Below are 144,179 nucleotides of genomic sequence, written 5' to 3'. Positions count from 1 at the left end.
AAATATTCTTAGAGCCTGTTTGGCTTAGCTTAAAAAAAAAGACTTATAAGTTGGTTTGACCAAAAAACAACTTATAAGCCAAAAATAATAAGTTGGGCCACCCCAACTTTTTTTTTTTTTTGGCTTATTCTAAGCACTTTTTTAGCTTATAAGTTGGTTTGTCAAACACCTAAAAAATCAAAAAACAGCTTATAAGCTGGTTTGACCACTTATAAGCCAATCCAACCGGGCCCTTACTCTTTATTTTTGCATTAGTGGAGGATTGTTGAAAATAACTTTGTGTAATGCAAAGAATAAATAAATTATTTTTCTCCCTCTTCAATTTCATTGAATGGCTGATTTATGGCTGGTTTAAATGGTCAGGTTAACGGTCATTAAGTCCTCTTTAATGGCCAGATTAATGGCTCATCAATTCCTTCTTTGACCATTCAGATTTTCAGCCTATATTTCCTCTCTTCTTGATGAATTGTTAATACACAGAAAAATTCCTTCTCATCACTTTTCCTCTTGAGTTGTTTCTGGGCAATTGGTTTTGTGAAATTCTAAACTTCCAGCCACTAGTGCAAGTGTTTGGAAGTGCTGTGTAATCTTGGGGAGCGACCGGGCTAAATAATTTGCACCGTAGTCGGTCGGAAATCGCTTTCAAGGCAGTGGCTTGCCATGACGCAGTAGTGATCCGATAAGTTGATTTTATCTTTTTGTTCGTTTTACTGATTAATATTGTTAATATTTCCAACAATTCGATCTTCCCCATTTTCTTAAAAACAGTTTAATAAAATATTTTGAATTTCATTTTATATATAGGTGTTGGTATATACAACAATCTGAATTTTGTTTTGTTGGATCAATTCAAAGGTGGCAAAATGGGTAAAACATATGGTTATCTGCCTCACCCAACCCATTTAAAATGGGTCCAATATGAGTCAACCTATATTATCCACTTAAAATATGGGTAAATTAATGAGTAAAATGGATAAAACCCATAACATATAAGGTGTGTTTGGTATAGAGGAAATATTTTTCAATTTCCCCATGTTTGATTGGTCAAAATGTTTTGGAAAACATTTTTTATAGGAAAACAAGTTCCTTAACCACCCCCTCCAACCCGCCAACCCGCCACCCCGCCACCTAACCACCCCTACACCCTCACTACCCCCACCCTACCCCACCACTTAACCACCCCCTCCTACACCCACCAACCCCACTACCCCCACCCCACCCCTCACTACCTCCCTCCCCACCCCTATAACCACCTACCCCACCTCTTACCCCTATCACCACCTATCCCACCCCTACGTCTCATCTCCCTACCACCACCCCCTATTTCTCAACTTTGCAAAACTAGACATTTTGTGAAAGTAGTAACTTTCAAAAATAGCAACTTTACAAAAGTAATCACGTTACAAAAGTAGCCGCTTTTTCTAAATATTAATTGCAAAAAGTAGATACTTTTCAAAAATAGTCGTTTTGCAAAAGTAGTCACTTAAGAAAATAGTCACTTTTAGAAAATAGCCACTTTGTGAAAGTAGATACTTATTAAAAGTAGTCACTTTTTGAAAGTAGTCAATCTTTATAAATAGTCATTTTGTGAAAGTTGTTACTTTAAAAACTAACTACTTTGCTAAAGTAACCGTTATTTAAAATAGCTTCTTTGTGAAAGTGTTAAAATAACCATTTTGCAATGTGCCATTTCTAAGATTGTGGTTACTTTTGTAAAGTAGCTGTTTTTTTAAAGTGACACAAAAATGGTTCCTTTTGTAAAGTAGCCATTTTTTGAAAAATGACAAAAAAAGTTGCTATTTTTGCAAATTTGCATTTTCAGTCGTTTTGCAAGAAATATATTTTTGCAAAATAACCTTTTTTATGTCACTTTTCAAAAATGATCAATTTACAAAAATAGCCATTTTTGTGTCACTTTTAAAAAATGGCTAGTTTACAAACATAGTCACTTTTTGGGGTTGTCCTCAAAGTGCAAAGTAGTCATCTATGAAATAGACGCTTTGGGAGGGGGTGGGTGAGGGTTGGGTGGAGCGGTGGTGTGGGATGGCGTGGAGTTGGGGTGTGTAGGTGAAGATGAAGTGCGTTCGAGGGTGGTCGTTGGGTGCACTACAAGAAAATATAGATATCGCAACAAAAAGTTTTATATTTGGCAATAACTTAGTTTTATTGTTAGCAAATGATTTTTTTGTTGCCAAAGAATTTAATTTTGTTGCCATAGTATTGATTATTATTGCAAAAAGTACTTTTGGCAACAACAAAAAAAAGTTGTTGCACGTTGTTGCAATAACAACCGTTGGGAAAAGTTCATGCAACAATTTTTTTTTTTGTTGTCAAAAGTACTTTTTGCAACAATAATTAATTTATGGCAATAAAAAAAAAAATTGTTGCCACATATATTTTTTCTTGTAGTGGTGGGCCTAGGATTTGGTTGGGGAGTGGGTGGTGGGGGTGGGGTTGGGGGGATAGTTTCCAAAAAAGATTTTCTTGGAGGTCGGGTCATTGAAAAGTTTCAAAGTTCTATTCTTCTAACAAATGTTGAGGCGCAACTATGTACTAAGGATTGGATTTGTGGACAAAATGGTAAATTAATCTTCTCCATATTGGCTACATGAAGCCAACATCTTTGAAGTAACTTTAGATAAAATGAATATCCATATTATCCGTCGGGTAACTAATTTTTTAACTGTTTTAAATATGGGCTGATCGGGTAATTGATCCGTTTTTTGTCAACCCATTTTCATCCCGGCCCATATCCGACTCGACCGACCCGTTTACCACCCTAGATCAATTCAACAAAAGAAGAAAAATCAATTCAATTTGAGTCGATTTCGAACAATTAATTGTTTGTCTTTTTTCAGTCAACATCCCGTTGATCCCTTTATTTGTCTTTCATAACCATTGAGTAAGTAAGACCGCACTCTTTCTAATATTCAAAAGGTCAACCATGTATACTGTACTACAAAATTCACACAGTATGTAATTTTTGCCTTATAGAGAATGACAATTTAGTACCAAGTTTTTGCTATATATGTTCCTTTCCTCCAATGCCTTTCTATATTGCATGATCGGGAGGGGAATAACAGGGAAACATACATCGATATATAGAGAGAAAATCAAAAGAAAAAACCAACTGATCATTGGAGGATGGAGGTATATTCTTGGTATACTTATAACTAGCATAGTAATTGGTTCAACATCAACAATATGAGGGAACTAATTCTGGGCTATAAATTTAAAAGGAAAAAAAGGAGCAATCCATATATAGATCGTTTTTGGGAAAATCAATCATTATGATATGGAGTTAATAATTCAGAAGCACTTGACTCTTTAACACTAAGGCATGCATGAATAAACAGCTAAAACTCTTCTGTTGTGGTCATGTCACAATTTCAATTTCTGTTGTACATGCATGTAAGAATATTGGACTATACCCTAAAAAATAATACAAAACAAAGAAAAAAATTCCTATGTGCCAGAGAAAACCAGGGTTCTGACTTCTGTCCTAAGTTTTCTAGAAAAATAACCATCTATACATTGATTATTTGCAAGGTGATAAAAAAGTTATGACTCAATTATTTCGTTATTTATTCTTAAGGTATGGCCCCAAAACAATTCAATGGGCCGCGGTATGCGTTCTCCCCTTATTGTGTCCAGGATTTTAGATCAATAGATCTAGAATGTGATATTTTTTTATTTTTTATATATTTATAATAGGAGAAAGGTTAATTAATTTTGTCTCTAAACTATTCGAGATAGGACTGTTTCATCTTTCATTTCAGTTTGCACAAAAATTTCCTCGTTGTTAGACAAGTGGCTAAAACGTGTCCACTCTACTGACGGTTGCCTCAATTCGGATGAAAATTGGTCATTTTTGCCCCTGAACTTTGCCACTACTTGACACAAATTTAGTCAGCTCATACATTTTTAGACTGAACATTACATAATCATTCAACCTCCTACCCTCCAACCCCCACACCTGACCCTAAAATAATACTCATATATAATAAAACAAAATCATATGCTGTCTCTTGATTTATTTCGTTAATTATTGGAATGAGACAATGAAAGATGGGACCGTATTCGAAAACTTCATGCACCGTGAATGTACAATTTGTATAGAGAAAGTAAAGGTTAAAATAAGTAAATCAAACTGCATTTTCTTTTTTCTTGGTCCTACACATATTGTTATTAGTAGTAGTTACTAGTTAGTACAACAACTCTTTTTTTATTTTTCTTACAACATGTGGGAGTGGACACCGCTCTAAAACCACCTTTTATAAGATGATGTTATCAAATCCACTGAAACAGTATTCATTTATTTATTGTTTTCTTTCGTTAAATTCTTTCATGATTTTGTTAATTATATTACTGGGACCTTGTCCGTAGGTGAGTAGGCGACAGGCAAGAGTTCATTTCAATCATCAACTTTGACTCTCAACATATAAAATACATATGTACACCTATAGTTGTATAATATGTGTGGGAGTAGTGTTGTGTTAAGTCAACCCCAAAGTACTCTTAGTAATATGGTGTGATATTGTCTCATGTCTTGGTTATACTCATACGATTTTTTATAATTCTTTTTATATCATTAAGAGTATCTCTATACCTTATATTTAATATCGTTTTGTTAAATCATTTTTGGTGTGGAACTTTGTGAGTTTGTTCTCGCATTCGGTATTGAGCGTACAGGGGTAAGGTTACTTTTATGCTATCACTTTCATTACAAGTCATTCTTATACTTTACAGATAAGGTTTAATTTGGCTGTTTTGTAGTGTCATATAGCACTCGCACTTTTCTTAATTTTTTCATATTTTGGGGTAAAATAATAGTTCGCTAAGATGTATGTTAATTAAAATCTGCTTGCCTCTTTAATTAGTTAATTTACTATAATATATTCTTGTGTTAATTGATTATGCGTAAGCTATCATGTTTAATGTATGCTATTTATAAACTAGGGAAAAGGGCGTAAAATGGCCCTCCACTATGGGAAATAGAATAATGTGTTCTTCATTTGAATTTGGTTCCACATATGCCTTTATCGACACTGTTAGTGGATCGGCTTAGTTTTTTCCCTCAACTATGAGAAATAAAACAAATCTACTTTTCGTTTGAATTTGGTTCCAGATCATATGCCCTTACCATTAGTGGACTGGGTCAGATTTGCCCCTCAAAACTAACGGAGTTGATCACCTTTTTCCAACTTAACATATTTTTTAATATATGTAACTTTATACAAGTAGCGGTTAATATAGATTTACATAGTTTTAAATAAGTAAATTTTATCAAAGTTAAAAGGAAAAATTAATGCCGGAAATCAAATGGAACATAAATAAAATCTATCCTCTGACACTACTCCATCATTTATTTGATTTTGAATGAAGGATATAGATTCAGTTTAATTAAGACGAAGAATCGATGCAGCCGTGGACACGTTGTTGTTAGGATTTGAATCCCAAATCCGACCTTTGTAAGCAGATTCTCAGGAAAGATTGGAGGGTCACAACTGGACCACTTAAATACCAACCTCCTTAGACAAAACCTACTTACGCCGTGATGTAAGCGAAGAATAAATAGCACACACAGATTTATAGTGGTTCACCCTCAATGTGAGAGCTACGTCCACGTTGCTGCTGCAGATCTTATTAAAGAAGAAATATTACAAGTGTTTACAACACTCAACCTCACAACCCCAATCCCAATTCTACTCAAGAATTTTATCACAGAAAATTCTCTCAAAGACCTTCTCTTACTTAGGCCTTTCACTAAGAGTATTTCTCTTAGATTTTTTCTCTCTCTTTGGGATGTGTTTAGCAAATGATCTTGATGATTTCTTATAAATGAACCATAAGCTACCTATTTATAGGAATGGATTTCCTATGATGAGGTAAGCGCTTACATCACAACTATCATGAGGTAAGCGCTTACATCACGACTAAGATGAGGTAAGCGCTTACATCACGACTATATGAGACCCAACAAATCTCCCACTTGAAGACTAATTTTAATTTGTCTTCACACTTTGATCGATTCAGCAGCTCTTTCCTAGTTTCATACTTCGTGCAGGCCAACTGAAGCTGAGCATAGCTTCAGTTTGTCTATCGTCACTGCCTTTGTCAGCATGTCTGCTGGATTCTGACTCCCTGCGATCTTCTCAAGCACTAGCGCTCCATCTTCCAAAGCTGCTCTAATGAAATGGTACCGGAGTTGCATGTGCTTCGTTCGAGCATGGTAGACCGGGTTCTTTGCCAAATGAATGGCACTTTGGCTATCACAATATAGCACACTTCCCTCGTGGTCCTGATCCAATTCCCGCAGAAAAGATTGTAGCCACATCATTTCCTTTGTGGCCTCCGTCACAGCAACGTACTCAGCCTCACAACTAGAGAGAGCTACTATCTTTTGCAACTTGGAAACCCAAGAGATTGCAGTACCTCCGAATGTGTAAACATACCCGGATGTGCTCTTTCTGTTATCAATATCACCACCGTTGTCAGCATCAACATACCCTTGCAATCCTGTTTTTGATTTTCGGAAATACAGAGCTGAACTCGAGCTGCCTTTCAGATATCTGAATATCCACTTCACAGCCTCCCAGTGTTGCTTTCCCGGATTGCTCATAAATCGGCTGACAACTCCCACTGCATGTGCAATGTCTGGCCTTGTACATTTCATTGCATACATAAGACTACCGATTGCAGATGCATAAGGTATCTTGTCCATCTGCTTCTTCTCATCCTCGGTTGTCGGCGACTGATCCTTTGACAACCGAAAGTGTCCAGCCAAGGGAGTGCTGACTGGATTGGCATCATGCATGTTAAACCTTTTGATAACTTTCCTCACATATTATTCTTGTGAGAGTTTGATGCCCTCCTTGCTTCGGTTGATTCTCATCCCAAGGATTTGCTTTGCAGCTCCCAAATCCTTCATTGCAAACTCTTCCGATAACCCTTTTTTCAACCGATCAATCTCCTGTAGGTTTGCTCCTACGATTAGCATGTCGTCGACATAGAGTAGCAGTATCATGTACGAGTCTTCAAATTTTTTGAAGTAACAGCAGTGATCTGCCTCGCACCTTGAAAAATCAGCTTTCTTCATAAAGCTGTCAAACTTTAAATACCACTGTCTTGGAGCCTGTTTTAGTCCGTACAGACTCTTTTGAAGTTTGCACACCAGATTCTCCTTTCCTTTGACTTTGAATCCCTCCGGTTGTCGCATGTAGATTTCCTCGTCTAGATTACCGTGAAGAAATGCAGTTTTCACGTCCATCTGTTGCAGATGTAGATTTTCCTTTGCTACCAGTCCAAGAACAGTTCTGATAGTCACCATTTTAACTACAGGAGAGAAGATCTCCGTATAGTCGATGCCTTCTTTCTGTTGAAATCCCTTTGCAACCAGCCTTGCTTTATAACGCTTGCTTCCATTGGGTTCTTCCTTTATCCGATAAACCCATTTGTTTTGCAATGCTTTCTTATCCTTTGGCAACTCGGCTAACTCCCATGTATGATTTGCCGATAGTGAATCCATCTCATCTTTCATTGCCAGCTCCCACTTAGTCGATTCATCGACTTGCATTGCTTCTTCATAACATTCCGGCTCCCCTCTATCAGTGAGTAGAATGTATTTGAGGGATGGAGAGTACCTGTGAATCGGCTTCCTAATCCTGGATGATCTACGCAGTTATGTGATTGGCGTCTGTTGATTTGTTTCAGATTCAGCACTTTCATCAGCACCTTCTCGGATTGTTTGTTCCTCTGCCTCGGCTGTACCTGGCTGCGGCTCAGGTGTCGGAAAGTCCCTCAAATCGACTATTTCCGATTCCTTGTCCTGACATTCTGATTTTTTTCGCAACTTGTCTTTGTACAGCACCTCTTCGTTGAAGACAACATTCCTGCTTCGGATGATCTTCCGATTTTATTCATCCAAAAATCGGTAACCAAGCTCGGTGTCACCATAGCCAATAAAGTAACACTTCTTTGATTTTGGATCAAGCTTGTTTCTAGCTGTATCATCATTATGAACATATGATAAGCAGCCGAACACTTTCAGAAATGAAAGATTTACCTTCTTGCCACTCCAGACTTCTTCTGGAATTCTGAAATCCAAGGGAACTGACGGTCCTCGGTTAATTAAGAAGGTCGCGGTATTGACTGCATCTGCCCAGAATGTCTTGGGCAGTCCAGAGTGTATTCTCATACTCCGAGCACGCTCGTTCAACGTTCGGTTCATTCTTTCGGCTATTCCATTTTGTTGCGGCGTTCCAGGAATAGTCTTCATCATCTTGATTCCATTATCAGCACAGTACCGTTTGAAATCACCATCGGTGTATTATCCGCCGTTGTCGGACCTCAAACACTTCAACTTGAGGTTTGTTTCATTCTCGACCATGGCTTTCCATCTTTTGAATACACTAAACACATCAGATTTATTTTTCATAAAATAAACCCATACCTTCCTGGTTGAATCATCAATGAAGGTCACGTAGTAGTGTGATCCTCCAAGAGAGGAGACAGTGGTAGGTCCCCACACGTCTGTGTGCACCAATTCCAGCTTCTCGACCTTCAACTCCCTGCCTGCATTTGAGAAGCTTACTCGCTTTTGTTTTCTGAGAATGCAGCTCTCACACGTATGAAGGTCCACCGTCTTCAGCTCCGGAATTAAGCCATTTGTCACCAACAACTTCATCCCCTTCTGGCTGATATGCCCCAGCCGACAATGCCACAAATCTGTCTTCTTTGTGTTGTCAACCACAGCAACAGTATCACGACAGCTAGCCGTCATGTAGAGAGTGTCAATCTTCTTTCCTCGGCCAACTACCATAGCACCTTTCGCCACCTTCCAAGACCCATTACCAAAGTTGAGATCATATCCCTCATCATCAAGCTGACCTACTGAGATCAGGTTTCGCATCAGCTTTGGAACATGTCTAACTTTTGTAATCTTCCACGAGGATCCATTTGACATCTTCAAATTAATGTCTCTCGTGCCAACAACGTCTAGCGGCTCTCCATCGGCTAAATAAACTTTGCCGAGAATCTCAGCCACGTAGTTTGTCATTATATCATGATGTGGGGTGGTATGAAAGGACGCTCCTGAGTCAAGCACCCAAGAGTCTATCGGGCTGTCAACCGATAGCAACAACGCATCGCCAATGTCTTCCGTAGCAGCGTTGATTCCAGCCCCCTTGTTGTCCTCCTTCTTTGGCGCCTTACAGTTCTTCTTGAAGTGACCTGGTTTTCCACAGTTCCAACAATCAAATGTTCGTCCTGGTCTGGATTGACCCCTGCCATTCCTTGACTTCGATCTGCCCCTATTTCGGTTGTAGTTTCTGTCATAATTTCTGCTTCTGTTTTCAACATTAAAAGCAGAACTCGTCGATGCCTCTCCAGAATCTGTCCTGCGCACCTCCTCAGCAAGGATACGATCCCTAACATCGTTGAACTTTAGTTTGTCACTACCGACAGAATTACTAACCGCTGCTCTCATTGGCTCCCAGCTATTTGGTAGGGATGCCAACAAAATTAGAGCTTGCACTTCATCATCGAAGTCAATTTTTACCGATGACAATTGATTTACAATGGTATTGAATTCATTTACGTGTGCAGCAACATGAGCATTTTCCATCATCGTTAGATGAAATAGTTTCTTCATGAGAAATACCTTATTATTTGCCGAAGGTTTCTCATACATGTCAGACAATACCTTCATCATATCTGCGGTGGTCTTCTCCTTTGCCACGTTGTGAGCAACGTTCTTCGACAGCGTCAGCTGAATGACTCCCAGAACTTGTCTGTCGAGGAGATTCCAATCTGCTTGCTTCATCTCCTCTGGTTTCGGACTCAGAGGTTCATGAAGCTTTCTGCCATATAAATAATCTTCAATTTGCATTCTCCAGTACGCAAAATCTGTACCATCGAATTTACCGATGCCGTGCGTCGTACCATCTTCGCCTCCCATCGTTTCTAAATCACAACACAACCTGTTGCTCTGATACCAGTTGTTAGGATTTGAATCCCAAATCCGACCTTTGTAAGCAGGTTCCCAGGAAAGATTGGAGGGTCACAACTGGACCACTTAAATACCAACCTCCTTAGACAGAACCTACCTACGCCGTGATGTAAGCGAAGAATAAATAGCACACACAGATTTATAGTGGTTCACCCTCAATGTGAGAGCTACGTCCACGTTGCTGCTGCAGATCTTATTAAAGAAGAAATATTACAAGTGTTTACAACACTCAACCTCACAACCCCAATATTAATTCTACTCAAGAATTTTATCACAGAAAATTCTCTCAAAAACCTTCTCTTACTTAGGCCTTTCACTAAGAGTATTTCTCTTAGATTTTTTCTCTCTCTTTGGGATGTGTTTAGCAAATGATCTTGATGATTTCTTACAAATGAACCATAAGCTACCTATTTATAGGAATGAATTTCCTATGATGAGGTAAGCGCTTACATCACGACTATCATGAGGTAAGCGCTTACATCACGACTAAGATGAGATAAGCGCTTACATCACGACTATGTGAGACCCAACAGTTGTCATATGTCCAGTACTCATGCATGTACGTATTACGTACTATATAGATTATTGAGCAATTAATGTCAACACTCATTAATCATCCTTTAATTAATTTATTATAAGATGACCATAAAAAATAATATCATACTTCAAGGAAACAACTTACCCTAAACTCCTACTTAAAATGAGTCAAAACCAACAAATTAAGCCAGTTGGCTATGTTGGGTTGACTCAAATTTTCTAAAAAATAAGTAGCCATCTAGACCTAATTAATTAATTAGTCATGCTCAATGTTTGTCCATATTTCTAGTTTTTAATCATAAAATCCGGAAAAAAAACGACATTAAATTAAATGCCCTACAATGTTTGTCAACCCTTTAGGCTTTAGCACTATCAATTAATAGACTATTTTATGTGTTATTTAATAATGCTATAACAAAAATATACAAAATACGAAGGACTTTAAGTATCCAAAGACGCATATAATGATTTTTTTCTATTTTCTTGGATGAAAATTACAACTTATATATCTGTTATTTACATGGATTGAAGATCACTAATTGGTTTTTTTCTTTTATTTGGTCATTTTGGTACTAGCTATAGTTAAAGTAAAATTATATATACATGCATGGGATCAAAATATGTACAACATTCTCAACGGAGAGAATCTACAACTTAATTCAGGATGATTCAGGGGAGCAACTTACTAATAATACTAACATAAATAATAATATGAAACAAATAAACAAGTGAAAAGCAACAATTGCCAGTTGGCTGAAGGCATCGCTAAACCACTTTAAAGAAGTCAATAAGCTACACTTCCTAATTTAAGATTTTTGTTGCTATTCTAGATCTTTGATTATCTCATAGTATTACTAAAGATTAGTTAATTGATAGTGCTATTAGGTGTCCAGATTTGACTCGTTATAAAGTCAAACAGAGATTTAATGTGGCTAGAGTAGACTTTGAGAAGTTAGAGCTAGCGTTAAGTAAATGCAATTAAGAAGAAAAGTGTATAATATTTTTGCTATATTTAAAATAGATACAAAGTTAAAACTTTCTATAACGTCATCGTTTGTCTTATATTCTAAGATATAACATAATATGAAAAAAATGGTTCCAAGAAAAACTTGATCGGTGTAGTTAAAACATTATTATAGAGGAAGATTGTTATACAGTGATCTGGTTGTATATATATAAAAGAATTATTCACAGACTCCTGATCTCATTAATGTCATTGCTTACAAACTAAATATGTGTTACCTAGTCGTCATTTGAAAATGTTGAAAAAATCTACCCTTAACTAGCTCATATTTAGGATCATGTTGTTGCATAGTTGACCTTGAACTCGATCTTTCTTCTGTTAATTCCTTGTTGGATGGGTGGTATACTTAATTTTTAGGTCTAATTAGCATAACTTACGAGTTGACTTCCCATTAATTCATTGCCATTTGGTGTTTTAAAGAGGCGTTTGATAATAAAGACTTATTAGTTATTTTATTACCCTAAATAAGAATAAAAAGGTTGTGTTTATTTATTGAAGATATATTAAATCTGTTTTTATTTTATTCATATTGACAATACTACGTCTTTGCTTCAGTGCTTGTCCCAAACAAATTCTTTCCACTAGTAAATAATTTTATTTTGTAAATTTGAATACTAGATGCGTAATTAAGAAGATTTGTTTTCTCGACATCTAAAATTGTGTAATTTATTTTATGTCAGAGCTAATAAATATAAAATTCAAATAAATAATAAGTAAATGAAATATTTTATTAGAGAAAATATTATTTTACACGTTGTTATAAATACGATTAGTTGGGTGATATGCACTATAAAAGCTAGCGGTAGTGTTCACTGCTCAGTGGTGATGATTATGAGGTGATGGCTAGCGATAGCATTGACAGTTGCCACGACGACTATGGCGATTGAGCAATGTTGACCAATAGTGATGATAGTATGAATTAATTTTCACAAGGCCATTATTTTCAATAAAAACATCATGTTAAGTGGAGATTTAAAGAACTATAGATTTGTATTGTCTCAACCATCTCTACCACAATGAACTTAATTAATTAATTATTCGTATTCGACGCCTACGCCAAACAAAATAATCTAGCTTTACCGATTAAAAGTGTATGTACGAAATGCATTCAGTGATTTGATGTATTCATTGTTTGCGAGTAAATTTTTACTCGATAATTACATCAACAAATGCCCATCTCCTAATTTTTAACATTTCTTTGCACAGATTGACCTTCAAAGGCGTTGGTCTTTAATTTTTTCCCCTCAAATTGCTGGTCTTTAATTTTTGTCTTGCTTAAAAAAATGACCGAAAATACCCTGAGGTTTTGGGTTTGAACCCTCGCTCAGTAAAAAAAAAAAAAAGTTCGCACGGCAAGGCTTCGCGAAAATTCTGTCTTAAGGCAGAAGTTTTGCAATTTCGCAAGGCAGATTTTTTTTTTCACTCTGCTGGAATTCTACAAAAATTAGGCTTTGCCCGAATAGCCTAATTTTGCTACGAAATTTAATCTTGTGAATTTTATTTTTTTGACTGAGCTGGGCTTCGAATTCAAAATTTCAGGATATTTTAGGCGAAGTACAAAAATTAAAGACCACTAATTTGAGGGGAAGAAAATTAAAGACCACCCCCGAATAGGACAATCGGGCAAATTGCCCAATTTCTAACAAGGTATAAATGGCTGTGCTATGTTTGGCCCAAACTCTAAGCTGGAAATCCAATTGTGCTTCTTTTCTACCTCACATGTAAAAGGGAAAATTACGTCATAATTTGTTATTACGCATAGTGGTATTTATGAGAATTTCTCTATAAAAGTTTAGAAACATCCAATTGTACGCTTCAATAGTTGTAATTGTAAGTTCTATGGTAATTCTACCTATACAAGACACATTTAGTAGGGTTATGGACCTTTTCTATCAATGGGCTTTAGGACTCAAAGCACCAAATTTGAGTCGTCCATCAGCCCATTAATGTAATGTCAATGGGCTTGAGAACTCAAAGAACTAAATTAACCAGGCATCATCCTGCTTGAAACTGCCGTTATAGTAGTCGTAAGCTCCCGTTTGGTAAGATATGGTTGAAGTTGAAATTTCAAACTTGAAAATTTGAGCTTTTGAAGTTGTGATTTTTGAAACTTGAAGTTGTGTTTGGATATGCATTTTACTTGAAAATAATTTGATGTTTTGTAAGTGGAAGTGAAATTTCTCCCGCAAGTTGGTTTGAGCTTGTTTTTGGAACTTGAAAATATTTTGAAGATAAATTTTTTAAAAAATCGGATCAAATTATGGCCAAACAAATATCTGAAATATTAAATCTGATCCAAAATCTATGGTCAAAAGCTAGCTAAGTAACTTGAGGATGAAACCTGATCATTTCTTAAACATTAAAGTATGTCTATTGTTCTAATAAATACATAAATTTTCACTAGTAGTCCTTTTTTTTTTTTTTTTTGAGATAACTATTTAATAAATGTCCTCTTTTTATTTCTCTTGTAATTTACAGATCTTTTAGATCACGGTCTAAAGATCTTTTTTTAGCAAACTAAAAATCGTATAAGAATACTTAGACTACGGTCTAAGTTTTGTAGACGTTAGATGATAGGTTAATGTTTTGTTAGTCTCAAGAGCTATATTTTCACAACTTTGAAAAATAGTGACAAAATTTAAATGATGGCCAAAAAAGATATTTGTGTAAATCATCCAAATAAATATTTTAAGGATCGGATGTTCTTAGAGTTACTAGTTTTATGAGGCCCGTGCTAAGCCCAGGCCCAAACTCAAAATATAAACTCAGATATTTTAATTAAAAAAATATAATTTTGTTACACTTTCTTACTGTATAATAATTAAAATTTCAAATAAAAATATTTCCAATATATAAAAGGAAAACTTTCATTTAACTCCTTTTAATATCTTTAACTTTCATTTTGATGAAATTATTTACTTCAAATCAGATGCGGAGCCAGAATTTGAAATTTCGAATCATAATTTTCTTAAGTTACTTAGTTATAAATTAATAATCTATACATACTCAATGAACTTTTAAGACACATAAAAGTTTTTAACCAAAGCGCTACCGAATCCGCCCAAACCCGTAGCCAACACTCTAACTCTACTCTGCTTCAAACTCATTTGGTGTTTATCTTGAACTCATTTAAGATTTAATAATGCATTTTATTTTCACCTGTGTTAGTCAAATTCATGTTTTCATCTTCTAGAATCATCTAATACACCAAAAAAATTCATTAACTCCAAATTTATACTACAATATTTATAATCTTAGTTTCAAGTTTTTACACAAATAAACCTAACGATCTTACAAGAATATTGGAGTAATAAATAATAATTAAAGTACATTAATAAAGTAAAAGATTTTAAAACTACACTTAAACATAATTTTAGGACAGATGTTTATAACCTCATATGAGCTCGCTAAAGAAGCAAAACACTTGAGGTTTAATAAAAGATATAGTAAGACCTAATAAATGCTCAAACAAAAAAAAAAGACTCCAAAGTTGCCTAAATTTTACCAAAACATATAAAAATAAATAATATATTCCCACTGTCCCAAAATAATTGTCACTTTTGTTTTTGGAAGGCAATTTGACTAATTTTCAGAGTTATATTAGATTAGATTAATTCAATATTTTAAAATTTAAATATTAAAAAAATTTATGAATAATACTATAAATTGCAATACTTTTAACAATATAATGATTTTTTTTAAAATATAATTTAAAATTATGTAATTTAATTTTTAAACACGATAAATATTTTGAGACGAAAGAGTCATAATAATTTAAAAGAGATTCACAAAAAGTTAATTTGATATCAAAATGACCAATTATGCAAAAGTGAGAAAGCAACAACAACAATCAAGTATGCAACTTTATTACCCCTGTGGGTCCCTATGGGCTGGCTGTGAAGATGACAAAAATAATAAGTCCAATTACGTTGGCCCATATGAGAAATGAATGAGGGCAATATGCAGGGGAAAAAAAGCAACACACATGTAGTAGTCTGATAGGATCAAACCATACTGTGAGAAGCTTAGTTGCAGGCTTTTAGTTGAGAAGCTTAGTTGCAATGCAACCGAGGACGACAAAATAGTTGGATTCTCTCTTATAATATAGTAATATTTTGTGGGTATCTTTGACCAAAAGCTCTAATCAAATAACACAGAGACTGAACTACGAATATAAATTAATAATTTGAAGGACAAAAACCAATGAATTGCTTTTTATCCAAACCATGGAGCTATAAAGTTGAAGTCAGAAGGCAGAGGATTAGAACCCTTAGTGGTCGTTTGGTTTGAGGTCAAAATAGTCCCGGGATTACAATCCCGGGACTAATTTATACCATCTGTTGGTATTATTTTATACCATCTGAAAGATGGTATAAAATAATACCAGTATAAGTGGGTTAAGAAGGTATAAGTTGAGTTATTCCAGCACTAATTTTTATACCACGTTTGGTACAAGGTATAAAATAATCCCGGGATAAATCTATACCTTATACCAAACGTGGTATAAAAATTAATACCGGCATAACTCATGTTATACCTTAAACCAAACGACCACTTAGTGAAATAAAAACCATCAGCCTTCATCATATAATTGCAATACTCATTCTTGAAATAAAAATCTTCGGGCAATTCGCTGGGGGTGGTCTTTAATTTTTGTCCCTCAAATTGGTGGTCTTTAACTTTTGCTCTTCGATAAAAATCCCTTGGTTTCGGGTTCGAACCCCCACTCAGTCAAAATTTTTTAAAAAATTCGCAAGGCAGAGTTTTGCAAATTCTGCCTTGCGATTTTATTTTTTTACTGAGCTGGAATTCGAACCCACAACCTCGAGGTATTAGGCGAAGGGAAAAATTTAAAGACCACTTATTTGAAGGGCAAAAATTAAAGACCACCCCAAATGAAGGGTAATCCGCGCAAAAAAAAAAAAAATGAAAACCATCCCCTCACTTTATAGGAGGAGTGCCTTCGTATTGGAATCTGAATATTATGGCAATCTAATAGAGATGTGGTTAGAAAGGGGAAGTAATTAATTCTCTCCTTTTTAGGAATTTGTAAATAAATTTGGGATAAAATTGATAAGGACAAAAGAACATATCTATATAGTATAATATTACCTAATACCCATATTTTACGGGGCTTTTACTTTTAACATATTTAAGTGGTTTAGGGTAGAGGATTGCACCATTATCTACTAAGTTTCGTGAGCCACTGGCCCTCGAGGGTTACTCGGTTATCAAAAAGAAAGTCGATGTAGAGGAAAGTAAACTCGAATTTGTAACATTTTGGGATTACATTCTCTCTTTTTAAGAGAGACGCTACCTGCTAAAACTATTACTCCTACTGAAATTTTGGAGCGTGTTTGTTAATTATCTTTAAAGGTAAGAGACATGCTAATTTCTCAAAAGCTTCATGTTCATTTCTCTCTTGGTTTGGTATACTGAAAAAAAATACTATCTTGTATATTGAATATTGTTCGAGGCTTGTAACTTTCATCACAAGTGCAATATTGACTGTCTTATTAGCTGATATTTTTTGTCTCCTCAATTTGTGTACTTATGAAAAATATAGTCAAACTAAATAGATGTTTTTGCATTTATGTTCATGTAGAAAAAAAAAAAAGGACTTAATGGTACTAATTTTAGACACTTCTTAGTTCTATACAGGTAATTCAGGGACAGGCGGAGGCTCCATGCAACTTGAAATTCTATAGACAATCTGTGTCATGTTTGGTCTTGCTTCAGAATTTTCAATCAAAGCTGAGTTAGCCACATCAACCAAAACCCTTAGCTGTTCTATATCTACATTACCATTGAGTTCTGGCTGCAACATACCAATTAGCACATCCATATTCTCATTATTCCTGCATTCCTCAGTCCATTCGGCAAGTGTCATCGAGCCCTGCACCGACTTGAGCCCTGTAATGAGCTCGAGAAGTAGCACTCCAAAGCTATAAACATCAATTTTTGGTGACACTAGCCCCGTGTTAAGGTAATAGGTGTCAACATAACCGAGTGAACCTTTTACTTTAGTAGGAGTACTTGCGCTTACAACATCATTGCCTAACTTGCATAGCCCGAAATCAGCAAGCTTGGCATGATCGTCGTCAATTAACAGAATGTTTGATGACTTGATATCTCTGTGTATGACAGGAGGATCGGCTACTGAGTGGAGATAGTCAAGAGCACGAGCGACGTCTAATGCAATGTTTAGACGATTAGACCATGATAGGATACCAGAGGATTGACCATTGTATGTGTGTATCCTCTCAAAGAGGCTTTTGTTTGGAACATACTCCAAAAGTAGCAATTGTTCTCCTGCTTTATATTATAAATGGAGCTGAATTTGAGTCAGATATAAAGCACTATGTATATATTATGGTATAAGAAAAAAATATAATTGGGACAAAAAGAAGAGGACAGCAAAAAGATCCTGATGAGTAGCTTTTATTTCTACTTCTCCAACATATACTCTTGTCTATTCTTCAATAAAGAGCCAATAGAAGCCCTTTCTCATTTTGGACAAAAAATCTCTTTGAATCTTTCTTGGGATTTTCTTGGTGAATATGAAGTGTTACATATAGTAATTACTATGGTATAAGAAAAGGACATAATTGGGACACAAGGAAGAGGACAACAAAAGGATCCTGATGAGTTTTATTCTTAGTTCACAGCAAATACTCTTCTCTCTTCTTCGGATAAAAATTCCCTTTGATGTTTTTCTTTTGGTTTTTTCTTGCTGAATATTCTTTCTACTCCACCCCCAACCCCCAGTTGAAGTAGTCTTCCTTGGTATTATCTACACTAAAGACCATTTTCAATCATCTGAACAGATATCTAATGTTAAATTTTGGGTCAAAACATGGTTCTGATCCAATATCTAATGGAGTAATAGTTAACAAGACCTCGATGATTTCATCTGGTAATTGCCCCAGACTGGTTGAGGGGCAGGTTGTTTGTCTCCTTGTATGGTTTTGGGAAATCTTTATCTCATGACCTAGGTTTTGGGGTTGATAGGCCCTAGATTCATTTTCTTAACATGGTATCAACGTAGGCGGAGGTCCTGGGTTCGAGTTTCACCACTTCTCATAGTCCAAAAGAATTTTCACATACTTGATCCGTAAAAAAAGAATTAGGCCGGCATGTAATGGGCAATTTTGAAGACATAATCAAGTAAATAAAGATATACTCTGCCTAACAGTTTAAACTTTTATATGGGATAAGTCAGACGCTTCAAAATCTTCCCCTTGCAGGCCTGGAAAATTCTGATGGAAAACATCACTAATGTCGTGAACATTGTGAACTAGATCATTTTCATGCAGCTTAATCCTCATGCCAACAAGAAAAATGTTGAATTTTAGCATCCACAAAACTATTCCAAAAATGTTTACTGTTTAAGTTGTTTCCCTTAACTGTGGAGAGGGAGTGAGTTGGAGAATAGAAAACAGCTGAAAACATACTGCATTATATACTCCATACATGTTTCTTAATGCTCAGTATCAAATACCATATCCATAAAAATAGGCCAAAGAGAGAGTTTTAATTTCATCTCATATGATATTTCTTTTGTCTTTGATAAGAACATGTTAAACAGAGCTATATGGCCAATGAGTCTTCTTTATCTTCACTAATAATATGGAAGCATTTATAAACTTGTGGAACATAGGAGTTTGAAGATGATTACCTTTTTCCAAGCAAAATCCCATTAGCCCAACCAAGTTTGGATGTGATATCCTAAGCAAGACAGAGACTTCATCCAAGAACATCTTTGTTTTGCCACCTCTTTCCTCCATGACTCGCTTCACCGTGCCTAGTTTTCCATCTCCAAGCTCAGCCAGATAAACATATGAAGTTGCTCCCACGCCAATCCGAATCTTGAAGTCTTTGGTTGCCATCTTCAACTCTTCTAGTGCATAAGTTCTTATAGTAGCATCAGAATCAATACTGTCCATAGACTTTTCATCAACTTGATTTTCTTCATCTGGTTTGGTTTTCGAGAGCTGCTTATTGCCTTTACAATATAGATAAATGCCTAACTTCTTTAAGATAATTGTGAGAATGATAACAAGAGCTATTGCACCAGCAATCCAATAACTTCTGGGATTGGATTTGGAGAATCCAAGGAACCCCATGTTGGGATCGTGTTCAATCAAGAACTATAGCTCTAGAATTTAATGAATCATATATTTCTTTTTGGCATGTATTTGGTTCTTTCTTTTGTTTTAGATTATTGTGCTTGGATGATAACAAATATTCTTGAATTTGGCTACATACCGACAATGATAAGGACTGAAAGCAACCAAGTATTGTCTTATTCTTGTGAATAAATATTTGCACCAGGGCCTCACTTATGTCTTTTAAATTGACCTCTCAAAGACAGATTAGAAATGAAAACAAGAAAGACTTATTTTTTTAAGTTGATCAACTTTGTGATTTTTCCCAGTCTAACAGTGACTAGAAGATTAAAAAAAAAAATGTAAAATTTCAATCGACTTTGTTTCTATCTCAGATTAGTTACTGTCAGTTAGATGAATCATCTTCATCCATTCTGATCCATTCAAGTTCTTCAATATTCATAGGATTCTTCATAACTAAACTATTTCTTTCAATTGTTGTTGACATGCATGTCGTTTCTTCTTTATGCTATCTCAGGACCAGCTGTACTTTGCAAAGCTCACATCGGTGAACTTTAACGTCTATATTAGAAAAATGATACTAGTTCATTTTATAACAATCAATTACTAGTTAGTTTAAAGACAGGTTCTGGCATGGTTGATTGGGACAAAATTGTAACTGAGAAAGGGGAGAATGAGTTCAAAGCTGCTTAATTAGAAAGACTTTGTGTTCTTTGCTAGGACAATGAACAAGTGGATTATTTTTTTGATACTTATTAGATACCTGACCAGGTATGTAGTAAGAAACTTCTTTTCAAATCCTTTGTGGAAGTACCATTCGCCACCATAACATGGATTGACAATGGCTAAAATATCAAATTGTATTGATAAGAACTGAACTCTATTACATTCGCTAATAGCAGAACTTTTCAACTCTGAACTAATAGAGGAAATACTGGATATGAATAGTATCAACTCTTTGTTCATCCGTTATGATTTATGAACAATTGAGCAACACATGTAATTTTTATTTATAAGGCAGAACTTGTGGTCAATTGATCAGGTTGATTGTTTCTGGCCAATTGAAATGTTTTGAACTCCCGCCTCATCGGCAAAATTAATGTATGCCCATAATTTATGCCCAATGGGCAACGAAAATTGTGCCAATGAATTTTCTTAAATGGAGATTATATTCTTAAAAGATATTAAAGCAAGCAGGGCCGAAGTACGTCATTCTTGTAATCACCCCAACAATCATTGTGTGATTTCTAAACTAACATCGAAGTTCTTAATTGATGGAAAGCCCTCTAGTTGAATTTAATTATGTATTGTGGAATTAGACTCTCAGGTATTGATTAAACTCATTAAGGAAATGAAAATACACTATTCTTGCAATCATATTTTGTTAGTGTCAAGTTTTTATGATGACAATTTTTACTTGTGCAGGTATAGTAATTAAATCACACAAGGAATATATGTGAGCCCACAAAACAGCCCCAACAAGATGGGAGCCCACAGTATAGCCCCAACGAGCTGGGCTCACTCGAGTAATGGCTTTCCAGCCCTAATGTTGCTAACAGCAGTACTCTTCAGCAGTACAAAATCATTCAAGAAAGGAAAAGATATTTGCACAATAAAGAAGAAATATTCCAGCAGCATCAAATCGTTTCAAAGAAGGAAAGGTCATCTCCAACATTAAAAGGCATATCTCATGAAGTGTAATAATTCTGATGCTGCCTCGACACACAAGGAAAGCAGCAAAAGCTCAGTCTTATTCTTGGAAATAGGATCAAATCCCTTGGGTTGATCTCTCTGCGTGAAGAGCCTAAAACGCTATAAAAAGGCTGCTTCACAAACACAAGACTTATGCAACAGTCTCATTCTCTCCATTGCTCTGGTTTACTTTAAATAAACATTGTTAGTCTGAGTGATTCATAGTGTAATAAAAAAGAAAGGAGAGTTACAGCTTGTGAGACTTTGTATAAAAAAGAATAAGAGTGTTTTGAGTGTAGACGTAGGAACTTCATTCAAAACCTTCATTGTACCAAACCTTATAAAAGAGCTGCAGAGAACACCCTTACAACCCAAGGGGACTGGACTAGGATTCATATTGAATCTGAACCAGTATAAAATACGTGTGTCATTTATTTTCTGCACCTTACTTTAGCATTCACTAAGTAGGTAGTCGACTAACAGATCGAAAATTTTAACAATTCACCCCCCCCCCCCCCCCCCCCCCCCTCTTGCACTTTCAATTGGTATCAGAGCAAGGTCTCACTTTCAGTGCTTAACCGCACGTGAGAAAAGATCAAATGGCTGGATATCAAATTCCTTGAGCAATATTTCAAGATGGGCACTCCACAACAAGACCACCATACTTTAAAGGTGAACACTATTGCCACTGGAAGGAAAGGTTTAAAATATTCGTGCAGTCAACTGATTATCAAGCCTGGGTTGTGATTAAAAAGGGACCTAAACCCATTCCCAGAGCGGACACTGAAAACAAAGAAGATGCAGAAACTTCAACAATTGATCTAGAGTCACATGACATTACTAAAGAACAACAAGAGACAGTGCAAATAAATGCAAAGGCAATAGCCTTGCTCTACTGTGCAGTGAGTGGAGAAGAGTATGCAAAAATTTCAAATTGTGATACTGCCAAAGAAATGTGGGATAAACTTGAGGTCACTTATGAAGGAACATCAAAAGTAAGAGAAACAAAAATTGATGCTCTAAGACACGATTATGAAGCCTTTATGATGAAAGAAGATGAGAACATCGAATCAATGTTCACAAGATTCAGCAAGATTATTGGAGAACTCAAATCGCTTGGAGTAACCTACACCAACTCACAACAAGTTAGAAAGCTTGTTAGAAGTCTGCCAAAGACTTGGGAAACCAAAGCAATTGTTCTTGAAGATGGAAATCTGGATAAGTTCACCTATGATGAATTAAGAGGAAATCTAATAGCTTTTGAGAAGAATCATATACAAAGATACCAGAAGGACGAAAAGAAGAAAGTGGTCGCCTTCAAGGCTCAAGTTGAAGAATCTGATGATGATTTTAAAGAAGAAGAAGTAGCTATGATTTCGAGGCATGTGATAGAAGCCATGAGAAGATCAAGAAATAACAGAAAAGGAAGCTCAAACTTTAGAAAAGCCAAGACTCCCACTGGACAGCAAAAGAATGACGAAAAATGTTATGAATGTGGAAAATATGGCCATATTGCATCTGAATGTCCTGAGATAAGAAAGAAACCAACCAGAGGTTATCAAAAACAAAGAGCTTTCAGCAGTTGGAGTGAAGATGAGATCTCAGATGAAGAATCTGAAGAAGGTGAAAATATGTTTTTCATGGCTCTCGAAGGAGACAGTAAGGTAAGTTCTCATTCCTGCGCTAAATGTGAAGAAACTCAAGAATTATTAGATCAAACTCTTATAGACCTAAATAATGTCTTTGATGAATATAGAAAACTGAAGAGAGGGAAAAAGGAATGGGAATCAAGATTAGAAATTTGCGAAAAAGAAAAAAATTCGATTCAAAATGAAGTTTACAATTTACAATCTAGATTAGATACTTTACTGAAACCTTCCAACCATAACTATGTTAAGTCAAACCAATCAACTTATACACATAAGTTCACTGGGAAAAAGGTTGTGCAAATGACTAGCAATTTTGAAGGAAAGAAAACTGATTCCTTAAACACTGATAAGCCAACTAGAACTTTTAAAAGGACTGAAAGGAAATCTGGAATGCATAGCTCAACCGATTCCTATAGAGTGGAAAGAAAACCTTTTCAAACATGTTTTTGCTGTGGAAAACTCGGCCATAACTATCATAACTGTAGATTTCGATTTTCAACTGCACCTGGTTGGATATGGAAACCCAAGAAAATTAACTGTTTTGAAACTAACCATCAAGGACCCAAGAACCCTTGGGTACCTAAACAAGAATAAAAATTTTGTCTTGCAGGAACACCACAAGAAAAAGAAAAAGGGAAAATGGTATCTAGACAGTGCGTGTTCAATACATATGACAGTCTATTCAAATCAGTCACTGACTTTGATGGAGGATTGGTAACTTTTGGAGACAATTCAACTGGAACGGTAATTGGTATTGGTACTATTGCTTTTGATAATTCCTGTGACATTTCAAATGTTTGGTTGGTAAAGGGACTTAAGTATAACTTGTTAAGTGTAAGTCAGCTATGTGATTCAGATCTTGAGATAAGATTTAGTAAATCAGGTTGTGTCATAGAAGACTCCTCTGGCATAAAGATTCTTCCTGGAAGCAGAAACAAAAATGTATACACTTTGGACTCTGTCAAAAATCCTAAAGGTCATATATGCCTGGCATCAATGGGAGAAGATCCGTGGATGTGGCACAAGAATCTTGGGCATGCTAGTATGCGATGAATCGAAAAACTAGCAAGACATGATCTTGTAATAGGATTGCCAAAACTCAACTACACAAAAGATCACTTATGCGATTCGTGTCAAAAAGGTAAACAAACTAGAAACTCCTTCAGTTCGAAAGATATTGTGTCTACATCAAAGCCCTTGCAATTACTTCATATGGATCTAGTCGGTCCTACTAGAACTGCTAGCATTGGAAGAAAAAGGTACGCATTTGTTATAATAGATGACTTCTCTCGTTTCACTTGGGTAATATTTCTTGCTCATAAAGATGATACTTTAAATAATTTTAAGTTTTTTTGTGAGAAAATTCAGCGTGAGAAAGGATACTACATCACTTCCATTAGAAGTGATCATGGAGGAGAATTTAAAAATAAAGCTTTTGAAGAATTCTGTAATGATCAAGGATACACACACAATTTCTTCTCACCTCGATCTCTGCAACAAAATGGTGTAGTTGAACGAAAGAACAGAACCCTTCAAGATATGGCAAGAACAATGATCATAGAAACAAGCTTACCACATCACTTTTGGGAAAAAGCGGTAAGTACAGCTTGTCATATTTTGAACAGATGTCTAATTAGACCAATTCTTAAGAAAACTCCGTATGAGCTATGGACGGGCAAGAAACCAAATATTAGCTACTTTCATCCTTTTGGATGTAAGTGTATTGTTCACAATAATGGGAAGGAAAATCTTGGTAAGTTTGATCCTCGAAGTGATGAGGGTATATTTCTTAGTTATTCTCCTACTAGTAGATCTTATAGAATTTATAACAAACGTACTTTATCTATTGAAGAGTCTATTCATGTTGTATTTGATGATACAAATCACCTGGCCGAGAAAAGGAAAATTGCAGATGAAGAAGACAGTCAAATACTTACTGCAGTGGTTACAAAACCCACTGAAGAAAAGGCACCCTGTGAGTCGACTTCTAATGCACCTCAGTTGACTGATGTTACTATTGGAACAGTTCCAAATGAATGGAGAAGTGAACTTGACTATCCAAAGAAATTTGTTATTGGAGACATCCATGAAGGGAGGAAAACTAGAGCATCTAGTAAAATAATGTAAATCTTGCTCTTATTTCTCAATATGAACCAAAGAAAGTTAGTGATGCCTTAAAAGATGAATACTGGGTCAAGGCTATGGAAGAGGAACTTGATCAATTTGAAAAGAACAAGGTGTGGAATCTAGTTCCCAAACCTGAGAATGCTTCAATCATTGGCACAAAATGGGTATACAGAAACAAGCTAAATGAGGCTGGAGAAGTATTCAGAAACAAAGCCCGACTTGTTGCTCAAGGATATTCACAACAGGAAGGAGTTGACTATGATGAAACTTTTGCTCCTGTTGCCAGGTTGGAATAGATTAGAATTTTGCTTGCATATACTTCTTTTAAAAAATTCAAACTTTTTCAAATGGATGTCAAAAGCGCTTTTTTAAATGGGTTCATTGAAGAAGAAGTGTACGTCAAACAGCCGCAAGGTTTTGAAAACTTAAAATTTCCCTATCACGTCTTTAAATTAAGTAAAGCTTTATATGGTCTTAAACAAGCACCTAGGGCATGGTATGACCGCTTAAGCTCCTTCTTGGTAAGTCATGGATTTTTTCGAGGAAAGATCGATACAACTCTTTTTATTAAACGATCCTCCTTAGGAAATCTCATTATACAAATATATGTTGATGATATTATCTTTGGAAGCTCTAACCCGTCTATGTGCAAGGAATTTTCTGATCTTATGCAAAGCGAGTTCGAAATGATTATGATGGGAAAATTAAAATTTTTCTTGGGACTACAAATCCATCAAACTGACAGTGGAATATTTATATGTCAAGATAAGTATGCTAAAGAACTTGTTCAAAAATTTGGGATGTCTGACTCAAAAGCTATGCCAACTCCAATGAGTCCTACTTGCTCTCTTGATAAGGATGAAATAGGAAAACCTGTTGACGAAACCAAGTATCGCGGTATGATTGGATCGCTGCTTTATCTAACTGCTAGTTGACCAGATATTATGTTTAGTGTGTGCAGGTGTGCTAGATTCCAAGCTGCTCCAAAGGAATCTCATCTTACTGCTGTTAAACGTATCATTAGATACCTTCATGGAACAACTAACTATGGTTTATGGTATCCCAACACCAATGATTTTACGCTTGAAGGTTTTTCAGATGCAGACTTTGCAGGTGATAAAGATGATAGAAAAAGTACCAGTGGTACTTGCCAGCTTCTAGGAAAATCTTTTATTTCCTGGAATAGCAAAAAACAGGGATCAGTCTCTCTATCTACCACTGAGGCTGAATATATTGCTGTTGGTCAATGTTGCACACAGCTAATTTGGATGTCTTATCAACTAAGTGATTATGACTTGTTTTTTAAACCTGTAAAAAATTTCTGTGATAATTCGAGTGCTATCTGTCTGTCCAAAAATCTTGTGCATCATTCCCTGGCCAAGCATATAGATATTAAGCATCATTTTATCAGAAATCATGTTGCTCAGGGAGATTTTGAAATAGTCTTTGTTAACACTGAAAACCAGCTTGCTAATATTTTTACTAAACCCCTTCTTGAGGAACGTTTCTGCATGCTAAGAAGATCTTTGGGAATTATTGATAAATCTGTCTAAATTTTTAACAATCCGTGCCAAGATTTTCGGCTATTCAAATCTTTGCTATAAATTGCATTCCCATCAAATTTATGACAGTCCCACCTTCCCATATCTTACTTTTTACCTTTCCCATAAAACCTCTTTTTTATCCGTATCCCCATAAACCTTTTCCACCTTCCTCTCCACCTTTACCTTCCAACCCTTCCGTCCGTCCTCTCATCTCTCCAATGGTGAAAAATGCGAAAACCCCTATTCTCTCCACATGTCAAAGCTCAAGGCTCCAGGAAATGGGTAAGACTCTCTCCTCTACTCCTCATGACTCCGTCATCTCCGGTGACTCTGCTTCCTCTGACGACTCCGACTCCGTTCCCATTTGTAATCTTGGAAAGCGAGCCCTTTCTGAGGCTGCATGCTCCACCTCCTCCAAGAAACTCAAAACCATCTCGGATAAACCCCTTGATCTTCGGAAATTTTTTTGGGATGACCATCATCAAGCACTGTTCTCGTCTCTTGAGGAAAAAACCATCGTCTCTGGTAGGATTGTCGATCTTGACCATATGCTCTCTATAAGTTGTAAGGTCAAACAATTATTTGTCTATCAAGGATGGGAAAACTTTTTTAAAACCCCTCCTCATGTGTATGAAATTCCTGTTCGTATGTTCTATGCCAATCTTCGGTCTTCTAAAGCTAATGAACTCGAAATAATGGTTCTTGGCACCCACATTGTGCTAAATTTCTCTGTCCTTGACTCTATTTTTGGTTGCACCTGCTTTGGTTTTTCCGAACTACCCAAAAATTTCTGGCCTGAATCTCTTGAAGTGTCTTTTGACGATGTTAAGAAAACCCTCTCAATTTCCACCTCTGTTCCTGCTCAAATTGGTCCGTCCAATATCTCGTTTGAGGCTCGTGTGCTTGCTCATATGGTTGCAACTACCATTGTTCCTCGTGCTGGGTCCTACTCTACTATCTCCCAACGTGATGCTATCTTTGCATTTTGCCTTCTTTCCAAGAAGAAAATAAATTTGTCCTCCATCATTATCAATTATATGATTAAGTGTGCTTCCAATCCTTCTAGTCTTCCATATGGTATGCTTATCTCCCGCATACTTGAAGTCCACAAAATCGACTTAGTCGACTATCCCATCACTCTAGTTAAGCAATGCTACAACTCTAGGGCGTTTGGTAGCATGGGATATGTCTTGAGCAATGATTCCTGGTTGTTAAAGGACGTCTATGAGGCATCTCAACCTGGTCCCTCCACCAAAGGGAAAAAATCAGATCCTTCTATTGTCTCTACTGAATGCTGTGAAGAACTTCTCGCCAAACTTTCTTCTATGGATGAAAAAATTGAGTCCGTCAAATACTTAATGGCATCCACATTGTTTCAAGTAGAGAAAATTCGTGATGCGACTAAGGAAACAGGTGCTGATGTCTCAAAGTTGCGGGTTAAACTGGATGTTGTTATTAAAGAAGCGGTCAAACTGTCCGCCAAGCTTCAAGCCAGTGTTACCTGTTACGTCCCGTATTTTTATACATTGGGACAACCCAGATTAACTATGATAATTTAAGGCCAAGACTATTCCGGGATTTGAAGTCAGGACTTTTGACCGTTGATTTTATTTTGAGACATAAGTTATATATGAAATTGATGGCATTGAACACTTAGGGAAAATTGGGACCACAATTCATAAAATTGGAATTAAAAATCTTGCAAAAAAATAAAGCTATGTGGCCGTGTGCAATGAGTTGGTCCCACACATTGTGTGGCCAATTTTAATTGGTCCAACACATTGTGTGGGCCAAAGACTTGTATAGATATTTTATGGACACTTAAAGGATGACCTCTAAGTCATCTTTATTCTTTCCCACACTTAGAAAAAAAAAAGGAAGACGTTGAAGAACCAACCATGGCTCTCGGCTAGCACATGGAAAATCAAGATCATTTTTTTAGCCTCTCCAAAATTTATTCCTTGGTACAAACCCACTAAGTTGAGGTCCCTAAGTAATGTGGAAGCGTTGTTGGAGCGATCAAGCCATCAATTTTGTGGATTTCAAACCCTAGGCAAATTGTGGAGTAAAGAAGAAAGGTAAGAATTTCTCTTGTTTTATGAGTTGTGAATGTTTTTTTGCACATTGTAGTATGTTAATATGGATGAAAATCATGAAATATAGTATGTTGGAAGTGGGTTGTGTGATGGGTGTGCTAGCCGTGTAAATGGGTATTGTGATTGGGTTGATGAATAAATTGTTTGTAGCATATTTGATTGTTGTAGAGTGGGGAAGAGAATAGAAATCATCGAAATATGTATATGTGTAGTGATAGACGAATATGGGTCTTATTATATGCCGAAGATTGCACTAATGTCGCTTAGCGTCGTAATGGTTGTTGTGATGACCTTTATGTTGGAAATGAGAGTTTAATGTCCCAAATTGATATGGTAAATGTGCGGACTGATTTGGAGAATTTGGTGCACTTAATGTAATCTTTATTTATGAGAACCATCAATATATATATATATATATATATATATGTGTGTGTGTGTGTGTGTGTGTGTGTGTGTGTGTGTGTGTGTAGGGTGGCTGAGTATGGCCCCAATGTTTGGCAAAGGATGAATTAATTTCGCTTAGCGTTTTAATTGTCGTCGTTATGAATTCTAGTTTGGAAATGAGCATTTAAGGACTTAAGAAAGATGTTGAAATTGTGTGGACTGATTTGAGGGTTATTGTACGTTGATGAAATTCGTATACTTGTGAAAATGACATCGTTATATTGTGGATTGTGGATACAAATCATGAAATGAAATTTAGGAATGTGCTATAGGGGCTGTCTCGGTTTTGGGACTGCTTTCGGCCCAAATTTGGAGAAATTATTGGATTGTTGGAAAAATTATGTGAAGTGTTTAGAATGCCCTTGAATATTGTTGGTAAGGATTCGGGTTGAAAAATTGAATGTGTGAGCGATATTGTGACTTGAAGGTAAGTCGTTAAATTGAATACTTGGAAAGTTGTTGAATGATGTAAAAGAGAGTTACTATTGTTATTTTGCCTTTCGAATTGATTATCAATGTTACTAGGTTGGTTATTGTGGTTGTTGTTGTTGATTTTGAGCGAGATAAATTCTCGGGATGGCCTATTTACAGGGGAAGTGCTGCCGAATTTTCTGTAGAATTTAATGATTAGTTGGAAAGAATGGCTTAAGTGCCCTTAGCTAATGTTTGGTATTCGTTGGCGTATTTGTAGACCTTGGGGAGCCCGAGGCGTAGATTGGATATTTACTTTAGATTGGCCATCTTGGAGTGCGTACGAGGTATGTAAGGCAACTTCCTTTCTTTTTGGCATGTCTTAGTTTTTCATAGGCTAAATTAGAGCCTTAAGGAAATTCCAAATCCGACATCCGAGCATGTTATGATCCGTATATGTTCTTTGGCATTCTTATGCATGATTTGATGAAATATGAATCTTTATGTATTCGAAATAATTGTTCTCCGAACTTTGCACCCAAAGGGTTTCACTTTAAAGAATTCGTAAATTTGGAATGTCATATCTTTCGTATAAATGCTCGGATTGCTCCAATATTTTTATAAGAGTTTGCATTATTTATAATGAGTATTTTTTCCATAAGCGGGCCCGACTTGGGTAAATTTCCGTCCGTGGGTCCCGCGACTTCCCTTTATGTAATTCGGGAACTTTTGAAAGATTAGTATAACCATTATTTCGATTTTCAAATATGACCATTTTGCTTATGTTTGAATTTATGAAAATGATTTTATGCATATGACTACTCACGATTCTATTCGTGCATTCTGTTATTCCTTTCGCCGAGTCCCGGGCCGGTTCTGTTGTCGTGCGCACTTTGTTATACTCCGGAGTTATGCTGTGTTTATGGTTCACCGAGCTACTCGCAAAAGAGGGTCGGGTTCCACTTATATTTGGTGCTATGCTTTGTATGGCGTTATGCGATGATGTGATACGTGACGGGGTTACGGAGATTTGAAACTTTCTGGTGTTATGCTGTATTATGGCGCCATCGACGGGCGGGCGACCATATTCTTCTGTACCCTATGCATGACTTACATGTTTGAAACTAAACATTTTGATATGATTGGATTTGCACTTATGTTTGGCACTTCTGTTTCGTTTATGTCTCAGGTTTGTTTTCTGTATATTCTGCTTTGCATACTCAGTACATATTTCGTACTGACCCCCCTTTCTTCGGGGGGCTGCGTTTCATGCTCGCAGGTACAGATGCACAGTTTGGTGATTCACCAGTTTAGGACATCCCCTTCTGCTGTTTGGAGTGCTCTTCTCATTTTAGAACATATATGTTGGTATATATATTTGTTCGCCGAGTATGTATATATATTTGTTCAGGGGTACAGCGGGGCCCTGTCCCGCCATATGATTCGTTTGGTCTGTTTAGAGGTCTGTAGACGTAGTTGTGGGTGTGTGTGCATACTTCTGTTCCGATGTGTTTGTATGATGCTATTCGTTATGGCAGCCTTGTCGGCGTGCATTTGTATCTGTGTTTTGGGCCGTTGTGCCAATTGACAGCCTTGTCGGCTTTTGACATATTTGACAGCCTTGTCGGTTTTTGACATATTTGATAGCATTGCCGGCTTTTTGAGATATGTGCATATGTTCGGCGATGTATATTCCGCCGCCTCTTTTGATTCTGATATGATGTTTTGTACGCGCAATCGCGCAAGATAATATTTGTTCCCAACTCTGTTTAAAAATGATGGATATGAAATCCGTGTTAAGCTTTGCTATGATGATTTAGTTTGTATGTCCGTTTGGGTGCCCAAGTAGGGCACCAGTCGCGGCCCACGGGGCTGGGTCGTGACATTACTGCCATGCCTGAACGTCTTACTACTCCGTTGACTGAAATGAAGGATGCTATTGTGAATACATTAGCCTACTTTCTTTGTTGTCCAGTTTTCCGCCGCCAAGAATAGTTTTTAGTTGGTTGTTTTTTCTTTTGATCTGTTTAAACAATGTTTTGTGGGACTTATGTTTGGTTGTGCTGCTAGTTGCTATTTGTTGTTTGTTCTTTGGTTTAGCCTGTTTTGTTTTGTTGGTTGTTTGCTGTTTCTTTGCCTTTGTTTTTTGAGTGATGCCAAAGGGGGAGAAGGACAGTCAACTGTTCAGGGGGAGCCTACAAGGACTAGTCGACTAGTCAGGGGGAGCCTCCACCCATTCAGGGGGAGCATCCGTTACAGGGAAGTTGACTAACATATTATCTAAAATTGTCATCCTCAAAAAGGGGGAGATTGTTAATGTCAAGTTTTTATGATGACAATTTTTACTTGTGCAGGTATAGTAATTAAATCACACAAGGAATATATGCGAGCCCACAAAACAGCCCCAACAAGATGAGAGCCCACAGAACAGCCCCAACGAGCTGGGCTCACTCGAGTAATGGCTTTCCAGCCCTAATGTTGCTAACAGCAGTACTCTTCAGCAATACAAAATCATTCAAGAAAGGAAAAGATATCTGCACAATAAAGAAGAAATATTCCAGCAGCATCAAATCGTTTCAAAGAAGGTAAGGCCATCTCCAACATTAAAAGGCATATCTCATGAAGTGTAATAATTCTGATGCTGCCTCGACACACAAGGAAAGCAGCAAAAGCTCAGTCTTATTCTTGGAAATAGGATCTTTAATTCCATTTCCAAGGATCAAATCCCTTGGGTTGATCTCTCTGCGTGAAGAGCCTAAAACGCTATCAAAGGGCTGCTTCACAAACACAAGACTTATGCAACAGTCTCATTCTCTTCATTGCTCTGCTTTACTTTTAAATAAACATTGTTAGTCTGAGTGATTCATAGTGTAATAAAAAAGAAAGGAGAGTTACAGTTTGTGAGGCTTTGTATCAAAAAGAATAAGAGTGTTTTGAGTGTAGACGTAGAAACTTCATTCAAAACCTTCATTGTACCAAACCTTATAAAAGAGCTGCAAAGAACACCCTTGCAACCCAAGGGGACTGGACTAGGATTCACATTGAATCTGAACCAGTATAAAATACGTGTGTTATTTATTTTCTGCACCTTACTTTAGCATTCACTGAGTAGGTAGTCGACTACTGGTTTAACCTAGTCGACTAACAGATCGAAATTTTTTAACAATTCACCCCCCTCTTGCACTTTCATATTTTAAATGATTGTATGTTCCTACTAGATGCACTGGGTAGTCCTCTCCCAAATTTGATACCTGGATAATCCACTTAATCTCTCCAACAAAACGCCCCTAAAGTAAGTTAAATATTTTAGAGTACTATTTTCCAAGTAATTTCAGCTTTTAGTAGTAGATTATTCGTAAGTCATAACTATGAATTCCATTTTTGAACACAATATAAGCTAATCAAACTAAGATTTTGGGCAAAGTCCATCATGGTTTTGCTTAATGCAACCAGGCGAATGGACTTTGCCCAAAATCTTAGTTTGATTTGCTTATATTGTGTTAAAAAATGGAATTCATTGTTATGACTTACGAATATTCTACGACTAAAAGTTAGAATTGCTTGGAAAATAGTACTCTAAAATATTTTGACTTCCTTTAGAGGCTGTTTGGTTGGAGAGATTAAGTGGATTGTCCAGGTATCAAATTTGGGAAGTGAACAAGGTGGCACATAATCTCGCTGCATATGTAAATTCTGGAGTGGATGATATGGAAGACATAGGGGAAACTAGTTTTTGGAATGTTCCCGCGAATATTATTTTGACCTCTCTAAACAATGATCTTTTAGAGGTAGAATCGTTAAGATATACCTCACGCAACAATGATTTATTTTAGAGGATGCATCGTTAAGATCTTCATCATTTCTCTATACTGTTTTAAATTCCAGTCTTATTTATATAAATCATTCGTTTTAGCAAGAAAATCATAATTTCATTATGTATTTTCTTTTTCGAAAGAGTCTAGTTCATTTTACTTGTTGTCGTTACTAAAAATAGATAGTCCAAAATAGTTGTCATTTTAAAATGAGGTATAATTAGTTGTTTGTTTCCACCTTTACCCTTACTCTTAAATATGGAGAGATATTAATGCGGTGAAATAGAGAGTAGTATTAAATTGAGAGGAGTAATACAACAACAACATGCATATAGTGTAATCTCACAAGTGGGAATTGGAGAGGGTAGAGTGTACGCAGACCTTACCCCTACCTTGGGAGGTAGATAGGCTATTTCCGATAGACCCTCCGTTCTGAAAGAAAAGAGTAATAAATAAGGATAATTTAGTCAAATTACCCTTTAGTTAATGTTTTACTGAAGGGGTGTGCAAAAAAAAAAAACTTTATTAATTGTATTTTTTAAACCTAATACATACGACAAGTTCGTTTTATTTAAATCCTAGATACACTATTCGTTTCACCAGTAACCTCCCCACAACTTCTTGTAAATCTGGAGATGATGATCTTGGAACTCGAACCCTTAATTTTGGAGATGAATTTGATTTCTCCTTCCGTGAGAACTACAGGGGAACCACCCTCTTTTATTGTAGCGTCAGTTGGGGTTTTAAATTTAATATGTTTGATGTATTTAAAAAATTCTTGTGATAGAGCCTTTGTTAGGAATGAGTATTGCAATTGGTTGATGAAGGCTGATAGTATTTATTTTGCTAAGGGTTCTATTCCTCAGCCTTCTGACTTTAATTATTTAGCTCCATGGTTGTGACAAAAAGGCTCAGTTTATAACAAATTTGTTTCCATTTTAATCATTGTGTTATTTGATCGAGTACATTTGACTTTCAATTAAATAAAAACTACGGACAATGTGATTCTAATCCTACTAGGATTATCTTAGTCCTAATTGCTCCGGCAATCATTTTTGAGATTGTGGGCGCAGTAAAGAAAATGTTCAAGTGGATCAATTATGAAAGAGATCAAAGAAAACACTCAAAATTATGTTCCTATAATTTGGAGTTTATGTTCTATTTGTCTCTTTCTGGTAGTCAAGTACCGGGCCTCCAGAAAATATGATGAAAAAGAAATAAATTTGAACACCTACAGGTCAAAAATACTTTTAATTATCTACGACGTTTGTTAAACACTAAAAACATTTATAAGCGTGCTTATAAGTCAAAATCAATAAAAAAATCATAGGTTGATCACCTTCAACTTATGATTTTACAGCTTATAATCACTTTTGATTTAATCAAATCTTACATGATATTAACCCTAATATATCTTGTAATCTTCGATATACTCTTCCTAAAACTTAACTTTTAGTTATCTCTCTATTTTATTTTTGTCATTCGTTCTTTTTATGTAGAAATATTTTAAAAATTATGTTTTTTCGGTACTTAGTTCTACGGTCATTTCGATCATTTTAACGAAAAAGTGCTTATTAACACTTTTATCAAACACACTAATAGCCTGTTTGGCCAAGCTTCTAAAATCAACTTATTTTAAAAAATATTTTTTTTTAAAAGTACTTTTCAAAAAAGCACTTTTAGCGAAAAACAGTTTGTGTTTGACCAATTAATTAAAAAAACACTTTTGAGCAACAATTAGTGTTTGGCCAAGCTTTTAAAAAGTGCTTCTAGTGTTTGTGCTTCTATTAATTAAAAAAAAGCTGTTTTTTTTTAGCTTTTGAAAAACTGCTTCTGCTACTCCCCAGATGCACTTATTTTCTCCCAAAAGCTTGGCCAAATACCTCACTTTTTTTCAAACAAGTACTTATTGAAAAAATAAGTACTTTTGGGGGAAAAATAAGCTTGGCCAAACAGGCTATAACTACTAATTATCAGTTTTAATACTTCTATCCAAACACATAATTGTTTATTTATAGAATCAATTCAGTATTTTGGGTGCTTTTTAGTAGTTAGTCTTATCAGCTTATTTGAATACTCTATCAAGTTTTTTTTTTTTTGTTGGTTGTTGGTTGTTGGGCGGGGGGGGGGGGGGGGGGGGGGGTTCAAATAGATGCATAATATTAATAACTAAGTAACGTGATTAGAGATGTATGGAGCGTCAGTGCCATGAGAGTACTCTTAACAAACATAATCGTCTGAATGCGTTTAGAGCCAGAGTCATAAGAGACAGGTCTAAATTTTCCTTTCAAAAACACTAAACGACTACTTGACGCTTCACATCAAATTTTTCACAATAAGGTTCAATACATCCTAAGATATTGTTATTATTTGTGTAAGTAATTGTGTAACGGGCGAGTCATGTGACACTGACATGGATACTAATCTTGTCATGTGGTAGTCATGGCCTCATGGGTAACATGCAAAGCATTTTCGGAAGTTGCTTGTGCTTTGTTCCTCCAACTATTAGGGTTCGTTGGGTAGAAGGTATAAGCTGGGATATCCTAGCTTATACCTTCTTATCTCACTTATACTGAGATTATTTTATACCATCTTTTAGATGGTATAAATTAATCCCAATAGATGGGATAAATTAGTCTCGGGATTATAATCCCGGAATAATTTCGACTTGCTACCAAACGACCCCTTACTACTATATATAAGTGTCAATAGGGTTTTTTGTAGTCTTCACATCTCAAACCACCCTATAGGAATCTTACATGTGGATGTTTTGAATTGTCCTTGCAAATTTTCATTTTTTTATTTTTGTCTCATTCATTACTAAAGGCCACTTCCCATGGGCTTTTATAATTGGTGTGTTGTGAACTTTTTAAAAATCTCTTCTTGGTGCTTATTAAATTATTCTTCTAATCCATATTATATTGTGGTTTTAATTTTTATATTTAGTTTAAATAAATAATTATTTATATAACTAAGCAGGTATTTTTTTTTTAAAAAAAAATTACCCTTATTTCCGATAAGTGAATTGTTACATAAGTAAGAAATATTAAATTGATACCATTTAATTAAAGATATTTTAGTCTAGGGGGGAGTGATTTTTTAAAGGGTGTGGCCAAACTAAAAACATCATATAATATGAACTGAGGAAGTACCTTTTCAATTATTTGCTCTTAAACTGGTATAATTTATGTAACTTTGGTGCCAAATTTTCTTTTTCAACTGAAGTATTTATTAGGTCTTACTTTATATTTAAACATATCTCATATAATATATTCCTCACCAACATTTCCTCTCTATTATTTTAAACTTACAAAATTTTACTTCTTTTGTGAGATCACATATGCTTACAAATACAAAAAGTAAAATTTATTGAATGGTTGCTGTATAGTATTGAAGATTAAGGTAGCATTATCAGTCAAAATTGAAATAGCGTTATAATCATGTTTGATTAACTAGGAGCTAATCCTTTTAAGCATAAAGTATATATGAAGAATTAAATTAATTCTTAAGAGGCAATCCTTTAAGCATAAAATAAATTATGTACGTCCCTTTGATATTTGCTAATTTTCAAACCAAACTTGCTTTCTCATAAATAATTTTTTTGTTAAAAATTATCCAATTATATGACGAAGAAAATTTAATAATTATGAAAATTTATGGAGAAGATATGTTTAACCTGCAATTACATTAAATTAATTATCTAGTAAACATACGTGACACAAATTATACTTATTTGATAAAAGTTACGTACTATTTTTATATTTTGAGTTTAGGTCCGGGCTTAGCTCGGGCCTACTGCAACTAGTATGTATATATATGTAATACTCGCCCGTTTCATAATGATATTTTTATTTTTGTATTTTATTTAAAATAAGTGGTGTTTTACGATTCAAGAAGGTATTAATTTTTCTTCTTCAAATTTTACCCTTATTTAAATTGATAGAGTTTTACATAACCAAGAAACCACTAAAAATTTACTATTTTTTCACGGCACTTGGTTAAGGGTAAGTTAGTAAACATACTTTTAACTTTCTAGGGGTAAATGATTTTCTTAAGGGGTGTGTCCAAATTCAAAACATCACTTATTATGAAACGGAGAGAGAATTAGGCAGCAGCTAGAATATAATCGGGCTCTGAGAAAAAAGATGGGTGACTAGGATTTAGGATCAAGCTACTTTTATACAAATTTTGATGACTTTTAGTTCTGTTGCTCATAACTTAGTGACGTTTTCTATTTATTTGGTATATGATTTCACTTGGAGAATGCACAGCTTGAATTGTAAATTATTATACTTTTCTTTGGAAATATAATGTTCTTCTGATTTGGTACAAAGGATAAGGGATAAATAATTCCAGAATTAAATTTGGGATGAATTTATATCATGTTTGGTTGGGATAAAATCGCGATATAATTAATCTCGGACTTCGTTATTCCGAGATTATAGTATTATTTTATTTCCCTAAAAGAGTGAAATAACTAATTTCGAAATAACTAATCTCAGAATAAATAATCCTGAAATAACTTGTTTCCCAACCAAACGACCCCTTAATGAATTAATAGATGATTGCTTTCGTTGAGAAGGGAAAAGAAACTCGGTCTGCTTTCGTGGCAATATTTCTTTGTCATATTCGAACTTAGTCTTTAAGCAATTATTTAATTCGTCCTACATTGCACTTATTTAGCAGTTACCACGTGCATCTTTTCATTTTTCATATTACTACAAAGTATTTTACATTTTCATAAATGTCTGTTTCTCCTTTAGTTTTAGGGGAATGATAACGATTTTCAGAAGCTAGAATGTTTTTCATTATCCAAGTACAACAGTAGAACAATATGGGAAAGTTCTAATTTTTCTGTAATTATGTCAAAATTAAAAGTTAAGATATGTAAAGGAATAAGGGCATTAATCATCAAACTTTTCAGTCTCCACCTCTGCAGCTCTACTTCACACTAAAATAGAACTAGAAGTTTCACATGCCTATTTTGGTACATACACTTTTAGGGTTGGCTTGGGCTAAGCTGGGCGAAGACCCGTAAAAATCTTCTTCCAATGTTTTTTCGAGATAAACATGTATTCGATACTTACATCAAATCAATAAATATATGATACATGTCTTTGTATATTCATTAGAACCGCCAATTATTAAAATCATATAATGAAAAATATATATTTTTACCTTAATTTATAAATTAATATGATTTGATGTAAATCTCTGGTACACATGTTTTTTGCCGGAGAAAGGTAACCTAGACATATGATTAGTTAATTTCTTTGCTCCGCCTTGACGTTGCAAATTTTATTAACAAACTCCAAAATATGTGCTTTGTCTCTCGCAATTTTATTAGTCAATTTCTATAGGATCATTGGGATATTCATTGCACGACAATGATACACGTTCTTCAGTATATCAAACGCAACCCAAGACAAGGCTTTAATTATTTATGAAGATCGAAAAGAAACACCAAGTAATTATATGCAGACATAGATTGTGATAGACTGAGAGTTTGAAGTTTATGAATACTTATAATGATCTCAATTAATTTTGAAAAAAAAACGAAGGGCAGCTTGGTGTACTAAGCTTTCGCTATGTGCGGGGTTCGAAAAAGGACTGAAACAACAAAATCTTACCCTTCATTTTTGCAATAGGCCATTTCCTGGGCTTGTGCCTCAATTTAACTACTATATAATAATAACTACCTTTACAATCAAAGATTTGTAAATCTTTTAATACAAATATGATATTTAAATAAAAGTTATTAGATTTCTTCATGTAAGCGCGTACAACGTACCACATAAGCTGAAGTCCGCCCCTGGACCAATGATCCACTTTCATATTTGATTTGACATAAACTTGACATCATGGTGAAAATAAGCAAAGACATAGGGCCCGTTTGGATTGGTTTATAAGTTGCTTAAAAGTTGTTTTTAGCTTTTTTGAGTGTTTGACTGACTAGCTTAAAGTCATTTTGTGCTTAAAATAAGCTCAAAAAATAATTGAGCCCGTTTGACTTAGCTTATCTAAAGCAGCTTATAAGCTGCTTAAAATAAGCCCATCCAAAACAGGCTCATAGTAGCTATATTTTACAGAAGCCGAGTATCAAATTATGTGACAATATGTGAGTTTATGTGGTTGAACCAATTGCTTGTGGAGGTAAAGCCCGGAAGAGGGAAACAAATGAAATCTCTCTCTCTATCTATACTAGTGTCGTTTGGCCCGGGCTTAACGACATTAAAATTTAAATTTGCAATTCTTTTTTATTTTTTTAATGTTTTTTTTTCAACTCTTGCTTTTTGTGTTGTTTTTGTATTATCATATCAATTGTAAAGGTAAGTTGACAATTTTTCAATGTTTCTAAGATATTTAATTATATATATATAAAAAATTAAGTTAAAAAAACAACATTTTTTAGAATATATTTAGACTTCCTTTTTATTTTCATATAAATTAATGCATGCATCAAAGCTTTTCTCCCTTTTATTTTACTACATTTTTTGAGAAATCTTTACTGATCCAAATTGAGTTTTACCTTACGTTAGATTTCAACTTAATTGTTTTCATTAAACTTATATTGGCTAGCCCATTTTTTGGAAGAAAAAATAATTACGATATTCAAGTAATATAAAAAAATATTTAATGGTACAAATTGTTGTATAATGACATCAATGAATTTAACTTATAAATAAAGATAGTATTTAAAATTAAATAATTAAAAGTCTTGATACAACGAAATACTTTAGATGTTTCTTCAGATTAAACCATACAAAAAGGAAATGAAAATTTAATGAAATTATTTGTTTTTCTTACTTTAATCTTTCCTTTTCTTTAAAAATATTTTAGTTTGTTTTTCTTAATGAACTGTTATAATTCTTAAACGTGTATGTAGTTTTAGTATTTCATGTTTATCTAACTATTTGTCCTTAATTATATAAAACATTGATTATCTCATATTTTGCAAAACATTTCAATATCAAAAAAATGTGAAAATGATTACTGTCGTTTTCAATTATTATTATTATTATTATTATTATTATTATTATTATTATTATTATTATTATTATTATTATTATTATTGTTGTTGTTGTTGTTGTTTGGAGAGCTACAATATTTCTTTAAGTATTTTTTTCAATTTTTTTTAGCTATATATGAAAAATAATTTTAAATTGATAATTAAGCGTGTATTAAAGTATATAACTTTTTTATTACTTGTCCATAGTAAATTTTATAGAAAAAAAAATTGAAACAAATTTAATCATTTCCACGTAAAAGAAAGACAATAAACTTTTGGATCAATTTTTAATTTGGTTGAATTAATAATATTTTGTGGTGTCACTATCACTCTTCCACATCATCCCTCCTAAAATTTAATTAGCCCACATAATTATTCAAATTTACCAAAATAGGTGAGAGCTTACAAGGTAATTAAACCTTCAATTAGGGGTAAAATGGACAAAAACATTCATGTGAGGACTACAAAATTTTGAGATCCTCCCTTATATATAATAATAATAATATATAATACGGAAAAGGGCCAAATATACCCCTGTACTATGAGAAAAGATTTAAATATACCTTTCGCTATACTTTAAGTTCAAATATACCCCTACCGTTATACTATTGGCTCAAATATACCCATTTTCTGTTAGGTTTGTCCAAGGTGGACATCTAATCCCACGTGGCAATGACATTTGATGAGGTGGATGCCACGTGGCATGCCATCTCAGCGCTAGGGCGGATCAACTCGGGGGCCAGGGTGTTCACACCCTTGGCAAAAAATTACAATGTATATATAGGGTAAATTTTCTGTGTTTATGTGCATATATTAACTTTTGAATACCCTCGGCAAAAAATGACAGTGTATATTTAGCCCTTTTTTTTTCCGAACATCCTAAATGAAAATCCTGGATCCGCCACTGTTCAACGCCCTTTACCCATTTTACCCTCCCCTCTATTTGTTTTTCCACCACTAATCACCATTACCACCGTTAGCGTCACCATCACCGTGAACAATATTGTAATTCAAAGTTTAGTCTTTTATAGTATAGTGTTTGTTTCTCCACTCATCGCTCGCATTGGGTTCAATACAATCTGAAGCTTTTCGAATTTCAGGTGAAGTTCTCTTCCTCGAGAAACTAGATAATTTCTTTATGTACTACTACTCTACTAGTGTGCGTAATATTAGGAGTGAGTAATTGAAATATTGTTTTGTAGACCCAGGTGCTCAAAGCATTTGCAGATGGCCCAACCACCGATCCTCGCGTTAGCACTGCCATGGGACATCGGTCGTGTCCCCAGCATTCAGTCTCATAGTGTTCAGACACTCCGATTTGGTGTGAGTTGACTGGCTGGAAATTCAATAGTGTTCATGGTGGCGGTAACGGTGGTGATGATGGCGGAGGGGAATGGAAATTTTAGTGGTGGAAAACAAATAGAGGAGAGGGTAAAATGGATAAAGGGCGTTGATAACGTCTAAATTCACTCCTCAAGTGAGAAAGTGTACACGGTCGTATGCAATATAATTTACCCAACTATGAGTCGGGGTCGATCCCACAGGGAACAATATAATAGGCGATTTAAACAAATAAGGAATTATCACTTTCTACGCTGAGCCAAACACTTGATAAGATTTTTGATTTTTTGATTTTGAAATTACCAAAGATAAAACTAATCTACAAAGCGAATAAAATGATTAATGACCACAAGCTTGGATACAAGGAACTCTCAAGTAACGATCCAATATATTTTATGATTTTACAACTAAGAGCGAGCTTATATTAATAGATAATGGTTTCTAAAATCTCATTGAAAGTCTTCCAACCAAATTAATGAATTTCACTCTAAGCTTTTCCAAGCCTTAGAGTGTGATATCAAGCGCAACCAATTGAATCTCAAGTAACTATCCTATTTCTAGCTCAAGTTATTAGATAGGTTTAATGCTCAAAATTCTTGTTAATTAATCTTTCCCAACTAGATTTCCGCTTCCGACCTCAATCGAAGTAAATGGGTGAGTCTTAGGGTTAGCTAATCCCTTAAGAAACATTAAAAAACAAGATTAAGAGCTCGTTTGGATTGACTTATAAGTTGCTTATAAGTTGTTTTCAGCCTTTTTGAGTGTTTGGCTAGCCAGCTTAAAGTCATTTTGTGCTTAAAATAAGCTCAAAAAAATAATTAGGCCCATTTGACTTAGCTCATCTAAAACAGCTTATAAGCTAAAAACAGCTTATAAGCCAAAAAAAAAAAGTTAGACTACCCCAACTTATTTTTTTTAGCTTATAAGCTGTTTGCAGCTTATAGGATTAAGCCCATCCAAACAGGCTCTAATTAAAGAAACAAAGACCCACTTCATTATATATAAACATCATTCAATATATAAGCATAACAAGAGTTTGATTCAAAACTTTAACAATGTATATTTTCATAAACAAGTTTCAAGTAATGAAATAAAATACAACACACTTAAATATGCAATATAAAGCAAAGAATTGAAGAAAGGGTTAAGAAATTTATCATTAAAGAGCTCCCATCTTCTCTTCCAAAGGTGTGGTGTAAAACTCTAGCTCCAAAGCTTGTATGAAAGGGCCAAAGATGAATATAATTGCTCCCTTGTCTTCCTTTTGTAGTTCCCAACTTTTTTCAAGTCCAAAAATAGCAAAATAAGCCCTAAGTTTTCAGATTTGCAAATTTGTCCCGTTTTTGCAAAACTGTGCAGTTTTTGTCCAATTTGGCCTCTTTTTGACTTTATTTTCACTTGGTTTCTTCCGATCACTTCTAAATCACATAAACCTATAAAATGGAAGTAAACGACATTAAATGCACTATTCTCTCAATCAAAACATAGCAACAATCTACGATTAAAGAAGAAATAAGTTGGTAAAGTACCAAATTTGCAAATCTGTCCCATTTTTGCAAAACTGTCCACTTTTGACAGTTTTGCAAAACTGTGCAGTTTTTTGTCCAATTTGGCCTCTTTTTGACTTTATTTTCACTTGGTTTCTTCCGATCACTTCTAAATCACATAAACCTATAAAATGGAAGTAAACGACATTAAATGCACTATTTTCTCAATCAAAACATAGCAACAGTCTAAGATTAAAGAAGAAATAAGTTGGTAAAATACCAATTTATCAAGCGCTGGGGTGGCATTGTCACGACCCGACTAGGGGCCATGACGGGTACCCAGAGCTGACTACCGAGCACCACATATCGCTAGTTATCATACTTATTCTCATGCTCATAATCATAGGGAAAACCAATCTCACTTTGAAACATATTTACCTTTATATACATAAGCCCTTCGGCTATCAAAATAATACATGTACGATAAGGAAATCATGAGACCATACTACCCACACATACGTATCTACGAGCCACTACTAGACTACTAGACATATGGACGGGACAGGACCCCGTCGTGCCCAAAACATATATATATATATATATATATATATATATATATATATATATATATATATATATATATATATATATATATATACAAAACGATAAATCAATGGCACCTCCGGAACAATGAAGTGCTCATAAAGTCTGCTGATAGCTCCTACGAATCTGGATCACCTCCTTGTCTACCTGTGGGCATGAACATAACGTCCAAAGAAAATGAACGTCAGTACGAACATTGTACTGAGTATGTAAGGCATGAACGAAATGAACATGATAGAGAAATCATAAGACATAAGATGAAGATATAATTTGCTTAACATTTAAGAGTAAATACATTTTATACATATCACCTATATCATCATCTCACATGTATCATCATCGTTAACCCGCGTCTGGGTACCATCATATGCCGCCCACTAGTGGTGTCATGCCCGGCCCTCTAGGCTCGGTGTAAACATAGCAGCCCGCCTTAGCGGTGACATGCCCGGCCATTTAGGCACGATGGAATCGTATGCAGCCCGCCTTCGCGGTGACATGCCCGGCCAACTAGGCACGGTGGAATCGTATCGTCATATAGTCAACATAAACTTATCATAACTTAGCATCATCATACATTCATCATTAATCATACATTAAAGCTTGAAGTTAACCATAACTATGTCGGGGTGACATGAGGTCGTGAACCCCTGACTACGTTATAGAGTGATTATAATCGTCATATCTCACCTTGGAGGGACTAACATTTTAAGGTGAGTGCACACAAGGAAAGACATCAATGGAACTATACTTAGGGTCATTAGATTGTAGAAACATCATATCGTATTCATAAAAAGAACTTTATGGAATTAGCATATCATGAACTTTAGAACTTTTAGGCTCAACTCATAGTCATCATCATCATACTCACATCGTATCTCTTTTCTTTATCTTATGAAAAGCTCTTTATAACCATAGACTCATAATTTCCGATGTATAGGAAAGTTATGGAAATACAGGAGAATTCATGTCATAGGAGTCATGCCTTGGAAAGAAGGGACTAGCCTTACATACCTCTTTCATTTAGCTATTATATCGTTTGATCGTTCTCCTTCGATGCTCGCATTTCTACCTTCAAGAGAATTCGCATCAACATTAGCTTCGATTATATGAACATGTTTACTAATGCTAGAGAAAATTGGGCAGCATTTCCTTAGTTTATACAACTTTCCTTATATCATATATCAACTCCCAAACATCTATAATAATATTCTCAACATTATAACCAACAATCTTCATTCATCTACATTATCCACATTTCACAACTTCACTTCAATTCTCCCATAATCATGGTCATATTACACTACTACGTTTTCTTGAATATAATGTTTACCCCATGTTCTTAATGTCATTTATAACATATTTACAAGCACAATATCTCAAGAATCATGACTCATCTCAAGCTACTACTCAAAATCTCATTATTCTCATCTTTGTAACCCATTTTCTATCTCCTTTCATAATCTAAGTCTTTCAACCTCCCAATACCTTAAACAACATAGAATGATCATAAGACTTACCTTAGATAGTGTAGGAGCAAGTTTTGGATGGTAATATTTCACTTGAAGAAAAACCCTAGCTTCAATCCAAAGAGTTTTCTTGACTCTAAGCAATCTTAGAGAGCTTCTTGCATTTGATTTCCTTGGTTTGATGAAGTTGATCATAAACTTATCTTGAGTTCTTGTGGATGAAGAGTAGAGAGGGTTCTAGAGTGTTCTTGAGGTGAGAGGTGAAAATGAAATGAAATAAATGAACTTAGGTCTCTTATATTAATTTTCAAAGCTGCCCGACTCAATTCTACGGACCAACATACAGTCCGTATAAATTATATGGACCGTATGTCTGGCCGTATATTTGGTCTAGTGGAGCTGCCATTCTGGGCAGGATATACGGTTGAACATACGGCCAGTATGTTTTATACGGCCAGTATGTTTGGCCGTACAATGCCCAACTTTTTCCGAACTCTTTCTCGTCGACTCGTTTGATCTCCAATCCTTATGGTACCTTCTTAATACTTGTTTAGCACTCGATTAACAATCTAAGGGACATTATAGCTCTTCTCCAAGACATCATTAAGTTACCATTAACTCGGTACTCATAAATCTTTCTCAATACATAACCTATACCTTGCCTTTCTTGGCAAACCTTCTTCCCTTACTTCGAATGTCTTTGAAATCTCAATTAGGATCATCAACTGCTATTTCTTACTCATTGAAACATTGTATACTTCGTGCCCTTTGTCATTCTATTCACTGTGCATGAACGAAATTTTTTTCGAGGTGTAACAGGCATGCCACATGGCATCCACCTCATCAAATGTCATTGCCACGTAGGATTAGATGTCCACTTTGGACAAACTTAACGGAAGAGGGGTATATTTGAACCGATAGTATAACGGCAGGAGTATATTTGAACCAATAGTATAACGGCAGGAGTATATTTGAACCCAAAGTATAACGAAGGGTATATTTGGCCCCTTTTCCGTATATAATATGACAATCAGACAACACAATATACATTTCGTCCAATCCGATTTTCAAGATAATGACTAACTATATTAAAATTACGGAAAAGGATCAAATATGCCATCGAAATATCGGAAATGGCTCATCTATGCCACTCGTCAATAGTTTGGCTTATTTATGCCATCACCGTTACCAAAATGGCTCATTCATGCCATTTTTCATTAATTTAGGTCGGAATTTTTATTAATTTGGGGTTTAAAATTGGGCTGGTTTAATTAAACAACGTGAACCTCTAATTGGAGGCCACATGTCATATCCTGTATTGTAAAATCGGTGTTAATGAAAAATGGCATGAATGAGCCATTTTGGTAACGGCGATGACATAAATGAGCCATTTTGGTAATGGCGATGGAATAAATGAGCCATTTTCGATAGTTCAATGGCATATTTGAGCCTTTTCCGTTAAAATTATTGGGCAAAGGTGCAAATATACTGTCACGACCCACTTGGGGCCGCGACGGGTACCCGGGGCTAACCACCGAGCACCGCTCGTTCTATTTCTTATCATGCTCATTTAATGCCCTTTTACCAATTTTATTCTCAAGTTACAAGAAAAATCACTTTTCAAGTCAAAACATATTATCTTTATATGCATAAGCCTTTAGGCTATCAAAATAATGGTTTTATACATATACATCATAGTAACCTCGTGAGACCACATAACCCGCATCGTGTATCTACGAGCCTCTACTGGAATACAAAACACATAGACGGGACAGGACCCCGTCGAGCCCAAAATATACAAATATACACAAAAGAATAATCAAGCACCTCCGGGACAAAGGAGTGCTTTTAATCAGCTAACAGCTACTACGAATCCAGATCTAGCTCTCCTCCCTTTCTACCTGTGGGCATGAACACAGCGTCCAAAGAAAACGAACGTCAGTACGAATATTGTACTGAGTATGTAAGGCAAGAATGAAATAAACACAATAGAAGGATCACGAGCCATAAGATAAGGATATAACCTGCATATGTGTCATAGGCAATTACATTCCTTACATATATCATATTTCACATAGTCATAATGTACATATCGTCACATCACATAAAACAGCTCATCATAATCCTCATCGTTTACCCGCGTCCGGGTAACCATCATATGCCGCCCACTAGTGGTGATCATGCTCGGCCCTCTAGGCTCGGTGTAAACATAGCAGCCCGCATTAGCGGTGACATGCCCGGCCATATAGGCGCGGTGGAATCATACGCAGCCCGCATTAGCGGTGACAAAATCAATCATAACACATCACTATTACACACCTCATAACATAGCATCATTTTATCATCCCTTGGTATCTTATGCATATCATCATATATTAGCATTAAGAGCATACGTTAGGCTTTAAGGGCAACCACACTATGTCGGGGTGACGTAAGGTCGTGAACCCCCGATTGTATTATGGACATTTATGAGTATCGTGCCTCGCCTTGAAGGAAATAGAGCATAAGGCGAGTGTTAACAAGGATAACATCATTAGCGTTATAAGAACATCGTACCACATCTTCTGGAATCTCTATACTCTAGCTCATTATCATGCTTATATGTGATTCAATATATAGAAGGACTCATAGGCTTCATCTTATAAAAAGATTATGGAAAACTTGAAGGATTCATGCCTTTCGAAAGAAGAGTTAAGCCTCACATACCTTTTTCATTTAAGCAATCTAGCGTTCGCTTGTTCTCCTTCGATGTCACGTCTCTACCTTCAAGAGAGGATTCGTACTAACATTAGTTAATCGTTTATAAGAACGCACTACTATTTCTAGAGAAAATTGGGCAGCACTTCCTTTGTTTATACTACTTTTCCCATGTTCTATATAAACTCCCAACACTCACAATATCGCAATTAACAATTGTCATTTATATACAATGGCCACAATCTACCATTTCTCTTCATTTTCCCCACATTTATGGTTTTGGATTCGCTATCGTATTTCCTCATGTATCACACTTATCTCATGGTCTACATGTCATTTATAACGTATTCATACTCACAACAAACTAACATTCATGTTTCCCTCCAACTACCATTCAACCATGACACTATTCACTTTTGAATGACCCATTTGCTATGCTTTTCTACAATTCGGGTATCTTACCCTTCCAATACCTTAAACAGCATGAGAAGGTCATGAAACTTACCTTAGATGATGGTTGAACAAGTCTTGAGTGGATTTTCTCCTCTAGCACCAAAACCCTATCTCCTCTCTTTTGGTTTTCTTTGAGGAAGATGAACTTTACTTGGGTTTCATACACTTTGATTCATGGATTATGTGTTGTTGATCTTGGTTCCCCTTTGATTTCTCTTGTAGTTGAAGAGTAGAGAGGGTTCTAGATGTTTCTTGAAGTGTAGAGTGAGAGTGAAATGAAAATGAAATGAAAGAGGTCCTTATACTTAAATTAAAAAGCTGGCCGACCATTTTTATTCGGACCAACATACGGTCCGTACTATTTATATGAACCGTATGTGTGGCCGTATGTTTGGTCCAGTAGCTGGTGGCCTTCTTGGCCAATTATACGGTCCAACATACGGCTGGTACAATTTATACGGTCCGTAGGTTGGGCCGTATAATGCTCAGTGATTTCGTTTTCGTTCTCGTCGTCTCGTTTGATCTCCGATCCTTATGGAACCTTCTTGGCACTTGTTTAGCATCTCAATATCAATCTTAGGGGCATTATTACTCTTCTCTAAGACATCATTATGCCATCATAGACTTGTTGCTCGAAATTCTTATCCATTACACCACATATAATTTGCTTTCCTTGGCAACTTTCTTTCCTTGCATTGTATGCCTTTAAAATCTCGTTGAGGGTCATCTAATACTCTTTCTTACTCGTCAAAACATCGCATATGCTATGTCCTATGTTAGCCTATTCACTGTACATGTACGGGGGATTTTCCAAGGTGTAACATATACTCCTCAACTTTGCGATTTAGAGCAGATATATCCCTCGTTACAAAAGTGGTGTATATATACCCATGCCGTTACAAAATGATGCAAATATACCCCTGCCGTTACAAAAGGGTGCAAATATACCCTTTTCGCTAACGAGATTTAAAAAAAAAAAACATTTATGTTATTTTTAATTTTAATAAATGCTACGTGACTTTGAAAAAAAGTCTACCCATTTTTTTTGAGTAGATATACTTTTCTAAAGCCACATAGTAAATTTTTTTTTCTGGTTGGTCGGGTTTGGTTCGCTTTACAAAATGGTTAGACTTATTTTTTTAAAGTCACAGAGATATTTTTTTAATATGAACCAGACCCAACCCACTAAAAAAAAAAAATTACTATGCGGCTTTAGAAAAGTATGTCTACTAAAAAAACGGGTAGACTTTTTTTTAAAGTCACGTGGCATTTTCTTTAATTAAAAAATAACCTAAATGATTTTTTTTTAAAAAAAATTCGTCAGCGAAAAGGGTATATTTGCACCATTTTATAATGGCAGGGGTATATTTGCACCTTTTTGTAATGACAAAGGCATATATACGCCACTTTTGTAACGAAGGGTATATTTGCTCTAAATCACAAAGTTTAGGGGTATATTTGCACCTTTTCGTCATTTCATTTGTGAGAAGTTCAATTTAAACTCATGACAATTGATTTTGTTAGTTTAAATGAGCACTTAGCAAACACTTAAAAGAAGGGCTTTCGAAGTTTGAGAATGATACAATTGTGGAAAAGTCTGGATCTAATGACTATCTTATATTAAAATATGATCCCCTAAGTAACATTTGTTTGAATAATCTAACAAATGTTAGCTAAAGAATTACCTTGTTTTGGGTCTAATTATCAAGATGAAGTAGTTTTCCCTCCTCTAATCTCTTTCATTTTATATTCCTGTTCGAATTTTATGATCTCGATGTCAAGCATTATTCTTCTATCATACTTAACAATGACGACGAGTTAGGTGGGTCGACACATTAGTTGCCCATGCCTAAGCCTTCGAATAAGTATTCCCTCGAACAATTTCATTTTTTGAGACAAATTATGCAATTTATAGTTAATAGATTGTTACTACTATTTAATCCAAGTAGTATCATTCAAATGCCTCACTCCCGCTGTCCCAAAAAATTTGTCCTTCTTTCCTTTTTAGTCTGTTCCAAAAAGATTGTTCCCTTTCTACATTTAGAAACAATTTAACTTTATGAGATGATTTACAATCACACAAATATCTAAGGCTTGTTTTGGATCATACATTTCAAAATTCTTACTTTATTTCTTTCATCTATCACATACCAAATGACGAGTTAGGTGGGTCGACACTCTGGAAAAGTTTGGATTACATTAACTTTATAATTTCTTTCATTTATCACATACCAAATGACTTTACTTTCCATAATTTTCTCTCTCCCTTTTTTTTTTTTTTTTCTATTTGTCTCAGACACCAAATTGCTTTGCTCTTTCTCCCTATGATAGTCTCATCATCCCATTAGGGAAAAAAACAATGAGAAAAGAAAAGTCTTATTAGTAACCACTAATAGGTGTGAGCATGATAAAAGTAGATATCGGATACAATTCTGAAATCAAAATTTTTGATATCACGGTTTTGATATTATAATATTTGGTATGATTGTCGATTTACGTACCATAAAATATCAAAACCAAATTTAAAAATATCAAACCATACCGAACGAATTTGGTATGATAATAGTATACTGTTATATTTTTAAAAATCAAAAACTTAAATTACCAAACCGAAGTTTCCAATATATTACAATGCCCACATTAGCCTTGTCAATTTCTTCCAAATAATTAAGAACTTTCTTATCTGTCATAATCAAAAGTATAAAAAATCCACCGATCCAAGTACTACTCCAACTAGCAGCTCGATTTCTACTTAATCCAATTATTCACTACTTAATTAATCAATTTGTATGTAATTTTTCAAATAAATAAATAAATAAATTAAATTTTCCTTCACAGATTCCAATTTCAGACAACTTAGGTGGCAGTTGACTTTCCCCCCACCCTTTGAAGGCCGCCACACTGCTATCTATGCTAAATCACTAGTTGAAGCTCCAATTAAACTCACAAAAAAAATTCTGAAAAATTCAAAAATAAATTATTTCCTCTGTTTTCTGATCTGGGTATTTTTTTGTTTCATCAAATATGGAATAAATTACGAGTTTGGGGGGATTTTGAAGTGAATAAAGATGGCTTGGGAGAACCCATTTAAAGAAATGGCAAATTCCAAGCCATTGTTTATGACGATCTATGCTACAGTTTTGATCGGAATAGTATTCTCTTCTGTGTATGTGTTTTCAGCTATTTATTCTTCTCCTCATTCCACCAACTTTTCTCTTTCCATTGCTCCTTCAGCTACTTCTTCAGGTACTACTTCAAGAACACGCATTATTGCATTTAATGTTTTGGGGTTTATTCTTTTTCTATGCAGTATGTCTCTTTATATTTGACTTTGCTAATTGGATGCTTATGTCTTAAGAATGACTTTATAAGATTTTGAGGTTTCTTTAATGGGGGGTTTCCTTTTTTTTTTTTTCTTGTTGGTTGGTGATTTATTGTACTTAAGAAATAGATATATGCATTTGGTGGGGGGTTTCCTTTTTTTTCTTGGTGATTTATTGTACTTAAGAAATAGGTATATGCATTGCCTCTCTACCTCCACACGAGGTAGGGGTAAGGTCTGCGTACATCCTAACCTACGCAGACCCACCTTGTGGGATTACACTGGTATGTTGGTGTTGTTGTTTGTTTGCATTTGTTAATGTGTATTGGGTTGTCTAGAGGAAAAAAAAAGTTTGCATTTTTGCACTGACTTTTTAATCTAGTAATGGTTTACGAAATTTGTGAATACACTGGTTATGTCTTGAGAAAAGAGTGTTCTTTTCTATTTTTATTAGATTCTGAAGTTTGTAAGTCATAAGCAATATTCTTTTTCCTGGTTTCTAATGTTGAAGAGAACTAGTTGTTTGAGGATACGAATATCTTGAATTATGATATCAAATTATTTGAAATTGTGGAGCTGAATATAAAGAAATAAGGACGACTTGGATGCAATATTGGATCAACAAATGGAACATCGGGATAGTGTTTTATGTTTGTATTGGAAGGAGAATGTATTGCCTTGGATTGACTTTTGTATCCAAGTAGCTTTCGGTGCTTAAATTTTGAGCTTTGTGGTGACTGATTTATGTCACTGTTTCACTAATGAGTATGAAGTGTTGGTTCCTTTTATCTTCACCTATCTTAATTTGGCGTTGGCTTTTTGTCAAATTAGTTGGACTCGGGTATGAAAAATGCCAAGTCTGTCTCGTCAATTTTGACTTCCAACACTGTTTGGTTCCTAATAGATTCCAAATTTGTATATACATTTGGAGCCTATCGGTTTGAGCATTTCATTCCTTGCTTTATATTAGTTTGGCTAGCTTTGAATTGCGGTTCTCTAGCAGTGATTGTCGTCCAGTCATCATCCGCATTTCTACAACGGTAATGGCTAGAAGGCTTGCTTATTTGATTAACTTTGAAGTTCATTCTTAGAGTTTATTGGACAGGTGACTGCCAATCATATGACTGAGGTTTCTGGAGAATCCTTCTCTCCAGAAGCCGTCAAGAATGCCTAAATTTTGTTGTTGCTTGAATTTTCCTTCCCGTCAACATGTGCGTATTTTGTCTGTGTGAGATATGTTTCAAATGAGTTTTTATCTACATTTCTTCCTTCTTCCCATCGTTTGCCTATTTTTAGTTCTTTATTCCGTACAAAAGAAAATAAAAGCAATGAATTTCTGTTCCAGATGCAAAAGCAGAACCTTCTGGTCAAGCGTCAAATATTTCTCGTGTACAAGCAGATGGTGATTCAACAGCAGTCAATTCCCAGCTTCCAAGCAAATTATTGAAGCCAATTTGGAGAGTTCCCCCTGCGGGTTCAAAGATGCCAGATTTAGAAACTTTCAAATTATCAAAAGAACTTGTTCAGGAAAGAGTTATAGACAATGTTGTAGTTGTGACCTTTGGTAACTATGCTTTCATGGATTTTATCTTGACGTGGGTTAAACATTTGACAGATATGGGTGTTGAAAACCTTCTCGTCGGTAAGTGATGCATATATTTGTCTGTTGGTATAGAGAGTAATATTTGATTATTTGAATACTGAGAAAACCACCAAGGTTTTTATTGTCAGGTGCAATGGACACAAAGCTATTAGAGGCGCTTTATTGGAAAGGAGTACCAGCTTTTGATATGGGTAGCCATATGAGCACTGTAGATGTTGGATGGGGGTCACCAACATTTCACAAAATGGGGAGAGAGAAAGTTGTACTCATTGATTCTATCTTACCTTTTGGCTTTGAACTCCTAATGTGTGATACCGATATGGTGTGGTTAAAGGTAATGATTTGTCCATCGACTCCTTGTCTTTTGAAACCAGCTCACTTTTCAGAATTTCTGGTGATTGATAGAAAATTTAAGATTTTTTATGACTAGTTAATTGGTGTGGTTAAACGTAACGCTTTTCTTATCTACTCACCCGTCTTTTGAAATCTAGCTGATATTTGAGAACTTCTGGATAATTGAAACTTTAGGTCTTATTATGAGTAGTTAATTGGTTAATTAGATGGCTGGAGTACTTCAGTTTGAAGATTTCAGGGTAGGTGCATAAAAAAAGAGAATATTTTTGAGTTTGCAATGATAGGATTTCATTCTTGGAGTGGGACAAAAAGCAGAAAAAGCAGTTAAGGAGTTGCACTGAATATCATTAGGTGAAACATGATTATGGCATTGCCTCAGGCACCACATGAAATCATGATGAACACCTATTATTCATGAAGATCAACTGATAATACTCTACCATAATATACCTATGAAAGAAAAAAAATCTCCACCATTTAATTGGAAAAGAACACTGATACCTTGAATGTACCACCTTTCCTTTATTGTATGAAGATTTGAGCAGACCAATTCGAAAGAGCTCATCAGTATTTTAGTTGTAAGTCCATTAACCCTGCAGATGAAGTAAGAATATATAAAACATTGAACACTGCAAAGCTTTGTAAACGTGAACAAATTATCTTTATTGTTCCTATTGTTGCATCCTTTTATATTTTCTTGCTGTTAAGTTATTGACTGCATAGCGGCTATCTTTCTCTAGGTGCTTTAGGGAATTCTTGTTTCACGTTCTTTTTATTTTTATTTTTTGTATTCTTCTTCACCTTGCCAATTCTAATGCCAAATTCTGCATGATATGTTCAACGAACAGAATCCTCTTCCTTATATTGCACGTTTCCCTGAAGCAGATGTATTGACCTCTACCGATCAAACTGTACCAACAGTTACCGATGACAGATTGGACATGTGGCAAGAAGGTAAGACTTTGATGGAAACAAATCTTTTCACAGGATGGTGAATCACCATATAACTTCAGATTATTCTTATGTCATCCTTTAATATCAGTAACATCTATATTTGTTACATAGGAGGTAGGGTTGGTACCAAGACATTTTCATTCTTGGCTTAAGGTTAGATTTTAGGTTTGATGTAGCTCACTGATCACGTGGGTGTTACTTGTGATAGAGAACATCTGTGTTCTGCTTTTCTCTAAAGTGTGTTCTTACTGGTTACCTTTACCTAAAAAAAAAAAAGGGTGTTCTTACTGTCCACACCTTCTCCTCTTCATTGCTATTACCTTGAGTGAAATCTGAAACACGTGTATTTTAAAGTGGATTATTAGCATGTGATTCATATCTTATTAGCTGTGAAAGATAAGTGTTTGTCTACACATTTTAAAGGAGGACTACATTTTTTCTCTTTAACATTTTTTGGGAGGCCTTATCGTCCTCCTACTCTATGCTCTCTTTTAGTCTTTCTTCTAACCTGTGAATTTATTTATTTCTCTGTGGGAAAGTCTATTGGTGGGGTGAAGCCACATATACATGGAGTTAGAGAACCGGACCCCTTTCTTAAGAAAATAGAGAATTGAACTTCTACCTAAAAAAATCTTAGTATGATTAACATTAGGTGTTAACGGGTCTCGGCAGTCTGCAGATACTTCATTTCTCCTGACACATCATAGTTACTGCTATCGTTGAAGGGTCATTAAATAGTCAGTAGTTGTTTAATGTATCTGTGGTTTGCAGACCTGTTGGTTTTCCTTTATCATTGGACATTAGGATGTCTTCATCAGTAATTTTGTTAAATAAGAAGTTTATGTCTTCCTTGCATAGTTGGCGCTGCTTATAATATTGGAATCTTCCACTGGCGGCCTACTGAGTCCTCAAAGAAACTGGCCAGAGAATGGAAAGAAATGCTTTTAGCTGACGACAAGATATGGGATCAGAACGGTTTCAATGAACTTGTGCACAGACAGTTGGGACCTTCTGTTGATGATGACAGTGGGCTCGTCTATGCTTATGATGGCAATCTCAAGCTTGGTCTTCTCCCCGCGAGTATTTTTTGTAGCGGGCATACCTATTTCGTCCAGGTAATTCTTTACTTTGGAGATTATATTTCTTTTATCATACTGATATCAAATTCCTGTTTACTTGCTTGATGAAAATGTTAATCTTCCCTAATTTCTCATTTCTTATGCTCCTTTTGCTGTTGCAGGCTTCGTTTCAACATTTAAGACTGGAACCTTATGCTGTACATACAACATTCCAATATGCTGGGACTGAAGGAAAGCGTCACCGATTACGTGAAGCCATGGTGTTCTATGATCCACCCGAATACTATAATCCACCAGGTTTCTCCTACTTTACCCCTATTAGCATTCTATTCTCCTTTTTGTTTATATTTTCAGCAGTGGCTCAGCATTCACATTTTTATCTCCTTTCTTGCTTGCAAGTTGCAAGTCTACCTCGGAGATACTCTTTCTTGCTTTTGCATCTTCTATGCCTGCTCATTGGACCTTCTAACTATTGTAACTTGTAGAAAAAGTTAAGTCGTTTAAAAAGTGAAGTCGTCTACTTCCCACCTGGCCTCCCTAAATCCCATACAGATCAAGATGATGGAAGTTGTCAAAAATCATGAACAAACATAACTTATTAGATATTACCTGACAGAACAGCTGCAGTTAGACTTAATCTTTTTTACAACAACAACTATACCTCAATTCCAAGCAAGTTGGGATGGGCTATGAATCCTCACTTACTATGCTGCTCCAATTAAGTTCATCTTAGACACATATTGTACTATTATACTTTTTCAACTTTAGTACAATACAACATATTTTGTTCGAAGTGCAACTTGTCTTTAATTTTATGCAAAATTTGATCAAGAATCGGGTTCTTTTTGGCTTAGAAGTTGATACACTTTCCGATCTTGAAAATGAAGCTTGGACAAGTGAGCTAACCTTCACCTTATCCCCCCCCCCCCCCCCCCCCCAAAAAAAAAAAAACACGTGGACAAGTGAGCTTCCATACAAATTTTGCCCCTTAATGCTGAAAGAAGTAATTGTGTCTTAAATCATGTTTAACTAGATCGAGATCAGGGTTTATTGGAAGTATATCCTGCTTCATAATAAATTTACCAACAATGAACTGTAACTTATTTAGTATTAGTTTTTTGTAATAAATAAGTGTGCTTTGGTGTGTGTTAATTAATCCTTTGTGCAGGAGGGCTTTTGACTTTTAAGCCGGCCATCCCCAAGAACTTGCTACTGGGTGGAGAGCATTCCATAGATACACACTTTGCTCTTGTTAATTATCAGGTAAGCAGTAGCCAACCCTGTTCTACTGTTTTTTTTACGGACTTTCTTGCATTTCTTAATTGAATTATTATTCCTTAGATGAAACAAATAAGGACTGCGCTTGCTGTTGCTTCGGTGCTGAATCGTACCTTGGTGAGATACTAACCCTGATCATTTACTTATTATCTCACATGCTTCATATATTCCTGCCATGTATAGTGAGCTATAAGATGAGAAGATAAAAGATTGTCTTTTATACGTATACTCCACACAATAAATTACAATATGTTATCCCAAATTTGATTTATGTTGTCCTTCGTGATTTTAGGTAATGCCCCCACTATGGTGCAGGTTGGATAGGTTGTGGTTTGGACATCCTGGTATTCTGCCGGGTTCTTTGACAAGGCCACCTTTTGTTTGTCCTCTCGATCATGTTTTTGAGGTACATATTTCATTTTTCTTAAACTGTTAATAGTTAGATGTCCTCACCCGATGACAAGAAAATAGTGAATAAAGTAAAGAAATAACTAACGCAAAAAACTGTTATGTGCAATAGCCTAAAAATTACTTTCACATTCTTTTTTACTTGTGGGATCACTATGAGATGTGTTTGTGGTGTTTCTGGAGTTTTAATACCTTTGTCTTTGTAATTAGAAGTCAAAGAAGTAACGCAAATATGTCAATAGTTCAGAAAATCATGAACGTAATCAGTTTCTCTCTAGGACTGTTTTAGTTTCTGTAGGCTCAATTTCATGGATACTGTAAAATATGTTTTGTCGGAGATTAGCAAATCATACCTGCTTTGATCAATATTTAAAATCAGCCAAAATAACCAAAGGTTAATGAAGGTTCATCGTGTTCTTGTAAAGGACAGCCTGGTGCACGAAACATCCCGTGTTCATTGTGTTTTGATATGTGACAATTTTCAAGTTCATTCTAATTCACTGTTTAGAAGTTATCGAAAGGTCAAAGATGAGATAATACTGATGAATCTCCCTGCTGCTTGGAATTTCTCACCGTTCTTGATTTTCTCTGTGTACAGATTAATGTGATGTTGAAGGAAATGCCAAATGAGGAGTTTGGACCTGGGATCAGTATCAGGGAGTACTCATTATTTGAAAATCCATCAATGCCACAAGAGGTGTTCCATTAGTTTCATACCTTGTTTACTCTAAAAGCTCGCATCATATAATTCACAGATTAATTCTCTCTTGTTATTCTTTCAGGTGAAAAAGTCATGGCTTAATGTACGTCTCTGCCAAGAAGGGTCACCGGGCTGTCAGGTTAACAGTACGAGTCAAAGTGGGGCTCTCAAACTTCCCAAACATAGTACGGAAGAAACGGTAATTCTGATTTTTCTCTTTCCGTTTCTCTTTGACCCGATGAACCCCATCCCCCAAATACCCTTCCCCTGGGTCCAACAGAGGTTTTCCCACTTTTACCCCTTGTTGACTCAACTTCTTCCTTGGAAGTGGAAGGCTCTATTACTACGTTATTGTCTTCTATAACGTTGAGCTTTAAAAGCTCATTGTTATCAGATAGAAATAGTCATTTAACTTCTAAACTTGGGTTTGATATAAACAGTTGAAGACGGCATTCTCCAAGTTTGAGGATGTGAAAGTAATCCAATTCTCATCAATGCAAGATGCCTTTGATGGTTTTACCGACAAGGTAATATCAACACCCTCCCTCTCATTCATTCTTTATGTATAGTCTTCCATGAAATGAAAATGGAGAATAATGTGTACTGAATTTGTAACAGACAAGGGAAGAACGATTCAGGAGTCGTGTGAAGAGGTATGTAGGCATATGGTGTTGTGTGGAGGATCACACACCAGGTCACATTTACTATGATATGTATTGGGATGAGAAACCTGGTTGGAAAGCAGCACCTCCCAACTCTACACAAGACGATCATCCCCCTTGGTGAGGCTTCTCGACCGTCGTGTGGGACTCCATTAGTATTACCCTCGGAGAACTGTGAAAAATTCTACTCCAGTGTCTCTATAACACATTGCAATTCAAGAGGGATGTACCATTGTTTCATAGAGAATGTACTTTTGAATCTATAGGGTTGGTATGAAGGATTAGTCCTTCATTAGGATAGAATATATGTGCTTTTTGTGTACAAGCAAAGTTTTTTGATTATTCGAACATTAGAAAGTACAAAATAATGAAGTGTATAATTTTGATCCGAGTAAAGATGACAGCCAACCATTTATCATTGATGAGTTCGACAACAGTCAAACTGCTAATGCAGAGGGGTTGATAATGTTGAAAGTTGAAATAAATCAACTGTTCAAAACATGGCAAACAGGGGGGAAAGAAGAATCTTCAATTTAGCCCATCTCATAAAAATGTCTACTTTAAAGTTGAAAGAACAAAAACTTTTTCAAACTTATTACACCACAATATAAAAAGGTATATTTGATCTACTTTTTATTTCTCGCAAAATTTTTGCCTATTTGTATTGAAACAACAATGTTTTAAAGGCAAAATTGAGATTAACAAGCAGTGCTTCAATATATAGGCACTTGTCTCATGCATTTGGCATTGGGGCTGTCTGCCTTTATGTTTCAAGAACATCATGCGCCACAGTAAAAACTTAGTGCACCGAGTGTTTACATCAAACCAAATAGATATATGACATGTGTTTGCATATAGAATTACTTTTGCCATTTAGAATACTATAAATAACAATAATATTTCCATGATAATACATATCTCCTAGCATGGGTGACAAAATTTTCCTTTTCAACTATTCAAAGGAAAATTAAAAGAAGCTCTATCCTTTTTTTTTTTTTGAATTTCCTAAAATAGTGTTTGATACATACTTTACGACCCGAAAAATTTAAATTCGTATTGAAAAATTCTACTTTGGGGGATAAAGCCTCTTATAAGCGACTGACTTAATTCTCACGGCCCCATCATAATCTTTGGTGGTTCGATTTTTTCTTTTTGTTAAGCTATATATGTAAATATATATTCTGTTATTTTTTTTAGTATTGTATATATTTAGTTACCTATTTAGTAGCCCTAGATGAAGCCTAATTATAGGAAATACATACTGTATATATTCTAGGTCATGATCGGAAAACATTGAGGAAAATATTCTATTATGGTATCAGATTTCTAGGGCATAGTTTTCTTCTCTTCCGCAGTGCAGCAGCAGCTCTTTCTTCTTCCCTAGCCGTCCCTCTCTTCTTCTTCATTTTTATCTTCTTCTCATTGCCATGTTTGATTCAAAGGGCTCGTTTCATCCAGCTCTCGCGGTGTCTAATATCCGCAACCATATCCCCATAACTCTTGAAATGGAGAATGTTCAATACTCGACATGGGCGGAGCTTTTCAAAATTACCGCACGTTCTCACAAAGTCCTTCACCATATTATTCCGCCTGCTAATGGCAAGGAGAAGGTCCCTTCTACTGAGGATGAAAAGGAATTGTGGTCGACTCTTAACGCTACGGTTCTCTCTTGGATTTATGCTACCATCTCCAATGATCTTTTGCATACAATCATTGAACCCGATGCTACGGCCATGGATGCTTGGAACCGGTTACGTGATATTTTCCAAGACAACAAAAATTCCCATGTGGTAACCTTAGAAGCCGAATTCTCCAATACTAAAATGGAGAATTTTCCAAATGCATCGGCATATTGTCAGCATCTCAAGACACTCGCTAATCAGTTGAAAAATGTTGGAGCACCGGTATCGGAAAGTCGGCTTGTCATTTAACTTGTTTCCAGCCTTACTCGGGCTTATAGAGGTGTGGGGACATTGATACGAGAAAGTGATCCTCTACCTCCATTTTATCAGGCTCGTTCGATGCGTACACTCGAGCAGGCCGGATTGGCGAAGGAGGCTGCCACGGGCTCCGAATCTGCAATGGTGGTTGCCTCGCATTCAGATGTTGATGATGGATTCTCTTATTCGGATCAATCACAGGGATGAGAAAAACAATCCGGCAACCGGAACAATGGTCACCGGAAGTCCGACAGTGCTGGTCGTGGTTCCGGCAGTTCCAAGCAAGGCCGTGGTGGTGGCCAGAAGCAGCAGCAGCAGCAGTGGCCGAATCAGAGGCCATGGGGAAATTTCCCAGCTTGGGCTTGGATGTCACCGCGGGCAGTCCCTCCTTGCCCGTATCCAACACAAGGCTGGGCTCGTGGTACAGCAGCCCCGACACAGCAGCAGCAGCCCGGGATCCTTAGGCCGCGTCCTCAGCGGGCGTTTGTGGCAGACCCGAATGGTCAGTCCGCTTTCTGCTCTCCTATAAACATTGAAGCGGCAATGCATACTATGTCTCTCAATCCACCCGATCCGTTGTGGTACATGGACACCAGAGCTACTTCTCATATGACATCCTCCAATGGTAATTTCTCGTCTTATTTTGATGTGAGCAATCATAATGGTGGTATTATTGTCGGTAATGGTCCTTCTATTCCAATTCGTGGTTATGGTCATACTTGTTTGCCTTCCCCTAGTCCTCCCTTATCCCTAAATAATGTTCTTCATGCTCCCAAAATTATCAAAAATCTCGTTTCAGTTACAAAATTCACTACTGATAATAATGTGACTCTTGAGTTTGATCCTTTTGGGTATTCTGTGAAGGATTTTCGGACAGGGATGCCAATAATGAGGTGTGATAGCCGGGGTGACCTTTATCCTCTTACCACTTCTATCAACAATCAAGCTCTCCAATCAACCTTTGCCGCCATCTCTCCTAAACTTTGGCATGATCGATTGGGTTATCCGGGTGATCCTATCTTAAATGCTCTTAGGCTCAATAAAAGCATTGATTGTAATCGGGGTTCTAGTTCTAGTATTTGTCAATCCTGTGTTTTCGGAAAACATATTAAGTTGTCATTTGGTTCTTCCAATTCAAGCACTTCTATGCCTTTTGATATTATTCATAGTGATATTTGGACATCACCTATTTTGAGTTCTATGGGACATCGATATTATGTTTTATTATTGGATGATTATTCTAATTAATTGTGGACTTTTCCGTTGGCTAGAAAATCGGATGTGTTTGATAAATTCTTAATTTTTAAAGCCCACATACTCACCCAATTTGAACGTAATATCAAAAATGTGCAATGTGACAACGGGAGGGAGTTTGACAATGGTTTGTTTTGGGATTTTTGTAAAACTAATGGCATGTCCTTCCGTCTTTCTTTCCCTTATACTTCGTCTCAAAATGGTAAAGCCGAACGGAAAATTCGGACTATAAATAATATCACTCGTACTTTTCTTGCTCATGCATCCCTTCTTCCCTCTTATTGGCATCATGCTTTACAAATGGCTACATATCTTCTTAATATTCTTCCGAGCAAGCTTTTGGGAAATCTATCTCCTCTACAAATTCTATACCAAAGGGTTCCCTCATATTCTCACATTTGGGTATTTGGTTGCTTATGTTATCCCTTAATTCCGTCCACTACTATCAATAAATTTCAACCCCGGTCTACTCCATGTGTATTTTTGGGTTATCCTTCGAATCATCGTGGCTACAAATGTTATGATTTATCTTCCAATAAAATTATTATTTGTCGTCATGTGGTATTTGATGAGCAGGTTTTCCCATTTGCAAAGTTGCATACCCCTTCTTCTAATGCTTATGATTTTTTGTGTGATAACATTTCTCCTTATACTCTTCATCACATACAAAATCAATCCAATGCCTTGGACGGGCACCAGTCCGCCCAACAGCCTGAACAAATGGCCCAAACTCAACTTGGTGGCCTAGATCCCACTAACTTGCCTCCTCCCTTGAGCCCAGATTCCACCGTTTCTCCTTCCTCAACAAGCCAAACCAGCTCCCCTATCTCTCCAAGCCCAAATCCTACTCCTCTACATGCATCCGTGACCCAACATCCAACATCTACTTCATCCCACACAGTTCGGCCGTCCATGGTAACCCGAAGTCAAATGGGCATTTTTAAGCCAAATAAAAAATATGCTCTGCAGGCTTCGGTTACTCGTTCTCCCTTGCCCCGTAACCCGATCGAGGCCCTTCGTGACCCGAATTGGAAAATGGCCATGGATGATGAATATGATGCTCTCATTAAAAATAAGACGTGCGAGTTGGTACCCCGTCCACCTGATGTGAATGTTATTCGTTCTATGTGGATTTTTGCTCATAAAGAAAAATCTAATGGTGTTTTTGAGAGGCATAAAACCCGTCTTGTAGGTGAAGAGAAAACTCAGCAGGTTGGCATTGATTGTGGCGAAACGTTTAGCCCGGTGGTGAAACCGGCTACGATTCGTACGGTTCTTTCTCTCTCTCTCTTTCAAAAGCATGGCCAATTCATCAGTTGGATGTAAAAAATGCTTTTCTTCATGGTGAGCTATAAGAAACAGTGTATATGCATCAACTATTGGGTTATCGGGATCGTAACCATCCGGATTATGTATGTCTTTTTGCGAAAGTCATTATATGGTCTTAAGCAGGCACCCCGTGCATGGTATAAGCAGTTTGCTGACTATGTCATTTCTCTTGGTTTCTCAAATAGCAAATGTGATAACTCATTGTTTATTTATCGCAAGGGGACTGACATGGCTTATATCTTGTTGTATGTTGATGATATAATCTTGACTGCTTCTTCTAATGCTCTCCGTGTGTCTATAATGGGTCTTCTTAGCTCGGAATTTGCTATGAAAGATCTTGGTCCGTTGAATTATTTTCTTGGCATTGCCGTGACCCGACATAAGGGAGGTATGTTTCTTTCACAGCGCAAGTATGCCGAACAAATAATTGAGCGGGCCGGAATGGCCTCATGCAAGTCATCTCCTACTGCTGTTGACACAAAGGAAAAGGTTAGTGCTACCTATGAGGATCCCACTCTTTATAGGAGTCTTGCCGGGGCTCTACAGTATCTTACATTCACCCGACCGGATATTTCTTATGCTGTTCAACAAGTGTGCTTACATATGCATGATCCGAGAGTTGACCATATGCAAGCTCTAAAGCGCATTATCCGGTACCTTCAAGGTACGCTTGATCATAGCCTCCATCTCTATTCATCTTCAATATCATCTCTTGTATCTTATACTGATGCTGATTGGGGTGGTTGCCCGGATACAAGACGTTCTACCTCTGGTTATTGTGTATTTTTGGGTGATAATTTGATTTCTTGGTCCTCCAAAAGACAACCTACACTCTCTCGGTCGAGTGCTGAGGCCGAGTATCGCGGTGTAGCAAATGCAGTAGCCGAATCCTGTTGGTTACGAAATTTGCTATTGGAGCTACATTGTCCGATTCAAAAGGCTACACTTGTTTATTGTGACAATGTTAGTGCAATTTATTTATCGAGTAATCCGGTGCAACATCAACGTACCAAGCATATTGAGATGGACATTCACTTTGTACGGGAAAAGGTTGCCCGTGGACAGGTTCGAGTTCTTCATGTTCCATCACGATATCAAATCGCGGATATTTTTACTAAGGGTCTTCCGCGTGTTCTGTTTGAAGATTTTCGGGACAGTCTCAGTGTCCGTCAACTTCCCGCTTCGACTGCGGGGGTGTGTTAAGCTATATAGGTAAATATATATTCTGTTATTATTTTTAGTATTGTATATATTTAGTTACCTATTTAGTAGCCCTAGATGAAGCCTAATTATAGGAAATACATATTGTATATATTCTAGGTCATGAATGGAAAACATTGAGGAAAATATTTTATTATTTTTTTATAGGAAAAATAGTCAAATTCACCCTCTAGAGAAGGACCAATTATACTTTCCCAACAAAAACACTCTCAATATTATCCTAAGTGGTTAAAATATGCTTCTCCTTCATTAAAGGTGAATGTATAAAGCCACGAGATACTGACGTTTTAGAAGGTGAACACCACATGACATGTTATCTCATGCCGATTTTACCTCCTCATCTTTACTTCTTCTTCCAACACCAGCCCATCTCCCCTCCCCCACCCCCACGTTATTTTGAAAGTCGTTTGGCATAGTAAAAGGAGCAAATTTGGATCTTCCCAATTTTATCTTATGCAATACTATTTCCCTTGTAAATAGCAAACCAAACATGAACCTAGAACGCACTGTTAAAAACTCAACCTTGCCAAAGAGGCAAAACACCAACTGCAGTTAATAGCCAGCAAACAACATGTTAACTTTCCAATTTGCAAAGAACATCTATTAAGAAACTGAAATGAGCATAACATGAAAAAACTGTCCAACTATAAATATAAATATAAAGCTCTTTTCTTTTGCCAATCGTTACCAAACAAAATCTCTCAACATGTACCACCTTTGCAATACCAAAAACCCCTTTTGCCCAACAATTACTTTTTTATTACATATGGAAAGGTTCAAGCTTGTGCTTACACTTCCCCTGCCACCCAATTGTTTGACAAAATGCCACAAAGAAGAGTTCAGAATTTCAAGAACGCCAAAGGGCATGAAATATTTGAGCTTGTTAACATGGTTAAAGAAAAGCCTGATATTTTAAGTGCTTCACAAGTACATGGCTTAGTGCTTAAAGTAGGCATGCTTGCTTATTTGCCCACTATAACTACTCTTCTCATTATATACTCAAGAACCAAGAATTTAAGCTATTCATTGACCCTTTTTGATGAAATTATAAGTAAAGATGTGGTAACATGGAATGCTATCATGACAGCATGCATAAAGAACAAGTTTTTTGAATTTGCAGTGAAGTTCTTTGTCGAAATGGTGAACGAAGAAGAACAGTTCGATTCTGCCACGCTTGTTATTGTCATTTCTGCCTTGTCTAACATGAGAGATTTGAGAAAGGGGTTAGTTGTTCATTGTTTAAATGTGAAAATGGGAATGCTTTCGGATACGATTTTGGGAAATGCTCTGATTGATTTTTACGCGAAATGTAGTGATTTGAGGTCGTCGGAGTGTGCATTTCTAGAAATAGAATGTAAAGATGTTGTTTCTTGGAATTCGGTTATTAGTGGTTGTGCCTATAATGGTCGTCCTGAGAAGTCTTTGCTGTACTTCAAGCAGATGGTTAATTTGGAAAAAGGTGCTGATAGTGTGAGTCTTTCGTGTGCTATTGCTGCCTCTGCGTGTTTAGATGAGTTTAGTTGTGGTCAGGCTATTCATGGATGGGGTATAAAGCTAGGATTTGAGGAAAGCCGCCACCTTTCAGTGGCGAATTCTCTCATTTCATTGTATTCCCAATCTGGGGACGTTGATGCTGCTGAATATATCTTTAATAAAATGGAGTATAAGGACATTATAACATGGAATTCTATGATAAGTGGATTCGCTTTGAATGGAAAAATCAGTGATGCATTTGATGCTCTTTATGAAATGCAGATCACAAGGACCGTAGAACCGGATGCTGTGACATTGATTTCTATTATTCCATTAGTTTCAGAATTCATGCTATTGAGAGAAGGGAAAGCTATTCACGGATTTACCATCCGGAGAGAGATGGGAGCAGAACTGTCGGTGATGAATGCTCTTATGGATATGTATTTTAACTGCGAAAGGACCAAGGACGCTAAGCAGCTTTTCTTAAATATGCCAAAGAAAGATCTAGTTTCATGGAATACCATAATCTCTGGGTATTCCCAGAATGGCCGGTGTAGAGAAGCTCAGTCGTTGCTTAATGAATTCCGGAGTGGGAACTCGAAATGTAGCCTGTCAACTCTTCTGGGAATTCTTCCTGCTTGTGATTCTCCCAACTCAATTCGATTCGGAAGGTTGATCCATTCGTGGGAGGTGAAGTTGGGATTTGTAAATAATATAATCCTAGTAAATTCATTGATGTACATGTACATTTCTTGCGGAGATCTAGTAGCTTCTTTCAAATTGCTGGAGGAGATAGCTTATACTGCTGATGTAGATAGCTGGAATACTGTGATTTCGGGATGCACACAGAATGGCCATTTCTGGAAAGCTTTAAATGCTTTCAAGTTAATGAGACTCAAATCAAATATCATCCATGATACTATCACTCTAGTCAATGTCATATCAGCTTGTGGAAATCTTGAATTGAAATTTGAAGGAAAGTCAATTCATGCCCTAGCTTTAAAGACCTCAGCTGGTCAAGATATTCGTGTGCATAATGCTCTTGTTACTATGTATGGAAAATTGAGTGACGTGGAAAGTGCAAGATCAGTGTTTGAACTTTGCTTTTATCATAACTTATGCTCTTGGAACTGCATGATATCTGCTTTAGCTCAGAATAAAAGTTCTAAAGAAGCAATGGAATTTTTCCGTTTGCTTGAGTTTGAACCAGATGAGATCACCATGGCTACCGTTCTTTCAGCCTGTCGGCAACTTGAAATTATTAGACATGGGAAACAGATCCATGCACACGTCATAAGATCTGGTTTTTACCAAAATGCTTTTGTATCAGCTGCTCTTGTGGATATGTATAGCAGTTGTGGGAGGTTAGACATTGCTCTTAAAGTGTTTCAGAGTTCAGCAGAGAGATCTATTGCAGCTTGGAATTCAATGATTTCTGCATATGGTTTCCACAGCAATGGTCAGAAAGCAATCGACATCTTTCATGATATGATTGATTTGGGACTTACTCCATCGAAAGTCACATTTATCAACTTATTAACAGCTTGCAGCCACACAGGGCTTGTTGACCAAGGCTACTGGTATTACAATCGTATGCTTGATGAGTTTGGAGTTCATCCTTCCACTGAGCATCATGTCTGCATGGTTGATATGTTAGGGCGATCAGGGAGGCTGCACGAGGCGTATAATTTTATCAAAGAGCTTCCGACCCCACCTGATCCAGGGATCTGGGGTGCTTTGCTGAGTGCCTGCAATTATCATGGTGATCTTCAATTGGGGAAAGAAGTAGCAAATATACTCTTTTCGTTGGAACCTGAGAATGTTGGGTATCATCTTGCATTATCCAATATATATGTTGCTACTGGAAGCTGGAAGGAAGCTGGAGAGTTGAGGGACATTGTTCATATAAAGGGGTTAAAGAAATCTGCTGCTTACAGTCTTATTGATGTTGGCTTCTACTGAAACATCAAGACCTCGTGCATAGATGCCAAGAAGAGCAAAAGTCTTTGGACGCGTAATAGATCTTGAAGTATTATTTCTTCAGCCGCAACAACACCCCCGCCCCCGCCCACCACAACAACAAAAAAAACCTGCCTACTTGAATCAAGAAGTTTTTGCCAGGGAAGAATAATATCAACCACTTGACGTCCATTGAGGCAACCGTTATGGACTGAGGGTTTTTTAGTAGAGGAAAACAGTTAACAGAACATTATGTCGAGCGTCTAATCTTAAAGAAATTATCGAGCTTCAATTGGCCTTTGTTGCTGGTAGAACTTGATGGTTCACACTAATTTCAAACAAAATTTTCCAAAAATATTTTTTTCTATCCCTTAATTTGGTGGGAGACATGTATGTCAGTATAGGATAAATGTGACTAGTCCAGTAGTACTGAAATGAAATGAGCCTGATTAGGAGTGAAATTGATACAGAGAATTCATATAACCAATCTTTGAGGAGCAGTTGATTGATTTCTTTTCTTGTTGTGTTACTTATTGCAAATATCCAAGCGAAACATCTTTTGGAGTTTCCTCATTTTAAGTTGATCGAGAGAATACATTTTTATTTACTTAATTATATTATCGATATGCCCCCTCACGGGTGGTGGACAGTGGCAGTTAGCGATGAAAGTGGATGGAGTAGTGATGAAATGTCATCTTAACATGATATTAATCATTCAGATCGATTAAAAAGCTGATAGACTTAATGACTGAAACCAGAGTAATTAATTGATTCAAATCTTCATTAAGTGCAAGCAAATGAGGCTTTAATCTCCGTAGAGATGAGGTCTAACATATTCAGAGAAATTTAATACTATCATAAGCTTTTTATACCTTCTACACCTGCACTCGTGGTTGTCATTATTCCTTGAAAATACTTGCACCAAATCTCTACAAGATACTAGGAATTGCAAGACTTGGGAAAAAAAATCCATGCTAAACTACAAGATAAAATCTCTCTTGCAATATTATTTCTATGACTTATGAGGGTCACAATATCCATACTACTTTTTACAATTGGAATCGTGAGATTTATGCATTTTTGGCTTACGAAAGATTGATCAGCATCAGAAGAAGAAGGTGGGGCGAATATGGTGCAGCGTTGACTCAATGTGTTGTTTTATTCATAGTATCACTTTTTGTTATATTTCTCAAGTAAAAATTAGTCAAAAAATGGTCAATGTGCAAAGAAAGTAAAATTTTCCATCATCTATTGAATATCTGACACGATTTAGAGTATGAGGGTCAAACTATCTTATTGTCAATATGAATTCCAACATAGAATCTTCAAGTTTTTTGAATAAAGTTTAAAAACTACATAAAAAGTATTATAAGTCACAATAATTGACAATTCAAAATATTTAAATGGCATATGAAAAAATTGCAATCAAAGAAAAGCTCATTCAATAACTCTCCAAATAATAACTTGTCAAATAAAGACCAATGGAAGAAATGATTACTTATTGCCACTTACAATTTTTTAATAGAAGAAAATGACCTTTTCATTTTATTTTGTTTTGTGTTATTTTCAAATCTCTTATGAAAAAAAAAACTGTAAAAAGAATATAAAATTAAGAACAAATTTATAAAAGACTACAAAATTATTTGACGCATCCTGAGATAGAAGGAGTACATGAAAATTAAATGAATTGAAAATATTCCGCTATACTATGAAACATTCTGGACCAACCTATCCAAAGGAGCAAGAAAGTGAATAAATGGATTAACTTAAGTGAAAGCACATTCATGTCTTCGATATGATACTTGGTGAAAACATGATAAACTGTCCTATCTAAAGAGGGATAATTTCATATATGGTCATTCAAGTATAGTAAATTACTTGCTAAAGTCATTTATGTTTATTTTGTATCAATAAAATCACTCAAGTTAGATCACTTTATCCACAAAGTCATTATAGCTGGAAACTGAAATTGTGAGTGAATCTGATCAATTTAGAGTAGAATCATAATGAAGAAGAAGGGAGGAAATGGAGAAGAAGAAGTAGCCGTTAGTTTCATTGAATAAAAGTTGAGTACCCAATACATTGTAATGTCCTATTTATAGGTAATTGTTATACCCCATTTAAAGGGTCAAATCGGAGTACAACATATTGGTGATTCCTATTTGTTTTATTTTAAGGAGCCGCCACCTAATTAGTTTAACGGTGAATTAGGATACCTAATTATGAACTAAGGTAAAGCCTAACTAAATCTCCGTTAATGGTCTGCTTAATTAGTGTAATTCTAGGTAAGGGTTCTAGATTATCCTAAAGGGAAGGGGTTAGGCATCCTTTAGAATCCATTAATTATGGTTACCGACCAAACTTAGGTTAATATAAAAAATAAAATAAATAATATTTTATAAGTAATTTTAGGAAAGATGTCTCATAGAATGCATATACGTAATAAAAATAGAGAAACCTTGCAAATAAACAATATAATGCGTTTCTAAACTTGCATAAGGAAATAATTATTTTCAAAGGCCAAAAATCATTTTTTATAAATCGTACATCTCAATGCCATTTTATTTTAATAAAATAATTCCACCATAAGTTGCGTGAATTTTAAATAAGGGATTGCATATAAATAATGGCTTTTAAAAGAAGATTTAGCAAATTTGAACTTTGAATAAAATTATGGTATGTGAATATGGCGATGCAAACAAAAATCTAGATTTATTTTATGAATATGATGCAAAAGAACGTGAGTTTTCTTTTTCCTTCTTATTATTTTTTATTAACTATACCCGGCTAAAAAATATGCATGATTGGGTGAATCTCGAAAAAATTGTTTATAAAATATACTTGAATTCATATTTGCGTATTAGCGACGTTTTAAAATTTCTAAGATAGTAAGAATAAAACATGATTCCTTTAACTCAAAATATGTATTTACGCTATTGAAAATCAATTGTTCTAAAATAAATATTATAGATAATATAAATAATTTTAACATAAAAAGAAGGAAATGAAACTATGGAATTAATTGTTGCTTTCTCCTTAAATTAACTACCCATTACTAAAACTAAACCCCACTAATTTCGCTAAGGTTCATCTAAGCTAACAAAAACAAAGCAAAGTGTTAGTCGTACGATACAAATTAAATGCACAAAATAAAATAGAGGAGCAAATATAATTAAATGGGCTCAGCCCATTTTAGGACTGCTGCGATCGTTGCTGCTGTTGGGCTTTGGCCCAGAAATCTTTTTTTTTTATTTGCTGCGGACAGGGATTGACTCGAGAGAGAGGTCATGTTGGGCTTTAGCCCAACACCGAATGCGGAAGAAGACGGATCCCTCGGACTCGTATGCGATGGTCATGCATAAAAACGAAAGAAAAAGATTAGTACGTAACCAATAAATAAGGCTAAACATGTATAATGTAAATTCAAAACAGATCAGTGGACTATGTATATACTGTGTATATTTAAGTATTCCTCATGTATACACACTCATAAGGATGTATAGAAGGTTAATATCGGAAAGCTTTTGCCCCCGTCTTCCCGATGTTGCACAAGTTCCAAGGGATTTCATGAATCCCAAGCATGGCTAACACCGGGGAGGGTTCAAGCTTGATCCATAATGACCAACTAACCTCCCTATCAACGTGCTAACCACAATATACTCATAATACACATACTTCAAATGAGATATGCTTGCAACATGTGCAGGATCCTAACAAAGATATGCACTGATACTATAGAATATATACAAGACAAACTAACACGTACTTCACATATAAAAACACCTACTGCATATAATAGGACATACTGATTGTTCTCTTATTTCTACTTTTGGTTCAACGAAGCAGAGCACTTAAATTTTACATTCCAAGAGATAAATTCACTTGCACTATAATTTCTATAACCATCCATAACAGGCTAGAGAAGGAACACACACACACAGAATTCACAGCTATATCCATCCCATGCTAGGATAAAAAGAAAGGAACTGAAATATGCATCTTTAATTAAAAGCTAAACTAAACTCCTACTTAAACTTGAAGGAAACAAACTATTGAACCGAACCAAATACGCCCTTGATCTATTGAATTTTGCTTGACTCAAACGTAAGGGAAATGAAGGAAATGAATAGCAAGAACAAGAGGATCACATATGATAGCAGAAACAACCTTGTACCGAAACTGATCCACATGAATTCAGAGATAAAGAAAACATCAGAACATGCAAAGTATGAAAATGAGCTAAATCAAGGGATAGAACCACAGAGGAGGAATAGTGCGCAAAAAGGAAAATCAGACAGCATACATGCCATATACAGTGTTAAAGGAGCAGAATTGAGCTGGAATACTTTACTCATTTAAGGAAACATGTTCTGAGATCCTTAGATACTAAAACCAATAGCAAATTAACAACACCAACTACGTAATTTAGACAGAATCATTAAAGAGCATACAAAAAGTCTTGATCATTTTGAAAACTCAAATCACTTATCTTTTGGTTTTTATGAACATAATTTTAGACCCAGGCAGACTTATACAAACTGGTATGCAACTTGTCATAAAAGGTTCAACATACAACAAATTTTAAACTTCTTGAGGCCAAATATCATTTTGAAATACTATCTCTATTGGATAGCATACTGACATGTACATGTTTAGGGTGAGTTTATGCTACCAAATACCAAACAACCACTTACAAAGTCCTTCAGAGATCTGGTAAGCTATCAAACATGCTACACAAGTACTTTAACAATTCTCACCAAACAAATATCCCAGCTAGCATAATATAATCATACTAATCATTTTCACAGGTAGACAAGTTTCTGATGGACAGTATGCTCGGGCGAGAGTAGAAACAGCATGCTCTTTCATACTTTACACGAGCTTACACACATTAGGCCAACTTATGTAAGACCATTTAACTTAAACAGCTTGAACTAAGTAAGAAAACATAACTCACATGTTTAAACCAGCTAAAAACAAGCTATCATACCTAACATATATAATTACATAAACAGAACTAACTCAACAACTAGACCATCATACAAGACTGATTAAGTCCGGATTAATATCAACATACAAACAGACTTATCCATTAAACTAAACTAATCTAACTATCAACATGTTTTAAACTGCACAACAATTGAAGAAACATAGACAAAGAAGAAAATAAAAAGAAGAAGGGAGAATTACCTTCTTCGGATGCAGCGAAGTGGGTGCGGGGTCTCCGATACACACTCGAAACAACTACAACCTCCGAGTTTGCGTACACCGGATTCGAAACAGTAACAGGGCAAAAAAAATGAGAAATAAAAAATGAATCGACACTTCGAATATTAAGAAAACAGTGGGCTAATATTTTTAGGGGAAATTGAGGCGGCTGAAAGGAACCTTCCTCTTCAACGAAGTAAGAAGCGAGTATTTATAAGGGATTTCTAGGGTTTGCTGGGTTCGAAATTTCTGGGCGGGACTTGAAACAAAGATTCAAAGTCGGGTCAAAACTCGTGCTAATCTGAACGTTGGGGCCTCTTCACGTGACTTGCCACAATTTTTTCTCAAAAAGGGACAGATCCTCTCTGTTTTTCTTAGATGTGAAGGTCAAACTTTCCAATGAGGGGGATGAATCCAAACTCGGCTCTGCCATCCACAGGGCCGTTCACGAGAGAGAAAGAGAGATGGACAGGCTTTAGGGTTCTGATGGGTACTTGAAAGCAACCGAAGTTTGCACAAAAATGGGGGGGGGGGGGGGGGGGGGGGGGACAAATCTATCCATGGCTAAAGAAAAGGGGAGGTTTAACTGGAAATAGAGATGGAAAAGAGGAAGGTTATGTTATTAGAGAGAGAGAGAGAGGAGAGAGAGGCGATGGGGTGGGGCGGCTGAAGATGGTGAAGTAACCCTACTTCACTTTAGATGATCGTATCGGGTTGGGTCGGGTAGATTTAGTGGGCTGGTTATTGTGGGCTGGGCGGATGAATTAAAAATGTGGGCTGCTGAACTTAAAAATATGGGCTGCTGAACTTAAAAATATGGGCGGGTAGTGGTCTCGAATTTGGAGGCACGGGCTTCTAAATTTAAATAAAAGACCTTCTTCAGCTAATTATATGTCAACTCGTGCTAAAATATTACTTGCTATAAAATATATTTATTACTAAATAATATTATACGATGTCGTAATAGTCGTGCGATAATATTTTAAAGTTTAACAGTAAGTAAATGCTATTGTTTTAATTGCATAAAAAATAAATAGAACATGTTAAAAGTGGTCGTAATGTAAGTCATAATAATGACAAATATGATAATAATAATAATAATAATAATAATAATAATAATAATAATAATAATAATAGTAGTAGTAGTAGTAATAGTAATAATAATGATAATGATAATAACAGTAATAATAATGATAATAGGCAACGGCTATAATTGGATAATAAACTGCGGTATTAATAAAAAATTAAAATTTCGGTAAAGTATAAATGATTATTCTTAAGCTATTAAAATATTAGAAATGCTAATAAACATTTTGAAAGGAAGGCGGGATAAAATTGGGTGTCAACAGTAATTATCTAACATACTTAACTAACTAATCCACATTACAGAAATGGCTAAACCACCCTTGTAGCTTATTTACAATACTCTTCAACACTCCTCCTCAAGCTAGGAGCCATGAAAATGTTGAATAATCCTAGTTCGGAAACTAGATATTCATGTTGAACTTTGCTCAACCCTTTTGTAAAAATATCTGCAGGCTGCTCAGTTGTGTGTATGTACTCAGTTTTGATCATTCCTAATTTTTCCCTTACGAAATGGCAGTCAATCTCTATGTGTTTTGTTCTTTCATGGAACACAGGATTGGCTGCTATCTGAATGGCTGCTTTGCTAGCACTGTATTTGTACCCCTAAATCCTTGATCAATCCTGTTAGCCATGTCAATTCTGCCACTGTAGTTGCAATGCTTCTGTACTCAGCTTCAGCTGAGCTTCTTGAAATAGTTGTTTGTTTCTTGGATTTCCATGAAATAAGTGATTCTCCCAGCTTTATCATAAACCCTGTCACTAATTTTCTTGAGAATGAGCAGGCTGCCCAATCAACATCACAAAATGTTGTAACTATGTCTTTCCTGGTGCTTGACATTAGAATTCCTTGTCCAGGTTGAGTTTTTACATACCTTACTATTCTTAATGCAGCTTCCATATGTGATCTTTTTGGTTGTTGTAAAAACTGACTTAAAGTCTGTACACTGTAGGCAATATCAAGTATTGTAACTGTTAAGTATAATAACTTTCCTATTAGTCTTTGATAACTTCCTTGATCTTCAAGTAATTCATCTTCTTTGTTGTCTGATCTTTGTTCATGTCCTTCACCTTCCTGATTTCTGATTTCCTTGACATATTGATCATATTCTCTAGTGGTAAGCTTCACATTTGTGTCTATGGGAGTACTTGCAGGTTTAGCAGCACTGAGTCCAGATTCTGATATTAAATCTAATGCATACTTGCTTTGATGCATTAGGATTCCTTTTTCTGATCTTGCAAACTCAATTCCCAGAAAATATTTCAGCTCACCTAAGTCCTTCATCTTGAAAGCTTCTTGTAATGTAGCTTTTGTCTTGATTATTGAATCTAGACTGTCTCATGTGATCAACATACACTAATACAACTATGATTCATGTTTCCGTCTTTTTTGTGTATAAAGAATGATCAAACTGACTCTGAACAAACTTAAATCTGATCAAAGCTTCTTGTAATTTTGCATTCCACTGCCTTGGTGCCTGTTTGAGTCCATACAAGGATTTTGTGAGTTTGCACACATGTCTGTTGTCCTCATGACTCTTAAATCCTTGTGGTAGATCCATGTATATCTCATCTTTAAATCCCCTTGAAGAAAGGCATTATACACATCTTTTTGGTGTATGTGCCATTTCTTTGCAGTTGCTATTACCAAAACTGTTCTAATTGTTATCATTTTGATTACTGGACTAAATGTCTCTTGGTAGTCAATTCCCTCTTGTTGACTATATCCTTTTGCCACCAACCTTGCTTTAAATCTCTCAATTTCACCACTGGCCTTATATTTGATCTTGAAAATCCATTTACAGCCAATTGGAACTCCTTTTGGTAAATCAACAATTTGCCAAGTATTGTTTTGCTGAAGAGCATCTACCTCAGCCTACATAGCCTCAATCAATCTTGGATCTTTAGTAGCTTCTGCATATGTAGCAGGTTCAATAACACTTGACATAGAGGACACAAAAGCTTTATATTTAGATGAGAGTTGATCATAAGATAAATAGTTAGATAGTGCATAAGGAATATCATTATGAACATTCAATGATACAAACTCTTTCATCCAACATGGTGGATGTTTATCTCTGCTGGACTTTCTAGTTGGTCGTGCTTCTTGTTATTGCTGAATTTGCCCTTGTGTTGTATTTGGTATGTTGTCAACTGGTAATTGTTGTACTTGAGGAGGTTGCTGAATTTGAAATGATGTTTCCCTTAATGGATCATCAGCATTGTGTATGCTCATCTCCTTCTGACTGGTACTTGTTTCACCTGTGTTTTGAGCTGAAATCTGTACTAAGCTCAAATCAAGATTAGTAGCACCTGTAGTGTTTTCATGTACTGGAATAGCAGGTAGAAAAATGGAAGTTTTAGCATTTGTGCTCATTGAGAAAGGAAATATGTCTTCCTTAAAGATGACATCTCTGTGTACAAAGAAATTCTTATTCTCAATGTCATATAATATGTACCCTTTTTGATATTCAGAATAGCCCATATGAATGGCTTTTCTTGATCTAGATTGTAACTTATCTGTTTGTTGAGTGATTTTTGCAGAAAATAAACAGCCCAAAATTCTCAAATGAATCGAAGAAGGTTTTCTGCTGTTCAATTTCTCATAAGGTGAGCATTTATTAATCACCTGAGAAGGTAACTTGTTGATTATATAGACTGCAACCTGTACACAATGTCCCCAAAACTTTATTAGAATCTGAGCTTGGAATCTAATTACTCTAGTAAGCTCTAAAATATGTCTATGTTTTCTTTCTGCTACTCTATTTTGCTGTGGAGTATAGGGACATGATTTTTGATGAATGATCCCTAAAATGGTAAACAGGTCATAATACATAGAACTGACAAATCGTGTGCCATTATCAGTTCTTATGGTCTTGACCATTAGATCATATTGATTTCTAATAAGAGTCGGGAAATTCTTTATATGCACAAATACATTAGACTTTAATCTTAGTAGAAAGACCCAAGTAAATCTTGAAAAATCATCTACAACAATTAAGAAGGATTTACAACCATCAAAAGTAGCAGTCTTATATGGTCCCCATACATCCATATGTACAAGTTCAAACATCCTGGAACTAGTAGTAGTACTCTTAGGGAATGGCAATCTAGTTTGCCTGGCACAAGGACATACTGTGCATTTATTTAGTAAATTTGTAATACTAGACATTGTAGTAGGAAACAGTTTGTGTAAAATACTAGATGATACATGACCCATTCTTTTATGCCACAAACTAAGGTCTTCATCTTTAACAGTTTCACTAGTAGAGTACAGACCATAACCAAGTATTTGTTCCTTAGTAAGCCTGAGTTTTGACCTTATGAGATAGTAGAGACCATCATCTTTCTTACCAATCTCCTTCACCTTCCCAGTGAAGAGATCCTGGAAAACACAAAAATCAGGATAAAACTTAACTGAGCAATTCAGTTGTCTGGTTAATTTTGACACTGACAACAGATTTAATTTAAACTCAGGTATGTATAACATATTATGAATATTGCTCATAGATGATATAACACTTTTACCTGTTTGTTTAACATGAGTAACCTCACTATTAGGGAGTATTACCTTCTTATCAATTTCAGGTTTAGTCAAAGTAGATTTTTCTAATATTTCTAAGTTTGAAGTCATATAATTTGTAGCCCCTGAGTCTATGATCCATTCTTTTGGATTTTGTAAAACTAGCAGAGCACTACATGTATATGTCATGTTTGTAGAATGAGTGATATTGCTGGATTGAGATGGTTGTCCACCAAGTTGACTTTGCTCCATCATTTTGCAAATTTCAGCATACTGAGAAGGTGCGAGTGTTGTAGGGCCTTCAGTTCTTTGAAACCAAGCCAGTTGTTGCTGTAGAGGAACACCATCACTTGGTTGATATTGATTGTAATGTTAATTGAAATTCATCATGATCTGATTTCCAGTGTTCACATCTGAGATACTCATATTCTGATTCTGCTGTTCAAAAACTGCATTATGAGTTGTATGTGCACTTTGTCCACCTCCTCTACCATATTTTGCCATGAACCTATTATCAGACTGATGAAATTTATTTTCACTTTAAGTGAACCTTCCGTCTCCTTGATTAGCTTTGGGATGATCTGGAGGATATTTCACTAGCTTATAATAACCAACCTTGTAATGCCCTTTAAACTTACAATGATCACAAAAGGCATTAGGATTATAGTTTGGATTGAATCTCTTTTTGAACTTCTGACCTTGGTTTCCAGCTCTAGAGTACATTGCTATAGCTTCATTTTCACTCATTCCCAGATTCTTACCAGAACTTGAACCAAGTAAACCAGTAGAGTTGTTTGAACTAGTTATAGCTCTTTGGTTTTCATCACTTATTATCATAGAGTAAGCTTGGTTCACAGTCGGAAGAGAATTTTGAAACAAGATGTGACTCCTTGCTTGAGAATATGACTTATTCAGGCCTATGAGAAACTGATAGAGTTTTTGTCTTTGCACATATTGAACAAACTCTTTTGACTTGTCACAGTTACACCCTGGTATAGGTACCATAGACTCAAACTCATTCCATAATTCTTTCAATTTAGAATAATAAGCAGGCACAGACTGAGTTCCTTGAACTGCAGCAGCAATTTCCTGATGTATGTTAAATGACCTTGAGTCATCTATTTTTTCGAATCTCTCTTTCAAATCATCCCACAAAGCTTGTGAATCAGTAGCATATATAATACCACCTATTTGATTAATATCTACAACATTCATAAGCCAGGACAGTACTATAACATTCACACGTTCCCACTGATCCCACAAACTTTCAGGATAGTTTTCCTTCTTACATTTTCCATTAACGAACCCTATCTTATTTCTTCCTAACAATGCAAGTTTCATATATTTACTCCATTTTGTGTAATTTTCACTACATTTCAATTGAAACGAAATTATAGTTGTTCCACTTACATCGGGTCATTGAAATTAACCGTGACTCCGAATCAAAATCTCAAAGTTGAATACCCAATACAATGTAATGTCCTATGTATAGGTAATTACCTAACATACTTAACTAACTAATCCACATTACAGAAATGACTAAACTACCCTTTTAGCTTATTTACAATACTCTTCAATAATTTCATAAATCCCCTTCAAGTTTGATTTCGTAACAATAATTTTCCTTGTGTATTACGCTACATTCTTTAGCAACTATTTTAACTTGATTATTATTAATAAAAGTTGTGTTTGAAAAATTTATCCTTTTAATTTTTTTTCTTTGGTTTAATTAATTTTTATGTACTCATTAGTCAAATCGCAATTTTTTTTAGTCAATCACAATTTTTATAAACAAAAACTTAGTTAAATCATACTATGGGTGGTGAAATTGCCGTGGCGGAACCGTAAGTGCTCTTGCACGGAGAGCACATGCTAAACATAGCTACCAAACCATATGTTTTACGAGGAGTTAAAATTAATTATAGAGCCATTGGAGAATTCCTATGCAATGTTTATGTATTGAGACATGATCAACTTAGTTAGTAACAAGCAAAATAATAGGAAAAATTTGAGCGGAGCTAAGAAACATTTTTTTTCTTTTTGGTGAATAACTAATAACAGGAAATGGAAGGGTAACGTAAAGAAAATGCTACTTATGCTTTTATTCTACCTCTATAATTTCTAGACTTACGTATTATCATTATCACAAGGTAAGTGATATTTGGCACAAATATCATGTTTTGTGTCATTTTATAGCTTACTCTTATATGACTTTTATCGCTTAATTCATGATGCAATCGTCGTATTTGAACTTATGTCGTTGTATTTCATGTGTATAGGTACGATGACGACAAACGATGGAAATTGTGCTCAAAATGATTGGGTTTCGTAGCATATGACGATTAGATGAGGTGACGAGTCGAAGACCACAAAGGATGAACTAAAAGGAGATTAATTCGACTGAAGAACCTCGCTTTTCTTCCGCATCGCGGAAGCATCGCGAGAAGCCTCAGAACATCAGGCCATCCAGTCGCATCGCGTGAAGAAAGCGGATAAACCAACTCATCATCACCATTGCGCGATCCTTCCGCGATGCGGAAGGAAAGCGGGGTTCTATGGAAGTTGTCCCGATTCGACTAGGATTTGGATTCCTTATTTGTTATTTTTACCCTAGCCTATATATAGAAGTTTTAATAGCTGAGAACGGTGTGCTGGGATTATTCAAGGATTTGTAAGCCACCGTTCTATTTTTTTTCTCTCTAGGTTATTTTAGTTTTCATCTTTTTTTCAACCCTAGTTTATTCATGGCTTCTTTTGTCTATGATCGAATCATGAGTAGCTAAACTTCTTAATTCTAGGGTTGTGGCGAAAGACTTGAAAGTTGATTTGATGACAATTATTATCTATTGATTTTCCATATTTTGGGTTGCTTATTTATTCTTGGTTGTAATTGTTTGATTATCTGGCCAATAGTTAGACACTATCTGTGGTGCGTGAATTGAACTTGAGAAAGAGAATTCACGTACGTAATAAGAATAAATAGAGTTTGTTCGATTTAATCGTTTCGCTACTGAGGATAGAGATATACCCTTTAGCCCTACTTAGTTGAATACGGAGAAATAAACGCGTTCTTGTTACCTCTGATGACCATAGAGATATAGGCGTTATAGTAACATCTATAGGCTTGTGAGTAGTTCGAGAGAATATCATAAAGCATAATTAACCCGTCAACTAGTAACCCAGGAAATAAAATAGGTGGAATTGTCTGAAGATTAACTGCAGTGTCGAAAGCCATAACCCTAGATCTTTCTCTCATCTGATAATCCTTACAATCTTTGTCAAGATAGTCCCAATCACAAAAACACCCATCACAAATTGTTTACTTTTCAGTTTTAGTTTAGCACAACAAACATCTTGATTTTCACTTTCTTGAATAGGTTCTTTCAAATTTGAATTAGCTTAACAGTAGAATCTAAGTCTCTGTGGGATCGATATCTGGACTTAACAGTCTATATTACTTGTACGATCACGTATACTTGCGTGTGCGTTTGGGAGCAACAGTAAGAATAATAAATTAACGGTAATTTTACAAAATGAATTAAACAAAATAATATATCGCAAAAGAAAAAATTGTCAAATCACAATTTTTTATATTAATAATAATCAAGTTAAAATATTTGTTAAAAAATTAAAATAGAACTGTAAGTGTAATGTTATAAATCACAAGGGAAGTTAGTGTTACGAAATTATAACTTTAGTTTTCTAGTTATAATGACTTTGTGGATAAAATGGTCTAACTTAAATGACTTTATTTGATATAAAATAGACATAAGTGACTTTAGCAAGTAATTTGGTATACTTGAATGACCATATATGAAATTTGCCCATCTAAAGACTATAATCAGAACCTTTGTACTCTCTCTGTTTCAATTTATGTGAACTCATTTGACTGGGCACGACATTTAAGAAAGAGTGAAGACTTTTGAAACTTGTGGTTCAAAATAAGTCTTAAATATTTGTGTGGCTGTAAATTATTTCATAAAGTGAATTTGTTCCCAAATTAAAAAAGATGTCATTCATTTTGGCACGGACTAAAAAGGAAATATGTTCACATAAATTGAGATAAAGGGAGTATATTGTATAGAGAATTGAACTCTATAATTTATGCTAGTCTCTTAAATGTCAAATCAGTGCAATGATATTCATAAAGCAATCACTAAAAACTTTCCCTTAATTAGTAATTACTTTATATATGTGATATGTGATTAGGATCCACAAGTTTTTATTGTATTGTATCTGTAAGATAGACAATGCGCGTGTCGTCACTTAATTTGGTGATAATATGAAAATTCTCCATATTCTCGATGTACGTAACATTTAAGAGAATCTCAGAAAAAAAAAAGGAAAAAATTAAGAGAAGATTTGTATATCTGTAGAAAAAAATCAATTCTGATTGATGATTTAAATCATTTAACCGTTATAAGTGGCATTGATTGGTGTAAATCCCCTGTGGGTAAGTTTTTACCATTGATTTGTTGGCTTGTTCTGCTTACCAAAGGTACAACAACGTGGATGGAGACTAGAGATTGGGTAAATATCCATAGCCGGTGTTTAATCTTTTCTTTTAATTGGTTAAACCTAGCTAACGGCGATATCCACTAATTAGATTTAATGCACCTTGTGTATTTTATATTTATTATGCACTTTTGTGTATACAATCACCACCAGTAGGAAGAGAAGAGTAATAGCCAAATCCACTAGTAGTATTGTCTACTTTGAATCTAGATCTATACGGTTTTAAAATGTGACATTACGATCTGAGACTTATTTTCTTATATACCAAATATTTATCCCGTATTTTATCGATATAGAATTTATTTAGGATGTCCCAGTGCATCTTATGTTTAAAGTCGTCGCTAGTTGGAAAAGAATGAGTTAACCTTGTATGTAGGCTCGGTACCTTTTAGTCCAAATTTAGGAATCATAAACAATATGGAGTAACAAAAGAAGCAAATTAAACAAGAATGAAGCCATATGAAGTAAATCGTGGTTAGCAAAGCATATCTTTTTCTTAAAAAATTCATGGTTCAGATTTGACTTTTTTCTCTTTGATGATGTGTCTTTTTCCTATTGGTTGTATTTTCCATGTCAATGACAGGTGAGCCTCACGCATTTTATCACCTTTCTTCAAGTTGTTATGTGTGTTCAATATACACTTTTCTTGACGACTTAAGTTATTAAATAAGTCGAACCTTTAGTCTAAGTGTCTAAATGAAATTAAAAATTCGGATAACTTTCAGAAACCATATATGATTCGGCCAAAAAAAATTGCGTATGCTAAATAGTAAGATAAATTGTTTCGATATATTTGTATGAGGGTAAAACCTCATTAAACTTTAAATTTCAATAATACATTTGTAACATTGTACTAGTTGTCTTGGGTTACAAAAGATTCATCAGCTGGACTAGGAGGGAAGAAAGCAGTGCATTTTTGGCAGATGCAAGTATTAGCTTGACAAAGTTTTGTCCCATCTTCCCCACAATTAACCTTGCAATCTGCTGGAGTCTGGCAAGGATATGTGGATCCTGCATTACCTGTTTCCCAAAATTCATAATTCATTAATTAAAAGGGAATATGCATACTCCTATATATATATTAACACAAACAATTGAAGCAGGTAATTTCAAAAGTCTTCATTTTTTTCATTAAACTTTGTCTGAAGTACTCAAACTACGACAGATAAAGTAAAACAGAATGGAGAATTTTTGGAATAATGTAGGAAGTAGGAACCAAAGGGAATATTCATGTTCATCAATATAATGAAAAGGAGAAATTGATGCCAAATAAGTATTAATTTGTACATACCATAACTTGAATTGACTCGTTCAGTTTTGCTTTGTTTGACATTTTCTTATTAATCTGTTTCAATAAAAGAATGACACATTTTATAGGCACAAAACTATTAGGACAAGTTTAAGACCATGCGTTCCAATAGTTTTATAACAACACAAATAATTGAAGACCATTATTTCAAAAATCTTCATTTTTTTCTATTAAACTATGTGTGAACTCAAATACGACAGATAAAGTAAAATAGAATGGAGTAAATTTTTTGGAATAACATAGGAATTGAAGTAGGAAACTAGAGGGACCATTTACTTAAAAAAAAAAAAAATCTTGAACTAACCTTTGCAAATGAGCAACAAGGTGAACAACAAGATCACTTTGAAGGAAAGAGAATTCATCTTCTTTAGATAATAATACTTTAGTGACTATATGATAATTTTTCCTATGTGAAAACCATCTTCACAACAATTGTATTTATAGAGAAGTTAAAGCAAAAGATATTAAATGTAAATTCCATTGGAAAAGATTTTATAAAATCCATCACTATGGGCCATTTTGCTGTAAATGGTAGGTTGTTACATAGTATAATCTTGTGGGAAGATTTTCATTATCCTAAGAAGTCAAAAGAATAGATTATGTGACTCCTGCTTCTTTTCTTTAATTATGTTTAATCTGGTGGGAAAATTTTCATTATTCTAAGAAGTCAAAAAGAATAGATTATGTGACTCCTGCTTCTTTTATCTATTTACTTACTACTATATTTATTTAGTTACAATAATTTTTTCAGTTTTAAAAAATGGTTCTTGCTTAAGAAGCAAGGCTTTTTATCACTTTTATATATTTAAATCTATCAACATACATGTATATATGTATTTAGTTACTCCTCAAAATGTGAGTTCATGTTAAATCCATTTATTTTTCTCAGTTCTCGTTGAATTTAACAATCGGAATTCGTTAAAATATTTATCGAGACCAAAAGTGTTGACTTTTGCAAACTTAAGAATTAGAAATGCTTAGGAATATATTTAAAGGACCATTTTGAACTTACTCCAAACATAAGGGGTTATTTTCTCATTTTCATCTTCTCCAAAAATGAATATCACATAAATTAAGTATAAAATTTGAATAGTTAACATATGAGTTCCAATCCTTGAAATTCATGAAGTTGTACAAAAATGAGTTAGTGTCAAGCATTTTAAAACGTCCCAAAAATGGGAACGAACGAATGTTAGTATTAGTGAAATTGTATCTACCATTTAAAAAATCGTCAAAATAAAGAAAAAGAATATCAAATACATTTAAACAAAGGGGGGTACATGCTCCTCTCAAGTCTCAATAAACAACCAATAATACAAAGTCAAAAACCGGACATCCATCTTTTTTCTTTTTTCTCTTGTTTTTTTTTTTTTTGGTCAAAATAATATTGAAGAGAGAATTGCATATTTGGTACTCCCTCCGTCCAATATTACTTGTTCACTTTCTTTTTTACACGCCCTTTAAGAACTCATAAATAAAAGTGTATTTTTATTACATTAGTCTTATCTCTCTCTAATTAATTGCACTCTAATCAATATTGCTTACTTTAAAAAACAATTAATGTTAAGGGCAAAGTAGGAATAAGATAATTAATTCTATCTTGATTTTGTAAATAACCAAACATTTTGGGACGGATATTTATAATAATATGGACAACTAATATGGGACGGATGAAGTACTTAATTACATGGTTCCTACATTTGTTGTCCAAACTTTTTTGTAGTCCAAAAATTTGAGCCACCTAATTTTATTGAGTTTGTGCATTTTTTATCCTCTTCGTTTTTCTTTTTCTTTTGTCTAAACGTGTACGTGATGATCATTGATACTCAACTTTCTACAGAAATGCAATATGAAGCCTCCTCTTGATGTCATTAAGTTTTTGGGAAAAGAACAGATGCCTATTGCACCCAAAATAATTATCCGGTTTTGTACTCTTACTTTCATACCTCCAAAACTATTTATTTGGATGCCCCAAAAACAATGGTACCAATATGATATCTCTTATAAACTGTAATGGTATCACAAATGACTACTTTCACTTCTTCAAAAACACTTATCAACTCTCTATGAAACCTAAATGGTATATGTAATATATTGACAGGTCATCATAGAAGACCGTGTTCATTCATTCAAAAAACACACTTTCCTAAAAAAAAACCTCTATGTTATTATCATGTTATATACATATACTGAGATGATATCATGGAGGATTGCTTCAGTCCTTCAACGAGACACTCCTCAATCCTCCATTATACCCTGGTATGTACCATATACTGAGATGGTATCATGGAGGAAGGGTTCAGGCGATGATACTCGGGTAAATAGTTTTGGCCTAACTGGATAGAAACAAAATTAGTTTATGAGGGGACATGATCGGGTAAATATTTTGTGTTGTTTTCCCTAAATTTTTGGACAGTCCATTTTGTCAAAGATATTATGTTCTTTTATTTTAAAAAGGATAAATTAAAAGGGAACCTTTAAACAACGATAAAATTATCTTTATAAGATCTTATAGTCATGAGCTTGAGCCCGTTAAATTAATAAACCACTAATGCTTGCGTCAGAGCCCGGCACTTTTGTAACCCAAAAAAAAAAAATGAAACCAAACTAACCCATTAAAAAAAAAAAAACCAAACTAGGCTTCACGCACAGAATCTGTGCGTGAAAGGGCCAGAGTGTACATTTACACTTTGGTCCTTTCATGCACAGATTCTGTGCGTGAAACCCCTACCAAAAACCGACCCCAACCTTTATTCTTTGGAAATCAAACTCAAAATTAGGGTTTTTTTCGTACTTTGACCGAAGATTAGTCAAGTTTCAAAACACCATAATATAAATATTTTATATAGAACTTAATATTTTTTTAGTATACAATAATATCGGCTCATTACATCAAGTATACATATACATTTGGATCGTCGTTTTAGGGGTTGTAAAGTGCCCCGAAGTACGTTTGAAAACTTGTTATATTTAGGTTTAAGTGTCATAATTTATAGGATTTTGATTAATCTCTTTTGTTTTACTCCCAAAGCTATGAAAGTACTTTTTTGGTTCAAGAAAGATAAAAAAAAAAAAAAATACTCTGCTTTGTATTAGTTTTTTTTTCTTTTATGTCTATTTTATTTTGTTATTGTATTGTGTAATCCGCACCTTTTGAATGTGCAAAAATAAATATAATATTTAAAAATAATTCATCCAATACGAGAGAGGTTCATAATAATTGAAAAATATTTCATTCCATTAGCACCGAAATACATCATTAAATTACAATAGACTTAAAAAAAAAATCAAGTTCTAGACACTCTTCTACTTCCAGATGTGCTGCCACCACGGGAGTTTTGCCCACATGAACGCTTATCATGCCCAAATTGCTTACATGTCGAGCACTTGCGAGAGTAAGTCTTTTCGCTAACATCCATTTGATTGTGATGACGGATTAGCTTGTTTTTTCCCAATTTACGGATATGGTTCTCGTTCGCAATCATAGAAAACGATGCGGTTGGCCAATAAGCTTGATCACTAAGGGGACGGAAGTGGCCGGAATATGCTTTAAGGTATTTTACGACCTTATATTCCTCCGCCACATAATCAATTACATTTCTGGCCATTCTCTCAAAGCATTTGACTGCATGAGCATATCGGCCATATACAAGCGACCCATATATCGATATCACATTCCGGCAGTGAGTAAAACCATCAATACTTGGTTTGAATGCCCAAAAGACGAAGTCGAAAATTCTACCCTCTAAAAGCCGCCACTATACAACAGTGACAGGATTAGCATGTTTTAGAGCCGCCATATACCCCGGCAACGCCTGAAAAGAGGATTCCCAAGTTCCAAATATCATCTCAAAAGCACGTCTACGCCCGAGAAATCCCTTTCTCTTGCTTATGATTTTACCATATTTTGAGTGGACCATGCTAATACAAGTTTCGATAGGCATCCTGCATAAGTTTAAACAAACAACATTTCGCAATGATATTTTAATTGCTATAAGATATATAATGTAAACTGTCAGAAAAGTTACCTTGGAATTTCCTCAATGTGTTTAAGTAACACATGAGCAATCATGTTTATAACTAAATTAAAATGATCTGCTCGACTTTGTCCCATATCACAACTGTGCTTTGGATGGAATTTTGTGATTTCCCACAGACCATCAGGCTTAACAATTCCCCGAAGCAACCACCGACAGCCTTGAGTATGTCACTTACAAATCAGCCTCCATACCGATTTGTTTGAGTCATCAACCTTAAACACCCTCATATCCTTTATACAATACATTCTGATAGCACGTTGCAACATCTTTTTTTATGTGAATTGCATTCCCTTTGCAAGGACGCATTCATCAGTCATGGGATTTTTTGGTTTAATCCACGTTTTTTGGCGACTTTGATCATCATCTCTTGTGAAGACAAATGCATCCTCACGACCTTGGAGACCGTCAAGATATCGAACATAGTCAGAATGCCACTGCATTGGGTTGTCAAGAATTGGGTTTTCCGCCATCGGAGGTGGTACGTGGTGGTGAGTTGGTTCTGGTTGCTTCTGGGGACTAAAATGCGTATCTTCTTCATCCCCTTCACTATCTTCATCATCGGTTACCTCTGCATTATTAGCTGGTTCATTGCCATCACTCTCTGATGTATCCACATAACTTGGACAATCAGCGCCATCTAATAAAGGCCTCCTCCTACACGATAAAAAGCATATGTTATATATATATATATATATATATATATATTAATTATTTAACATCAAGGTGATGAACCTACACATATTGATATTGAGCATGGTGTGGAGAATGATCAACCCCACCAAACTGAGAGGACTGCCTTTTATCCACAGTTGGTACCACTGGCGAGTTTTGATAATAATCAACTGCACCGAACTGAGAATTATTATAATAATCAGCTCCACTGAACTGAGAATTATTATAATAATCAACTCCACTGAACTGAGAGTTTTGTTAATAATGAGTTGCTCCACTACATTGAGATGATTGCCCAATATTACTCGTATCAGGTCTATAACCCCTACAAAGATTTAAAAATCGTTATTTACCAATACATATAATAAACACGTGCTACTGCACAAAATAATAATATAAGAATGCATATTTACCAAGTTTGATTTACTTGTTGGGTAAGATTTTCCAGCGGCACCTGGCCACTCAAAATACCCCCGTAAGAACTAAAATCTCCATACGTGTTAGCTTGACTGGGCAGTTCTTGCGGGACCTCTCGGGGTATCTTTTCAACATATATCTCAAGAACATTAACGACGACTAAATGTTTTAATTCTTCTGGTGCATTCAAATAATCCCTCAAAGAATCATCATCATTGATATAATGCCTACCATAAAGCACTATAACATTGGAAATTGATTGTGGATATCTGCCTGTTATAGAGATTTCATACTCATCTGTACTAACCTTCATTTTTTCATATATGTAAGTGGCTAGTGCTTCATACGACATTTCAAGTGGACATTTAACGTGAACGTTTGGTCTTTTATTGTAACGAACTGTACTATTGTCATCAAGGATAATATCATCCCAATGTATTGAAACCTTAACTGGTGGAATATCTTGAGTTATTTTTTGTAGGAACTTTGATTTTTTTTTTTTTGAATGACTTCAGAGACTTAAACTTATGAAATGGATTAGTTTTTACCTCATCCAACATTCTTCTTAAATAGATTCATATTGACCCCTATTGCGCATTGAAATATTGCGTAATATGAATGAAATTCAAATAAACGGTCAAAAAATGCAGCATTGTATTGTCAAATCGGTCCTTTACGTGTCATTAAAAAGCTGAAATCGGCATGCATGATGTGTTGTCAAATCATGTTCTATTGCGTATTGAAACATTGCGTAATATGAATTAAATTCAAATAAACGGTCAAAAAATGCAGCATTGTATTGTCAAATCGGTCTTTTACGTGTTATAAAAAAGCTGAAATCGGCGTGCATGATGTGTTGTCAAATCATGTTCTATTGCGCATTGAAACATTGCGTAATATGAATTAAATTCAAATAAACGGTCAAAAAATGTAGCATTGTATTGTCAAATCGGTCCTTTACGCGTCATAAAAAAGCTGAAATCGGCGTGCATGATGTGTTGTCAAATCATGTTCTATTGCGCATTGAAACATTGCGTAATATGAATTAAATTCAAATAAACGGTCAAAAAATGCAGCATTGTATTGTCAAATCTGTCCTTTACGTGTCATAAAAAAGCTGAAATTGGCATGCATGATGTGTTGTCAAATCATGTTCTATTGCGCATTGAAACATTGCGTAATATGAATTAAATTCAAATAAACGGTCAAAAAATGCAGTACTATATATAACATGATTGATAAACAACTAGTATTCACTTTAAAACGAGTTATCATGACATTCTACACCCAATTTGGTAATCTTGATTCTATTACAAGTTTTACCCCAGCAAACATATTTGAAGCAATGGGTAGGACATGAGAACTAGATGATGATGATTGTCACTACTCAAATAACCCTAACAAAACATTCAGTCAAGAATACAATAAAACAATGAGAGTGGAGTGAAATTGGCGTGTTAGGGAGGTTGAAGCACTGGAGCAAAAGTTAGCTTCAGTAGGGCTTAAACGCCCAAAAAAACATGCTATGTCAATGCCTCGCGGAACTCCACAAGAGTTTAATTTTGCTCTTAATCGTTTTTGCGAAGAGAACAATCGTATGTAAATATGTTACCATAGGGTAGACTATGGTATACATAGTAGCACAAGATTTAGATCCAAGTGTGATTCGGACTGTGAAATGTCCGATGAAGATTAATATTTTTTCTTATAATAAGGTAAGTAGGTAGAGTCATAAAGACCCCCCCCCCCCCCCGAGGGTACTTGGGGGTTTGCAACTATATAAGTAGCTCTTTGTTTTGTTATTAGACTACAACGTATTCAATGTCGAGTAGTAGAAACTCAGCTTGGTCTTTACTCTTTCCAAAAGAACCAAATAGCAGTGATGATGAGAGTTCAAATCATAGCAGTTTTTCGAGTGATACCAGTGATTTCAAACTAGACGAGATAAATCCTCACCTTCTTATAGAGTGTAATGATGATTTCTGCAGTGTGAAATATTCAGATCCACGAGAATATTATTGCGGTTTACGCCGAGAATGATCACATCGGATTGCCGAATCAGAACGTCTTGTTCGTGACTTGGAAAATCTCAACGCTCCAATCCCAACAAGGTACTCAATAACCATGCCTCGAGTAGGTCCAGCAACTTGCTAGCTTGCCGTACAAAGGATTAGAAAAGAAAACAACAGAATGCTAGCAAGACGTTGTATATTTTACATGCTAAAGTTGGCCGAAGAATAAGCATCATCAACCGGTAGAGTATTAACATCTCCTGAAAAAATATGTGTGTTAAGAGACCGCCAATATCGTTCTGAGGACGATATTGAGGACTTCTATTCTGATGACGATTAGAGTCTATTTAGGCTCACTGTCTTAGATTATGGGTCACTTAAGTTTCGGACTAAGGCTGTTAATTTATATTTTTATTTTATGATGAAGTCATAAATTTGAATTAGTTTGGCATGCTTTTAATTCTTCAAAGTTTATTGTTAAAGTCTATTATTAATTGACAATTTAACAAAGAAACACAAATAAATTAGTACATAGAGGGTGCGATTACATTATAGGGGAAAAGGTACGACTAGTAAAAAACATAATCCATAGAAATATTAAACTTAATAAACAAAATACATATAAATAATGAACAACAACAAGATAGCACAAATAATCTTCCACAATTTAAGTTTTTCTTTCAAAGCTATTTTCTCGTGTTGAGCCTCTCTAAGTTTAGCCTTCAGCAAAATTCATTTTTTTTTCGGAATCGGTGAGCAAGACCTCCAAAAGTTCAATTTTTTCTTCAGCTTCCACAAGCTTAAATTGCGAGTCCAACTTAATTATAAGCGAATTTTCCAAAATATAAAGAAAAATGTGGTTTAGATAATCAATCTTTGTGTATATTCATGGTAGATATAAAAATAAAATATAATAAAACAATAAATTCTCACCTTGTTGGAGGCAAAAAGCACTTAGAGGTTGAGGGGCAAAAGATGGATTTTCAGAGATGAAAACCCATTTTTGGGAAAAGGACACTGTGTGTCCACTCAGTCAAATTAATCCCACATTAATCACTATTTGGGCTTAATCCCACTAGGTGTCCGTTCGGCCCAAATTAATGTCAAAAAATGGCCGGTCGGCCCAAAATAATGCCAAGGCTGGCCGGCCCAACAGCCCAGGTGCTTAAAAAAAAGACTTTTTGTGGCGACTCCGGCCCAACAGCCCAGATGCTTAAAAAAAAGACTTTTTGTGGCGACTAAGTCGCCACAAAAACGTCGCCACTAAAGGGCTTCTACAGCATATATACATATGTTGGAATTATATATATACATTATAAATAAGAATTATACGGTTTATATACATATGCTGGAATTAATCATACATTTATTATACACATATTATATAATAATGATATGATATTTATTTTTAACATATACAACAGTGATACATATTATATACCACAATGATATGGTTTCTATAATACATTTTTTATACGTATGGCACACTTTCTATACAAGATTGATACAGTTTATATACACATGCTGGAATTATATATACACTTTCTATACAAAAATGATACATATTATATACAAAAATGATACAATTTTCTATTCTATGCATGGCAGTTGCACTGTGCTGATACACATTATATACACAAATGATACATATTATATACAAAAATGATACATACCTTAGTGATTTATATTTTATACAGTTTCTATACATTACAGAAAGGTACTGATGCATATTTTATACATAAATGACACATATTATATATAAAAATCGTCTCAAACATTTTTCTGTTTGGGTTTTTATTTGAAATTGTCTTATTTAAATTTTGGCTAATGGATGAGATTTGTTTACATTTTGGGTTTGGGAAAAATTGGGCTAGAGGATTGGATTATTTATGGCCGAACGGCCATATATGTCCTTTTCCCAACATTTTTACTAGTAATTTGCCAGTTAAACACGGAGGAAAATAATAGTGATTTACCGGTCCTACTTTTTTTGGAGAAAAGGAGAAGAGGGAAAAATGTAATAACATCTTCATAATGAGGAGGTCATCTACTCATTTCTAAATTATTTCTCGTTTAAATAGAAAATTACAAGAAGACTCGTAAGAATAGGCTCCGGATGCTATAAAAATATTCTTATCATTTAATTAAGATAATTTAAATCAAAATTGACGGATCTGTGAAAAATGTACATAAGTGCAGAATGAAGGATAATTGATATTGTGAATTGAATATCAATATTTATATTCATGAAGTTAGCCGTATAATAAATAACATCCTCCGACTCCGAGTTAGTCGTATCATAGATAATTAAGTTAGTTTTCACTTTGCACCTAAACCAAAATGAGACAAATATGTTTGAATTGGAAATTAAAAAGACTAGTATTTTTATTTTTTTTGAAAGAGATGGAGAAAAGAATTTCAAAGATCGATACTTCCTCATTGAATAATTCCCTACACTAGAAAACAAAGAGTGCATTCTTCAAGCACTGTTCTCCAGACTTACTATCAAAAAATATATTTTTCAATATTCAATTAAGAGAGTGACAAATAGTATCTAGAAAATATTAATAAAAATTATAGTCACTCTAAACAATCGAATAATGTTTTGATGAAGCTTTGCGTAATAAAAGCCTGTCATATCCACTAGTAACTTTTAGTGACACGAAATAAAGAGTAGAGATAGTTGTGAATACCCTTCGTCAATGCATTATATTCAAAGACATCAAGTGTCGCTCAATTTTCATCAACCCAATCAAATGCCTCATTCATATGCCAAGGATCAACATACAAAAAAAAAATCTGAGGCAAAACTCCTCACTCTGAGTCAAAATTGGTGAACAAAACTACATTATGAGTACATAATACCAGTAATAATTACTAAATCATATAAAAACCAACGATGAAACAAAAGGCATTCTGCTGATATCCAATCATCTGTTTGCTGAGAGGTCAACCTCTAATAATCATGTCAGGTGGCTATAGGATAAATAACCAGTGGCTGCCTGCGATCATCGATTAGCACCTACGGGAAGAGTGGAGCTTCTGTTAACATCAAGGTGCCAATAGAAAGATGTAAGCAAGGATCATGGATGCAACCTGTTCAGGCTTAATCATCCAAATAATAATAGGATCCAGCTGATTTCTGCTCCCTATCCTTGGTTGATTCCAGTTTGTTGATTCTTGGACGGAAGTTAGTTGGGTCCCTTCTAAATGTAATGTTCAGATGCTGCACACAATTTGGATAGCATATCAAATAAGAAGAAACGAACACAAATCCCATTAACAATCAGAGCAGAATATAAAGCTAGTGCAGCTGTCTAAACAGCATTTGTTTTACGTGAGAAAAATATGCGCTATAAGAAATATAAGTTTCATGCTGTGACAAATCTCAAGAGTATAAAAATGTTAGCAGGACAAGCTACAAAAGATAACATGCAAGATATATGGGAGAAGGCTTACTGATAAAAATAGGTTCATTCCGGTCAACAATGATTGAGGTGCATTTGCAACACAATCTATGGAAGGAATCCCCTCATATACAATGACTCTATCTGCCAGGTAAGTTGCCATTATAAAGTCATGCTCTACAACAAATGCAGTCTTCTTCGCGTGAAGAATGAATCTCTTGATGACTTTTGAAGCTACAATACGTTGCTCAGAATCAAGATAGGCACTTGGCTCATCGATCAGATATATATCAGCAGGCTGCACGGAGTTACATAAACAAGTTAGGTTACAATTTCTAAATACATCACCAGAGTAGGAGAAATGAGGGCAATAGTCTTCATATGCTGCCCTTGCAGACAAACTTTGCTATTCATCTACGCTTTCACTGCTAATAGTACCCCCTATAAATAAGCTTAGCTTTAGAGTTACGTGATAAAACACATCTTGTTCAACATTTTTTGAAGTGTGAAGTAAGAAACAATAGTACCCCCTATAAATAAGCTTAGCTTTAGAGTTACGTGAAAACACATCTTGTGCAACATTTTTTGAAGTGTGAAGTAAGAAACAAAGATTCTCAATAATAAAAACATGGTTTAGACTTATAATAAACAAAATGGAGGCAGAGGAGCAGCAACATGCAAACAGAAATTCTTGCTGGTTTTATCTAACTTGGCAAAACCGTCAATCCGACGCCCTAGACCAGGGAAGAAAAAACCTAGAAAATTTGTACGACCTTAAATAAACACATGGAGAGACCTTTTATAAGGTAGGGAAAGAGTATCCAGAAGGTACTGCAAAATACAGCAAATAACATCAACAAAGCTGTTACAGTTTCATCTCTAACACATCCAAAAATTCCAAATTAAGGTCTGATAGCCAACAGCAAATCCATTCCCGAAAAGTAGGACACAATAAACTAAAATATAAGGAGAAGGAAAGAAAGAAAGAAACACTATGAGAAAAAGAGACCAAGTATCTGCAATAGAGAGCCAAAAAATGAAAAAAGAAAGGCAGACTCTGTTTGATTGGACCAAGACATCTGACATCTACCGGATCAATGTACAAAACAACCAAATCAGCAGTTCTACAGAGTAGGAGAAAAATTACCTTTCCAAGGCACAGGGCTAAGGCAACTCTTTGCAACTCTCCACCAGAAAGATTAACAACTTCTTGGTCCATCAATTGCTCAATTTGGAGAGGCTTCATCACATCTGAACAAAACTGGGGGTGTTGATAAGAATCACGTATTTTTTGATGTAGCAAATGCCTCACGGTGGATTGAAATTTTGGACTAATTTTCTGGGGCTTGTATGAAACATTGAACTCTGGTATCTCGACACCAGATCCTCCTTCCACCTCATCAGGCTTTAATAGACCAGCCTGCAGTATTCAGAACCACAAGTGGAAGTCTTTATAACGCAGAAGACTGGAAACAGAAGCCATTTCAGACATGATATGTTTGTAAAGCAAAACGTACCAGCATGCGAATGAAGGTCGTCTTCCCAGTTCCATTCTCACCAAGCATCACAACAATCTGTGAATCAGTAAATTCACCCTCAGCAACCTTAAGCTTGAAATTACCCTGAGTCTTGGTCATGGTTGGATATCTGTAACGTGCATATGATTCAATTTCCTCAGCAGCCTCTTGTGGGGTCTCAGCAACCTACAGAAAAATGCTAACGTTCAGAAAAAATTTCCATGACATGTCGGTGACACAAGAATCTGAATTTTACCTTAAAAGTAAGGGACTCATCACGAAAACGTAGATTTTCTGTAGGCACAAATCCAGCCAAAAATATATTAATTCCTTCCCTGACTGAGAAGGGTAGGGTCACAACACCATATGCACCAGGCTTCCCATATAAGCAGCAAATGAAATCCGACAAATAATCAAGCACACTAAGATCATGCTCCACAACGATGACATAGCTGAAACATAGAAGAATAATTCAGTATGTGGACCAATAAATTGAATCCCTCATTGTTGAAAAGTCAGAATAGAATGAATTAGAACCTATTTGGTCGAAGCAAGGATCTGACAACTTGGGCAGCTTTAAGCCTCTGCTTCACATCAAGGTAACTCGAAGGCTCATCAAACATGTATATCTCTGCATTTTGTATTGCAACAACAGCAATAGCAAACCTCTGAAGCTCTCCACCAGATAGATCACCTACATTACGATCCAAAACCTGATTCAACTCAAGATCAACACAGAGTTTTTCCTTCACGTCTCTCTCATCTTTTTGGTCAAGCACTTGTCCCACATTTCCTTGAACTGCCTTTGGAATATGGTCGACATACTGAGGCTTGATAATTGCCTGTTTGAAAAAAGTTCAATTACAAGTGAATAAAATATTATATGGTCAAGAGTTAAGGTGCTTGGACGCAACAATTAAAAAGCTAAAGAAAAAAGACATCTTGATATAGAATGGTGTGATGGTTCTTAAAAGGTTGTTCAACAATTCTTTGAATGATGCATATCCAAAGATGAGTGATACTCACCAAAAACACCAACTAAAAAGAGCTAGGGGCAATTAGGATAGCTGAAACACTGAATCAGAAGTCACCTTTAAGTTATCTTCCAGAATGCGAGTGAAGTAGTTCTGCAATTCGGATCCTCGAAAGTGAGTCAAGATCTCTTGCCAATCAGGAGGGTTCTGCACAGAAAGATTAAAGAAAGCATAAGCAAGCTGTATGGCCATGAATTGACTAGTGATGAAGATGCAAAAGAGTATTACAGTGAAGCGTCCCAAGTTTGGCTTCAATTTTCCAGCCAAAACTTTAAGGGCAGTTGACTTTCCAATACCATTTGTCCCAACCAGACCAAGAACCTGTCCTGGCCTAGGGACAGGTAACCTGCAAGAATTTTTTCAAGAATGAACGTTATAACAGCAGCATTTGATCAGCAAAAGACTTCTCAGGAGAGCAGAAACTTAAACAGACCTGTGCAATTTGAAAGTGTTGGGACCATAACGATGGGTTGTATCCTTGTCTAAATCTTTTGGCAGATTGATGATCTGTATTGCTTCAAATGGGCATTTCTGTATTAACGAATAAAGTATCAGTCAGCAGGCACAATGACCGATCTGAAGCAAAAAATTTCCCCGCAGTTGTAATATATACAAACCTTTACACAAATACCACATCCAATACACAGCTCCTCTGAGATGAAAGCAATCTTCGAGGCTGAAGTGACCTCAATACATAACTTACCTGCAAAAACAAAGCTTAATTAATTGATTGAAGAAGACAATCTAAATGATGCCATATAATAAAAATGAACAAGCATATTTACCCGCTATACAAAATGAATACTACACTCTATTATACATATTCCATACATTGATGATTTGATTTGACAGTCAACCAACTACACCTCGATCCCAACGATTAAAAAAACAACTACACCTCGGGCCCAAATAGGGGTCGGCTATATGAGTCCTCCAGAACCATTCCACTCCATTTGGACCCATTTCATTCAAATTCTAGATAATTTTCCTTTTACGGCACATTATGGCCTCTCTAAACCAGAAGTTTTCTTAATCTCAAGACTTACCCCTAAACTGACCTACAAGTATCGAAACCCAACTGAAAAGAACCCTCATGTAAATATACATGCAAGAACAACTAAACCTTGATCCTAATAAGGTGGTATAATCTAAAAGGATCAATGCTTCTTCTGTTCTATTCTTAGACAGTCCACATTGATTCAGAGCGCCTCGCCCCCTTTTAATACTTAAATTATCATACATTTGTCCAACTGGACAAAAAGCTGTAATTCTTCTTTTTTGGTAAAGAAAGAGCTATAATTCTTTTAATCAATCAAGTTTTGTTACATTTGTTGTAAATTTAACAGAATGGACTTCCCGGTTACTCTAGAAATCTAACATGATTTTCAAACACTAGACAGACCCTTATAACTTGATAAAAGTAGTGCTACTAGAGGACCGTATACCTAAGAGACAACTCTAGAAACGTAAGTCTGGAAATGTAAAAGCGGACATTTCACCAGGTACCTTGGTAGATGTGCATCCAAGAATACAACATCCTAACAACGGTATAAAAAAGCTGCTGCCCCAAGGCTGGCCCTCAATCATACTATGCCACAAGGGATTACATTGAATGATTACAATCTCATTTATCACAAAACCTCATACCCCATTCCCCCACCACCAAAAAAAAAAAGATGAAAGAAAGAAAGAATGAATTAAGGGAAGAAATGAAGAAACCTAGTAGTCTAATTTTTCTCTGTGTTTCAGTATAAAGAATAGATGGTCAAGAGTAGATTCCTTTTGAATTTGCCCATGTACCCATGTCCCATGGTTGATCTGCATTCTGGTGCAGACCTATATAGACCTCATATGCCAAAACTCTTACTTCTCTTTTTTTCCTGAGATCTAATAGTTATGCTACTGCACATCAGAGGATACAACCCTTGGTTAAAACCCCCTTTTATCCTCTTCCTGGCAATCAACAAGAAGACTCCGTCCATAGCTTGCCTTGCCAAAACAGAAACCCCATTTATACTTCTCGAATATCCGTTCCCAATGAGAGAAGAATATCCATTCCACCAAGTCTTTGCAGCCGTGTTCTACTTTCCCCAGGAACGACTCCAACATAACCTCAAAGTGACAGAGGAAGCTTTTCAGCGCCCTTGTTTTTTTTTTTTTAAATGGTGTATTGGTATTCAGTGACAATTGTAATCCATGCTTATCTCCACAGAAAACTAAATGACAGGACACCTACTTTCTATTCATTTATAAATATAATAGCTTTGGGCAAATTTCAAGAGTAAATGTCAAATATAATCCCAACAGCCCTCAGAACTTCACTAAGTGTATTTAAAGAACGGTCCGCACCATTAGTCTGATTCCATTATAAAACATAAAGCTAAAATCTGTAATCCAAACGACATTATAAGACTTAACAAATCAGAACTACAAGTAAAAAACGTCATCAACTCCAAGACAAAAACCTTTTTTTATACCCAATAGCTCATATCAATAACATACTCCACAATCACTTACGCAAAGTGTAATAAATAAATCCCTCTTCTTCAGTAACCAACAACGGATAGTAAATAATATCATCACTAATCGTGCAAAGCTCAAAACTTTGAAGCGGTACACAACAAAAATATACACACTTAATCATAGAAAATAATCTCCCTAATTGGTTTACCCACAAAAATCCCAATAGACATACATGATTCTACTTTAACCTATAAATTCATAACAAAACAAAGTCCTGTTATCCATAACCCAAAACACACAAAAAAGCACACAACTTTTCCAAAATAAACAATCAAAATTGAAAAGTTTCACAACAAATCCTAGCCTAACAATTAAGTAATTACACAATCATAGCAATCAAAAACAAAAAATTGGTTTAAGATATTGAATAGTATACACAGCCCAAAATACACAAAAAAGCACACAACTTTTAGCAACAAAAAAATAACCAATCAAAATTGAAAAGCTCCACAACAAATCTTAGCTTAACAATAAAGCAATTACACAATCCAAGCAATAAAATCCAACCATTGGCATAAGAAACCCAATGGTATATTACCAGTTTTAACATAGATGATACAACTTTAACCTATAAATTGATAACAAAACAAAACAAAACCATATTATCCATAGCCCAAAATACACAACTTTTAGCAAGAAAAACAACCAAATCAAAATTAAAAAAGTTGCACTAAGTAATTAAATAGACAAGCATAGCAATAAAAATGAAGAATTTACCAGTTTTAACAACAGGGCAGCTCTTCTTGCATTCTTGGCGGCACTTTTTGGGCTTACACTTATCGGCGCTAACAATAGCGATACGGGTCAACCGATCCGACATGCTTGTCTCTCTTCACCGATCCGAACCCTAATTTCAATCCAAAAACAAACAAACAAAATATTTAATTCCAGGGAAAAAAGAAATTGCAGATTTGTTAGAGAGAGAAAGGAATACCCTAAGAGAGAGAGAGGAGTGTGGGTGGCACGGCTGTTATGTTATACAAGCAGCGCTGTAGAGAAACAATGTTATTTTTGACACTTCAGCCCTAGTAATCAGACACAATATTAACAATTTCCAAGTTTCACTAATTATTTTGGGTTGTTTAAAGGGGGGAAATACATATATTCCTTAAATAGAATCAACCCGACCAAACAAACCGACTTGTATTTGATTTGGGTTTTATAATATTTACTTGGAACATAATATTTAGAGGATTATTAGTTTACTATAGACAACTTATTTTTGTTTATTAAATCCTTAAGTTTAATGTGTATGACCACTTTTGTAGCAAGTGTTTTATAAATACTTTAATTTCTTTGTTTTTTTTTATTTTCCCAAATGATTATTTATTGGGTTTAAAATTAATCTTGATATATATTATAGAATATTTACTTGAAACATAATGTTTAATAGGATTATTAGTTTATTATAGAGAACTTATTTTTGTTTATTAAATCCTTGAGTTTAATATGCATGACCACCTTTGTAGCAATTGTTGTTTAAATACTTTAATTTCTTTGTTTTTTAATTTTCCCAAATAATTAATTATTGAGTTTAAGGAAGATTGAAATCCAAACATTACTTTATATTTGAATCAACCCGACTTAGTGAACCGACATATTTTTTATTTGGCTCTACTTTGATATTGAAGAGAATTAAATCAACATAAATATATTTATTTTATAGATCACTTCAAAAAATTATATTTGTACCAGTAATTCTTAAAAGCGAATGAAACACAGTAATTCTTAAAAGTGAATAAAACATAACATTTTATCAGTTTTATATATATTGAGTTTTATGTCTAAAGTGAAGGAAATTTGGATTTGATACTTTTCAGCCAAAGGTTGGATGTGTAAGGGAGAAAAGACCCAAAAAAAAAAAAAATTAAAGGTAAAAAACAAAAGTAGAAAAAAATACATGTGATGTTATACAGATGTCAGACACTTGAAAAAGAAATATTAATTCCGCTTCAAACAAAAATAGAAAGATTGAGATGTCGACCTAACCTTACTTTTCCGAACAAAATTTGAAAATAACTTACTTATTTTCCAAAATTTTAAATGAACTACTTGGTTGCCAAGCAAAATGCCATTATTGACGAATTGCAAAAATTCTAGGGGCCAAAGCATTAGAGACGTTCGTCATAGGCTACATTGTTTGAACTATTCCCCTTAAATAAGAAGAAAGCTATTTGATTTATTAGTCCATTTTAACAAGCAAATTCAACATTTTTATGTAAAAAAATGAATTTGAAAAGAATAATATGAAAAATGGTGATAAGCCTAAAAATGTTTTCTATATAATTTAACTTCCCTTTTAAAATATATTGCAAAACATAATTTCTAAAAAAAAACTGAAATTTCAAACTTACTATTAAATTGGAATGAAATTTAGTTGGAATCGTTACTTCCACCAAAAGTTAAAGGAAAAAGCAGTGTTAAACAGCTAAGATTCGAATTAATTGAGGTTATGAACTGAATTAACGACTATTACGGTGACATACCCAATTTAATTATTTACTCTTTTAGATTGTTGGAGAAGGGATATAGTTGTGCATATTGAACTCGAAGTCCCATTTGAAATTAAAATGCAACAACACGAGTGATAATCCTGATTGTTACTGTGACATACTTAATTTAATTATTTTCTCTCTTAAATTGTTAGAGAAGGAATATTGTCGTGCCAATTAAACTCGAAGCCCCATTTGAAATTGAAATTCAACATGAGTGTTAAATCTAATATGTTTTTACTCTGATTCATGAATACATTATTTTACCTAGAAGAATTGAACATTCGATGAAACCTTTCAAACTGCTACTATATCTATGAATGGGGTTGAGATATTCTGGCAAGCTGAAACATGTTAGTACCCAGAGAAAACCGACAAAAGTGGTTCGCATAAGGCCTGCGAAATGACTATACACATTTCTATGGAACTTGTTAGATGCAAAAAAAAAAAAAAAAATCCTCATGAGGTATTACACTTTGGTCACTGCTTTTCTGTACGGGTATTAGCGGCACTTGAGATATGGAACAAGATGAAGAATTAACATATAAGGTAGTCCACCTTTGAGTATTTCTTGACCAACCAGGACTTTGCTATTTGTATTTATTTATGATATTTCTTGACCAACCAGGACTTTCCTATTTGTATTTATTTATGATGATGAACATTCTTATTTTCAATGTACTGCAACTACTTGTGTTGGAGACTAACTTGTTTCTTGGTGGCTTTTAACTTCTACTACCGATATAGAGGCATGAGGCTGTATACACACATATGTTGCTCGGACTCTTCAAAAATGTCAATAAGTGCATGTCGAATTTTTCAAAAATAGTGTATTTTTAAAGAATCCGAAAATCCGACACAGGTGTGCCATCGAAAGTAAAGAGTCCTCGCAACTTCGAGATAGAATGTCCGGTGATGTCTGTATTTTCTCTTCAGTATATTATTCAGCAATACTCATTCTCATCAAAATATCGAGTTTTCCGAATGAGACCAAAAGGAATTATTCCTCTCAAAAAGTTTTCCCATTAGACTCCACACTCTTCTCTTACAATTGAAAACAAGCCTCAAAAGAAAAAGTTTGAAATTTTGCCACTAGAATTGCTAATTTAATTCATAACTTCGTACAGAAACAAACAATTGAAAACAAGACTTAAAAGAAAGAAAAGTTGTGAACTTTTGCAACCATGGGAGTTAGTAATACGATACCGTACAACAAGTTATGCTCCTAGATTTAACTTCCTCATTCTACAACTATCCCAGACTTCCCAGTCTATTTTCGAAGAGAGAATGCAGTGACTAATTGAGCATTATACAGAAGATACGAAATAACAAAAGTTTAGGCCCTCTGGGGCAATCCAATTGCAGAATCTCACACAATTTAGTACTGAAGATGCAACATAACAAGACAACATCTCACAGGCCTATAGGCCATAATAACATGTAGTAAGTCTTATTTAAAGAGACGAGTATTAGCACACTGTAAAGCCAGGTGAAGTTTTTGATACTATAACTAGTTTACTTCCATTTCTTGAATTTCCCTCCTCCGAACATCCCGCCCTTGTGCTTGCCGTGCTTTCCATGTTTGAATTTCCCATGCTTGCCTCCCTTAAACTTGCCTCCATGATGACCGCCTCCAAATGGACTCATTCCATGTCCACCATAGTGGGCAGCACCACCATAGTGGGCAGCACCATGCCCCTGAGATCCGTGTGACAGCTTATGAGCACCATAGGCAGCAGCTGCAGCTGCAGCACCTCCGGCTAACATGCCCCCCATGCCCATGCCACCATGCCCTGAAAGTAACAAAGCGAAAAATGGTGAAAACTTAATAATGAAGAAATTGTCAAGAAATATTTGGTTACAAAACTCTACTGTTAGCTATTATGAAGCGGTGCTACAATTGAAGGTTCTCTGTTTATATATATATATATATATATATATATATATATATATATATATAATCTAACTTATTTTTTTTGACTTATAAGCTGCAACATATTAACTGTTCATGGTTTCCTGCATCTAGATGTAAAAGTGATACTATTGCTATCAAATAAATTTAACTAGACAAATCCAACAGGTGCTACCAATTAGACAATATTTTTTTCAGGCGTGCTGATGGGCAGCGGGGTAGCTACATAAACCGAAGTGGTCAGTTGAACACCTTTAGTCAAAAATTATACTATGCATATAGAAAATAATACTGAATAAGTCAAAATATTATATATATATATATATATATATATATATATATAATCTTGAACACCCTTAGCGAGATTTCTGGTTTCGCCAAGGGGGAACTGGGAAGAAGGGAGGGGTGGGGTGTTGACAACATGCAAATCACTCAATGAGGCCTTCAACAAGTCACTTCCAAGAAACTTGGGGAAAAATAATACCTGACTGGTGTGGAGCACCATGGTGACCTTGTTGTGGAGGATATCCTTGTGGAGGATACCCTTGTGGTGGGTATCCACCTCCTTGGGGAGGATAACCCTGTGGTGGGTATCCACCTCCTTGGGGAGGATACCCTTGCTGAGGAGGGTACCCTTGCTGCGGAGGATACCCTTGCTGCGGATATCCGTGATGACCACCGGAATGACCACCGGAATGACCAGCCATACCCCCAGCCATACCCGCAAGATGGCTAAAGATTCCCTTATCAGAATCATCTTTACCGCCTCCCATATTTCACTAGTACCTTAAAAAGATAAATACTTGTCAAACATATTACAACAAATGATGAACTACGAATAAAATGAGATTGCAGACGATAGAGATTATGAGCCACAGGATATCAATTAGTAATACTCTTTCAACTTTAAAACCTATAATGCTTTCTGAAACATCAATAAGTCAAACACAAAGTCATAAAATATTAGTACACCAAGAAACAAGAAAAGGTGGAACATAAAAAATCAGAGCTACTATTACAAAAAGCATAAAACTGATAGCTAAGAAAGTAGAAGAAATGTTAAATTTAACACAAGAAGTTACAACCAAAATTGCAGGAAGCCAGCTAATATGTTCTGAGCAAGTGAAAATACAAGAAACAGGAGGAGGGTAAACATTAACATTTTTGTGGATTTCTATACAACAGTTCCATTCTCTCCATCAAATTCAAAAGTCAGATCCATCCCTGACTAAGTTTTCAGATCACCTTAAGAAAAAACAAGCGTTCACACCTCTTCAAGATTAGAAACATCAAAGGTTTTTGTTCTTAGCCTATATTGCTCGGACTCTTCAAAAATGCCGCCGGGTGTGTGTCGGATCCTCCAAAAGAAGAATCAGACACGGGTGCGACAATAATTTTGGAGAGTCCGAGCAACATGTGTTTTTCAGATAAATTAGAAACAGAAAAGGTTAGAGCAATTCAGTCTGTATTTTGAGGAAAAGCAGAGGGTTTTTTTGGGGTGGGGGTTTGATAACAAAGAAGGATAAGTGGCTAAATATAAGGAAGCAAAAGTCGCAACAGCCAAAGATTCATTCTTTTCTTTATGATTTGCTTATTATATCCAAGTTATAGTACATGACTAATTTGTTTACACACGTTTCTTGTACACCTGAAAAAAGACAAAATTCTCTTGAAAAGTTGTCTCTATTCCTTTAACAAAATCATGCAAGAGGACAATCCTCATTTGCTAAAGCATCCAAATTCAGTTTCAAAATAGGACACATCTCAACCCAAAATCAGGAAGAAAAAAAAATCATAGTATAACAAATCCTCTGATTTTCCATTCCATCAGACCCAAATCCAAGAAAACTTTAAACATCACAAGGGAAGAATAATCAATCTTGAAAACAAACAACTTTGAATGTTCAAAATCAGTTGAGAAAAAGCTGATCTAATCTCTAGTTGGTGATCATACAACAAATAAAAGCTCAAGAAATCAAAACGGTGACCCAAATCTCTGATTTTCCATTTTGACCAAAACCCAAATCCACAAAACATCAAACATCACAGAGTACAAAAAAAATCAAACTTGTAACAACAACAACATACCCAATGTAATCTCACAAGTCTTGTAGGGTCTGAGGAGGGTGGGGAGGGCACCTTTACCTTACCTTTGTGGGGTAAAGAGGTTGTTCGGCTCAAAAGAAACATAATCAACCAGGCTTACAAGAAAAATAAGACAGCAAAATATCAAGGTATAAAAGAAAAGAAAAAAGGAAAAAAAACAGATCTTGAAATTTCAGACTCGTGATCAGCTAGGTAATTTAGGTCATTCATGCATGATAAGAACAAAACACTAAACAAAAGGGGGAAAAAAAAAACAGATCTTGAATTTTTAGATTCTTGATCAGCTTGGTAATTTAGATAATTCATGCATGGCTTAACAAAGAATTAAACCAACGAAAGAAAAAAAAACACACACAGAATATTCATCAATGAAGAGGGATAAAAAGGGAAGGTTTCTTACAATTTTTTTTTTTTTCTTGTTGAGAAGTTGAGCGAACGTTAAGCAAAGTTTATGGAATGAATAGTTTTTCGAAGATAGGACATGGACAATCGACCGAGTATTTGATGGCTATTTGTAAACAAGATATTTATATGATTCCACGCGTTACTTAGACGCGTACATGACGTGTTAAAGGAAAAGGCCAAATTTGTGAAAATCTTAGCAGCAGTAGTTGGGTCCTTCTTTAATACGAATCAAATTGTTCTTTTTATTTATTTATATTTTTTTAAAGAATTCGTAGAACTGAAAAAATGAACCACTTTTTTTTTTTTTTTTTGATATAAAAGAAGAATAAAACATGGACGAACGAAAACTATCAAGGATTTCAAAGATCTTTTATACTGTGCTCAATTCTGAAATTAGTTCTATACGTATGATCAGTAATGAGAACAATAAATGTTATAGCTAAATGGTGATGAGCAATGTCAACCAGCCACAAACTTCAGTTACGGGATCTAATCTTCCACGAAAAATAAAAAATTCGGCACATTTTGACTAATTCAAGAACTCTTTTATCGTGTTGCAATTTTTTACGACTTACTCCTTTTATTCGAGCATTTCGAGAATTGGACCCAAAAAAGACATTGCCAAAAGAATAATTGGGCTCATATTATGATATTCTACCATATTTATAGACGAGTGCTTCGTTTTAAATTAATTTTTCATTATAATTGCTTTGATCCATCCTCTTAATTTAAAAAAAATGGGGGGAATCAATGTGATTTAATTTCTAGCCCTACATTGGTCATTCAATATATTATGAAATATGAACTAAACGGTCACTTTAATTTGTGGAATCCTTTTATCATCATGGTGGTGTGAACAATGAATTTGACTGGTCTTACTAGCTATGAAATATAGGAGGTGAATCATTGCGTGCTTGTCTAAGCTTTTTCTACTTTTTCTAGCTGCAAATGTTACTATCATTGTACATTGTAAATGTGAATGGATAACTTGTATAATATGATTACAAATAAACTTCTATAATTAGTATACTAATGAACCATTCAAATTAAGCATCCTATATGATACTATTTGGCCATTTAAATCATGTTATTCAAAGAAAAATGAGTCAAATTTCAAATTCTCATCCATAACACACAAATCCAAGGCCAATAGTCAAATCTATCGTGTTAGCAATTTTTTTTCTGGCTGACTCCATTTAATTCGAGCCTTTTGAGAATTGAAACCCAACAAAAAAAAAATGTGCTAGGAGAAGAGTCAATCTCACTTTACCCCCCTAACATTTAAGGATTGGGAAACGATACCCCCTTCAAATATTGAATGGGAAGGATAAACTTCTTATGAAATATTTTCCGGTTTTTTTTTTTTTGAAAAACAATCTTTTTTCTTTTTCTTTCTAGAATTAAAATACAAAAATATATACTTCTTATTATTGTCCTATTCACTTATTCCGTTGAAAATAATTTACTTCTTTTAAGATAAAACAACTACTTGGAATAATCTGTCAATAAGTTTCAAACTATGTGGCATTTGTTTTACTTGCATGCGCGTTAAACTTTTGGGTTCTAATTGCACATTAATAGTCTACCTAATTTCACCCTCTAATTACCTTTGGGTCATCTATGAATATTTCGTACAGTAGTAATTAATTCCATCTGCTAAGATATATTTCACAACAATTTCCACAAAATTGATTATTTAAGCTTTTTTTGTTTTATTTTCAAAACCACTTAATTAGGTGAGCCAAGCAAATAATATTTTTCCTGGAAAATCAATATGATCTTTATCCTAGATGAAATATTTTTCTAATTATATTTATATAAGCAATTCTTTGAAGGTTATGGACGAAATGCTTGGTTATATGAAATCAATCGACATCTTATTTGAGTGCTTATATGTTTATGAAAATATATGGGCAGCTTAAATCTAATAAATAGAAGTTATATATTTTTGTATATTTCTAGAAAAAATATCTTTATTCAAAAAATGAAATGTCTCAGCAAAAAATATTGTAGAAGATGATTACCATTCTCATTCAAGCATGTGGCGGAGGTATTGTTTTTTCCAATACTTAAATATTAAGGTGGTAAAGTAAAATTGGCTCTTAGCTTGAACTCATCAAAAAGGAGGAAAACACAAGCTTAAGGTAATCAAGAAAAGTACCTAATAAGTTCTTTTTTGCCTTGATTTTATCCTTTTTTGGTGTTCAATAGATCAATGGAAGAGGTGAATGAGAGAATTCATAGATTTACCCAAAGGTAATGTTATAGGAAGAAATTAGGTAAACTGTTGATGTGCAATTAGAACTCAAAAATTTAATGCGCATGAAGGTAAAATGAATGTTACATAGCTTGAATTTATTAACAGATTATTTCAAGTAGTTGTTATATCCTAAAAGAAGTACATTATATCCAATGGAATAAGTGATGTGACAATTCCCCTTCCCCTAGTCAATAATAATTTTTTTAAAGGTGAATGTGACAATAATAAGTGTTATACATTTTGATGTTTTAATTCTAGAAAGAAAAAGAAAAAAAATTACCGAAAAATATTTATAAGGAGGTTATCGTTCCCATTCAATATTTGAAGGGTTTATCGTTTCCCAACCCTTAAATGTTACGGGCTGGAAAAGTGGGATTGACTTTGAGGGCTCATATTAAGATATTCTACCATAATTGCAGTCGAATGCTTCATTTCAAATTAGTTTTTCATTGCAATTGCTTCGATCCACTCTCTTGGTGGAAAACTGAGTGGAAGTAATGTATTCTAATTTCTGACTTTATACTTATCCTTCAATGGATTATAAACTAAACTGTCACTTTGTCTAATCAATCATGGTGAAGTTGACAGTGAATTCGAGTGATCATACTATGAAATATAGAAGTCGTATCATTGCGCGTTTGTCTAAGTTTTTTCTACTTTTTCCAGCTGCAAATGTTACTATTTTTATGCATGTGAATATCATAACTTATATAATATGACTAGACGCGCCCGTGCGGTGCACGGGCCCAACACTTTGAATTATAGTGTATCTATGTGTATGAAGTAGTGTTTGGATAGTGATATATATATATATATATATATATATATATATATATATATATATATATATATATATTACTATGCTCAAAACACGATTAATATAACATTTGAGTTTATGCTCCGTATCTAAAACTTTATTATATTAGTATTTGCTGTGAATACAAAGTCGGCAAAAATTTATTAATACTTTTTAAAAGAGAAGACTTGTTTAAAAGGAAACTATTTTCCTCTCTTTAAGATAAAACAACAGTAATATTTAAGCATCAGTTGATACTTTCAATTTTAACTCGATTAATTTAAAGGTGTAAAATACTGATTATTTTTTATCAAAATTTGATTTGGATAATTCTAATTCAAATTGTTAAATTAATTTTATATGTTTAAAACGAAACAAAGTAGAAATTTGATTTTCTATTTAAACGAAGAACAACTAATTTTTAATTTTTGGTAAATAAACTCAGTTTAGCTCATTTTACTTGTCATATTATCTTTTGCATGGTTTTTTATTCATTATTTGATCTTCATTTGATATTATTTTTTTCTTTTACGACATTAATCTCTTTTCACATTTATTAGAGTAAGAATAAAAATGAAAAAGTAATTAAATTCTATCTTATTTTAAAATATAAATATTTTAAGTATATTTATTTTAGTAAACGTAACAAATAAATGACATGGCGGAGTAGCAAATACAACAGTTCGATATCTAGATTAGATCTCAGACTAATATAAAAAAAGAAAGAAAATTGTATGGTTTGGCTACTTAACATTTTGAAGAAAAGCAATAATATGGGGTCCATGTTTTTTGTTGTACAATAATTTCATTTGCTCCCACTAATGAGTTGACACACATGTGGCTAGGGGTGCTTATCGGGCGGTTCGGTTGGATAATTGTGCTTAACGGTTCGACTTATCGAATATCGGTTTTTAAATATCTCAATCCGCTAGCCAACCAATAAGATATCGGTTGGTTCGGTGTGGATTTAGCGGTTAACGGTCGGTTAGCGGTCGGTTTATCAGTTAATCAATAAAGTATATGAGATTTTTTTTCCTTCTATTGCTCGAACTATTGCATCAGTACCAAATTATCAAAACACAAAAGGCTCAATATTGATAGTGTATAGGTTGCGAACTCACATTTGACCCTATTTGTTTCACATCGCATGATTTAAATTAATGTATTACTCATGGTGGGTATTCTTGGGCACATGATTTTAAATTATTGGAATACGAATTAAATTTTTACTAAAGTATCGTTATTAAATAAACTGGTGCAGATTAAGTATGAGATTTTCATACTAAAGTGTGTCAATGTCCATAAGAAAACTTATTTCTTTCAAACAACCACTAGTAATTCTATCTCTTTCTCATCTTCACCATAGAAAAGGGAAGAAACATCCAAGGAAAGTAAAAAGGTTTTGAATGATTCTAGTTGGTAACATGAGATAATAAGAAATAAACACCAGGCAGAAGGAATAAGGAAAATGCGAAATTGCTACCATGTTGCGGGAAGAAAAATGAGTTTTAGGCTCAAAGATTAGTATTAGTATTTCTAATAGTACTTTATATACATAGGGATATATTTATAATTTAATTATTCTTAACGGGTTAACGGCTAAACCAATAGGGAAAATGAGGAAACCGTCCCCCGGACCGTTAAGCCGTTAACTATAAAATTCCAAACCATTCCCCATCCGTTAATCCAATTACCCGATGCCAATAAACCAATAAACCTATTTTGCGGTTGGGTTATCGGGTGCGGTTCGGTTTTGAACAGCCCTACATGTGGCAATGAATCCATCATGATTGACTTAATGGGATACTTTAGAAATTACACGAATATTGTTTGATTTTTTGGGTACATTTTTTTTTTTGACATTATTAGTTTGCATTGTTTTTATGCGTGTGTGTGTATATATATATATATACTATGTTCAAAACACGATTAATATAACATTGTAGTTTGTGTTTCGTATCCAAAACTTTATTATATTAGTGTTTGCTACGAATAAAAGTCTGCAAAAATTTATTAATACTTTTTAAAAGAGAAGACTTGTTTAAAAGGAAACTATTTTTCTCTCTTTGAGATAAAACAATAACAATATTTAAGCATTAGTTGATACTTTCAATTTTAATTCGATTAATTTAAAGGTGTAAAATACTTATTATTTTTTATCAAATTTTGATTTGGATAATTCTAATTCAAACTGCTAAATTAATTTTACATGTTTAAAACGAAATAAAGTAGAAATTTGATAAACACGATTAATAAAACATTGTAGTTTGTGCTCCGTATCCAAAACTTTATTATATTAGTATTTTCTGCGAATACAAATTCTGCAAAAATTTGTTAATACTTTTTAAAAGAGAAGACTTGTTTAAAAGGAAACTATTTTCCTCTCTTTAAGATAAAACAATAGTAATATTTAAGCATCAGTTGATACTTTCAATTTTAACTCGATTAATTTAAAGGTGTAAAATACTGATTATTTTTTATCAAAATTTGATTTGGATAATTCTAATTCAAATTGTTAAATTAATTTTATATGTTTAAAACGAAACAAAGTAAAAATTTGATTTTCTATTTAAACGAAGAACTACTATTTTTTAATTTTTGGTAAATAATCTCGGTTTAGCTCATTTTACTTGTCATGTTATCTGGTTTTTTAAGGAAACATCAATTAGAATTATAATTTGACTAATTTACCTTATTCATTATTTGATCTCCATTTGATATTATTTTTTCTTTTACGACATTAATCTCTTTTCACATTTATTAGAGTAAGAATAAAAATGAAAAAGTAATTAAATTCTATCTTATTTTAAAATGTAAATATTTTAAAAGCAATAATATGGGGTCCATGTTTTTTGCTGTATAATAATTTCATTTGCTCCCATTAATGGGTTGATACGCATGTGGCAATGAATCCATCATTATTGACTTAATGGGATACTTTGAAAATTACATGAATATTGTTTGATTTTTTAATATGGGGTGCACCTTTTTTTTGACATTATTTGTTTTTTTAATATGGGATCCATTTTTTTTTTTTATATTGCTTTATTTTGTTAATATGAGTAGAGATGATAGGTTCCAATTTTTTTTCATTGCTTGGTGTTTAATATGGGGCCCACCCTTTTTTTTTTGGAACGGACGACGATCCTATTTTACTACTGCGTTTCTATATAGTAGTAATTACAAATAATCTTCTATAATTAGTACCATTAAGCATATTATGACAGTGTTCGCCGTTTAGACCATGTTATTCAAAATAAACTCATTTTGATCACTTTACTAATCGTAATATACCTCAAAGAAAAATGAGTCAAATTTCAAATTCTCCTCCATAACAGACAGCTCCAAGGCCAATAATGTACTACTCATAATTCGGAAAATAGTACAAGAATTTATCTACAGTAAATAGCAAAATCAGGATGATATACACAAAACCTGAAATTCTAGCTTATTTCCACTTCTTGAATTTCTTTCCAAATTTCTTGCCAAACTTCTTGCCACCCTTATATTTGCCCTGCTTGTATTTTCCATGACCATAATAACCGCCGCGTCCATGACTTGCAGCACCATGTGCTGCACCATAGGCAGCCGCCGCGGCTGCCATGCTTCCAGCTACCAATCCCATGTTTCCATGCCCTAAAATGTGACATGTACGCAACTTATTTAGTGCAAACCAACTAGTATGTATATATTTATATATGTACAATTATCTCTTATTGCTTACTATTAAAGAACACATCAAATATTGAGTATAACAAAGTATATCTGGTCTACTGAAAAAAAACACTTCAAGTTTTGAAACTCCTTAATCATGTAAATAGTGAAGATTGGTACCTGCTTGGTGCGGAGGGTAACCTGCTGGAGCATATCCTTGTGGAGGATATGCACCAGCCGGGGGATAACCTTGTGGAGGATATCCACCGGCTGGGGGATACGCTTGTGGAGGATAGCCACCAGCCGGTGGATATCCTTGTGCAGGAGGATAACTGGCTGGTGGATATCCTTGCGGAGGATATCCTTGAGCAAGTGGGTATCCTTGAGCGGGTGGATACCCTTGAGGAGGATAGCCTTGTGGAGGGTAAGCTCCAGGTTGTGGAGGATATTGTCCTGGATAACCAAATTGGCCTTTATTCTTACCGCCTCCCATTCTTCACGGGTACCTAATTTTAACAACAATACTATAAAAATTATTACATGAAATCAAATGGTAGATTAATGGAAGTGCTACTTGAAATCAATTTTTGAAATGCTCTAATGCATTCTGGATATGAAAACACAAGAGATTTGTCTTAAAGAGAGTGTTTCAATATTTTCAATCAATTAAAGGAATGGGAAGATCCAATCCAATATACAACAAGGAGCAAAGGATTTTTTTTTTTTTCGCATTCTTAACCATGAAAAATCAAGAATTTAATGTTTAAAACGGGAAAAAAAAGAACGTAAAACAAGCAGAAATGTGAAACAAATGGAACATTTACACAAAATGGTTGAGGGAGCAAACAAGCAAAGCTGATGTAAAGATGAGTTATTATTTCTTACAGGTTCTATATTGTGAAGCTGCAATTTCTTGGAATGAAGAATGGAAGACAAGGTGAAAAAAAATACGATGGGACAAGTATTTATAAGTTGTTTTTGTTGGCTAATGTATTGAGTGGTTGTGCAATCTGATAGACATATTTACCAATGACTTCATTTCGAATTGTATACATTGAGTAGTTATAGTTTGTTTTACTTGGATGATCAAATATTGAGTATATTTTGGTTGGTTCACTAAATTTTGAGTAATTTTGGTATAAACTCAACATATATTTATAGTAGAGTGGAAGGTAGGTTTGGGTATAACAGGACTAGCGATCAATAATTCTCAAGGAAAACAATATCTTAATAATAACCTTATATATATATATTATAGACTAACACCTTAAATTGAGACCATTTTTCACTTTTTAACTTCATTGCGAGATGCCAAATTCAATTTATATTATAAGCCTATAATAAATTTTAATTTGCAGACTATCAAAATGAAACGTCAAAAGTCAAAACTATACTAATGATCAAACATGGATATTTTTATGAAAGTGTTGGTGTACAATCAACATATATGGTTTAATTCTTTTTAAGTTCTCATCAATATTGGAGACTCTAAATTATATACATATTCTGATCCTATGGAAAGACGTCAATGTCATCAATTATGAGAAAAATTAATATACTTGGTTGTGAGACGGACGAACCTTTGGGGGAGACTATATAATAATGGATCAAGTTGATAAAGTGGTCATTATTCAAATAGCCATTTTTTCCTCTCCATTTGGATAAGGCCAACTTGGATTTTTTTTCCAGCTGATTAGAGGAAATTTGAAAGGCATGAGTTATGGGAGGTCTTTTCATAAAATCGAGAAGGTCAAGCGTGGTCTAGCAAAATTGCAATAGAGAGTTTATTTAAATAAAAAAGTGAGTCCGGAACTTTTTTAACTCAAAAAAATAAAATAAAAAATTTGGAACTAAACTAACTCATTAAAAAAAAAAAACCAAAGTAGGCTTCACGCACAGAATCTGTGCGTGAAACATGGTGCCTTTTTTTTTTTTTTTTTTTTAAGCTATCAAAATCACGTTTCTTTCATACTTTGGGCAAATATTAGTCATGTTTCAAAACCCCGAAATATCAATATGTTATATAGAACTTAATATATTTTTTTGCGTATAATAGCGTCGGCTCATTACATCAAGTATACCTAAACGTTTAGATCGTTGTTTTTTTTTATTAAAGTGCCCCGAAATAAGTTTTGTTTGCTCGGAAACTTGTCATCTTTGTTTTTTGAAAATCAAACTCAAAATTAATCTTTTTCCATACTTTAACCGAAAATTAGTCACGTTTCAAAACACCGGAATATAAATATTTTTATATAGAACTTCATATTTTTTTTAGCCTAAAATAATGTCAGCTCATTACATCAAGTATATATATATATATATGTTTGGATCGTCATTTTAGGGGTTGTAAAGTACCTCGAAGTAAGTTTGGAAACTTGTTATATTTAAGTTTTTTTCGTACTTTGACCGAAGATTAGTCACGTTTTAAAACATCGAAATATAAATATTTTATATAGAACTTAATATTTTTTTTAGCGTACAATAATATCGGCTCACTACATCAGGTATACATATGCCTCTTCACTCACGTAAAAAAAAATAAGGACGTGAGCATAGGTAAAAAACTAGTTGTAAATTGTTGAAACTTTAAATGGTTATAACTTTGCGCTCGGATGTCCAATTTATGCGATTTTTTTTTGACCCAGGGTATTTTTTCGAGATCGACGCGGACAAATTGCCGGTTTGGCAGAGCTGATTTTTCAAAAAATGCCCGTTATCCCATTCAATTTGAATTTTGCCCCAAATTTGTGCAAAATTTTCATTCTTCTCTAGTAAAAATCTAATGATAAAAAATCTATTTCGAGATGCTAATCCCCTGGTAATGATGTTTTGAATGTCAATTTCGAGGTTCGAAATTCAATTTATGAAAACGAGTTAGATAGCATTAGTGAACAATATAAAAAATAAAAAGTGTCTACTTTGTAACATTCACCAATTTGGCTTGGTGGTTTAGCCTCTCTTCTTTACTCACTTCTTTTTTATGCCAACAACATGGGATCAAACCTTGGTGGAAGCATTGAATGAGATATATTATACCTTGGTTGAACCTCTCGTATTGGATGAATTATTTTTTAATATAATATTTTTAATTATTTCAAAACACTTAAATCAAAACCCTATAAAATATGTCACTTACATCTAAAGATGACAAGTTTCCAAGCAAACAAAACTTACTTCGGGGCACTTTACAATCCTAAAACGACGATCCAAACGTTTAGGTATACTTGATGTAATAAGCCAACGTTATTGTACGCAAAAAAATATATTAAGTTCTATATAGCATATTGATATTTCGGGATTTTGAAACATGACTAATCTTTGCCCAAAGTATGAAAAAAAAAATGTGATTTTGATAGTTTAAAAAAAGAAAAGAAAAAAAAGGCACCCTGTTTCAAGCACAAAATCGGTGCGTGAAAGGACCAAACTCAAAAAGTTACAGTTTGGTCCTTTCACGCACAGATTCTGTGTGAAGCCTACTTTGGTTCTTTTTTTTTAATGGGTTAGTTTTGTTCCAAAAAAGTTTTTGGGTTAAAAAAGTTCCGGACCCTAAAAAAGTGGATGCAGTCGATACGTAAAGATTGCTTTTCATCTATGGATTGTTTTATAGCAGAACGATTACCATACTTGCTCCGAGTTAAAAAGAGACGGCTTTTCTTTTGGATGTTGCAACACACGAACAAAACACCTGCAAATAACAGAACTAACCATAGATAGAAATCGGACTATAGAGCCTAATTTAAAAAATTGGCCTTGCTTTTTTAGTTCATATCGATGAGTGATATTTCCTTCATCCCTTGCTCGGGTGAAGTGCATAAATAGGAATTTTTAGGACCGTTGTGTAAAGAATCGCCGAAGTTTCCTATATTTCTAGAATTCAACCACCTCATAATCAAATTTCAAGTCTAAACTCAATTGCGGATTTGAAGTTTCAAACTTCAGACCATCGGATCTGAATTTTGAACTGCCAAATCCAAAACTTCAGACGGAAGTTTGAATGCAGTTCAAATTCGGAGATTCGTGTATGAAGCTAGGGAGCAGTCAGATATTTGCCAAAACTAACAAAATTTTAAATAATTTTTTATGTTTTAAATATGGTTGCTAAAAGCAGCTACTTGGTGTCATTTCTACCTCTTGCTAGCTTCAATTGGACTTTGACAACTTCGGGGGAAAAATGATGGATCACCAACAATGACCGATCAAAGAGCCTACCTATATTTTCTCAAACTGTCACTTGCTCGTCCCTCTCTCATGAAAATGGTTTCTTCCATCCGTTCCAGCTACTCCACACGGGCCTTAAAAAGCGCCTAGTTTCCTTTCTTTAGAGAGTTGGGTATGCATAACAGAAAGCAAAACAAATGTAAGACAGAACTAGTAACAGATGTACCTGTACCATGCATCAAGTCATATTGCTTCTATTCCTCTCCTTGCCCAAACTCATGGTTTTTCCTATTCAGTGTAGTTTTGAGAATATCTCCATTACGTGCACCCAAAGGGAAGATAACAACACCCATATGCAGGAGAAATATTAAGTGAAAAAACAAGCTTTGTAATACTTAATATAGTGATCTACAGCTACAGTACAAGATTGAAACAAGACTTGCTAGAGTGTCATCATTGGAAGCCAAAAGTTTTAACTATACACATCAGCAAAAGCGCAAAGCATCTTCTAGCTCTTTCTCGTCATCACAGTTATATCCCAATAAATAAGCTCGAGCTGAAACAGAAAAAAGATATTAGGAGAGGAGCAATCAAGAAACTAGAAGGCAAAAGTAAGAAAAAGGTATATACCAAAACGACCCGATCCCATGAATGGCTCTGCTTCATCTGTAGTGCCAACTTGTTGCTGCTCCTGTTATAAACTTAAAATTAGCTTAAACTATGCTACATTATACCTTAAATATGTAAAACATTCAATTCAAGGTTGTATTTACAACCTATATTGCTCGGACTCTACAAAAACGCTACTGCACCCGTATCGGATCCTTAAAAAATGCACTATATTTGGAGGATCCGACACACACCTGTCGATATTTTTGAAGAGTCCAAGCAACATAACTTACAAAAGACACATTATACTGGCACTAGGTGCAAATAGGAGAGACATATTATCAAAAGTCTGCAGCAAGATATATTATACATTCTCAAAAATCAAAATCAGGCATGAAAAGCTTCACATATCCTAAAACATCACAAAAGTAGCATGAGAGCAGTTACACCACCCAATAAATAAGAGGTTCCTACACACGTTCTGGAGATATTATCCAACAGGATTCATATTCTAAGGACCACTAATAAGACTAGGATTTAGACAGTCAAGGAGACAGTTGGCTTACTTTTCATTCCATATTTCACAGCTGCTGTATTCTAGTAGTGTTAACATATCAGTGCAACAGCTCTTATACTAAACTTTTAGTATACAGATAATAAAATTTCCATATTTAAATAATGTGCTTTATCCAGCACAACCACCAAACAAGTAAGCTTTAGCGCTTTAAACTACTGATTTGACGGAAAATTCAGCAAATTTTACCAATGTAAAAAGTGTCAAAATCAATAGAAACCATAGCCGTTGAAGTTTATCTTTTACTTTTGTTGTAGTTCCAAGTTGCATTAGAATAGCCAACAAACTCTTTCAGCTACGGGACATGAATTTTCCTTCTCTCATACATTTCGATTCTTTCAGAAATAGCATCTGCAAGTTAATTGTTTCTTACCCCATCTAGTTCCGTTTCGGAAGGTGACAACATCGTATCAAAACAGCGGCCTGAAGTGGTACACACCAGAACACCATTTATAGGATCAGGTACAACTTCCCTACACGTGTCATCACAAACTGCACAACCACACACAAGAGAGAACCAATAAGTGACAGTAAAATGAGGTCAAATACACAGGAATCTCCTTGTACGTATCTAATGAGTAAGTTGTAATGAAGCAAGCCATTTCTTACCATGGACATGTCCAGTTTTCTCACAAACATATACATCTCCTATTTGATAGTAAGTGCACGTATCCCCAGAGCACACATGATCAATCACCACTTTATCACCCAGACCTTTGTTTTTCTTCCAAATAGAAACTTGATCAGCAATTGTCTTATCGAGAATTATTCGGTCATCACTTACCTGTACATTAAAGCCATAAAAAAGGTTACTCAAAAGAAATCTTGCCACATACAACTTAATGGAAGTAACAATGAAAGGTCTTAAAGGTTTATTTAAGTTGGTACTTTTTCTAGCTGTTTATTTCTTGTTTTCACGGGGAAAAAATGAAAAGGAAAAACTTTCTTGTTTTCACGGGGAAAAAATGAAAAGGAAAAACATTGTTCACTCTGGAAATAAAGGGAAAGGTTCCTGGACAATCTACAGCCATAAATCAGGGACATGAAATTATGAATTTATTTGGGATTAAACAGATTCAGATACAGTACTATGAAGTTTCCTAAAAGACCTCAAGTCACCTGAGACGGAGGAGGAGCTTGGCTTCTTTTTGCTGCCTGCATTTGTATGTAATACTCCTTAAATTCTGTAGGAGTATTCCTGACAAACTCCATCATATCATCTGCATCACGCTGCGGAAAAAAAAATCAATTCGCCCGAAGTTAGTTAAATCTGAGGATACACCATATTAGTAAAACATAAAGCACACTTTGTGTTGCTGTGTTAGGTACCGTTATACAGACATACATACACACTACAGCAAAATAATATTAAAGCAACGTTCCAAATGCCTCACTTAAGCATCTCGCCAATTTGACCCCTTTTCTGAAATTAGATAAAATCATAACTATCGACGTACATGGTATTTATCAAATCCTCCCATTCACGAGGACGGAAATGAGATAACAGTTCTCCTTGCACTTCCCTGATATAATTTTACTATGTCCTTCATAACCTTGATAAAGTGTTTTCCAGATCAAAAGTATGATATATTTTCCCTACCCCATCCATTAAATTTCAACTTTTGCATTCCTTAAGCTAGAAGTGGCTGGCGAGAGAGTAGTCAGCCTAATATTTGACGAACTTTTAACCTTGTCCCTTTCAAGAATATAGGGATTGTTTGAAATGTGTGACCATTTGATCTAAAATCTTAAAACCTTAGCTAAAGCACACTTTTATCAACTTAGTTATATTATGTCTCAACATATCCCTCACGTTTTGGCTTAATTATTTTTTCAAGGGTTAAACACGTGGAAAATATTTGAACTTTTTGAATCACAGTGAGAATTGAACATAGGACCTCTTGCCCATGAGGTGAGGATTGTCCAAGACTTAAAAAGAGACAATAGCACATTCCCTCAACCAATGTGGAGTCGTACTCCCCGTACGGGACATTTGGAGCATGAAAAATATACCATAGGGACACGACATTCCATAAACCAAGAATAGGAATGGGTCTGACTCAGATACTATGTTAAAGTGTGTGACCATCTCAACTAAAACCTTGAACTGTTACACAGAGCACAATTTTAGCAACTTAATTATATTATGTCTCAATAAGGATAAACTTTCTCAGAGAAAAGTTTTAAGTTTTCAATTTTCAACTCTGCTCTCAAACTTAGAACTACTCACAAATTGATAGATTAAATGGACAAGTATATGCTAGTATAGCTAAAGATAAAAGTAAACCAAAATTTATGCAGGTGGTAATTTTAGGTATGATCATTCAACTTTATCTACTAAAACAGTAAATTAACAAACTAGTTTTGACACATCACAGTAACTAAGCTTTACCCACTCTAACAATCGAGTCATTGAACTTGATAGGCAAGTTTTGCCGTTACGGTGGGTGAATTCAGTGACTTTACTGTTATGGTGGGTAAAAATTCAGTTACTTTGTGACAAAAACAGATAATTTTGTGACTTTAGTTACCTCAACGCGACAAATAACAATTTTGTAATTTAGTGTTAAAGTCAGTAAGCTTTAGTGACAAATGAAGCATACACTTGAACAGAAGGATACCTGGATGTAAAGCTTCTTCCAAGCACAATCCCGTGGCTTTCTTGTTGGGAGCAACAGACCCCATCGCATGTGGTACCTAAATGAATACATTATTATTTATCAATAGATCTAAATGCAAATTTGAGCTCCAGAATAATGCTTCTAGGAGAGAATGATAAGTAGATGAATGAGAAGGGTCCTTTAACACCAAAGGTAGTCATGGTCCATGAAAGCAATATCTATCTGTTAGGGGATGGCAAAGGATTGAATGTTTAATAAACGTAGTGAGAGAGGAATCGGATTTTCCACACCAGTCTATTTGGATTACCAGGGTGCCTAGGAAGGTGCGCTTCTTCGCGCGGTTGGAAGCAAGGGGGTGATCTTGACAACAACGGATTTGAGGAAAAGGAGGATCATCTGTCTTAGTTGGTGCTACATGTGTTTGGGAGAAGATGTCGATCATCTCTTGTTGCATTGTCACGTGGATACGCAGTTATGGTCAGTGGTCCTAAGTTGGTTTAGATACCACGGGTGATGCCAGGTATAACGAAGGAGGCGTTGCATAGTTGAGTCTTTAGGAGGAGGAAGAGAAGAGAGGGGGTTTGTGAAGGAGTTAGTGATTTTGTTAAGTTGCAAAATGGTCTCTTGTTTCTAATTCCTTTTTGGTGCACCCATGAAGTGCCTATGTGTATAGTGGATTGGTATTCTTTTGTAGAGAACCATATATTGTTTTAGGTTCTCTTTTTTGATATATGGCTTGTATACTGGATTTTCCCATCATATTAAAATTATTTACCTTATAAAAAACACGAATCCATTTAGAGGGAGACGGGGAAAAGGAGGAGACAAAGGGAACGGACCCAAGGTGCAAATACTTACAGCCAGCGCCACAAGGATTCATCAGAAGCAGCAAAATTTAAAAACTTGCAGACCATTGTACATGCCACAAGATCCTGCCAGATTTTACATAAAAAAGACAAAGTTCAACAGAAAATCAAAACAGAAATGCACATCGAAACCACAAATGGCTCTAGCCCTCCACTCCCTATCTGTTCTCTTTTTTTTTTTCCTTAGCAAATGCATATATTTTGACAAGCAGTATAGAAAAACTAAAAAATACTAACAGAAAAATAATGTGAATACCTCTGGTGAAAGGAACTTGAGGATGTGACGGAGCAACTCTGGAGGTACTTTACTGAGAATCCCAGTCTCTATCCTACTTGGGACCTGCCCCTTGTTGTTGCTTGTACTGGCAACACTGTTATGATTATCCATGACACTTTGACTCATCCTTGGAGGTGAAGATGCACATTCAGCTTCAGCTTCGACTTTGAGTGGTGCTGACAAAGATGGAGATGATAATAATGCCTTCACCTTTTCCTCCTCGTCTTCCTCCTCCTCTTCAATTTTCATCACCTTTGCTTCCCTCTTTTCTTCCTCCTCCTCCTCCTCATCTTGCTCCCGCTTCTCCTCTCCCTCAATCTCATCCTCATCCTCGTCCTCCAGAACTCTCATTTTCTTTGTTACTCGCTCCTCCTCTCCTTCAAATCCATCATTACCATCCTCATCTTTGAAGTGCTTACCTTTCCTCTTCACATCACCTTCGTCCAAGATATCCTCTACCATCTCTTCATCCTGAAACAGAAGAATCGTTTAACAATTTCCAATTAAGCGCATTTACACATAATATGGCTTGTACAAAAAGATCATATGCATATCATACACACATAGACACATGAATTTGACAAAGGGAATGAAATGAAAAAATCCTCCGACTACCCCCATGAGAAGAGCACAAGAAGTGACAGATATTTCCCCCAAAAAAAAAAAAATGTCCACACATGCACCATAGTTAGTACTCTCCTAGCACATGATCACCCTTTCACCAAAATCTTCCCATAGAAAAGAACTGTTTTCCTCAATTCATGGCTGGCGCAACAACGAACAAAAAGGGAAAATCTTGAAACCAATTCAGAAAAACACAAAAAGATCATTAATTTTCCTCATATATTTTACTAGCGGCTGACAATTAACAAATGAATAAGATCTTCCTCATGTGTTCTTCTTGTATACAAATTTCATACTCATCTTTATCTTTCTTTAAAAAAAGAGAATGAGGGGTAATATATCCTGGTTCACAACTATCTCTTCTATTTGATTATATTTTCCTCTAAGAAACTTAAAGTCAGCTGAAAAATTCAAGTCTTTCTTCCTTCCCTTGTTTTTATCTTGTAATTGAAATAAAAAATTAACCAGACTCTTCATCAAAAAAAAAAAAAAAAACAGATTCACTACTTAAATACCTAATTTATTTCCATTCTTCTTGTTACCTCAAAAACCCTATCTTAGGAGAAACAACATAGGGATCCGGAAAATTCTAATTTTACAACTGATTATCAAAAAACACAAATTCTGATAGTAAATAGTAGAATGAGACGGTAAAAATTCTAGAATTTACCTGATCGGAGAGAGAGAAGATCTCCGATTCGAGGAATTCAGCAAGTGGTTCATCTTCATCATCGAAGATTGCCATGGTTTAACCTTTTAATTTAACCTAATTCCATATACAGATATCAATAATGTTTATTTGACCCGAAAAATGAACGCCGGTGGCCGGAAAATGAACGCCGGCTGATTTACGCCGTAGATTGAATCGAGATCTCATGGATGGAAAAAGAAAAAGATTTGGAGATTTTTCACGGGTCGGGTCGGGTATGATCCGAATATGTTGGATCGGTGGAGAATGATTGACAAAATGGTCCTTAATGTATGGGGGTTGCACTGTTTTAGTCCTTTATATAATCATGTGATCAAAATAGTCCTTAATGTATGGAAACCATGTTCATTTTAGTCCTTTATATGTATCACATAACTGAAATAATACTTTATTTTAGTCCTACATCTTAAAAATAACGATGCAAATAAAAAAATCTGCTAAATTTAACCCGTCACTCACGAGTGATTCGTGTGGGAGCGTGAACTGCAGCTAATTAAGGCAAGATTCTTTTTTCAAAATTCAGATATTGAGAAGGATTTTGCAAAAAGAACTTCCTCAAATCATGTGAAGAAGAGGTGAAGTTTCCAAAATATAAAGACATGGTAGGGGTAAGATCTGCATACACTTTACCTTCCCTAACCCCCCTTTGTGGGATTATACTGGGTATGTTGTTGCTGTTGTTGTAAAGACATAATGTGGCTCTGCACCATATTTTTAATAGAGTAACTGTCATGAACTTGACAAAATGCTATAGTTTCTGAAATTTAGATAGGTAAAACAAAAGAATAAGATACCTATTTAGAAGTATTTTGATTGATTATTGGAAAATCAATGGGATGATCATTTTTCCTTTCAAAGATGAGTGAGGAAAATAGGGAGATTGACCATGATGTCGCACTTCGTATTTAAGTAGGGTGGGTGAAATGGAGGTTCGCTTTCGGGATACTTATCCCGTGCGATAAAAATGTGTCACCTAGGCTTAAAGGTGTGTTTTACATAGTGCTGATTAGACCAACATATGTATGGGCGAGGTCTCAGTCATGTGAAGAGGAGGTGCGAGGATGCGCCAGTTAGGAGGTGTGAGAGGTTGGTTGTAGCAGGAGTTAGGAAAGGTAGAGGTAAGGCGAAGAAGAACGGGGGGAAGTGATTAGGCAGGACATCGCACAACTTCAGCTGAGGACATGACTTTAGATAGGAAGGTATGGAAGTCGAGGATTAGGGTACAAGGGTAGTAGGTAACTGAGGGAGGTACCTGGAGTGTTGTACTTATTCTCCTCTTTTCCTTTCCCTTCAGTAGTAGTTCTCAGTTATCGCACAGTCACTTATTCTTCGATGTATATTACTATTTGTTTTGTATCCTGCTATTTTGCTGTCCAGTTTCTTAAAATCCTACATCCTATATCTTTCTTTTGAGTCGAAGATCTATCACAAACAACCTCTCTACCCCAAAAAGATAGGAGTAAGATCCGCGTAAATCCTACCCTCCCAAACTCCACTTGTGAAATTACACTGGATATGTTGTTGAAAAGAGAGAATGCATTACATCTCCCTCCCTAGTCCCTACAAGTATTTTATCACGACCCAACCCCGTGGGCCGTGACTGGTGCCCTAACTGGACACCCATACACATTCACTTACCAAATCGATATATTAAAGACTTATTCATATTTAACATACGTTATTTTGCACAGATACTGAGAACAGACGTCGTCTTAAGCGGTCACCTGTAACAGAAATATCATACAAAAGCTGGCAGGCTGGTGGAATACACATCGCCCAAATATACATACATATGCAAACATATGGGTCGTTTCATCCATAATAGCAAACGGGACCGCTTAAGGCACAAGTCACAGACATAACCGAACAAACACGACCCATGACCCACATATATGTCTACAGGCCTCTACAAACCACAACAGAAACATATGACGGGACAGGGCCCTGCCGTACCCCAAATAGTCATATCTACAGAAACATGTACAACAAAAGATATGTACCAAAAATATGGGCTCCGGATCAAAGGAGTACTCCAAATAGCAGAATAAGTATCCTCCACTGGCGGGTCACCAGAACGAACGTCTGCACCTGCGGGCATGAAACGCAGCCCCCGAAGAAAGGGGGTCAGTACGAAATATGTACTGAGTAGGTAAAGCAGGAAATACAGTAATCCAAATCATAACTGAAGTGAGAAGTACGGAAAATGGATACAGAATTAGTATATCAAAACCTGTGCTGAAAACATAAATAATGCAAATAAAAATCATGCATAGGGCTCAGGAACGTGGTCGCCACTCCGACGCTGGCGCCACAACACATCATACTCCAGAAGGTTTCAAATCTCCGTACAATCCCGAACATATCGTATCATCATAACATATCACAACATCATAACACATCCTATGCCATAACACATCATAACTCTGTATATAAGCGGTACCCGGCCCTATGGCGAGGGTCTCGGGAACTGTAACACATCATACTGCCGAATATAACATAGTGCGCACGATAACAAAACCGGCTTGGGACCCGGCGAACGATGTAATAGTAGTATGCACGAGCGGAGTAGTGAGAAAACCATATGCATATAAATAAATAAATTTCAAAACTCGATGGACAAATATATTTACCGACATCTGAAGGCTCAGAAACAAGTTTCGGGTCAATCGGAATTAGTATAAGAAAGTTGCGAGCTTTTGAAGTACAGAACCTTCTAAAAACATTTCATAAGCCATATTTGGAAATTCAAGTATCATTCATATTAGGTAACTTTCGAATAACATTATGGATCAAATAAAATGGAGACTTTAGGACCATATTTACGTATCAAAATATTCATCAAAGACTTTAGTCATCTCCATTTTCTTTCGAACAACATTCGGAAACATAACAACTAGAATCTTCGAACATCATAAATACGTATCAAGCCATATGGAATACTTATGGAAGTCAAAGATATTAGTCATCCTAGTGGCTCTAAGAATAGGATTTTCTTTAGAAGCATACATATACATTATTGGTTCATTTCATGAAGGTCATGCCAAAGAAGGAAAGGTAGGATTTACATACCTCGATCGCTCGCTAAACAAATCCCGACTCAAGTCTTGGGCTCTCCAAGATCTACAATAACGCCATTAATTACCAAACGTTAGCTACAAGTACTTAGAAATTCAGTTCTAACTAGCACTTGTCTACAGAAATTTCGGCAACATCTCCCCTATAAATTCAACATCCCCGAGAATGTAACTCGGCCAAATTTATCAAGAACCATACCAACAATCATTTCAACAATACCAACAATTGATTTGAAACATATTCTAACATTAATAACCCGCACAACATTCAAAACGATCCAACCAAGCTCTAATCTATCCGAAACTCTACAAATGCAGCAAAACTACAACGACGCATTTTCTTCTTTCAAATTCACAAACTACAACAACGATGCACACTTTAGCAACTCCATTTCCACAATTACATAAAACCATATTAAAATCACATTAATTCCTACAACAACCCACAACCAATTTCAATGTCGATTCGAATCATTAAACCTTCATTTACATCATAAAGGCCATAACAGCACAACTAACATGCTACATAAAATTAATTCATCTTTCCTCCACCAAATAACACCACACGGCCACACACACACAACAAACCCACACGGCCCACACACAACACATAACATTTCCATGATTTTCATTCAATTCTACTTACTACAACATATATAAGCCTTCCATAACATATAAAAGGATATGAATTCTTACCTTTTTCCTCTTGACTAGAATTTTTGGACTTGCCACAAAAGTAGTTTTCTTGCTTTAATAATTATACCACGTTGAAGAGGACCCTTGAATTAGCAAGAATACTAGAAAATTATAATTTTTGGATCAAAGATTGATGGCTTAAATTTTTTCTTTCTTTTTTCTCCTTGGCCGAAAACCCCTATCTCTCTTTGCTCTCTTCTTCTTTTTTTCTTGAAAGTTCTAAAATGATGAATAAGTGGTGGCCCTTTCCTTTTAATACTTGGATTAATTTTTCTACATGGGCCTTGGGCCATTGCCCTATGGCCGGCCACCTCTTGGGCCTTTTTTTTTGGATTTTCCAAGCCCACTTACTTATGTCTAATATTTGTAATTCATGAAACCATTTTTCAAATTTCCAATTTTGCCCTTAGCCTTCCTCCATATTTCCGCATCAATATTTTCCATGAACAACTTATATATTAAGTAAGATCAAAATATTGCCTTATCTCTTACTAGTCACAATTATTTCAAATTTTTCTGAATATGCAAAATACGGGATATAACATTCTCCCCCCCTTTAGAACATTCGTCCTTAAACTAGTCTTATAGGGTTTTACAAACATTTCGGGGAGGTTTCCTTTTGTAGTCATCCCATATAAGTCATTCACCATTCAGAATAGCCAAATAAGGGATTTAGATTACCTGTGGGCATAGGAAACAAGTGAGGATACTTCTTCTTCATCTCGTCCTCCGCTTCCCAGGTCATTTCCTCTCGGTTATTATTCTGCCACAAGACCTTAACAGAAGGCACATCTTTGGTACGTAGTCTCCTCACCTGACGATCCAAGATGGCTACAGGTTGTTCTTCGTAGGACAGTTCCTCTGTTACCTGGATATCTTCTATAGGAAATACTCTGGAAGGATCGCCAATACATTTGCGGAGCATTGATACATGAAATACCGGATGTACTGCTTCCAGATCGGATGGTAAGTCTAACTCGTAGGCGACCTTGCCTATCTTTCGAACAACCTGATAAGGCCCAATATATCGCGGACTGAGCTTCCCCTTTCTGCCGAATCTCATTACACCCTTCATAGGTGACACTTTCAGAAATACCCAGTCACCAATCTGGAACTCCAAGTGTCGACGTCAATTGTCTGCATAAGATTTTTGTCGACTCTGGGCTGCTAATAACCGTTCCCGAATAAGTTTCACTTTATCGACTGCTTGCTGGATCAGATCTGGCCCAATTAATTTAGTTTCACCCACATCGAACCAACCAATCGGAGATCTGCATTTTCTACCATATAAGGCTTCATACGGCGCCATCTGGATACTGGAGTGATAACTATTATGATAAGTGAATTCAATAAGCGGCAAATGATCATCCCAGCTACCTCTGAAATCAATAACACAGGCCCGTAGCATATCTTCCAGCGTTTGAATAGTACGCTCGGCCTGTCCGTCAGACTGAGGATGGAACGCTGTGCTAAGACTCACCTGAGTCCCTAATCCTTCCTGAAATGACCTCCAGAAGTTAGCTGTAAACTGTGCACCTCTGTCGGATATAATAGATGTAGGAACTCCGTGAAGCCTTACTATTTCTTTAATATACAACCGGGCATAATCCTCAGCCGAATAGGTGGTCCTGACCGGAAGAAAATGGGCTGATTTTGTCAGCCTATCAACAATAACCCATATAGAAACATACCTTCGTGGAGTGCGCGGTAAACCTGTAATGAAATCCATATTAATTATTTCCCATTTCCAAGTTGGAATTTCCATTTCCTGTAGCAATCCACCGGGCTTTTGATGCTCGATCTTAACTTGTTGGAAATTTGGGCACTGAGCAACGAACTCTGCAATGTCTCTTTTCATACCATCCCACCAATATAAACATCTAAGATCATGGTACATTTTTGTGGATCCCGGATGAACAGAATACCGAGCATAATGTGCCTCTCCCATAATCTGTCGCCGTAGCCCTGCAACGTCAGGTACACATAGTCTGCCTCTATATAATAATACTCCGTCAGGTGTGATCTCGAACGGAGTCTTTTCCTTATCAAGGGATGCATCTCTGTACTGTACCAAAATAGGATCCTTATATTGGCGTCGTTTCACTTCTTCCATAATAGACGATTCAACAACTTCTCGGACAGAAACCCCAATATTTCCAGAATCGGCCAAACGGACTCCAAGACTGGCTAGCTGATGAATTTCACGAACTAATTCTTTCCTTTCTGGCTGCACGCCGGTCAAACTGCCCATAGACTTGAGGCTAAGTGCATCTGCTACAACATTGGCTTTTCCCGGATGATATAAAATGTCAACATCATAATCTTTCAATAACTCGAACCATCTTCTTTACCGCAAATTCAACTCCTTTTGCTTAAAAATATACTGAAGGCTGTTGTGGTCCGTATAAATGTCAACATGAACCCCATATAAGTAATGCCGTCATATCTTCAAAGCATGAATTACCGCTGCCAATTCCAGATCATGAGTGAGATAATTTCTCTCGTGCGGTCTGAGCTGCCGGGAGGCATAGGCTATAACTCGACCATGCTGCATTAATACACAACCTATCCCAATACCAGAAGCATCACAATAAATGACATACCCGTCTGGCCCCTCGGGAAGAGTTAGAACTGGAGTTGTAATCAACTTTTCTTTCAGCAACTGGAAGCTGCGTTCACAAGCATCGGTCCACTGAAATTTTGCTGCCTTCTGAGTTAGCTTCGTTAATGGTGCTGCAATCGAAGCAAAATTATCCACAAACCTTCTGTATACCCTGCTAATCCCAGAAAACTGCGTACCTCAGTCGGCGTCGTAGGCCTAGACCAATTCTTTACAGCTTCGATCTTCTGTGTATCAACCCGAATACCATCAGCTCCGACGACATGCCCCAAAAATGCCACTGAAGTCAACCAGAATTCACATTTGGAGAACTTAGCATATAATTTCTGTTGTCGGAGTGTGCCGAGTACTGTCCTCAGATGATCTGAATGCTCTTCTGCTGATCGTGAATAAACCAAAATATCATCAATAAACACGATCACAAACATATCTAGAAACGACCTGAATACCCGATTCATCAAATCCATAAACACTGTTGGGGCGTTGGTCAACCCAAAAGACATCACTCTGAACTCATAGTGCCCATATCGGGTCCTAAAAGCAGTCTTTGGAATATCTGTCTCTCGTACCCGCACCTGATAATAACCCGAGCGCAAATCTATCTTCGAAAAATATTTAGCACCCTGCAACTGGTCAAATAAATCATCAATCCGGGGGAGGGGATATTTATTCTTTATAGTCACCTTATTCAGCTGTCTGTAATCAATGCACATCCGCAACGACCCGTCTTTCTTTCTTACAAACAATACCGGTGCTCCCCAAGGTGATGTACTGGGTCTGATGAAGCTTTTTTCTAATAGATCTTTCAGCTGCTCCTTCAATTCTTTTAGTTCTGCAGGAGCCATTATGTAAGGAGGAATAGATATAGGCTGAGTATCTGGTAGCACATCTATCGTGAACTCGATCTCCCGTTCAGGTGGAAGACCTGGAAGCTCGTCCGGAAATACATCTGGAAATTTATTGACAACCGGGACTGACTGGAGAGTAGGTGTTTCTACTTTAATATCATGTACGCGAACCAGATGATAAATATACCCTTTCTGAATCATTTTCCTGGCCTTGAGGTATGAAATAAACTTACCCCTTGGCGATGCTGTATTTCCTGCCCATTCTATAACTGGTTCCCTTGGAAACTGGAAGCGAACTACCTTTTTCTGGCAGTCAACATTAGCATAACAAGAGGCTAACCAATCCAGGCCCATAATAACATCGAATTCTGTCATATCTAACTCTACCAAATCGGCCTTGGTGCGACGGCCACATATAGTTACAGAACAATCCTTATATACCTGCCTCGCTATAATAAAATCCCCGACCGGTGTAGCTACCTTGAACGGTTCTATCGGTTCAGGTGTTATCCCAATTTTACTAGCGACAAGGGGAGAAATATATGATAAAGTAGAACCTGGGTCGATCAATGCATATACAGCTCGAGAGAAAACCAATAATATACCTGTAACTACATTTGGCGACGCCTCCTGATCTTGTCGGCTGGCCAAAGCATATATGCGGTTCGAGGGACCGCTAGAATTAGAAACTCCACCACGACCTCTACCGCGGCCTACTGGTGCTGGCATACCCCACCCCACAGGGCGCATAGCAACAGAAGTGGAAGATGAACCAGCAGCTGATCCCGTCGGCTGAGATGCACCACCAGAACCACCAGAACCACCCGCCAACGGACAATCTCTCATAATATGGCCCTGGCGGCCACAAGAAAAATAGGCACCCGTAGCTCGATAACACTCTCCGGGGTGAGACCTCCCACAATAAGAACATCGAGGCATAGGTGGCCTCGCCTGGCTGGAACCTCTGCTCACTTGCGAACCTGAGGCTCTGGAACTCTGGCCTGCTCCTGAGTGCCCTACACCATCAAATCGTCTGCCTGTAGACTGTGAATGTGCACTCCGGCCTGACTGAGGAGGATATCTGCTATACTGCTGTTGAGGCTGCCCACCTCGAGACTCCCCAGAATAACCAGCTGACCTAGCCCGCTTGGGCTGCCTCCTGTCACGGTCTCTATCGGGCTGACGCCCTCTGTGCCGGTCCTCCATTCCTTGCGCATATGCCTGTAACCGGGCAATGTCCATACCAGTCTGCGATGCCATCGCCATACAGCTATCGACCAAGTAATGATCCAAACCCATCACGTACCGGTGCATCCTATCGGCCATATCAACTACAATGACGGGCGCATATCTGGCCAGAGAATCAAACTCTAAGCTGTACTCTCGGACACTCCTGCCTCTCTGCCTCAGCTGTAAAAATCTGTCAACTCTCGCCCGCTGCAGCTCTGGAGGCAAAAAGTGGCTGAGAAAAGCTGCTGTAAACTCATCCCACACGGCTGGAGGAGCATCCTCGCCTCTAGACAGCTCCCAGGACTCGTACCAATTAATCGCTACATCTCGCAATCTGTGTGAAGCCAGCTCGACAGACTCCGTCTCAGAAGCCCTGACTAGTCTCAGTGTACGCTGCATCTGTCGAATGAAATCCCGGGGGTCCTCCTCGGGCTTAGACCCGTAAAACTCTGGGGGATTACAGGTTAAGAAATCACGGACCCTCAAACTGTCACGTCTGTCCACATCATCACCCCTAGCCCGCGTCTACGAGCCTGTCCCGCTACCAATCTCGTCAATAACTGCACATCATCCCTCATCGCCCTGTCCTCCACCCTTAGCTAAGGAGCTGGAGGCTCGGGCGCTGGAGCCTCTGGAGCTACTGGTGGAGCCGCCCCCTGATCCATGTGTGAGGACCCACACCCCTTGCGATGTGATGATCCCTGGGCTGGAGCCCTATGAACATGCTTGACATGACATGACATACTCAGGTATTGTACGTGAGAGGGTGCTTAGCCAGCTCGAGAATACACGCTGCAGCGCCTCGAACCCGCGACCTTGCAGTCACCTTTACATTCCCCAAAAGGAATCGTCTCTTACCAATTGAGCGGCGGCGGCGGTGAAGTGGGCTATCGAAGAGGATGGGTTGGGTTTTTCAATTTTTTTTAATTATTTAAATAGATTTTAAAATAGAGTTTTTGTTAAAATTAATTTTTAATGATTAAAAATTTTAAAAAAGAAAGCGGCGGCGGCGGCAGCGGAGGCAGTGGCGGCAGTGACGGCGGTGGCGGTGGTGAAGTGGGCTATCGGAGAGGATGGGTTGGGTTTTTCAAATTTTTTTAATTATTTAAATAGATTTTAAAATAGAGTTTTTGTTAAAATTAATTTTTAATGATTAAAAATTTTAAAAAAGAAAGTGGCAGTGGCGGCGGCAGAGGAGGTAGCGACGGCATTGGCGGCGGTGAAGTGGGCTATCGGAGAGGATGGGTTGGGTTTTTTAATTTTTTTTAATTATTTAAATAGATTTTAAAATAGAGTTTTTGTTAAAATTAATTTTTAATGATTAAAAATTCAAAAAAAGAAAAAAAATTGGTCTCTCACGCTCTGTTTAAAGCAGTGAGCTTCACGCGTGTGCCAGCTGGCACGAGGGGGTTCAAATGGCACAGTTTATCTTATGTTCGGGGGTTCAGATGGTCAACGTTTCAGTTGGGGGGTCTAGATGAAAAATCAGAACAAGTTCAGGGGTCCATCTATGACTTTGGCCATTTAAATATTACTTCAATGATACTACCACCGTTCGAGCAATCAAATAACTTTGTTTCACTACAAATTATTCATATATTGTTTAAATATTCTTAATTATAGAAGGTATCCTTTATAGTATTTTTTTATGTAGTTTCTATTTATCTAAATATTATTTTAAAAGATTAAAAGTCTGATGTCCAAATTGAAACAATAAATAAGAAGTTTTAACTCTCCTACTCTGATCCATGTCATTCTTTTTAGAAATAAAGGGAGCTATTTATATTCGAGTAATAATTTATCTAGCACCTCTATCACCAAGAAGACATTTTTAAGAATAAAAGCTCATGCATTACTCAAAACAAGAAAATTGGGATATCATTAATATCATTGTTCTGTCTAGTCCATGGACCATGAGCATTCTAGCTCTTCATCAAATTAAATATTTGCAGAAGTACCTTGTCTACACAGTAAGAGGAGAAAAAAAAAACATGATATCCTTATTTTGGAAATAAAACATTGTAAACAAACTGATTATAAATCAATTATAGGCATTTACTGGTTTTCGAGAGTGCATCAACCCTGGAAACAACTAGTGTGAAAATTACTTTGTTGTTAGGACCAACAGGCATGAGGGGCCAGTGTGTCGTTTAGTGGCTTTTCTGTGATAAAGGAAGCCGAACAGTCTTCAGTTGGCACCACGTAAAATTTGGTTAGCAATGGGAAAATCAGGAATAATATCCACCGGAACCTGAAAATTTAAGAATGAACATATCATGCACAACTGTGAATCAGAATCATCAATCAATTTATTATATATTAACCTTTCACAATTCAATTTCCTCTTCCATGCATGAAGGCCTAAAGAAGGATATATGCAAGATTTTGGGATTGCATTGAAGCAACAAAGTAGAGAGAACACACGTATTGTTTCGATAGCCTACCAAATATTCTCTCTTTTTTCTGATGATACACAGAAGCAGATTTGGGATTTATGTTCTATGGGTTCTATCTTTAAGATTTTTAGCATTGAATCCATTGTGTTTTTAAAATTACAGGTTCAGACCTACTATTTATTGCAATTTTGGTAAGTATATTTTTACATGAAAATTTATGCTCTGCATATAAAATACTGGGTTCAACAGCACCCGGCACAACACATCATCCGCCGCTGACGATAACATTGTGGTTTTTCACTTTTTATCTCTTAATGGGATTTATAAGAGACCATATTTATAGTAGCAACACTCCATTTTAAGTTAATACTTGTTCTTCATGGCTACTTGAGAACACAGAAGACATTCCAATGATAACATAATGCGTTTTCTCTTTCTTGTGATACATAAAGTCGTGCTTAATACACAAATCATGATGTTTCATCAACAATCGTCAATCTAGGTCTAATTTGCATTAACACCATAGTATTAAGATAGTGAAATTAATACTCCTAGAAAGGCACCCAAGGCTGATATCAGAAATTAGACGTACAGAATTAATTTTAGACCATCTGCAGACTGGAAATTCAATTCATAGAACAGCAGTAATAGCTATTACTGATAACTAATCACTACTAAGGGTTCATACCTGAACAATTTCCAGCTTTTTAAGTGCACGTTTCAGTGGTGGTGTCATCACACCATATTTCTGAAGAAGCGTTCTAGCAGCTTCTTTGTCGCCTCTTGCTTGTATTGTGAGAATTTCTCTGCTCAAGCTCGCGACGCTATCTTCAACCTTCGAATAGAAACAAAAAAGTGACTTCACTGGAAGAACTGAATGAAATATGAACCAGCGATACCCATTATCTCATACCTTTTCAAAGTCAACGGCAAGTGTTTCATCAGGACGTAAAATAAATGCGCCTTTCTCGAACAAATAGTTAAACTGCAATGCCTGTCCTTTCCTGATATTGTTTGAAAAATTTAGAACTGGGGAGAACAATACAATGTGAAATGTTAAAGACTAAAGAGGATGACAAGTTGACAACATTGCCTACCCATGAGCTTCCTCTAATCCAAAGCGTACCGAGCGGAAACATCCAGCAAGAAAAGAGACGTATATTGACTTGTCCAGGCTTTTCGGAAGCAAATCCTATGCCATATAAGAACAAAAAGATCAATGTCCTTTGACTTTGATTATATATTCTCCTCATTAAACCACAAAAACAGGTATAAAAACTAAGAAAAACAATGTAAGTCAGCTGGCTTTCAAGCAAAATAGTAATTCCATATGCAAGAGTGGACTGTTCTAAATCAGCTGTCATTTAGTTTTTTACCTTGTCCATTAGAAACCTAAGAGCCCAAAGACCAACAATATCTGCCTTTGCTTCTTCTATTGATGAATGAAGTTCTTGCAGCTCCTTTAATAAGGTACAGGAGAATGTTATATCAAGATGATATGACAACAGATGCAAAAGATAATATTTGAAAGAAAAAAAATCTGTCTAGAATCAATGAGAATCCAGCTTAGATATAACAGTCACAGAAAAACAGGCCATAAATTTGGAGAAATAAAGCATATGTTAAAACTGACTAGTCTGACTGTTGACTTCTGCTCATCCGGAAGCGTGATTGTGTGAGGCCCAATACCATGGCAGCATTCATGACAAATAGTGTGAGTAAAGAATGATTCGAAGTCCGCCAACTCTCGTTGTTCTTCCATAATACACACATCAGCTATAGGCTTAAGGATAAGCTTGAACCTGATCAAAAAACAAGAATAAGTACATAATCTCGATATATAAGTATGTCACAGGCTACAACTTTTCTTTTATCAGCGGCATTTGAAATCACAGAAAAAGGAAAAGAAAGAGGAGTAAAAAGGAGTTTGTACTTTGCCTCCGAAACATTCTTAAGCATGACCATTGATGCTCCTCGATCTTTTACTATACGTTCATCATTTGGAAGATTAAATGCAACTGTTTGAGGGCCCTTCACATCCTGCCAAGGAAAGAACTTCTAAACAGTAATCATCTGCAGCCTGAAGTACCCTAGTTAGTGGTCTTCATTCTTACTTCTTATATATTTTGCCTTTGGCAGAAAAGAAAAGAGGTGTTACTCAGAGAACCAGCTAATGCTGATTTTTTAAGCTAAGAACGTAGAACAACATTGCTTTTTTTCTGGAAGTCCTTTCATATAGGGTGCACTCACTCAATGTGCAGTCAATACAATTTTTGCTATTTGTCAAACAAAATAAATAAGGACTCACCCCTGCATTGTAAAGAAGCTGGATAACACGGATAGGAGCAGCTGTAACATTTTCTGACTTGTAAATATTGTCCATTGGCAGATTCTTCTCCAAAACCTAGAAGAGTTTAGCTTCAGTGAATCATTGAGATAATAAAAAAATTATGGAGCAAAAACTTTTCAGGATGGATCTTTATAGGCACCTGCAGATGATCTCCAAACAATTTGACTTGGGCTGTTGCTTCGTCATCTCGGACTCCTATAAATGCCTCAAATGTTGCCTGGCAGATAAGGTCAAATAAGTTACATGCATAAGCAAGGATCAATTTTAGACATTCTGGAATAAAACAACAAATTCTAATCATAATAGAGATCATAAACAATAATCGCGTTTCATAATTAGTTGATACCTTGTACCCAAAAAGTGCATCTTCATAAGTTTCATAAGGGCCAATGGTGACATCCAACTTGGAGTCCTTCATGAGTTAGAAAACAAAATAACCAGTCAGCTTAAAGAATTACAGTCAAACCCTGAATGAAAGCACATGTAAGTACCACATAGTGCTAACATTGCACGCTGAAGCTGATCAAGCCATTTAACTTGAAAAGAATTGGCAGAAACCAAGGCATAAACAATTGGTTCCACATTTTTACTAAAAATATGTAAAGGATAGTGCAGACACCAATATCAGGTTAATAACTTCTATACTTCCCTTTTCCAGTAGTCAATTCTTGTGTTAATGTTTTACTACTTGCTAAGCCTAATAAATAAAGTAAAGATTTAAACCCCTGACTTCGATAATCCTTGAAATTGCTACTTTAGCCCAATGCAGTGAGGCATTTGGGAAAAAAATAAAAAAATAAACAGAGACCCAGAAAGATTAGCACAAAATCAACAATATGCAAGGAAGAAAACAATTTCATTTTATCAAGGATAGTTAGGACTTCAGTGATAATGGATTTGACTATATTTGCGGTTTTCGATTCCAGCAGTACTACCTACTCAACAGTTCAAGAAATCAATTGCAAAAGATGCTCAAATATATCAAAGTTAGAGAGTAGTCTTGTAAAATATTTTCTTTCATCTGGTAGGCTTTCTTATTCATTGCATAAGAAATGCCTACCCATCAGATATTCAAAAAACTAAATGCTGCCATCGTATGTACTGCAGACAACGTACCAATTCCATCCAAGCAATATCTGAATCATAATAATCATTTGAAAGGAATGCTCCAGCCTTGCCATAAAGAAGTCTCTTTAAACTGAAAACAAGAACAAGGTACTAATCAACCTGATGCCTAGATTCAATATAACTAAAAACCTAAAACAAATCCAATACCTAGTTGAGCTGGTCAGGTCTCCTGCACTGCGTAGCAAGGTGGCTCCTTCAGAAAGGAGAGAGTAGTACTCTTGAGAATACGGAACCACATACAGATCATGAAGGGAGCTAGTGCCATTTTCCATTTTGTGGGATATCATATTTTCCAAGAATGATTCACTACGCCTTCTAATAACATTGAAAAAGCCCATTGCTTCTTTCTGTTGATCTTCTGGAAGACTATCTTTCCATAAGTTAAATTCCTTCAACAAAAAAAGGTTAGATGTTTGTCGTGGACAGCACAAAAGACACTATTTTAGAGCACATAGAAAAGTTTTGCCTTGGTATACCATTTTGTCCATATCTGGTGGGTAAAAACTCGCACCAGGTGGTTTCAAGATAGGAAATGCTGTTCTATATTCAAGACCATTCCAACCTGATACAGGCTTTGTCGCATTTGGAGGCAGCTTGACAGCCGAATCTGCAGTTGTCAGAAAAGCCTCATTTTCATCCAGGCTAGACCTAACAACAAAAGAACAAGTTCAGAATAATACAAATTCGAGACCTCACCATGTAATAAATGAGTGTAGATAAGAAATGATATTGTCATTTCTATTCAAAGCAGGTCATTGTGATACAGAAGTAGAGTGCAACAGATAACAATAAATAGTGCTGTTGGAGAAACATCCCTATCAGATAAGTCTTGTAGTAGTTCGAATGATATTGAGCAGAAAATTTACTTCAAAAAGGCAATAATGAGGGAACCACCAGATAAGCATTAAGCAGCTTACGTCAAAATGGTTAAATTGAATTAGTATCCGATGATACTAATGAGGGTTAAAACCAGAAAGCACAGGACATCTGTAGATGATCAGATCCAAAGAAACCATGTCTTCAACCAACCTCTTTTGTTCACAATGTCTTACTAAATCTTCTGTATTAGTTGCGATTTTATTTTCTGTCAAAGATTTAAATGATATAGTTTCTGGTTGAACTTCTCGTTATGCGGCAATATATTAGAGGTATGAAATTAGAACTTTCTTTCTTCTGCTGTGAATCAGTCTGTGGGTGTCTCGGGATACGTCAATTCTTTCTCTTCTCGGATGCAATTTATAGACTAATAGAGTAGCCTGATGACCTAAGAGATGTCGGAAATCACTTCAGTTGGCTATGTAGGACAAGCATAGGACAAATTCAAAATAATATTGAGGATGCCCATCAAGAGTCAGAAGGAGAGAGAGGGGACATAAGTTTTCGTATTCAATTAGAAGGATAAGTAATATCGTTGCCACATTCACTTGAATACCATGTTCAAAAATTCTTACTGGCAGGAAGCAAATAGAGGCGCCAACACATTTAGATTAAGAAGGAGAAAGAGGGGACATAAGTTTTCACAAGGGAGACATACCATGGACTTTTATTTATTACATAGTACATCCATTTTAACTTGTCCAACTGTGATTTGTCGGCATGCTCATTTAACCAGTCTCTCAAAGATGGATTGCTATACCAAACCTATGTTATGGAAGAAAATAATGAAAGGAGCAAATCAATAGGAGAGAATGCAGAAAAGTTCTCTAAGAGCCAGGGCAAGCACCAATGACATTACAAAAATAACATAGCATGGTCATGTTTCTCAATGTAAAATTTATTATGCATGTCTTTTATCTAGGTTGGAACGATGCAAAGCAGGGCTGGGAGTGTTAAGGAAACAGCATTGACAAATGCCCTCCTCCCTCCCTAGACTCAGACGAAAGAAATATTAAGTTCTTGTAAAGTTGTGAAGGCATCTTAAAAAGCAAAGCATCACCTAAAATGAACATCAAAACCTTTACATGTCAAATATAAGAATATATAATTCCAAGCAACTTGTTAAGAAAATAGAAAATTGTGTATATAAGAAAGATATCCACTATGGTTTTCTAGGAAGAACACTGTTTAAAGATCCGGTCGTAGTGAGAAAATTGGGACTGAACTTCCACCGAGAGAAGAATTTATAGTAAAGGGAGGAAAGAGCTTGGTCTCATGTAAGGAACTCCTCTTATACATTTTTAATAACCAATTTAACAAGAACCATCTCATCTAAAAGCTTAAGCTATCAGGAAAAGTACACTCTATTTACTCAATTCTTAACACACCTCGTTCAATTTCCTATTTTTTTCAATTGTTCCACTAATGTGAGAGGTACTGTTGCTGATTTTCATTCAAATTCAGGGAGGCAGATAGATTTCAGAAGGAATTTGAACGATCGGGAGTTAGAAGATTATTGTCAATTCCTTTAGCAATTTAATTCTGTCCAGCTAATTCAGGCGAAGGTGGATTCTTTGATTTGGACAGCCAGCAAAGATAAGAAATTCTCAGTTAGAAGTTGTTACAGCATGCTGATAAGGAAAACATCTCCTTGGGATATTACTTGGCCTTGGAAGATGATTTGGAAGACTAAAGCTCCAGTTAAGGCAGCCTCTTTTTGGGATGGACTGCAACCTGGGGAGTGCGTCTAATTCAAAATAATTTACAGAAGAGGCGTTTTTCTTTATGCAACAGATTCTATTTATGTGAAGAAAACCAGGAAACAGTTGAACATTTATTCCTACATTGCAGATTCTCTAGACAATGTTGGGAACTCTTCCTCAGCATATGTGGCATCTCTATTCTCTCGTTTGTGTCTAACATTGTGAATAATCAATTCAACAAGAACCCCCCTTTTTCTTATTATCTTTGCAGAACGATACTCTCTTTAATTGCTACCCACCTCTCCCTTCTGTGCCTATGCTCAAGAAGGAAGGTCAAACTAACACTCCCTCCGTTTCAATTTATGTGTCTTACTTTCCTTTTAGTTTTTTAAGAAAAGAATGTCACTTTTCTAAATTTAGTAACTCCTTAATTCCAACATTCTCATTTTACACTTAATAATACCCCCTTATAAGAATGACATGACACGTTTTAAGACCATAAGATTCAAAGGGTATCTTTGGTATGTAACACACACCTTTAGCTTAAGAACGAAAGATTCAAACGTGTTCTTTACATTCTCAAACTTCGTGTCTGGTCAAACAAAGACACAAAATGAATGAAATGGTGGGAGTACTATTTACTTTTAAATGAACAACAGTTAAAGGCTTGGTAACTCATGGTTTCAAATTACTCTAAAGGCACTGGGATCATCAATTCTGTTCATTTTCTACATTTCTATAACCATGATCTTCAATGTATGGCTGAATACAAACACATTTGGACCTTAACTTTGAAAATATCGGTTCACCACTTCAACAAAAAAACACTAGCATGTCATTTGACTGACACAATCAAATCCTAGCTCATCAAATTAGTTATGATTCACTTTGCTGTGCACGCGACTAACTTGAGAAATAGTTAGCTCATCATTTCCATAGTAAAGATGATGTGTACTACAGCATGTACATTATTGATAAGGCTATTTAATAAGGCTATGTCCCTAAGACACAACATCAATGTTGACAATGCCACACCAAAAGGGAAAAGGAAACAGAACTTGATTTCTTGCACATTGAAAAATAAGACCTAAAATAGTACTAGTTAACAAAGATTAATTGCAAAGACATAGTAGACTACTTGCTTATCCATACTGACATACACTAAAAAGTTAAAACCTTCTTACACATCACAATTTGAACTCAGCACAAGTGAGCAGATTCTAGCTACCTGCTGATAAAAGATTTTGTCCATGATTGCTGCAGCTTTAACAAGTAGAGATAGTGCTTCTTTGTCTGCGGCAGTCAGTCCAGTCAACTGTCCAAGAAAAACTGACATCAGCGGAGAGAATTCATGACTGTTTCACTAAGTTAATTTTGTCATTAACTAGAGTGTGTAACACATGGAGCTACTCGACGAAGATAGAGGAATAAACAGATGATAAGCCTCCATAAGACCAGAGGAGAAATACCCTGCTAATGAGGACCCCGAAAAAAGAAAGAATAAAAGAAACGACACACACGAATGATCATTTCTCTATTGTGCAATACCTAACAAGATGAGATTCGCTCACTTTTTTGAACAAATATACAAACAGCTGAAATCTGACACCACTTCACAACTACAGGCACTAAGTTGGCAATATTAGTTGGTTAATTCTGCTCCTGTTTTCTACTGGAACTATGAACTACGACACTCCCTCCATTTCAATTTATATGAAAGTGTTTGACGGGAAACGGAGTTTAGGATATTCATTTTTAAATATATCATATTATTGGAAGTGGAAGAAAATAGTAAAGTAATGGTTGAAAAATTAGTTAGCAAGAAATTGAGTACTCAGTGAAGTTTAAAAGTCGAATAATTTGATAAATTTGAAATCTTGGAAGTTGTAAAAGTTGGAATGGTGTTAAACATTTTCAAACATCTCAAGCTAGAAAGAGTGTCATATCAATTGAAACAGAGGGAGTATTATTAGGTCTCCAATGTCAAAATCACAATAAGTAATTTCAACCTGTTGGTCAAATCTCCAGTTTGGTACTAGGAAGTAGATTTGCAAAAAGGCATGAAAACTCATCAAAATTACTTAAAGCACTGCTGACCAATATGGTGGTCCTACTTCCCTTTATATATTAACTAATGAGTGCTTTTAAGGGATAACTAAATATATAGTGCTTAAAGGCTCTACCCACCACCAGTTGAATGATTAGGATACATGCACTGTGCTCAGTATTTGAATGTCTCATGGTCCAAGAGGCAAAAGAATATGAAAAGTAGATATGGAGATATGTGGATATATGAACAAGCAAGAGCCATATCCAGAAAGTTCCTTCCATCACCAGCACATACACGCGAAATAAAGAAGTGAACTTGGAGATCAAGATATTTTTGCATCAGATCTTGTGGTAAAGCTATAACTGTAAGAAAGATCAATATGATTTAGAATTGAAACCTCTGCAGAGAGAGAAATGCTAGCATAGCGGTTTAGCTGCTTCTCAATAGTCAAACTTCTAGTTTCAGTATTTTCCTTATACCTGCAGATATTCCATACCAGATAGCTCAGGTTCACAGAGCATTAAAGGTAATGAAGACAGGATTGATCAAGGAAACCACCCTAAAAGTGTCTAGTAGATACGGTTATGGTGAAGCAGAATTTATGCACCACGAAAAAGGAAAGAAACCAAGTTTGGATATGGAAAACTATCTCTATGCACATATTCGATTATCTATGTGAAATTAAGAGAACAGGTAATAAGAAAAGTGTCAAACTAATTACAGAATAATCATCACGGATCACCTTAAAGGAAGCAAACACAAAGCTTATATTTACAAGTACCCATTCTATAAGAAGATGATTAGGCAGTTACACCCAATGCAAAACTTTTTCTATGTAATACATGGCATACCTCTTCTCAATTATTGTAAAGAGCTGCTGACCATATTCATCATTCGCAAGGGGCAGATAATCAGGATCTTTTTGAGCAAGCACTCTTCTATACTCCTCAAAAGACATATATTTTACAGCGGACACTTTTGATTCCTACCAAGACAAAAGACAAAGTCACATTTTTGAATTTTGGGGCAACAAAGAAAGAAATTACCTCAAAAGGAAGAAAAAGCAAAATGCTAGCAACTTGGCAAATTCGAAGTACTGTTAACAACCAGGCAACAAGATCTCAGAAGCTATGATATTGGAGCTTCAACGTATACTGAAAGTAACAATTGTAGAGCATTCTACTTCGTCTGTTCAGCTAGTTCAAATTTACAGCAATTTTTAGATTGACTTATGTTGGACTAATAGGGATACATATGAAAAACTAAGAAAGACTATTACTTCTATGTGGACGTTACTACATAGTAAAGCACCTCACTCAAACTGAGGAACTAAAAGATTAATAAGTATACACCTACAATAACCAAGTTAAAGCAATACATTAATGTAAAAGAGATAACTCTGTCTAACCAAAGCGACACAGAGAGAGGGAGAGAGAGAGAACGGATATGCTTCTGTTAAGGAGGAGATACTACTATGAACTGTGTGGGTTTATGTGCATATCGATGCTTTGTTTTCGTAAAGCTTGAAGCAACGTCAATCAAAGATTTCTTTAAATGACCTGCTATAGAATGTCCTCTGTCATGTAAGCGATAACTTGAAGAACAAAGAAATTTCTACTGGAAGATGCAAGGAAAATACAGTGAACAAGCAAATGACAGAATTGAATGGATTAGCAGCAGCAAGAACCAGAAAAGTCTCATTTCTTCTTCTTTCTAAGTTGAGTTTTCATAATAGGAGAATCTATAAATTCTGAAAGTTCGATTCTGACACCATGTAAGATAAAAAGTGAAAAGCTGCAAAGCTGTTACACTTCAAGAC

The 144,179-nt window shown here is 35.5% G+C and overlaps 11 protein-coding genes and 1 long non-coding RNA gene across 14 annotated transcripts in view; 4 read left to right on the top strand and 8 right to left on the bottom strand.

The window, feature by feature from the left end:
• Window positions 1-17,146: 17,146 nt before the first annotated feature.
• On the bottom strand, window positions 17,147-19,814 carry LOC132638246 (probable receptor-like protein kinase At1g49730). The gene is made up of 2 exons (XM_060355193.1): window positions 19,249-19,814; window positions 17,147-17,882 (listed from the first exon to the last, which is right to left on the bottom strand). The coding sequence occupies exons 1-2, from the start codon at window positions 19,694-19,696 to the stop codon at window positions 17,224-17,226; spliced, it is 1,107 nt and encodes a 368-aa protein (XP_060211176.1). The 5' UTR covers window positions 19,697-19,814; the 3' UTR covers window positions 17,147-17,223.
• Window positions 19,815-22,027: 2,213 nt separating this feature from the next.
• Window positions 22,028-24,093, top strand: LOC132637231 (uncharacterized). The gene is made up of 3 exons (XM_060354349.1): window positions 22,028-22,063; window positions 22,147-23,548; window positions 23,651-24,093. Exons 1-3 carry the CDS (start codon window positions 22,028-22,030, stop codon window positions 24,091-24,093), a joined length of 1,881 nt encoding a protein of 626 aa, XP_060210332.1.
• Window positions 24,094-51,320: 27,227 nt separating this feature from the next.
• On the top strand, window positions 51,321-59,308 carry LOC132635470 (arabinosyltransferase XEG113). Its single transcript, XM_060351875.1, has 13 exons — window positions 51,321-51,776; window positions 53,198-53,494; window positions 53,584-53,789; window positions 54,658-54,763; window positions 55,622-55,878; window positions 56,004-56,139; window positions 57,011-57,105; window positions 57,184-57,237; window positions 57,413-57,526; window positions 58,127-58,225; window positions 58,311-58,427; window positions 58,669-58,755; window positions 58,847-59,308. The coding sequence occupies exons 1-13, from the start codon at window positions 51,599-51,601 to the stop codon at window positions 59,012-59,014; spliced, it is 1,914 nt and encodes a 637-aa protein (XP_060207858.1). The 5' UTR covers window positions 51,321-51,598; the 3' UTR covers window positions 59,015-59,308.
• Window positions 59,309-63,494: 4,186 nt separating this feature from the next.
• On the top strand, window positions 63,495-64,616 carry LOC132637229 (uncharacterized mitochondrial protein AtMg00810-like). Its single transcript, XM_060354348.1, has one exon. The coding sequence runs from the start codon at window positions 63,495-63,497 to the stop codon at window positions 64,614-64,616; it is 1,122 nt and encodes a 373-aa protein (XP_060210331.1).
• Window positions 64,617-64,934: 318 nt separating this feature from the next.
• On the top strand, window positions 64,935-68,162 carry LOC132635468 (pentatricopeptide repeat-containing protein At4g19220, mitochondrial). Its single transcript, XM_060351874.1, has one exon. It carries the CDS (start codon window positions 65,262-65,264, stop codon window positions 68,067-68,069), a length of 2,808 nt encoding a protein of 935 aa, XP_060207857.1. The 5' UTR covers window positions 64,935-65,261; the 3' UTR covers window positions 68,070-68,162.
• A 6,525-nt stretch (window positions 68,163-74,687) lies between these two features.
• LOC132637228 (uncharacterized mitochondrial protein AtMg00810-like) lies at window positions 74,688-75,642 on the bottom strand. The gene is made up of 2 exons (XM_060354347.1): window positions 74,990-75,642; window positions 74,688-74,862 (listed from the first exon to the last, which is right to left on the bottom strand). The coding sequence occupies exons 1-2, from the start codon at window positions 75,640-75,642 to the stop codon at window positions 74,688-74,690; spliced, it is 828 nt and encodes a 275-aa protein (XP_060210330.1).
• A 7,523-nt stretch (window positions 75,643-83,165) lies between these two features.
• Window positions 83,166-84,140, bottom strand: LOC132638245 (uncharacterized). Its single transcript, XR_009581639.1, has 2 exons — window positions 84,009-84,140; window positions 83,166-83,415 (listed from the first exon to the last, which is right to left on the bottom strand). It is a non-coding gene; the product is annotated as an uncharacterized LOC132638245 (long non-coding RNA).
• A 9,385-nt stretch (window positions 84,141-93,525) lies between these two features.
• Window positions 93,526-100,415, bottom strand: LOC132635467 (ABC transporter E family member 2). Of its 2 annotated transcripts, XM_060351873.1 has the most exons (13): window positions 100,261-100,415; window positions 100,044-100,173; window positions 97,421-97,506; window positions 97,237-97,334; window positions 97,032-97,149; window positions 96,861-96,950; window positions 96,307-96,611; window positions 96,026-96,221; window positions 95,770-95,955; window positions 95,400-95,672; window positions 94,305-94,550; window positions 93,942-94,071; window positions 93,526-93,867 (listed from the first exon to the last, which is right to left on the bottom strand). In XM_060351873.1, exons 2-12 carry the CDS (start codon window positions 100,144-100,146, stop codon window positions 93,952-93,954), a joined length of 1,821 nt encoding a protein of 606 aa, XP_060207856.1. In that variant the 5' UTR covers window positions 100,147-100,173; window positions 100,261-100,415; the 3' UTR covers window positions 93,526-93,867; window positions 93,942-93,951. The 2 variants fall into 2 exon arrangements, with proteins under 2 accessions (XP_060207856.1, XP_060207855.1); XM_060351872.1 differs by having other exon boundaries at window positions 93,526-94,071.
• A 2,729-nt stretch (window positions 100,416-103,144) lies between these two features.
• On the bottom strand, window positions 103,145-106,386 carry LOC132635465 (glycine-rich protein A3-like). Of its 2 annotated transcripts, none has more exons than XM_060351869.1 (3): window positions 106,237-106,386; window positions 104,215-104,516; window positions 103,145-103,611 (listed from the first exon to the last, which is right to left on the bottom strand). In XM_060351869.1, exons 2-3 carry the CDS (start codon window positions 104,501-104,503, stop codon window positions 103,334-103,336), a joined length of 567 nt encoding a protein of 188 aa, XP_060207852.1. In that variant the 5' UTR covers window positions 104,504-104,516; window positions 106,237-106,386; the 3' UTR covers window positions 103,145-103,333. The 2 variants fall into 2 exon arrangements, with proteins under 2 accessions (XP_060207852.1, XP_060207853.1); XM_060351870.1 differs by having other exon boundaries at window positions 104,215-104,509; window positions 106,237-106,362.
• A 6,177-nt stretch (window positions 106,387-112,563) lies between these two features.
• LOC132635466 (uncharacterized) lies at window positions 112,564-113,946 on the bottom strand. Its single transcript, XM_060351871.1, has 3 exons — window positions 113,837-113,946; window positions 113,132-113,457; window positions 112,564-112,933 (listed from the first exon to the last, which is right to left on the bottom strand). Exons 2-3 carry the CDS (start codon window positions 113,442-113,444, stop codon window positions 112,746-112,748), a joined length of 501 nt encoding a protein of 166 aa, XP_060207854.1. The 5' UTR covers window positions 113,445-113,457; window positions 113,837-113,946; the 3' UTR covers window positions 112,564-112,745.
• A 3,530-nt stretch (window positions 113,947-117,476) lies between these two features.
• On the bottom strand, window positions 117,477-123,582 carry LOC132635464 (F-box protein SKIP31-like). Its single transcript, XM_060351868.1, has 9 exons — window positions 123,351-123,582; window positions 122,036-122,527; window positions 121,772-121,845; window positions 120,914-120,989; window positions 119,412-119,522; window positions 118,902-119,076; window positions 118,666-118,784; window positions 117,740-117,800; window positions 117,477-117,665 (listed from the first exon to the last, which is right to left on the bottom strand). Exons 1-9 carry the CDS (start codon window positions 123,423-123,425, stop codon window positions 117,595-117,597), a joined length of 1,254 nt encoding a protein of 417 aa, XP_060207851.1. The 5' UTR covers window positions 123,426-123,582; the 3' UTR covers window positions 117,477-117,594.
• Window positions 123,583-133,709: 10,127 nt separating this feature from the next.
• The window catches only part of LOC132635463 (nudix hydrolase 3-like), a 14,118-nt gene continuing 3,648 nt past the window's right edge, over window positions 133,710-144,179 (bottom strand). Inside the window, exons 5-21 of the mRNA XM_060351866.1 lie at window positions 143,212-143,345; window positions 142,758-142,839; window positions 141,539-141,625; window positions 139,266-139,372; window positions 138,208-138,379; window positions 137,879-138,120; window positions 137,720-137,801; window positions 136,950-137,015; window positions 136,743-136,820; window positions 136,562-136,657; window positions 136,187-136,293; window positions 135,887-136,055; window positions 135,630-135,713; window positions 135,351-135,445; window positions 135,167-135,257; window positions 134,942-135,088; window positions 133,710-134,108 (exon numbers count right to left, since the gene is read on the bottom strand). Coding sequence (XP_060207849.1) covers window positions 134,046-134,108; window positions 134,942-135,088; window positions 135,167-135,257; window positions 135,351-135,445; window positions 135,630-135,713; window positions 135,887-136,055; window positions 136,187-136,293; window positions 136,562-136,657; window positions 136,743-136,820; window positions 136,950-137,015; window positions 137,720-137,801; window positions 137,879-138,120; window positions 138,208-138,379; window positions 139,266-139,372; window positions 141,539-141,625; window positions 142,758-142,839; window positions 143,212-143,345 — 1,902 coding nt within the window. The 3' untranslated portion in view covers window positions 133,710-134,045. The remainder of the gene's footprint in view (window positions 134,109-134,941; window positions 135,089-135,166; window positions 135,258-135,350; window positions 135,446-135,629; window positions 135,714-135,886; window positions 136,056-136,186; window positions 136,294-136,561; window positions 136,658-136,742; window positions 136,821-136,949; window positions 137,016-137,719; window positions 137,802-137,878; window positions 138,121-138,207; window positions 138,380-139,265; window positions 139,373-141,538; window positions 141,626-142,757; window positions 142,840-143,211; window positions 143,346-144,179) is intronic.

The sequence above is a fragment of the Lycium barbarum genome, chromosome 4 (genome assembly GCF_019175385.1).
Source record: "Lycium barbarum isolate Lr01 chromosome 4, ASM1917538v2, whole genome shotgun sequence".
Lineage (NCBI taxonomy): Eukaryota > Viridiplantae > Streptophyta > Magnoliopsida > Solanales > Solanaceae > Lycium > Lycium barbarum.
Note: the sequence above shows the minus strand (reverse complement) of the source record. Positions and strands in the feature narration are given on the sequence as shown.

Bases quoted from the DNA above. Each gene is read 5' to 3' on its own strand.
- LOC132635467 (XM_060351872.1), bottom strand. From the start codon at position 100,146: ATGTCGGATCGGTTGACCCGTATCGCTATTGTTAGCGCCGATAAGTGT. The intron at 96,612-96,860 runs GTGACTTCTGAT...TTTTTCAAACAG, and splicing joins TTCTGGAAGATAACTTAAAG to GCAATTATCAAGCCTCAGTA. The intron at 96,222-96,306 runs GTTCTAATTCAT...TCTATGTTTCAG, and splicing joins TCCTTGCTTCGACCAAATAG to CTATGTCATCGTTGTGGAGC.
- LOC132635464 (XM_060351868.1), bottom strand. From the start codon at position 123,425: ATGGCAATCTTCGATGATGAAGATGAACCACTTGCTGAATTCCTCGAA. The intron at 120,990-121,771 runs GTAAGTATTTGC...GTATTCATTTAG, and splicing joins GAATCCTTGTGGCGCTGGCT to GTACCACATGCGATGGGGTC. The intron at 117,666-117,739 runs GTATATACCTTT...TTTCTGTTTCAG, and splicing joins CATGGGATCGGGTCGTTTTG to CTCGAGCTTATTTATTGGGA.
- LOC132637231 (XM_060354349.1), top strand. From the start codon at position 22,028: ATGGGCACTCCACAACAAGACCACCATACTTTAAAG. The intron at 22,064-22,146 runs GTGAACACTATT...GTGATTAAAAAG, and splicing joins AAGACCACCATACTTTAAAG to GGACCTAAACCCATTCCCAG. The intron at 23,549-23,650 runs GTTGGATATGGA...TTTGTCTTGCAG, and splicing joins TCGATTTTCAACTGCACCTG to GAACACCACAAGAAAAAGAA.
- LOC132638246 (XM_060355193.1), bottom strand. From the start codon at position 19,696: ATGGGGTTCCTTGGATTCTCCAAATCCAATCCCAGAAGTTATTGGATT. The intron at 17,883-19,248 runs GTAATCATCTTC...AATATAAAGCAG, and splicing joins GGGATTTTGCTTGGAAAAAG to GAGAACAATTGCTACTTTTG.
- LOC132635470 (XM_060351875.1), top strand. From the start codon at position 51,599: ATGGCTTGGGAGAACCCATTTAAAGAAATGGCAAATTCCAAGCCATTG. The intron at 53,790-54,657 runs GTAATGATTTGT...TTCAACGAACAG, and splicing joins CCGATATGGTGTGGTTAAAG to AATCCTCTTCCTTATATTGC. The intron at 54,764-55,621 runs GTAAGACTTTGA...TTCCTTGCATAG, and splicing joins ATTGGACATGTGGCAAGAAG to TTGGCGCTGCTTATAATATT.
- LOC132635465 (XM_060351869.1), bottom strand. From the start codon at position 104,503: ATGGGAGGCGGTAAAGATGATTCTGATAAGGGAATCTTTAGCCATCTT. The intron at 103,612-104,214 runs GTATTATTTTTC...TGTTACTTTCAG, and splicing joins TGGTGCTCCACACCAGTCAG to GGCATGGTGGCATGGGCATG.
- LOC132635466 (XM_060351871.1), bottom strand. From the start codon at position 113,444: ATGGGAGGCGGTAAGAATAAAGGCCAATTTGGTTATCCAGGACAATAT. The intron at 112,934-113,131 runs GTACCAATCTTC...GTCACATTTTAG, and splicing joins TTACCCTCCGCACCAAGCAG to GGCATGGAAACATGGGATTG.
- LOC132637228 (XM_060354347.1), bottom strand. From the start codon at position 75,642: ATGAAGGACTTAGGTGAGCTGAAATATTTTCTGGGAATTGAGTTTGCA. The intron at 74,863-74,989 runs GCTAACAGGATT...CCATTTCGTAAG, and splicing joins ACAGTGGCAGAATTGACATG to GGAAAAATTAGGAATGATCA.
- LOC132635468 (XM_060351874.1), top strand. From the start codon at position 65,262: ATGAAAAAACTGTCCAACTATAAATATAAATATAAAGCTCTTTTCTTT.
- LOC132637229 (XM_060354348.1), top strand. From the start codon at position 63,495: ATGTATGTCTTTTTGCGAAAGTCATTATATGGTCTTAAGCAGGCACCC.